General features: G+C 39.7%; 1 protein-coding gene across 2 annotated transcripts; it reads right to left on the bottom strand.

Annotated features, from left to right (window-relative positions):
• Nucleotides 1-31,153: 31,153 nt before the first annotated feature.
• Nucleotides 31,154-136,879, bottom strand: BICD2 (BICD cargo adaptor 2). Of its 2 annotated transcripts, XM_063291786.1 has the most exons (8): nucleotides 136,276-136,877; nucleotides 71,676-71,888; nucleotides 49,725-49,877; nucleotides 48,168-48,620; nucleotides 45,272-46,291; nucleotides 43,389-43,540; nucleotides 36,595-36,802; nucleotides 31,154-33,323 (listed from the first exon to the last, which is right to left on the bottom strand). In XM_063291786.1, the coding sequence occupies exons 1-8, from the start codon at nucleotides 136,513-136,515 to the stop codon at nucleotides 33,318-33,320; spliced, it is 2,445 nt and encodes an 814-aa protein (XP_063147856.1). In that variant the 5' UTR covers nucleotides 136,516-136,877; the 3' UTR covers nucleotides 31,154-33,317. The 2 variants fall into 2 exon arrangements, with proteins under 2 accessions (XP_063147856.1, XP_063147855.1); XM_063291785.1 differs by lacking the exon at nucleotides 31,154-33,323 and having other exon boundaries at nucleotides 36,082-36,802; nucleotides 136,276-136,879.
• Nucleotides 136,880-144,179: the final 7,300 nt, after the last annotated feature.

The raw sequence follows: 144,179 nt of genomic DNA, 5'->3' as shown, positions 1-144,179 counted from the left end.
CAAGCTTCAACTTTGTGTTCCTTTTATAAAATATGCCTTTTACCTAGTTGGCTAAAAATTTGATAAACTTACTTAAAATCAGAAATACTTTTTTTCAACAAGTACAATCTATATTCCCAGCTAATCTGCTTTAGCAATTTAGTGTTGAATTACTGTAATAGAAAGATCAAAAAGGATTTATGTTACTATATTGGGCATCCTTCAACAATATCTCAATACTTTTAACAGTTTCTCAGCACATTCAGCAGACACTTCATGGAAACTACTGTCTATCCCAATAGTTTAGAATAGGATTTATCTCTCTCTGTTCCCTGCTAATCTATTTAAGTGTGACCTTTCCTCCCTGTCTGGCACCATCAGACCGGGCTGAGCAAGGTTTTGCATAGCTGGGAGGAAGGGAGGATTGAATATATTAATACTCCGGGAAAGCTCTTTTGACACCAAGTGTAAAAGGATTAAGAAGAAATAGAACTCAGTTAACATTTTTCCTAGTCTATCAGTGAAAGAAATGGGAGTGCAAATCATTTTCCTGTAAATGATTAGTAAAATATAAACCAGACTGGAAATATCAAGCCTTATATGTCAACATGGAGGAAAAATATCTTCAGTACGAATAGTATCACTATGCTTAAGAGGAAGTGCTAGACTTCTATAGATTGATGATAGAAGAAATTTGTTCATTGTGTAAGACGCTACAAGATTCTGTTTTACTGCAATAGTAAATATCATTATGGAATGTTTAATCAGAGAATGACTTAATTTCAGGTATCTCTTAAAGTGCAAAGTCTGTTTTCAGACTGGCCCCTAAAGTTTTGTTAGTCCTGGTAAATGGTGGTCAACCCACATAACACCAAAGAACAAAACTGTAAACTCTTGAAAAAAAAAATCATACAATAAATATATGACTGTGCAAAGTCTTTGCTAGCTTAATCATGGACTGTTAGATAAGCCAAAATTGGCTGGATTCATACCACTTGCTGAGCTATAAAGCAAGGTTTACAAACTCCTATGGCTAGTTACATTAGTACTATTCACTATACTACTCCATAAACTCATATATTCTATTTTGTTCCTTAAAATGCTTGCCTCACTCTTCTTGAACATCTCATTACCTCTACCCAAACATGACTTTCTCAGCCTTCACCTTCCTCTTGATCCACTCACTATATCTTCATATATTTATTTTGTAAGTTGACCCTCATTCATTCTCTCTCTATGATCAAGCCACCTTAATGTACTTTTTTTTCCTGGCCAGTCTCTTTTATTTTAAAACCTCATTCATTATTCCCTATCTTTCTACCAGTATTTGCTTATCTTAAAATTACTTAATTGAGATTCCCATCTTAAAGTAAATATTCTACCAAAATACCCACATTCATCTACTTACTCAACATTTTCACCATAAATGCACAGCTTATTTTATTTTCCTCTCAAACCAACTACCGTGGTTTTTGATACATTTTCAGACTCTTTACTCCTCACTGCATCATTCAATCTAATATTTGCCATAAATCATTCTAGTTCTCAACCAGCTGTACAGGTCTGTACAGAAGAACACATACATTCCTACCTCTGTATGCCAACATACTTCCATTGTCAGCCCACTTTCTAGGGGGTATCATACATTTTTGTCTTACTTCAGCTCAGTGTTGACCCATTTGCTAGGCATTCACTTTTCAACTATGTTTTACTTTTATCAAACACTATACTCATATACTACAACAGCAACCAAATTTCAACTCTATATTCACACAAAGCATTTTATTACTGAAGCCTACTTGCTTTATCATATGTTTTCTCTATATTAACAATGTGCAGTGAACTTTCTTTTTTACATTCATACCTTTCTCAGAGTCAATCAGTATTTTATGCTGGATACAACAGTCTAAATTCTACCCCAAGCAGATTCAAGAAGGTTAGATAAGTAAATGTACTGCAGAGAATTAAAAGGCCATACAAACAAAACCTTTTCTAACTCAGTAATCATGTGCATTATATATGTTAGTCCCAAGTTCCTCCTGTCTTTTCAAGTCAACAACCATGAGGCTACTCATTTCCTAGTCTTGAAGGTTTTTGCCATCTACAATAATATAGCACTGATAGGTAAAGGTAAAGGTTTCCCTTGACGTTAAGTCCAGTCGTGTCAGACTCTAGGGGGCGGTGCTCATCTCCATTGCAAAGCCGAAGAGCCGGCGTTTGTCCGTAGACGCTTCCGTGGTCATGTGGCTGGCATGACTAAACGGAACGCCCTTACCTGCCCGCCGAAGCGGTACCTATTAATCTACTCACATTTGCATGTTTTCGAACTGTTGGGTTGGCAGGAGCTGGGACTAGCAACGGGAGCTCACCCCATCATGCAGATTCGAACTGCCGACCTTCTGATTGGCAAGCTCAGCAACTCAGTGGTTTAACCCGCAGCGCCACCGCGTCCCTTCTATAGCACTGATACAGTAAAATAAAAAATCGATTAACATTTTGGCACCTGCTCCACAAAACTACTCAGTCTCCAAAGTCCATCCAGAAAAGCCAAGTCTTGACTAGTCTCCAGAACACCATGAGAGTAATGGGATAAAGATTTTCCTCTTTGCAAAAGAGTTACCATCAGCACCAAAGAACCAAGAGCCCAGGATACCAATGAGAGAAGCACATTGTAAAGGACTTTAGATCTGACCTTGGAGAAAGAAGTGGCAAGTAGTTAAGAGAGGATTTGGAGAAGAGATTATACAGTCCTGAGATATAAGGAAGCATGAGAAAGAACCTCAAAATAACCCTGCCTTGATCTTTTTTTTTTTTTAGTGTAAGATGAGACAGAGAGAAACTTGGACAGGCTTTCAAGACTCTGTTATTTTACCTTACTACAATAAAGAGCATCCCTGGAATCCCTGCTGTGCCTGTTTCTCGACCTGGCCTACCTCAACGGGCTAACACACATCCATATCTCATTTGATACCTGGCATACTAAGATGAAAATGGGGACAAGAAGCAGACTCCGGGGGAATGAGAATACTGACAAATGTATGTTTACCTGGCAGTTTGTAAATCAGCATTGTGCAAGGCGATTTAGCCCAGCAACCAGTGAATTATAAAAGAGCTGAAACAAAAGATTGCAGCAAAACCTCCCTGCCCAGAGACTCCCTTACACTCTTGGACTAGATGCTTGGCCTGCCCCAGCTGAGAAAATTAGTGGGTAAATGGACAAAAGACTGCAAGAATGACCATTCTCATACAATCAAGCTTAGTTACACTTGGAATTCTATCTGTTTGTAACTTGCTAGAAGATCCTAGCTGCTTTTTAAATTGACGCCTAGGAGTTCTAAAGGAAACATTAGGCAAAGAAGTCCTATTGAGTGTTATGTGTGTATTTTTCTGAATAAATCTCCCTTTTACCAGGACTGCAAAATAGCTTCCTTCAAGACACCTGATTGCAGGCATTTGAGAGCTGTTGATCAAAGCAAGTGGGAGGAGCTTAAGTGCTTACTCAAGGAGAGAGAGAAAGGAGAGTGATTGTAAGTAAGTGGGACTTATAAAACATATGACCAGTTAGATTTTAGGAGAAAATTTTTTAACAGTAACAGGCACTGTCGCCTCAGCTGGTCAAGCTATTGTAGAGGAGGGGATGCCTGCCTCCTCAAATATTACCTCTTGATGGTGGCATCCTTCAGCAGACATTATTTATTCACCCAGATTGTACAGAGAGAATCAATCTGGGAAAGGTTTTACAGGTCATAATCAGCTCCCTGAATTACATTCAGAAACAAACCAATGGCCAATGTAGCTCCCACAGCAGTAGTGTTATATGCAATATCAATATTGAGTAGCAAGCACATAGGTAGCCACATTTTATATCAGCTGGAGTTTCCAAATGGTTTTCAAGAGAAGCCCCAAGTAAAGCAAACTACAGGAATCCTGCTGGAAAGTGACAAGGTCATCACTGACCATCCCTTGTGCATCCTGTTTTAGTTAAGGCCACATCTGGTATGTTAGTTGGAGTTGGGATTAAGCCCTCCTGGCCATGGACTCTGCTCTTCCAGAAGAGCTGTGAGTCCAGGAGGCCCCTCAATTTGTGGTCCAGTGATTTCAGGGGGAGATTAACTGCATCAAGAGCCAAACTTGGTATCATACCAGAACTTGTAGGTTTCTGGATGAGTAGACTTGCCTATCTTGCTTGGATTGATTCTTCCCATTCATACCTTGACAGGTCCTATGCACTAGGTCAGAACAGCTACCACATCCTGCATTCAGCCGAGGTTGGAAACGCAGAACCAAATACCATCAACATATTGAAGATACCCCACCCTGGTGCAAAAAATCAGCTAAACATTGTGCCACATGTTTATAAAGAATAATTAGGCCACTTCTTCAGTATGTATCCCTTATAATTTAAATTATTTAGCTAGTCACATTTCATAAAGCTGAGCCCTTCCTACTCACATATTCTGGATAATAGATGAAACAGGTGGCTTGGTCCGTCATGATCAAAGTCCATTATCATCATCAAGGCTAACTTGTACATCTTTATCATGTATTCTTTGGTTTTAGTTTGGTTTTGTTGTTTCCTATTATACTGTTTTTTATATTCTCTGGTGTATTGTGAGCTGCCCAGAATTGTTTGGAATCAGAGGCATAATATCAAATAAATAAATAAATGTTAGGCTATATGATTGATTCAAGAAACCCCAAGCAAGGGGATTAGTGTAACAATAGAGACATCTATGTACTGTTAATGCTGCTTATATGATGAACTTCATCACTCATTTGGCACGGCATATGGCCACCATATGCAGAAATCCAATATTCTCAACTGTGAATGCTGACTACATAGCTAAGCACAAACAGTAAGGGCTTGATTTCCAACGCAGCGCCATAGTCTTAAAATATGAATACTTATATAATCTTCACTGAATTGTCCTAACGTAATTCAAGTCTTTTAGATTGTAGAACATCACAGGGTTAGGGTTAGATTGTAGAACAGGACAGGTTTATTGAGAGATCTGAACAAGTCATTTATTTTATTCAGTTCATTAATTCAATTTAGGTACTGCCCAACTCCAAACTGATGTATTTGTAAGTAAAATTTTGTTTTGAAATAATAAGATGACTTGTGAATGTGGTTGTTTCTCGTACATTAATTACATAATTAAGTACATTTATTTTACTATGTATTTTATTGCTTCTTAATTATATTTTAGGGACGCGGTGGCGCTGCGGGTTAAACCGCTGAGCTGTTGATCGGAAGGTTGGCGGTTCGAAACCGCGCGGCGGGGTGAGCTCCCGTTGCTCGTCCCAGCTCCTGCTCACCTAGCAGTTCGAAAACATGCAAATGTGAGTAGATCAATAGGTACCGCTTCGGCGGGAAGGTAACGGCGTTCCGTGAGTCATGCTGGCCACATGACCCGGAAGTGTCCTATGGACAACGCCGGCTCCAAGGCTTTGAAACGGAGATGAGCACCGCCCCCTAGAGTCGGACACGACTGGACTTTACGTCAAGGGAAACCTTTACCTTTACCTAATTATATTTTATTATTTTTGTTATAATCTACAGTTGTATGGAAAGGCAGAATGCATCTTTAAAGAATAATAAATAATAGTAATATTTAGGCATCCATTGAAATATTGTACCTCAGAAGAAATGTGATATATGAAAGCAGCATTTTACAACTCACAGTAATTTAAAAGCAACTTCAGAGTACAAGCTGAAAACCTTTCAGACTACAGAAGGTAACTATGCAGTACTTAGAATGCAAGTAGTAACTTTGGTTTTAAGTAAAATAAAATTTTAGAAAGAGAGAGAGACAGTTTGGTGTGGTGGTTAAGGCACCAGGCCAGAAACCGGGAGACCAGGAGTTCTAGTCCGACCTTAGGCACAAAGCCAGCTGGATAACCTGGCTTTTACTCTCTCTCTCTCAGCCCTAGGAAGCAGGCAATGGCAAACACTTCTGAAAAACCTTGCCAAGAAAACTGCAGGGACTAGTCCAGGCAGTTGCCAAGAGTAAAAAAACTGACTCAGAATGAATGAATAGAAATAAAATAAAATTTCATAGTAAAATGCTTGTTTGTTGGTGCTCTATGGGGAACTTAATTTAGTCCATCGCGTATTTTTCAATAGGGTAGAAATCTGGCATAAGCCAATCTGCAGAACTGGAATAGAAAAGAAAATTCTGTTTTTCTCCTGGATGTCTTAAGAAATGCATATCCATTTCTAAAGATACACTGCTTTAATAACAGTCTGTAAGGTTTGATTTCTCTAAAATTTGAAGAAAAATTGCTAGCATCACTCCTTTGCCAACTGAAAATATTTATGAGGGTTGTGGCTACATACTATGGTTAGAAGTAACAATGATAAAGTATTATTTCAACATTGGTGCAAATATAACACTTTACCATCATTATTCAACTCATGGTTTGCAAACCAATTTTACATAATCTTTAAGCAGCATCCTCGCCATTCATTACATGGAAACCTAAAGCACACTTGTTGAAAATATTCTAGGATAGCAACTTTTAAGCTAGATTTGGTCTTCAACATTGGTATCAGTCTGGCTGCTTAGAAATGTTGGAAACTTATGAGTGATTTGTAATTCTGAAGAAGTAGAATTACGACAAGAAAAACAGTCAGGGTAAGATGGACTAGCAATTGCCGGGATGAACCCAATCCTCCATTTCACAATGCATAGAGCAACTATGAGAGATAAACAGGACAGTGCAGAAATAGCAAGGTGATTTCACAAGGAAATGGGAAGCACTGGCCAGAAGAGCCCAGAAGAATAAAAACATACAGATCTGCAAGGAGAAAGGACATGCCAAGGCCCTCTCTGTACACAAACACTATCAAGTGTGGTTACGTGCCTCCATTTCTTGGACCCACCTCTTTGCTTTGGCATCAGGCAGCACTGCTGGCTTTTTTCAGCAAATATGTGAATGATAAATAAACAATTAACCAAACATTATACAAGTGTAACTGCTTTTTCTTGCATCAGACACCATCAATTTACCAAGTGAGATTCAAAGAATGACATGAAACGTCAATCGCATCACATCCTAGAGGTCACTATATAGCAGGGATGATTTAGCTGTGCCCTATTTATGAAGCTGTCTGAGACACCAGAATTACAAGGGATGTATTCATTCAGTCAGATCTTGAAATAATTTCCTGTAACTGAATAGTAATCTGTCTAAGAGACAGCTATCAAAGCAGTATACAGTACTGTGCAATAAAGTCTTTTTAAAATGTAGTCTGAAAGTTGCTCATTTTTTACATTATATTACATTATTATATTATATTACATTACATTATAAACCCAAGGTCTATATAATTAGGTTGCTACAATCTATTTTCTCCTGGACAACTTTAACTCTAGCTTCAGGTACTTTGAAGATTATGCCATCAAAAGAAATACTTTTCATGCAAATAACAGAATGCAAGCTGGACAAAATGGTTTTTTCATCCACCTCTTCATCTACAAAGATAAATTCACAGCAGTAACAGGCAAACTTATGCTCTCCAAACCTAGCAGAAAGCCTCATCAAAATTGACAGAACTTTTACCTAAGCAAATATGCAGAGATTGTACTGTTATACTCCAAAATGTTAAAAGCAACCCCAAATATGCAAATAACACTGTAAGTTCTGCTGGGTTTTCTCCATTCATAACCTCCAGTCTAATTTTCACAATAAACCAACTCTTAATTATCTATTGCCCCAAAATATGCAATGAATAGTCTGCATTCCACAGAATCACAAAATACTCTTTGATATTGATAGTGGTTGACTAAGAATTATGTGAAGATTCTGCAGTAATTTATGAGCTAACCCCCTTTCAATACCAATATTTTGTACAAAGTTTCTCTTTTATTATGTATCTGGTATCAGCATAAAACACAGAATATCTTTTACAATAATTAATAGTTCCTTAGCTATCACCACTCTCATCAACAAAATCATTTTTCAAAACAACATTTGTTATCAGTGAGATAAAGAATGTTACAACTTCAGAAATACTTTAATTTTTATAAAAATAGTTTTAAAAGTATCACTCTAACTAAAAACAAGAAAGAACGTTCTTTTGAGAGCCAAGGCCTCACATCTGGAAAACGTGTAAATTGCAATGGGCAGGCAAGGATGAAAAGTAGATGAGGCTGGATTTTTTTTTGGTTGGGGAAGGGGAGTTTTGGAGTTTTGTTTTGTTTTTTTACATTATATTAAATCCCTTATAGAGCTTACATTACAGTTTCCATGCATTTCCTACCTCAAAATGACTAGAAATTATGCCACAGTTTTCAGAATATTAATTAAAAAGTGCTTGCTGGACTACAGGGAAGGAGTTGGGAACGATGTGTGGTCCAAGGACAGCATGTTGCCTATCTCTGCTTTAGAGAATATTTCTTGTAACATAAGTTTTCATAAATCACAGGAGATTTTATTAAATGCATGGTATATAACCCTGAGAATGGAGAATAGATATGGATGTATGAGGGTTGAATGAAAATTATTGGCTCCAATGTTATACATTGCCAACAGAAGGCAGTATTGACATAGGAGAAGCACTGACTCTTTTTTCCATTCTTTTATCACTGGACACTTTGAAAAAGGTACAGTATATAAACAAGTATAAAAGAAAACATGACAAAAGAATATAATACAGATTAATAAACCATGGATTTAAAAATGTCATGGCAATCAGCTCTGATGTGTATTTTAGCATTTATTCTTTCACTTCAGTTGGTGGGAAATTGCTGATTGGGTCGCTATTGTTTGTGAAATGGAAGCCTGCAGTTAGTACTCATCACTGCATTTTAAGCAACATGCTACAATTTAATTTTTAACTGCCGAATGTGTACCTTCAACTGAAATTCACCACCAAATGAGGTTGCTTATGGTGATGACATTTTTTACATGACTCCTGTGCATTGCTTGGCCAAAAAATGTTAAGATGGTGAACTGGGAAGAGCTGATTTGTGTGATCAAGAATAAACTGTATGACCTGTGACAGCAACCAACTAGTTTCACATGAGAAAAGCTGATGAACTGATTAAGGATAATTGGGGCATCACTCAAAGGAAAACTGCTGCAAAGCTTGGCATTTCACAGAAACATGGGGGTAACATTATTGATGTTCTTCCCTATTAGAAGATGGGTTCCTTGCATGCTGACAGCAGAGATGAAAGCTTTAAGAGTTAAAAAATTTTGAGATTCATATGCTGTAATTCACATGGCTTTCCTTGAACCTGGTACCATTATCAACTCAGAGTACTACACTGCAACACTCAAAACTTTGAAAAATGATTACGTTCAGGAGCACAAGAAGGAAATTTTGGTGAAACATGACAATGCTAGACCTCATACCTCACAAGCTATCCAGGAGGCAATTGCAAAGTTGGATCTCACTGTCTTAACCCATCTTCCATACAGTCTTGACTTGGTACCATGCAGTTTACACCTTTTCCCAAAATTTAAGGATTACCTTTGTGGGCATCTGTTTGACTCATATGAAGAGAAGGAAAGGACTCTCTGGACCTGTCTGAAGAGACAAAGTGTGGAGTTCTTTCATGATGGCTTTAAAAATTGTCCATGGTGGACAGAAATGTGTAGTGAATGGTGGTGACCATGGGGAAAAGTAAGTACAGGTAACAAAAGAGCTTATTTCAAGGATTATTTTGTTTCCTTTACTAAAACATCCATAGTTAAACTGAAGTTGTGGAGGCAGAGGCACTACTTTTCATTCAACCCTTGTAAATATGGATATGGATATAGATACATATACGCACAGCTACTGTGGAGTGAGAAAGAAGAGTTCAGGTTATGAATGGTAGAGATGCAGAAACAGCAATTAAAAACACCAGGGAAATAGTTTAAAAAAAATATCATATTAAATGGTATCAAACACTTTTAAGCATATCTTCAACCATTACCCTAAAAAATGAACAATGTTCATTTCATATTTATTTATTCATGAAGTGGAGAAAGGAGGATTTAAAACTTCCCTTCTGTGTGACATTTTCTTTAAAAAATGTTTAAGTACTTTCATAATGGAAAATAGTCTGAGCAGAGCATAGTTTAATAATACAGTACAAAAATTACAATCCTCTCAAATGGAACATTGCTTAATATAGTTTTACTGTGGAAAGTAATCAAAACAAGATTAGTAGATAAGAATAAGTTTATAAAGAAGTTTAGTTAACTTAATGCAAAATTATAGAAAACATATGTTAAAAACTCTTAGAAGATGTTAATTCTATTTTTAGTTTTGCAGTACTATTCACTGTATTGCAGTTTGGGCATAGCATAGTAAATATAAATATGTCTACTTACTCCAGACATAATATAGCCTTGCAGGCAATACTTAAATATACAGTTCTTATATGTTTTTATTTAAAAGCTCAGATACTTGAAGTATCTTCCAACTTGCCTACATTTTTCACTGGAGAACCTTAAAACAGTTCCAATTCAATCATGTGGATTCTAAAACATTAGTGTTCAAAGGAAGTAGTAGTGGTTGTATGATCTCATCAGTACTACAAGATGGATGGACTAGTTATCTAGTAAGAATGCAGATCATATTAAAGGATGCATATCAACATCTAAACTGTACATGCAGTTTCCACTTTATCATAGAAAAGCATCCACAGAAGCCAGTTTCTGCATGCTGAATCCCCTGATGGAATTAGTGCCATTACCTACACAAGCAGCAAGCTTAGCATTAACTGCCCATTTCTATCCTTTAGCAGTTAGAAAAATGCTTTGAAACTCAAATCAAATCAATTTAGGTGTTTATTTGACATATTAATTTTTACTTCTATACAAGTGTCATTACTTATCAATGATTTACATAGTATTGTTATTGAGGCTATAGTTTCATGGCCCTAGGGCCAGATTGATCTGCTTTCTCCTCTGAGATTGCAGAGATGGCTCCTTTGTCCAAAGAAGGAATTCAGCATCAGATCATTCTTCGTGCTTCCCTCTGAAACTCTATGAAAGGTTCTTTCTGAGGTCAAAAGCACCACTCCAGAAAGCTCCCAAAGAGATGTGCCAGCAGCTGAGCAGCACAGGGAAGGGGTTGAGGATACAGAGAGTTCTAAGGGTTCTTAGCCCTCTTTCATACACCCCAATATTTACAGCAGCTCAGTGATGTAATTTGCAATATATTAATAAAAGACTGAAGATGAATTCACTATTAACCTGATTGGTTCTTTTGGGGTAATTGAGTAAATTAAAATGAGCTTAAATGACTTATGCTCCATTCTTGATAGTGTAACCAAAGACCACAAATTGTACTTCTTGTCCATTTGATAGGCTTTTAGAAAATAAGATAATAAAATTGCCTTTGCCAAAAGGCTAGGCAAAGTTGGACCTGATACATACTCAGACGGAAGACTACCAAAAATCCCAGAGCCGTAGGTTAGACATTCTGGAAGAAAGCAATGGCAAACCACTGCTACCAGTAAAACTATGTGAGATGTGTAAGAATCTATGCTCAACCTGAGGGAGCCCTTCCCTGATGTTTAAGACAGAAAGCACTGCCAGGTAACAGAAATATTGGAATCTACTGATTCAACTTCCTTTTTCCAAATAATGTAACTGGAGAACTCTGATAAAAACCACTGACTGTACTTTGAAGTTAGAGGTCCCAAGCACAAAGTTGCATGCCTTCCTCTTCCATCCTAGTAGTCTAGTAGGAATAGCTAGTAGTAGTAGCTACCTAGTAGTATTGCAGGAATAGCTTGGGAAGAAATGCATCCATTTCTGTAGGCATGCTGCACATAGTATGTCTCTTGTCCTTCAGAAACTGAAATGAAGCTTAGGAATTTTAACCTTCAAATTTGGGCTGTTTCAGAGGAGCCCTGTTGTGATTCAGACATCTTCAACATCAGCCTGTTTCAGAATCTGGCCAAATATGTCACACACCTTTGCTTAAAAATAAATGGAAACCATCAGGATCAATTTCCTGAACTGCTAGAAGTAGCAGACTAATATCTAAAGCACTGTAGAAACTGCAGAGCATTTTTATATAATATGTTGTTACTAGATAATTGTTTTCTTGACATCATTCAATTGTAGAAAAGGCCATCAGTTGCTGTCTTGTTCCATGCACTCAGAAAGCAATAATGCAAGAACAGGCATTTGGAAAAGCTGAAGACCTACAAGTGCAACCCTCAGTGCTGCTGCTTTAATGTAGCAGCTCACAGAATCAAATGCTCTTCGGATAACAGCATTGCTATAGGCATGTTAGAAATTGAACTTTAGTATGCGTTCAGCTCAGTTTTTAGTAAGAGAAATGGAAACGTTGATAAATTTGAGTTTCCAAATATTCTGAAAATGAATTCAAAACTTTTTTCTTTCTCTCCTCTGCTCTCCGCTTTGTAATAGCCACAGAGATTAAAAAAAACCTATGCTAGAAACCACCAAAGACTAGTGGTTATTAATGGGAAGAGCTAAATAGTGTCACAACTGTATTAATAGCTCGATATTATTTATATCCACCATTCTAAGTTGCTACTGAAGCAGTATGTAAGTCTACGCAAGTAAATAAATACTGTAATGTATAACAGTGTGTATATAGTATATAACAATATATACTAAATAAACAAATCAAATTTGAATACCTTGAAATGTTGATACATATCAAAACTGTTCATATCATTTATGTGTGACACGATGATAACATCAAAGTTACAGAAAACTTGGCTGGATATCTAGACCAAACAATATATTTAAATGAGCATAAGACAGATGTTGTGTATATGTTTACAGCAGCCATATCCCTGAGAGTGCCTTCCTATTCCCTAACTCATGTTCACTTGTATACAATTACAACTCTCCATTGTGATCAAGCAGAGTCCTCCAGATCTTCAAGTGAATATCAGCAGAATCCTCCTTGGAACCTTGACATTCAACAAAGAAGTATTGGGAATCAAGGGGAAAAGGTCAGTATCTGTAAGTCCATCCATTTTATGAGTGATTAAACAGTCTGTTCAGGGTGCACTTCTAAAAACAAAGTTCTGGTTCAGCATGTGTTAAGCATATTAAAGTATTTTCCACCATTTTGATTTAAGTAGAAAAACTGTCCAAAAAGCAACACTGAGATAGAATGTCCTGTTCTTAGCAATATCTCATGCTTTTATTTTCTGTGCAAAACAAACAAAAATTAAGGATAGCTTCATCATGTTTTTATGTGGATAGTTATTTGGGTCCCATCAAGAGAACTTAGTCTTATGTATGTGGAAACTGTCAAATCACCAAGGAGGTAAAACAGTATAATTTCAACTTGAACTTGAATATCTTTCTTAGAGAATTAAAAGTAGTCTTCAAAGGTAAAGTTTAAGCTCACTGTCTGATGTGATCTTTAGAACCTGGTTCCAGTTTCAAAGACTGAAATTAACAAATGTAGTATACACTTGGTATACCTTCTCAATGTCCTATAAATGGACTGTAGTAACTGCTCCAGTTGGCCAAATCCACCATATAATGAACCTGGTAGGTTTTCAATACTGAGAACTTCATATCATCTCCAGAAAAATTGGTCCATGCTTGTGGAAAAGAGAGAAAATAGTATCAGCACCTAAAACACTTTGAGCCTTTCACAGAAGGAATGCTTCTGCTACCAGAAAGCAAACAAAAGGCAGAGAATTAAGAAAGGGATAGCAAAGGAAGAAAGAGAATAAACTTGAAAAAAGTATATATACTGAATTTGCTCTAATTATGGGCAATATTGATCTGTCATATTAAGAACAGGTCTGAAACTCCCTTCTCAAACTGTATCTGTATTATCCCACAGTTCAGTCCAAATGTTTCATCCTCAGGCATAAGGATGAAAAGGATTCCTCTTTGAAATCTTGCTACTCATTTCTGTCAAATCAGCAAACTAGATGAACCAATGGTTGTTGTTGTTTATTCGTTTAGTCGCTTCCGACTCTTCGTGACTTCATGGACCAGCCCACGCCAGAGCTTCCTGTCGGTCGTCAACACCCCCAGCTCCCCCAGGGACGAGTCCGTCACCTCTAGAATATCATCCATCCATCTTGCCCTTGGTCGGCCCCTCTTCCTTTTGCCTTCCACTCTCCCTAGCATCAGCATCTTCTCCAGGGTGTCCTGTCTTCTCATTATGTGGCCAAAGTATTTCAGTTTTGCCTTTAATATCATTCCCTCAAGTGAGCAGTCTGGCTTTATTTCCTGGAGGATGGACTGGTTGGATCTTCTTGCAGTCCAAGGCACTCTCAGAATTTTCCTCCAACACCACAGTTCAAAAGCATCGATCTTCCTTCGCTCAGCCTTCCTTATGGTCCAGCTCTCGCAGCCATATGTTATTACAGGGAAGACCATTGCTTTAACTATGCGGGCCTTTGTTGTCAGTTTGATGTCTCTGCTCTTAACTATTTTATCGAGATTTGTCATTGCTCTTCTTCCAAGGATTAAGCGTCTTCTGATTTCCTGACTGCAGTCAGCATCTGCAGTAATCTTTGCACCTAGGAATACAAAGTCTTTCACTGCTTCTACATTTTCTCCCTCTATTTGCCAGTTATCAATCAAGCTGGTTGCCATAATCTTGGTTTTTTTTGAGGTTTAGCTGCAAACCAGCTTTTGCACTTTCTTCTTTCACCTTCATCATAAGGCTCCTCAGTTCCTCTTCACTTTCAGCCATCAAAGTGGTATCATCTGCATATCTGAGATTGTTAATGTTTCTTCCAGAGATTTTAACTCCAGCCTTGGATTCCTCAAGGCCAGCTTGTCGCATGATGTGTTCTGCATACAAGTTGAATAGGTAGGGTGAGAGTATACAGCCCTGCCGTACTCCTTTCCCAATCTTAAACCAGTCTGTTGTTCCGTGGTCTGTTCTTACTGTTGCTACTTGGTCGTTATACAGATTCTTCAGGAGGCAGACAAGATGACTTGGTATCCCCATACCACTAAGAACTTGCCACAATTTGTTATGGTCCACACAGTCAAAGGCTTTAGAATAGTCAATAAAACAGAAATAGATGTTTTTCTGAAACTCCCTGGCTTTTTCCATTATCCAGCGGATATTGGCAATTTGGTCTCTAGTTCCTCTGCCTTTTCTAAACCCAGCTTGTACGTCTGGCAATTCTCGCTCCATGAATTGCTGAAGTCTACCTTGCAGGATCTTGAGCATTACCTTACTGGCATGTGAAATGAGTGCCACTGTTCGATAGTTTAAACATTCTTTAGTGTTTCCCTTTTTTGGTATGGGGATATAAGTTGATTTTTTCCAGTCTGATGGCCATTCTTGTGTTTTCCAAATTTGCTGGCATATAGCATGCATTACCTTGACAGCATCATCTCGCAAGATTTTGAACAGTTCAGCTGGGATGCCGTCGTCTCCTGTTGCCTTGTTATTAGCAATGCTTCTTAAGGCCCACTCAACCTCACTCTTCAGGATGTCTGGCTCTAGCTCACCGACCACACTGTCAAAGCTATCCCCGATATTGTTATCCTTCCTATACAGGTTTTCTGTATATTCTTGCCACCTTTTCTTGATCTCTTCTTCTTCTGTTAGGTCCTTGCCATCTTTGTTTTTGATCATACCCATTTTTGCCTGGAATTTACCTCCAATGTTTCTAATTTTCTGGAAGAGGTCTCTTGTCCTTCCTATTCTATTGTCTTCTTCCACTTCCGCGCATTGCTTGTTTAAAAATAATTCCTTATCTCTTCTGGCTAACCTCTGGAATTTTGCATTTAATTGGGCATATCTCCCCCGATCACTGTTGCCTTTTGCTTTCCTTCTTTCTTGGGCTACTTCTAGTGTCTCAGCAGACAGCCATTTTGCCTTCTTGGTTTTCTCTTTCTTTGGGATGTATTTTGTTGCCGCCTCCTGAACAATGCTGCCAACTTCTGTCCAGAGTTCTTCCGGGACCCTATCTACTAAGTCCAGTCCCTTAAATCGATTCTTCACCTCCACTGCATATTCCTTAGGAATATTAGTGAGCTCATATCTAGCTGATCTGTGGGTCTTCCCTAATCTCTTTAGTCTGATCCTAAATTGTGCAAGAAGAAGTTCGTGATCTGAACTACAGTCAGCTCCAGGCCTTGTTTTTACCGACTGTACAGATGTCCGCCACCTTTGGCTGCAAAGGATGTAATCAATCTGATTTCGGTGTTGTCCATCTGGTGAAGTCCATGTATAAAGCCGTCTCTTAGGTTGTTGGAAGAGAGTGTTTGTTATGCAGAGTGAATTGTCTTGGCAAAATTCTATCAGCCTGTGTCCTGCTTCGTTTTGTTCTCCCAGGCCATACTTACCTGTAATTCGAGGTGTCATTTGACTGCCCACCTTCGCATTCCAGTCTCCTGTGATGAAAATAACATCTCTTTTAGGCGTGTTGTCCAGTAGGTGCTGCAGATCCTCATAGAACTGCTCTACTTCAGCTTCTTCAGCATTTGTGGTTGGGGCGTATATTTGGATCACTGTGATGTTAGATGGCTTGCCCTGAATTCGAATTGAGATCATTCTATCATTTTTTGGGTTGTATCCAAGCACTGCTTTAGCCACTTTACTATTAATTATGAAGGCTACTCCATTTCTTCTGTGGTCCTCTTGTCCGCAGTAGTAGATCTGGTGGTCATTTGATGTGAAGTGGCCCATTCCAGTCCATTTCAGTTCACTGACGCCCAGAATGTCTATCTTTAATCTTGACATCTCACCAATAACCACATCCAATTTGCCCTGGCTCATAGATCTTACATTCCAGGTTCCGATGGTGTGTTGATCCTTAGAACATCGGATTCGCCGTTCACCACCAGCACCGTCGGCCGCTAGCCGTCCTTTCGGCTTTGAGCTAGCTGCGTCATCACGTCTGGGGCTAGTTGAGCTCATCCTCTGGTCCTCCCCAGTAGCATTTTGACCATCTTCCGACCTGGGGGTCTCATCTTCCAATGGTATACCGACATATCTCTGGTTGTACTGATCCATTTAGTTTTCACGGCAAGAATACTGAGGTGGGTTGCCATTACCTTCCCCAGGGATCGCATTTAGTCTGACCTCTCTGTCATGACCTTCCCGTCTTGGGTGGCCCTTCACGGTTTAGCTCATGGCATCATTGAGGTGCTCAAGCTCCAGCACCACGACAAGGTAACGATCCTTTGCTGAAGGAACCAATGGTAGACAGCCTAAACATACACCTATTGCAAGGGTCTCAGACTCACAGCCCATGGGCTGCATGCAGCCCTTCAAGTCATTTTCTGAGGAAAAAGTAAGTCCTACAGAGCATGTGCCTCTAAGCTGGCAAGTACTACCCCCAAAAAAGGGAGTATAACAAAACAATGAGAGCAAACTAGATGGACAGACTCCTAGCTATGCTGCAGCAACTTGAGAATCTCACCACATCTTTGGGACACTTCCTTAGGCTGAGAAGATATGGCTCCAGTTTGCAGGCAGATATATGAAATTGTAGCTGCACTCCTTGCCCCACATCAAAGCACTGTCAGACAGCACCTCAATGCAGGGTTCAGAGTCCAGTTGCCCTTTGGCTTGCCCTGCCTGGGCACTGAGACACACTTTCTCCTCCAAATAAAATCATAGTGGCAGTGGAAGAAGAAGCAGTCAAGTGGATAAGATCAGGCCCTGGTCCTCTATATAATGCCCTTGCTCCCTGAGTTAGATGCCTCAGGTGGAGGTCCTGCAGAAGGGGTAGAAGTAGGATCTGTGAATCCAGCACAGGTTGATGGCTCAGGACCAGTGTCAGCCCCACTAAGTAGACTAGATCAGGAAATCAACTCCACCTGAAGACTAAAACTGCTTTTATTGAAATTGACTATAATAATCGAATCTTGCCAGTCTGATTGTGCTGTACTTCCTCCCCCTTCTTATGCTCCTGTGAATCAGGGAGGTATCTGCCAGAACCTCTTCCAAATGTTATCTTGTTGCTCCAAACTTTAAAAAAGTTTCAGCCTAACCCTAACCCTTTTGCCTAGGTATGGTTTCTGCATACTTCCAGCAAGGTCATCTTCCTTACTCTCTACAACCTGCAGTGTTAGGAGTGGGGCAGAGAGGTGCCTGGAGTTACTGCATTACCACAGGCTTCCAGAGTCTTGACTGCAAGCCAGCAGCTTCATTGCTTCCAGAGATATTTGTATCAATGTATAAAAAGGCTCCAGTGTTGCAGCCCTCAGGCTAATGAACAGTTCTGGGGCACTTGGACAATTCAAATTTGAGACCCCCACCTTACTGTAGTAAATGTTGAAGTCACCCATAGAAGGGATAGCAGGTTTCCGACAGGCAATAAGAAATTGTCATTTATACAATGCCCCGTATCTGTGAAATTTGCTACTATACAACACACTGTGATGGACACTAAATTCAGTTTTGAAAAGGGAGTTAACAAACTAATGGAAAACCTCCCTTAATATTTTATATTTATATTTCAAATTTCGTCACCACCCATCTCACTCAAAGCAACTACAATAGAACCTCCAAGCTTGAAAAATCAATACAGAACCAAATGGTAGAGAACCAGCAAACGTCACAACCTTGAGAACTTCTAAACTTGTATGCAGCAGGTGATTGCTGGAAACACAAGTGCAAGCTAGAAAATTTTTGTTCCAATTAAGAAAGCCAGTTCTTGATCTAAAAGTTGGAGAAGAGTTCCACCAGCATTATCTTCTGACTCATCCTTGATAGGCATATCAGTCTTAATCACACCAAGAATTCAGCATCTGAAGGTACCAAGCATCTGAATATGTCCCTTTTCTTGAAAACGTCAGCATTTTTATGCAAGGTGTTCCCTTCAAGGCAGAGCCAGAATAAATCATTTTGCCTCAGTAAGCAGCAATCGCCACTAAATTTATTAACAGACAAGCCAGGTTGCTTTCAAGGCTTAAAATGATAAAATTGGATTAGAGATTTACTTTTACATCTCCAATCAGCTTTGTATGTTGCAGTTTTAAAAGGAAACCAATCCACTCTCCACCACAGATCAGCTCCCTCCTCCAACAACAATTGTTGACGAAAATGTAGACGGCCTTCTCGCCGATAGATGCGGAGTCTCCGGACGCAGTCTGGCACAGAAAGTTTACTGGAGGCGGAGGGAAATGCGAAGCACATGCAAAAGGAGCATCGGAACAGACAAGGGAAATGCATTCTGCAGCCGCGGAGGGGAGAGCTTTACTAGGCTCGGGATCAGCAATTCCTCCTCTCCCCGTTCCGCAGAGCGGTAAGCGGTGGTCCCACCCTGCGCCCCCACCACTCACCGTCCGAGTCCATCTCTGCTTAACTCTGGCCGCCGATGTCCCGCTGCCACTTGGATGGGTGCTGAGGCGCCAAGCCGCGCCAATGCAAAAGCGGCTCCCTCAGAAGAGGAGGAGGAGAGGGAGCCTCTCCCGCGTGCGCTTTCTTTTCGGCAGCTGCATCTCGCCCTGAGGCACCGGCGGGGAGGAGGGCAGCGCCGCGCCTCCCCAAAGCGCTGCTCAAGGGGGCTTGCGGCAATCGCCGCCCCAGCCTCCACCGCAATGCCAGCAACCCCGCAGCAAGCGACGCGGGCGCGCTTCCCAGCCTGGGACAGGCCAAAGAGTGTGCGCGACCCGGCGAGGGGGAGCGCGCCCGTCCTGCGCAGGGACCAGGTGCAGCCGCAGGGGCAGAGGGTTGCGGCCGGGAGGGGCGCAGCCTCAGGTTTCTTCTGCCCGCTCCGATTCCTAACGCACCGCAAGAACGAACAACCGTCTTGGCCTCGCTGAAGGCCGGGCATTGTGGGTAAAAAAGGAGGGGCTGAGCTCCAGCCGAGGGAGGGAAGGGGGTCCAACCTGTCCGAACGCTCTGTAAAAACGGAGGCTTTGCCTCATCGTTTTGGAGCCAAGAAACCATGTATTTATTTATGTATGTCTGCCTGCACAGGAGTGGGAAAACAAGTCTGTGGTAAATCTGTTTAGTCTTTAAGGTACCACAAAGCTCTGTGTTATCTTTTTGAAGAACCCAGGGAAGAAATTTCTAACGTGCCCAATTTAATAACCTTGTCTTCAGGAAAGGAAAAACCATACAGAAGTCAGTGGAAAGTCAGGAGCCTTCCTGCGTGTTTCTTCATAGGCCAATTAACTTTATAGTGCAATTGGGCTTTACTAGATTTTGAGTTTTAATCACTAGTACTGGGTTGTGATGGTAGTGTTTTAGTATTAGCTGCCTTGAATATAAGCTTTAATTGGGAGGACAGAATATTAAATACATTTTCTTAATTTTTCTATTTGCCTCTTAGCCACACACAGAATCTGCCCCTAGCAGCTGTGCTGAAAGGAGAAAATGCTTCTAAACTAATGTGCAACCTTCAAAACTAATACAGGTAGTCCTTGCTTAATAATGGTAATTGGGACTGGAATTTCCATTGCTAGGCAACACGGTCGTACAGCGCAAGTCACATGATCACTCTGCTTACTAGCAGCAGTTCCAGCTGCCATTGTTAAGCATGACATCATGTGGTCACCATTTGTAACCTTCTGCCAGCTTCCTGATAGATTTTGTTTATTGGAAGCCGGCAGTGAAGGTTGCAAATGGTGATCACATGACCACAGGACACAACGCCCTAATTGTGAGGTCGCCAAGCACCTGGATCGTGATCACATGACCACAGGGATGCTATGACAACCACAAGGACTGATTGTATCTCTTGTTCAGCACCATCATAAGTCTGAACGGTCACTGGACAAGCGGTTGTTAAGCGAGGACCACCTATACCTACATTATGGCATAAACTTGTGTGGAACCACTTGCTTTATAAGAAGAGATATGTACTTTCATTGATAGAATCTGCTAGTAATCTCAAGGCAGGATTACTGGAATAAGTACTTTGTAGGGCAGCCCTCAAAGAACTAAATGCAGCTGACCTGGAATGCAATGGCATGAGCAACAAGTGGCATTTCACCCCCATGTTGAAATTGTGTTGGCTGCCAATGGCTTTCTGAACCCAATCCAGTAACATAAATTTTATGATAATCAATGGTGGAATGGAAAAAATTCAGGAGCTAATGGAGTAGACCTCTTATCTCAACCTTGAGAAACCTATTACAGCATTTTACAAGATGATTGTAACTACAGAGAAAGGTAGGATTTTAACTGCCAGAATTCCCTGTCAGCATTTAGAAGACCCCATGTCGGGGAGCACAACTGTAGTTTCTCTGGCTACCCTCAAGAAAGAACTTGAAGTTCAGATAAAATGGAGGAATTAACAAATAGTAAACTATGTGTTCCCTGTAGTAACATATGGCTGCGAGAGCTGGACCATAAGGAAGGCTGAGCGAAGGAAGATCGATGCTTTTGAACTGTGGTGTTGGAGGAAAATTCTGAGAGTGCCTTGGACTGCAAGAAGATCCAACCAGTCCATCCTCCAGGAAATAAAGCCAGACTGCTCACTTGAGGGAATGATATTAAAGGCAAAACTGAAATACTTTGGCCACATAATGAGAAGACAGGACACCCTGGAGAAGATGCTGATGCTAGGGAGAGTGGAAGGCAAAAGGAAGAGGGGCCGACCAAGGGCAAGATGGATGGATGATATTCTAGAGGTGATGGACTCGTCCCTGGGGGAGCTGGGGGTGTTGACGACTGACAGGAAGCTCTGGCGTGGGCTGGTCCATGAAGTCACGAAGAGTCGGAAGCGACTAAACGAATAAACAACAAACTATGTCAGCATATTCTATTTTCACGTTCCTGTTTGCTGCTAGGAAATACATATCTGCATTATGAATCTTCATCATGAATCTTTACTTCTACTTCATCATCATAATCATCCGAACAGTGTTGATATCCAAAGCGACAACTTCAACAGATACTTTTATGTCATTTAGTCCTTTCCTGTGCTGTTCTGGCTGGGATCAAGATCTTCTTGTAGTCCATCCCTCCATCTTGTGGATTGAGAGTATAGGAATCTTCTTATAATCTTTTAATGTCCTTTGGATAAACTTCACTAAACTGAGGAAGACTTCCTTCAGAAGAAACATATCTTGGGCTATTTTTGAGGACTCAGCCCATGCTGAGTTTGTGGGTATGTTCACTAGTTTTCTTTGCAAGAGTATAGAAATTATTTGCCACTCTCTTCTACAATATTTGATTTCCCAGTCTAAACTACAGCCTAGGATTTCCCAATGGTTCTACCAAGTCTTTACCAGTTTACATGCTGCTTAGTTTCTCAAGACCAACCAGGATTGGCTTGGTCCTGCCACCCAGCTAGGTTGTGGGAATTTATTACGTATTGTTCCTTAAACACAGCACATTTTCCAGACTTTATTCTCTGTACGTTAATCACATAATGGCAAGGACCATTATATTTGGACCATGAAATGCAGAGTTGTGGGTAAGTTATAGCACAAGCCTCCTTATGTCATCAAAAGTCACATGGCCATGTGGTCATGTCCCTTCCCATTAATGGTTTAGGGAGAAATTCTGGTGCAACATGTAATACTCACTTGGCCTTTTTCTGTGATTTAAAGTCCAGTGTCGATCGAGCTAAATCAATTTTCCCCAGGCAGGCACCTCCAAATGTATGTGTTTCCCAACCTCATAAGCAGCATTCCCTTATCAATCTTATTTATTTACCTATCTATCTGTCAAATTTGTCACTACCCATCTCCTTCCCCCAGAGGGACTCTGGGCAGTTTACAACAAAAGTAGTCAATTAAAACAATAAATATAAAAACAATACAGTATATAAAAATATAAACAGCATTAATAAATAACTTTAAAAATAGCAGTAAAATCAAGTCCAAGTGGGAAGACTTAACACAGACCATGTCTGTGAGGAGCACACTAGGGCCATCCCCAAGCGGAGCTACTCCCTTCTCCGCCCCAAGCAAGACAGCAGAACCAAGTCTTCCGGTTCCCCTGGAAGGCCAGGAGTGATGGGGCTAATCTCACTCCGGGGGCAGCGTGTTCCACAGGGCAGGAGCTACTGCAGAGAAGGCCCGCTTCCTGGACCCCACCAAACGAAATTCACATCTGCTAGATCATGAAAGTCTGGTCTGAATTGTACACATTACATCTATAGAACAGACCTACATATCATAATTGTTCACAAATAAATAGAAATGGTAATTTTAATGTAGCTTTTATTTTTCAAACAAGTTTTTTTGTTTCCTGGCCCAAAGTTATAGTTTAAGATTTGTTTAATACCACAAGGCAACTGACCCAAAGGGAATATGGAAGATCAGATCATATCTGATTTATATACTGTAATCATTCATCCTGGCTGACAGTAATGCATTAACATTTATCCACAAGGAAAATATTTTCTGCCCAGTCCTGATCTTTCCAGTGCTATGCTTTTCACATTTTAAAAAACTTTCAAAATATATCCATGAAAGATATATTTGTATATAAATTCTTTTTTAATAAGCTTTGACACATTTAAAAGTAAACTGTTTCTCTTGATGTTCAATTTCATATGAGCAATATGCATTTCATTCTCTGCTGAATAAAATCCTCAGTGTCCTCGTTTCTTTATGTAAAGGCTTTCTATTTATAAAAGGTGTATAAATTTGAACTTATTTTCTTTTCTAAGAACTTTCATATGAAGGATTCAAAATATTTTTTCCTGAAGTATTTATTTACTTTGCTACTGTAGTTCTTTATGCAGAGCTGTCACTACATGTAAAATCAGAACTACTACAGGAAATAAGACATCATTTCCCATACATGGGAAATCCAGTTTACTGACTACAATCTCTTGGGTGTTATTCTGGATGCAAAAAAAAAAATTTGAAACCAGATAGATTCCAGTAAAAATTGTGGAGTCTACTTCAGGAGACAGTACCCTCGTTTTAGTGACTGCCTCATTTAGCAACCGTTCAGTGACAACAGTGATGAAAAAGTAACTTTGCGACCATTCCTTGCATTTATCACCTTTGCAGGTCTGAAAAGCAAAGGAAAACTGAAGTAAAATCATAAAATCATGATGCTAGAAACCAGGAGTCTGTGTGTTCTAGCCCTGCCTTAGGCATGAAAGCCAGCTAGGTGACCTTGGGCCAGTCCCTCTCTCTCAGCCCAACTCACCTCACAGGGTTGTTGTTGTGGGGAAAATAGGAGGAAGGAGTATTAGGTATGTTCGCTGCCTTGAGTTATTTATAAAATTAATAAAGGTGGGATTGAATTTTTTTTTTTTAATGTTTCACTTAGCGACCACTTTGCCTAACAACTGAGTTGCCAGTCCCAATTGTGGTCGCTAAATGAGAACTACCTGTACTACAGATGGTGGCTTAATCTCTTCCTATGCCAGCAGCAGATAAATACAGACAACCTTTATTAAGCAATGCACATACATGTGCAGCCACGCACTACAAATAGACTTTTCATCATTTTAAGCCATTTAAATGTTGATTCACCCACTTTCATCCTACATATCAAGTACCTGTTTTGGAATTACTTGTGCAAGAGCTTCAAGTTTACATGAGAAGTAATTATAGCTGAGGTACTAAGCTGCATTTGAATAAATGCCTTGCAGCTCAACCATAACAAGAAAGAGCTATTGAACAGCCTGTCTTGCAATCAGGAAATGTTGCATAGGATCAGAAGCTGAAAAAAGCATGACAGCAGATTCCTCCTGTCTAGCAGCAGAACTGAGGCAGCCCCTGTGTGCAGGATATGCTACTTGTAGGGCAAAAGTCTTTCTGGCATTTAACTTTTCATATAAGTGGTGGGCATGGAGTCACCTGCACAGGTCCCAAGGGTAAATTATCTATGACAATCAATAGACTATGATCCGATTATCTGAACACTAACAGAAATGTAAAAGTGATAGATATGTGTGCATGAGCATGAGCACATGTATTTAGAAGCATCAGTGACTGATTAAATTTATTTCAGTTATATGTGGAACGTATCACCAAACAAGTTCACAGTGAATTACTGAGTGAAACAACAACTTTGATTTTAGAGCAACTGTATTACCTATTTGAATTAGTTTTGCATGTCTACTTCAGGGATATGTTTTTATGATATGTATTTGATTAAAGCCACAACTTGACCTAGCGGTATTAGTATTTATGAACACCTTATCTGGCATCAGCATACCTTAATGCTTTATGTCTTGACCTTTTTGGATAACCAATCATTTCTTGAGAGACACTACTATGGAATGGTCACAGCTGCTCCTCTTTCATTTTTATTTTTTTACCTACCTGATTTTTTGTGTTCAGTGTATTTATACTTACACAGAATTCCAATAACAGTCCTGTGATGGTCCGACAAGTAGAAAAATGAAGTAGCAAACAACAACAATCAAGAAAAAGGAGATGAATTTACGTTTTTATGAATATAAAAATCAAGTTTTATTTGAAGCACTAGGTAACGTTTCCAAATTAGGTAAGCATCCTGATCTGCGGGACTCAAATGTCAAGACATTTTCACTTTGCTTTTTATGAAACTGGTTTCAATTCACCTTTCATTTGATTTTGTTCCATTTTGCCTTTTATTAATTTAGTTAAGCAATTAGTAATACCATTAACAGTACCTTGTGTTAAAAATTAGTCTTTTGCCACAGATTATTCTAACAGTAATGATCAAGGAAAGCTGCTGGGCCTTCTTTTTCTGTATGCAGCTGATCAGATAGATAAATGCACCCAGTCCTTTAACTAGACTTGTCTGTAATGACAGAGGTTCAGAGCAATATTTGAGTCTCATAGCAATCCCATGAGATAAATTACTCTGCAAGAAAGCAGCAAGCTAAACGTGACGTGGGACTCTTGAATGTGGGTTACTGAGATCTAAATTCAGCAGTGTTTTAGGCACAATACCACATCCTGATGTCATGTAAACGTTACTGCAAAACTTAACACTGATATTCTTTCCCTCTCCTCCCCACCAGGAGATCCAAGATCCTAGGAAGATAAATTTTGCAATAAAGTATCCCAGTGTCTTGAAACTGTATCTCTAGAGTTTCTAGACTGGAACTAGTTTTGTGTAAGTACTCTCTGGACAGAACCTGAACTAGGTTGGTACTAATTTGCCTTGGGCAATGAAGCCTGTTTGAACTTCTCTGCCTTGAATTTCTCCACTAAAAGTGCGTTCTCTTAGTACAAAATTCCCATTTGTCATGAAGATCTCTGTTGTGCTTTGCATTTGTTCTGTTGTTCAATGCATCTCACTTATTTATAGAACCAGCCTGTCCATTGTTTACATGGCCCTGTGTATATGTATGGAGAGGAAAAGAGATTCACTCTGTGCATGGAACCTTCCTTATCTGCTACTCCTGCCCTCCCCCACCAAAGCAAATATTTAGCCATCTGCTACAGCAACCTCTGTTGCTCCTGGTATTCCAACCAATGTGTTTTTTCAGGGTCAAAGGCAGGTGGTCTAACAAATATAATTTGGTTCAGAGAGATGGCCAATATGAGTAATAGCTGGTGGTGCTTTCCAGCTGAACTAGTGAGATCAAGAGGAAAGAAATCCAGATGGGGCCTCATTATCTTTAGCGCTATTCACAGCAACAGATCAGGCTTTCAGTTGTTATAAATTTATATCCTAAGCCTCCTCCTTTGACAGTGAAAAGGGTATAGCAATTTTAACAAATAAATTATAGAGGCTCTCGTGTTGTTGTACTGAATTAAAAGTGGATTTTTTTTTTTTTAAAATGCATTTATAGCTGTTTTCATGGTTTTAACATCATCTCAGATATTCTGAATTCCAAGTCTAGTACATTTAGGTGTTCTTCGGAGCAATTATGAATGTGTGATGCCTGGAGGCATTAAATATCCTGTTTTTGTTGTTAATACTAAGCCGCATAAAAAGGATTTGTAGAATTCACTGAAAGTAAGAGTTACTTACATGTAACTGCAGTTGTTTAAATGGTCATCTATGAATGCACACATTTATCTAACTGCAAGAACCTTGTTTGGAACCTTCTACATCACAGAATTGTTTGAGGTGAGCCCTGTCCTCTGTATGTACCACACTGTTAAGTACAGCTCCCACAAAACAAAATTAGTACTATGAACATTTTTAAGTTCATAAAACTGACCCAGTGGATCAAAAGGAAAAGTGAGGCTAACTAAGATCAAATGGGTAGGAGAGCAAGTTCTGAGGTCTGGACAGAAGACTTGTCCCTGACGGATAGAGAGATTAGGCCAGTTCAGTAGGCAGACATATTGCCAATGGACCAAGCAATGTAGCAAACTCCGGCTGCCAAAACCACTCTGGCATGATAAGAATGCACATGGTGGAATCCCTGTCAAGCTTCACCAGGACTCTGGTCAGCAGGACAAAATAAATAAGGGTTATATAAATAAATAAGGAAACAAGTAAAGCAGAGGTCCATTCCAAGAAAAAGGGGAAGATGTAATTAAATTAGGGGAATAGGATCTAAAAGGAAGATGTAATTAAATTAGGGGAATAGGATCTATCGCCACTCCACTGTAAATTGTTAGGTATCGCTGGTTGCAAGGTGGCCCAAACAGACCAATCCAATAGGTTTTGTTGAGGACTATAGCCAGCAGTGCATTCAAGAGTGGCTGACCCAGTACAGTTGAGCTGGGTGACAAGGGTATTGCCAGGCTTGAAGGCACCAAAAAAAAATTAAAAAAAAATGGAATGACAGAGACACCAATGCCAAGTCTGTAATGTGAGATGTAGAAGAGGGATGGAAATTAGGCCACAAAGTTTATGTAGACGACTATTGCAGAATGGCCTGGTAGGACCTGGACGGCCTTCAGAGGTTTGGAATAGCTGTGAGGACTTTGAGTTCATCTCTGGACTAGATAGTACAAAGTGGTGAGTCCTCCAGTGGCAAGACAAGTACTATAGCAATGGAACTGAAGGCTGATGCAGCAAGGAATTCAAGACTGCTGAAGCCAAAATCAGGAAGCAACAGGGTTGTCCCTTTTTTCCTTTTTGCCCTGAGTAGAGTCAGGAAGGGTTGGCCTTTCATAAGGCTTTGAACCCACAATGGGCAATTTCCTTATGTTTATTATGATGCTCGGGAAGTCTCTGTAGATTGAGAATTTGCTCTCTCAAAGAGACAAGGGAGTTGCCACGCTATGTCTGCAACATGGGAAAAGATATGATAAGAAAATTTGGATGACAATTTTTATAAAACTGTTGCATAAACTTAACTAAAAAAAAAAACTGGATGAAGATTGTAGGGTTTTAACAACTTCAGTTGCTGCCATCTCTGATATTGCCCCCAAAGAGTAATTCACGATACAGCGATGCCATTCAAAAATAGATATATGTTCCATGATAAGTTTTCTCATCTTTTATTACCAAAGAAGTGCTCGATTAAATATCCTGTTTAAGAAAAAAAAGAGGAAGACTTTAAAGGCACATGAAAAAATCTATAGGTGAAGAGCCAATACTCTTAGAAGAAATGTGATCTTTGTTGTGTCTAAGCTGCTGTGTACTGCTGTTGGACCTGCTTTGGATGCTGTTATTACACCACCAGATGCTGCACTACCATCTAGTGGCCATTTTAAAGCATTTCCCAATCTCATTTAATTCTTTACATTTATGACTGAGTTGAGTTTTTTTCTTTTATAAACCTGTGTGTGGGAAAAGACACCATAATGCAGCCTTTCTCAACATTTTGACCCTGGAGGAATCCCTGAAATATTTTTCAGGCCTCGGGGAATCCCTGCACATTCAGTCTCAAATATAGGCCAGAAGTAACAAAATCATTGTCTTTGTTTCATGTGTAGGCCTGTGTATATGCATTAACAGTGTTCTTAAACTAAAAATAAAGAATGAAACTTACCTCTTTGATGTGAAATTGCCTGCATTTGAAATAATTTTTTTTATTAAATTGTGGTCTCCCAGGGACTCCCTAGTGATCTCTTGTGCAACCCTGCCATAATGTGTTTGCCATGTTTTCTGTTATCTTCCTGTAGTACAGGTGGTAGGTTTTCTGTCTACCAAGAGGCTGCAGAGCAAACCTGTTGTCTATCCAGATCTTAAAGGGTGATTATCACTTCCTTGCATTAATAACACTTTTTATTCCAAGCACTCTCTGCTTCTACTGTAATCTTGCTAGAATTCTGGCTCCCACATAGCTGCTTTCTGTCTTTACTCCTTGGGCTCTCAAGCAACAGCTCAGATTCTAGAGACAACTGCAGATTCTCCTTCCAAAACCACACTAAACTACCCCCAACGTTTCATTGTAAAATGCTTCAAAATGGCAGTAGGTTGATCTCTATGGTCAAACCTGTTTTACAAATAAGAGAGTTCATGTTTGTGGTGTTTCTGAAGTACCCATATACTATTACTGAGTGATATCCTGAACTTTATTTAGAATATGGTTATATCAGCCAAGAAAACAACAAATGGATCATCGAACAAATCAACCCAGAGTTCTCACTTGAGGCACAAAAGACCAAGCTCAAATTATCCAACTTTGGACACATTATACAAAGATCTAGCTCTGTGGAGAAGACTCTAATGCTAGGAAAAGTGGAAGGAAAGAGAAGGAGGGGATGACCAGCAGCAAGGTGGATGGACTCCGTTACAGGGGTGATGGGTGCACTGTTGGAAGACCTGAAATACAAGGCTAGGGACAGATTGTCATGGAGAAAATCTTATCTATGGGATTGCTAAGAGCTGACAATGACGTAATGGCACATAATCAGTAACAAACAGCTATATACCACATCCATAATCAGGAACAGCATGTTTGTGACTGCCAATTTCTAAGAAGAACAGCAGAGAAAATCCTGGTTATGCATGTCCTTCTGTCAAGTGTACAAAATTCCCATGGGCCTGTGGCTAGCCTTTATGGAAAAGTGTGTTCCTCACTAAGTACCTCCACACACACCTACTGCATTAGCACACTGCACTAAGCCATAATGTATTTGCCTGGTTTTGGCATAAAGAACCCAGCAACTGTGGCTTGAAAACCATAGTTTATAGCTTAGGGTTATGCATGAAACTGAACCATAGTTTAGTGCATTATGAGGACCTGACTGGATCAAGATTTAGGCATACTTTCAGTAGACTCATTTACATTACATTGATTTTACTTAACGTGCACTGAACACAATTAAATATGGATCCACACCAAGGTTCTTATTGAAATCAACTCTCTCGTCAGCATTCCACCCATTGTTTAGAAACAGGAGGGACAGAATTTCCCTTCAGAACTTAACTGCTTTATAAGAGCCAAACCTGGGGTATATATTATATCTACTTTAAAAATGGGGGCATCAAGAAATCAGGTATAAAAGGTTCTGCAGTGGTGTCTACCCTCTGGAATATCATCCCACCAGAACAGATTGGCCTTGAAGACTTGGTTCTGTGCTCAAGCTGGTGTGATGGAGCCCGTTTTCTGTTTATGCTGATTGTATTAAGTTTTTAGATTTCCCCCCCTTGGCTGCCATGCATTTTTATGTGATATTTAGTATGTGATTTTATTATTTTTAATTTTGTTAGTGCCCCAGAGTCATGTATTTGAGATGGTGTTCATATAAATCTCATAAATAAATCAAAATATTGCAATGCTTGTTCAGATAGCAGAAAAACTTAGATAGAAAATTTATAATTGCTTTATATATATTGGTCTTATTTCTCCTATTTCAAAAACATTGGAAACATAGTAAGATTTATTACTGAATTTTGCAGCTCCCCAAATTCACACTGAATATCAAATTCCTGCTTATGGGCCATTTTGGTTAAAATGTTAGACAGCCTAGGAAGACTCTAGTTGAAGTGCCCACAGGACCAAAGAGCTCACAAGATGACTTTGTGCCCATTTGTATTAGAAGACTATCATGCCTTCCCTACTTTTCTCTTCTTTAGGCTAAGCATTATATTATAAACTAGTTAGATTATCCATTTCTTTAAATTTAAAATAATGATGATGTAATACTATCTCTGGGATTTTTCACAGATTATAAAACAAACCTGGATCTCAAACAGCACTTAAAACAGAATCTCAAATGATTTCATATCTCATATACCTGATTTACACACTTTCAATGGGTTTGTGCTACTTTTGGGAGTTACATTTTTAAGAATACACACCCAGAAAGCATCCTGAATGTACGTTTAAAAACCAGAACACAAATTCAACCAAAGATAAACAATTTCTAAAATGTTACTGATTTCAGTAAAAGATTTACTGTCAGATCTCTCCATCTGCATCTTTCCTGTAACATATATAGATTCTTGTAACATATAAAGAACCGCACATACTTTGTAAATTAGCATGTTCTTCAACAAAGTGGTGTAATTCAAAAAACAAAATAGCCAGAATTTCTTCCTTCTCCTTTATTGATACTGCCAATGTGACTACCTTTACGCAGATAAATTGCTTTCCTACACAACATGCATTCTTTTTTGGAATTAACATTGCCCTCTACACCTCCTATAATTATCAAAATGACACCAGAGTTGTTCCTTACTTAGTTTCCACATTTTTCTCTTAAGCATTTACATTAAGTTCTTTGCTCCAGGTCTGTGTAAAGGTTACTTGGCAAGAGTTCATGCATATGACAATAAAATGGAGACCAATCCACCACTAAAAGGAAATGCACATAAAAACATAATACAGTACTTTGACATTCAAATAAATACCCACATAGAGATGTAATTTTAAATGTAATCATACCACTTATAAGTCAATACTGTAACCAAAAGATGAAAACGTAAGTCCCCACCTTCTAGAAAAAATTTTTCAGCAAACAGAAAGCTTTTCCCCATGACATGATTATTCTGATTTCTATCCTTTTAAAATTATTTTATATGAAGAGAAAATTTATTTCTTCTCCTTGCGAAAGTACCAAATTTAATTATTCAAAGTTAGCCTCAACAAATAGCACCGCAGGGACAACTTGTTGATGCACATCTCAGTTTCTGTTTCCTGAAATCACAATGGATTAGATAAAACATGCAAGAGAAAAAATATTAAATGTCTTGCTTTTCTTCTTTACATTTGCAAACAATACTATGGTTAACTGGGTCCATCACCACACAAAGCTATCAGAACTCCCAAAACATCCTCTGTACTACAACCACAAATGGATTAATACACTTTGCTTCTTTTGTTCCATAATATCACTTTTGGTTTGCAAAGTATATTTGTATTTTACCATTTTTTTCTTCTATACCCCTGAATTTGATGAAGTATCATTGAGTAACAGAATTTTTCACAATTTGCGCATATATATAGTAGATCTACTCTACAGTAGTCCACCCATTAAAAAATGTGCGAAGGGGAGGTTACATTGCCCTTATTGCTCCACTTGGTAACTAGCTTTCAAAACCATGGTTCTTTATTTCTTGGACGGACTAAGCTAGCTTAGGAATCTCCCTTGAAAATTATGAAAGGCACTACTGGCAATAATTAAATTAAAAAAAGGCGCTGAAATAGAACTCCCTAGTGGTCACCACTTTAGACTTTATCTTTCTAAAATGTAACACAATTTGGCACAATAAAACAAAGTAGTAACAAAAACAATTCCAATTTGGAATTTAAGTGATACAGTTGTATAAAATTCTGTTAACCAATCATACACCATAAGATTTTCCTAAAACCCAGACATTCTGGAATTTATAGGTAACACTAATATTTATTTTCAAGTGCCTATAACTGTTTTCACCAGAGCAAAGTCAAGTTTCTTCTTGTTACATTGAACTATTCCTAAGAATAATAATACAATATGAAAAAACCCCAGAATTTGAATACCCTGGATTTCTCAATTAACATGACAGTTAAAAATCAGTAATTAAAAACATATAAAGCTTAGTATTTTATAGTTAAGAAAAAAAGATGCTGATACACAGCACACAGTTTAGCAGAAGTCCTCATTTGTGTTGAAGCTCCTTTCTAAACACAGGGTAGAACAGAACAATATAGTATAAAACTCTGCCACAAATGGATGGGAAAAGATCAAGCAAAAGCTCCAAATAGATTATTAGCATAAGTCACTGGATTTCCCCCCCCCTTAATATAAACTCTTCTACAAAAAAAGAATAAAAAGATAATAAAGTAAATATCAAAATAGTAAAAGTGCACATGTTTAAACAATCAACTTTTTTTTTTAAAAAAAAAAAAGAAAGCTCTATAATGAAATTAAAAAAAAACCAATTTGAATATTTCTTATAAGCCATAATAAGCTACCACGGCAGTTATTACATTATGAAGTACGCTTCTTCAGTATTTGTAAGTTTTCTTCCTGCAGCAGCACTTAAAAGATAAAGCTTTGTTTTTTTCCAGATGTAACATGCCAAAAAGGAATAAAAAAGACTAAATAAGAACATAGGTTGCATATTGAAAAGAACATAGTTTAGATGGGGGGAGGATTCATTAAGAGTGATTTCCATTCTTTGTGCAACAGGCAACCATCACTTCTAAGCATAACGACACAGGCTAACACATGAAGTTGTATTGTTGCAATGGCCTTCTCCAGGAACTACTCTACAGCTGAAAGGTGGAAAGTAAAAAAAGAAAAAAGAAAAAACATTAGAATTCTTTTTTAAAGGTTCACTGTTCAGTTTAAAAAAAGGAAAGCACATAAAGATACACACAAGGATGTGCTGCAGGACATCTATTAACACATCAATTAGTTGAGATGGATCTGTTAGTCTTTTAAGGAAAACAGCCAATGTAGCTCATGGGTGCTTTTTCAAACACCCAAGTTAATATTTTAATGTGTCACCTGTTAGCCAAAGCTGTGCAGGAAGAAAAGTTCCTTACAACTCCTGAAGCCAAGCTGCTCAAGCGTAAATAAACAATGGCAAATTCACAAGAGGATTGATCAGTGAAGCTGCTGCCTCTTCAAAAACATGCAGGTGAGTCAGTATATCATGCCAGCCAATACAGTAAGCAGTAAAATCACTCAGAAGAGAAGTCCCACTTGCAGAGGTAGGTGATGGCTTAGTAAGTTTTCCACGTTGTATTCCAACCCAGTGAAAGCAAAAGGAAACATTGGATGTATCAAGTTAATTTTGAAAAACAAATAACCAAGTAAGTACAAGACCCTCTCAAAGCTTAGACTTAACAGCAAATCATAGCTGGGTTTTTCCCCCCCCCCAAATCTCTGTTTCTAAAAATTCGACACATTCAACTAACAAATGTAAGGATGCAGCTGGGCTGCTGTCCTCTAAGCAGTTATTGTGAGTGCTGAAGACATAAAATGGTTCAAGGGCTCAGAAGACTGAAGATTTAAAAAAAAACCAGTGACAACAATGGAAACAATTAGCAAGCCTACTGAAAATTATAAACAAGTTACACTAAACAATGCAACCTGATGCACTGTTGCAATTCCAGAACCCTTAAATCTCCCAATTTAATGTCAATTAACCTGAAATTTTACCAATGCAATCCATTTCTTAAAACTTCCTCATCCTGTTCTCCAGGGTGAACACCACCCAAGAAAAGAATATGCTTGAATTTTGTATTTCATAGCTCCCTCTCAACCTGGAAGCAAAAAAATTTGCTGCTTCTAATGGAGCAAAATAGCTTAGTATTATCAGTGAAGGGTTATTCCCAAGGCATTTTGCAAGAAGGGGAACAGGGTTTAAAAGGCCTTCTGGATTATTGAGCATTAAAGGAGAAAAGCAGTGTGGACCACTGTTAAAAGGTGTTATAAAGATATCAAAACCTGGTAAATAGCTATATTAAAGCTCAAATTCAGGAGAATAGAGTGTTTCCTGCAAAAGCAGTAATAAAGTGAGGTATGTAGGGCCTACCTTTTTAACACTACTCATGTTTGCCAATTTGTCCATGAGTAAAATTCACAATTAGGTACTCCAACTCCTTCAGGAGGAACTAATTTCATCTCCTAATTTCTTTATTGAAGATTTTTTCTTTACAAACCATGTTGCAAATATGTTCTGGCTTTCTTCCCAATTTTTAGAAAGATCCAAGCACCCCTTGACTTCCTTTCACTAGGAATGGAGGCAGCCCTCCCCTTATTATTTTACAGTAACATTGCTATATCTCCTAACTACTTCATAGGCAGAGCAGCACTACATAGGAAGGAAGCTGCAGATCATCTAAAAAGAGATAGTAATGTGAGATGAGGCAATACAACACCAAGATTATTATTAGCATGGCTTGAGGGTAGGGGAGAGGAAGGAAGGAAGGATTTCTACTTTAGCAGACACAGCAGCACAGTCCTGCATTACTTCTTAGTAATATCCTAAGCATACAAAGTTACTGGAAAAGAGTACAAAATCAACAGGGCTTTACATTAAAATAATGGTTGAGGCTAGGCACTTTTGAATTCTTCTGTTTTTGTTTTAAGTGTGCCTTTTTGTGCTCCTTAGATTTACCACAATTTAAGAAACATAATTTCTCCAACTTGTATCATTCCCCCTTCTTTAGGCACCAATTATGAAGTACACTTTTAAAAAATCAAGTGTATTGAAACTAAGTGGCTAAAAAGGCCCCTTAAAAGTTTGACAAAGTATTTTTAATAGATGAATACATATATGCTAATCTACCTCACAATTATGTATAACCAAGAATAAACTAATAATTTAGTTTCCAGTGCCTAGAATGTAGAGCCCTGTGAAGTGTATGGTTGCATAAGAAATACGATGTTGTTTTATTTAAACAAAACATAGAGCTCATTAATACTATCCTATAAAGCCGTAATACTGACAGTTAAGGGGAAACTGCATTGCAACTCGGCAATACTAGAACATACTCCTATTAATTCTATACACATAGATAGTAATAGTGGACATCCTCTAAGCATTATGAAATCCCTTTGATTGCAGCAGGAAACAGTTATGCAGTTGTCCCACTAAAACCAAGGAAAGTTAAATAAGCTTAACACTAGATAGAAAATGTCCAATGTGTAATTCATCCTTCTTCCTGATACTAACAGCCAGAAGCTATAATATTCTATCCTTGTAGTATAGCGTACTCTTCCACATCACATCTGCTCTGATGTAGTGTTCTAATTTTGCTTTCCTTAAGCATTAAATTCTCCTCCCAAACAGGCAATATTATATTGCATATTTAATTTTTTTAACGTGCAATTCTTTTTATAGCTTAAGCCCAAGAAGCCAAGCAGGGCTGCGAACTAAAGGGCTTCAGAACGTTGCCTTCTTCCCCATAGTTTGCCTAAATATTTAAAACTTAGCCGAAAGATTTTTGAATTTGTAATTAATGATAACAGCAATTAACTGCTGCAGCAGATTGGTCTACTTTTAATATCCCCATTCTGGATACCATCACTTCTCAAACCTACTAACCAAGGAGACAGTTCTGCCATCTCCATCCCTGGAAACATACTTGCAACTTTGGGAAAACATCCCGTTTGTGCTAGACAAGCTACAGTTAGTAACAGCAGGTACACTGTACCTGATACGCTCCTTTAGCACTTACCCATAACCCAGAAAACCAAAGCCATTCATCGTGGAAAGAGCAAATGCTCTCCCACCATTAACTTCTTAACAGCCTTTTCCCCACCCATGCTTGCGACTCAGTTACAGTTAAGACCGCTATAATACACCTTGTATTACATGGTTTAACAACATACTAATATAAATCCACTCATCACTGCAATATTAATATAGTGGGGATTAATGCTGACATTCAAAAGCGCAAATATCAGATGTGTATTTATGGCTCCCTACTTTCTTTTTTAATCACAACAGATCTTATACTTATCACTGCAAAAAACCTGGTTATTAAGCACAGAACCTTCCGACCTGTCTCCACATGATCGAATATGACTTACACTGGGGTTACTACTCTTGGCTTTGGATGCGGATTTTGTGCGCACCCTTTTCGACTCGTGATCCAACTCAAGATGTTCAAGGCGCTGGGTCAGAGCCAGCTTTTGCTGAATAGCCATGCGAAGCAAGGAGTTGAGGGTTTTCTTTTCATCTTCAGCTGCAGCAAGCTGGCGTTGCATTTCATCCAGCTGAGTGACATATTCATCACACCTGCAATGAAAATGCACTTTTAAGCAGCAGAGCCTTTGAATACTAAAAAACAAAAGTTAATTCATGTATTTCTTTTAAACGCATTTATAACTTGCAGGAATAGTCTATTCACACGTGCATGGCACCCACATGCTAAAAAACACTCCTTCCTATCATCTGTAACAACGCCTTGAGTGGGAAACCACCTTGATGGTGAAGATGCATGGCTTTTGTGACTTACAGACAGGATCAAAGGGATGCAAGCTTTTCATATAGAGCCGTGTTTCTCAACCTTAGCATCTTTAAGATGTGTGGACTTCAACTCCTAGAATTCCCCAGCCAGCATGGCTGGCTGGGAAATTCTGAAAGTTGAAGTCCACATATCTTAAAGTTGTCAAGTTTGAGAAACATTGATATAGAGCATAATTTTGGCATAGCAGGTAAACCTCATATACAGATATATCAGGTTTACAGAGGCCCACCAACCACAAAGCAAGTCTACTTGAAGTCTTCAGCATGACCAGAATTCAATTGCAAACTCTGCTAATATATAAAGACTGCAGTTTTTTCAAACTTCTGCTCCCCGTTTTTTGTTTTTGTTCATTGCATCTGGGAGACAGAATAGTGTCATCACCATCTTATTCTCTGCAGCTTTTGATACGTCTCACATTCTATCTTTCACCTGATGAAGTGATTTACATGGAAGAAGTCAAGTTATTCCAACTCCTTCAGCAGCCTCAATATTTGAAGACTATCATAACTGCCAACCTTGGGGGACCATGTCCAGCTTCTTCTCCACACCAAACCATATTGTTCAATATAAATAAAACATGTCAATCCCCCCAAAGCTTTGACATACACTTTCAAAATATAATTCAAAGTGTAATTTCAGAAGAACCCTTCATAACCAATAGACCACATGGCAATAAAATTAAAAGAAATTGATAAGAAACATCATCACTAATCACAATGTTCAATTCATTAAACCAATAAAATCAAATATTAAATCACAACACCAGCTCTTATAGCAACAACAGCAAAAGCAAAACCTCTATTTCTCTACATTAACAAGGAACAACTTTAAGAAATAACTCTGTAGAGCCTCATCAAAAGGCCTATTCCAGCTGGTATAAATTCCATGGATGTGGGGTCCCTGTTGAACACTCATAGGCAGATCCTCTAGGTGATCTCACGATACATTTTATTCTGGCTGGAACAAACCACAGAAAGCAGCTGTAACCAAGTGTGGAGATTTAATTCATTTATATTTTGTTGCATGTATCTCCTATCGCTTTGGCTCCTAATTTAAGTGGACATTTTCCCCGTAACACAAGTTATGGTTACTTTCCATGATTAGTTCTGGAAAGTGGTAGCGTACAACCTGCTTTTGACAATATGTCTCACGGATGACAAATCACAGACTGGCAGATTCAGTATGCACAAAGACTATGCAGTGTTTTGGATCTGCTCTAACAGAGCAGATGCCTACAATACCTTAAAGCTGTTGCACAATCCTGGGAATAGGAGCCAGAGCCAAAGCCAAAGTTACGCTGTTGCTAAGAGGCACAATTTTGGTGCTCCCAAGCTCCAGAGTACCTCCTGAAAGCCGGATCCAGAGTGCCACACAGTGATAGTGGCTGTGCTGCTTGAAGAGGAATGAGCACACAGGAGTGTTTATGTTAACTAAATGGCTTTACTGTATTACTCTAGTGTGGCACCGACTAGCCATCTGAACATTTCACATACGAAAATCAAACTATTCCTTTTAATTGTTAAATAAGAACTAGACTGTATGCTAAATTGCAACTGCTTTATTTACATAAATTTACTTCACAGTTTTTTTTCACAGCTTGTTTTTAAAAATCAAACAGATGTTTACAAAATTTTTACAGGTCTGTTTTTAAATCTCCCAATTGCCATAAAAAATAGGAAATGCATGAGGTTTTCCTGAGAAGAATGAGCAGGCTGGAAGAACAGGATCCTCCTGCCAGCCTGCATGTCTTCCATGGCCAGTTGGTAGACACAAAACAGCGATCTACCCTTCCTCCTGACATTCCACCATGCAATGGAAGGCAATTATTGAACTTTTGGTCAAAGAGGCTGCTAGCAAGCTACAGTAGTAACTCTATGGAAATAACACTGAATTGTTGATACATTTTTATAAGGAGCTGAAAATGCAGTGCATGGACGGGGAATTGTTGACATGATTGGAAACTGTTCAACAGATAGCTCTTGTTTTCAAAACTAGGATGCAGGGTATAAGGAGCTGAATACATTCTGAACATGTATATTCTATTCTGTACTCACTGGCAAGAGGAGAGAAAGTAGAGAAACTACTCTGTTCCACCTCATAATTGAAGCAGAGCAGAAAAGAAAGCATCTGAACCCATCTGTTCAGCTCAGAGAGCATGATCCATGGGGTCATGCGCTTGAAGGAGACTTATCAAATGTAATATAACTGTGCCTAAGTGCAGTATATTTGCTTTCGTATGGTGTGCAAGCATATCAATTATGGCTGAATGTTACACGTGAACTACACTCTGATTTGATTAGCATGGTTGTGAATACCCATTCAGGTTTCAAATTTTCTTGACAGGCTCCCTTCAAGACTAGGATTTTTAGTGTTCCATTCTCATCTTTTCTTGAATTACAACTCAGCCTTCTACTCAGATGCCACCACATTAACATCTTGATCAAGATGACAAGCTTGAGTCCCAAGAACCATCTCACTCCACTATTTTATTGAAAAGATTCCAATAATGGTGTGAAAAACCTAGTTGATTTAGCAACTTTTCTCCCATGTGATTTGTAAAAATTATGTAACTCAGACACATATGCTATCAAATAACATTCAGTGTTATTCAAGTCATCAATGTTTGTCCGGTCCTTCTTGGCAATAGGGCCCCTTCATTAGTTTCTTCCATCCCAGCAACTATTAGTTGCTTTTAATCCCAGATTATTGTGCCCAAATAATTTACCACAAAGATTTTTCATGATGATTGTTCTCAGTAATTGTGATTTTAAACAGGGAAGTCTATGATCATTTATAATGTGTTCTTTAACTGTGATTTTGTTGTTTATTCATTCAGTCGCTTCCGACTCTTCGTGACTTCATGGACCAGCCCATGCCAGAGCTTCCTGTCGGTCGTCAACACCCCCAGCTCCGCCAGGGAGGAGTCTGTCACCTCTAGAATATCATCCATCCACCTTGCCCTTGGTCGGCCCCTCTTCCTTTTGCCCTCCACTCTTCCTAGCATCAGCATCTTCTCCAGGGTGTCCTGTCTTCTCATTGTGTGGCCAAAGTATTTCAGTTTTGCCTTGAATATCATTCCCTCAAGTGAGCAGTCTGGCTTTATTTCCTGGAGGATGGACTGGTTTGATCTTCTTGCAGTCCAAGGCACTCTCAGAATTTTCCTCCAACACCACAGTTCAAAAGCATCGATCTTCCTTCTCTCAGCCTTCCTTATGGTCCAGCTCTCGCAGCCATATGTTACTATGGGGAACACCATTGCTTTAACAATGCGGACCTTTGTTGTCAGTGTGATGTCTCTGCTCTTAACTATTTTATCGAGATTTGTCATTGCTCTTCTCCCAAGGATTAAGCGTCTTCTGATTTCCTGACTGCAGTCAGCATCTGCAGTAATCTTCGCACCTAGAAATACAAAGTCTTTCACTGCTTCTACATTTTCTCTCTCTACTTGCCAGTTATCAATCAAGCTGGTTGCCATAATCTTGGTTTTTTTGAGGTTTAGTTGCAAGCCAGCTTTTGCACTTTCTTCTTTCACCTTCATCATAAGGCTCCTCAGTTCCTCTTCACTTTCAGCCATCAAAGTGGTATCATCTGCATATCTGAGATCGTTAATGTTTCTTCCAGAGATTTTAACTCCAGCCTTGGATTCCTCAAGGCCAGAATGTCGCATGATGTGTTCTGCATACAAGTTGAATAGGTAGGGTGAGAGTATACAGCCCTGCCGTACTCCTTTCCCAATCTTAAACCAGTCCGTTGTTCCGTGGTCTGTTCTTACTGTTGCTACTTGGTCGTTATACAGATTCTTCAGGAGGCAGACAAGATGACTTGGTATCCCCATACCTCTAAGAACTTGCCACAATTTGTTATGGTCCACACAGTCAAAGGCTTTAGAATAGTCAATAAAACAGAAATAGATGTTTTTCTGAAACTCCCTGGCTTTTTCCATTATCCATCGGATATTGGCAATTTGGTCCCTAGTTCCTCTGCCTTTTCTAAACCCAGCTTGTACATCTGGCAATTCTCGCTCCATGAATTGCTGAAGTCTACCTTGCAGGATCTTGAGCATTACCTTACTGGCATGTGAAATGAGTGCCACTGTTCGATAGTTTGAACATTCTTTAGTGTTTCCCTTTTTTGGTATGGGGATATAAGTTGATTTTTTCCAATCTAATGGCCATTCCTGTGTTTTCCAAATTTGCTGGCATATAGCATGCATTACCTTGACAGCATCATCTCGCAAGATTTTGAACAGTTCAGCTGGGATGCCGTCGTCTCCTGCTGCCTTGTTATTAGCAATGCTTCTTAAGGCCCATTCAACCTCACTCTTCAGGATGTCTGGCTCTAGCTCACTGACCACACCGTCAAAGCTATCCCCGATATTGTTATCCTTCCTATACAGGTCTTCCGTATATTCTTGCCACCTTTTCTTGATCTCTTCTTCTTCTGTTAGGTCCTTGCCATCTTTGTTTTTGATCATACCCATTTTTGCCTGGAATTTACCTCCAATGTTTCTAATTTTCTGGAAGAGGTCTCTTGTCCTTCCTATTCTATTGTCTTCTTCCACTTCCGCGCATTGCTTGTTTAAAAATAATTCCTTATCTCTTCTGGCTAACCTCTGGAATTTTGCATTTAATTGGGCATATCTCCCCCTATCACTGTTGCCTTTTGCTTTCCTTCTTTCTTGGGCTACTTCTAGTGTCTCAGCAGACAGCCACTTTGCCTTCTTGGTTTTCTCTTTCTTTGGGATGTATTTTGTTGCCGCCTCCTGAACAATGTTGCAAACTTCTGTCCAGAGTTCTTCCGGGACCCTATCTACTAAATCCAGTCCCTTAAATCGATTCTTTACCTCCACTGCATATTCCTGAGGGATATTAGTGAGCTCATATCTAGCTAATCTGTGGGTCTTCCCTAATCTCTTTAGTCTGATCCTAAATTGTGCAAGAAGAAGTTCGTGATCAGAACTACAGTCAGCTCCAGGTCTTGTTTTTACCAACTGTATAGATGACCGCCATCTTTGGCTGCAAAGGATGTAGTCAATCTGATTTCAGTGTTGTCCATCTGGTGAAGTCCATGTATAACGCCGTCTCTTAGGTTGTTGGAAGAGAGTGTTCGTTATGCAGAGTGAGTTGTCTTGGCAAAATTCTATCAGCCTATGTCTTGCTTCATTTTGTTCTCCCAGGCCATGCTTACCTGTAATTCCAGGTGTCATTTGACTGCCCACCTTAGCATTCCAGTCTCCCGTGATGAAAATAACATCTCTTTTAGGCGTGTTGTCCAGTAGGTGCTGCAGATCCTCATAGAACTGCTCTACTTCAGCTTCTTCAGCATCTGTGGTTGGGGCGTATATTTGGATCACTGTGATGTTAGATGGCTTGCCCTGAATTCGAATTGAGATCATTCTATTGTTTTTTGGATTGTATCCAAGCACTGCTTTAGCCACTTTACTATTAATTATGAAGGCTACTCCATTTCTTCTGTGGTCCTCTTGTCCACAGTAGTAGATCTGGTGGTCATTTGATGTGAAGTGGCCCATTCCAGTCCATTTCAGTTCACTGACGCCCAGAATGTCTATCTTTAATCTTGACATCTCACCAATAACCACATCCAATTTGCCCTGGCTCATAGATCTTACATTCCAGGTTCCAATGGCGTGCTGATCCTTAGAACATCGGATTTAGTTTTCATGGCAAGAATACTGGGGTGGGTTGCCATTACCTTCCCCAGGGATCGCATTTAGTCTGACCTCTCTGTCATGATCTTCCCGTCTTGGGTGGCCCTTCACGGTTTAGCTCATGGCATCATTGAGGTGCTCAAGCTCCAGCACCACGACAAGGTAACGATCCTTTGCTGAAGTTAACTGTGATTATAAATCTTTTATAGCATTTGACACACACACACACAGTTTCCAAAACCACTGTATTTCTGAATGAGAAGGAATAACCAAAAATCTTTTATATCTTCACTTAGCAAACAGGTTTTAAAAACTATCACATTTCTCTTATTACTCACAACTGAATTATACCTGCACACATTCATTTTCATAATGCTGTCAGTTCCCATTTTTAATTTGTTTAAAATTATCAAGTCTGTTACATTTCTCTTATTGATGGTTTTTGCTTTCCTATTGCAGAGAATATATGTTCAGCCTCACAGATTTTTTTGCATGTATTATATATACAATCTATGTAATTAAAATTAATATCTGAAGAAGAAAAAATACTGTAAGTTTCACGTTCAAGCTACTTTTTCCGCACCCCACCCCACTCCCACTTACTGGAATCTGTGTACTTTTAAGGATACTACTATAAACTGTACATATAATTTCATTTGCTGTAACCATCTTTCACTAAGTTTTACCTGGTAGCAAACATGGCCCTCAGAGAAGAGAAGGTAGCAGCATCTTCTTTTAAAGCTTTCAGTTCATTACGCAGCTTCATCATTGTCTCTGTAACCATCGCCTTTTCATTTTCATACTTGCTTTTTAAATTTGCAAGGGCAACTTCTGCCGTCTTATTGTTTCCCAAAATGAGCAAAAGAAAATATTCACAATTATTAAAGTTTCTATGACCTAGTCAGATAAAGGGGATTTTAATGTATTCGCACACCCAGACAAAGACTTGGAAATGCAGGCAAATGATCCAATGAACAATTAAAATACAATTCATTATTTCTGAAGATACTTTTGATATGTAAATCTAAGAAAGAAACAAAACTATTAGAGATAGAAGTTCATTGGGGAATAGCCTTTTAATATCAACATTGTACCCAAACCCTTCTACCCAAGGATGTCTGCAACAGAAGTGTCACAAACAGCACAAACAAAAAGACTTCTATTGCGTTGCTTCTTCCACCAACTTACCACTCTTGATTTTCTCCGGGCCCATTCCCTCTGACACTGCTGCTTCTACCAGCTATACTGATGAGATTCAGGAACAAGTAAAGAGAAATGACACCTGATACAGCTACCCTGCTAGATCAGGCTAAAATTCAATTTCTCCAATTTATTTATTTATCTCCTATCCCGCCTTTATTATTTTTATAAATAACTCAAGGTGGCGAACATACCTAAGACTCCTTCCTCCTCCTACTTTCCCCACAACAACAACCCTGTGAGGTGAGTTGGGCTGAGAGAGAGGGACTGGCCCAAGGTCACCCAGCTTTAAAAACAACAACAACAAAATGTCTTCAAGAAGCATACAAACCAATATTCTTTACTTCCTTTCAGTGACAAACATTTCACATTGCAGTTCAGACTGTTATTCACTGATATAGCCATCCTTTATGGATATGTCTAATTTTGCCTTAAAACCATTTAAACAAATGATTAAGCTATGTAAGTTGCCAAGCTATTTTGGCAGAAAAGAGAGAACATTGATCTCTCATCACTGTATCCCCATTATACATAATTTTATGTATTCTGGTATTGCCTTCTCCTTAGTAACATCTTCCTTAAATTACTATTCATCAAAACAGATATGTCCTTCTCTGCATCTTTTCTAGTTCATTACTTTTAATTTAGATGGATCAATTAGACTTGTACACAATATTCCAAAAGTAGCTTAAGGATAGATTTGTTTATTTCAATCAGACTAGCAAAATAGAAAAAAATTGGTTATGCAGGCAATCAGAGAGACTGGCCCAGAAGTTACAAGAATCAGGAAGGGTGGATTATAGAAAAACCTTGCTTCCAGGAGGGAGGATGATTGATCTGGCCATGGGCTTCTGCAATACTACAGGAATGTCGACCCTTATGCAGTGTAATGTACTGTCAAATATAATAAGAGCTGACAATTATCGGGCAGGGGGGATGAGATAGCAATCGATTCTTATAAAAACGGCACTGAGTGAGCTACTGAATTTCATTTCTGCATGAATATCAATATGTATGTGTTGAATCCATTCTCTGTGTAATGTAAATTACACAGAGCCAGTTTGGTCTAGTGGTTAAGGCAGCGGGCTAGAATCCAGGAGACGGAGAGTTCTAGTCCCGCCTTAGGCATGAGAGCTGGCTGGGTGACTTTGGGCCAGTCACTCCCTCTCAGCCCAACCCACCTCACAGGGTTGTTGTTGCGGGGAAAATAGAAGGAGGAAGGAGTATTAGGTATGTTCACCACCTTGAGTTATTTATAAAAATAATAAAAAGGCAGGATAGAAAATAAAATAAATAAATAAATAAATATAAATAAATAAATAAATAAATAAATAGTGTGAAATTACAGTTTCTTACATAACAGTCTCACCTGTTTGTTGGCCTTTAGCACAGTCCTCAGTGTTGCAATCTGTTCTCTCTTGGTGCTTAGCAGAGACTTCAGCTTAAGAATTTCTTCCATAAGCACCTCCTTATCTTTGTCCACTACTGGCCCAAGTTCCTGTGTGGTCACCCGCTGCCGCGACAGCTCAGTTGTTCTATCTACGGCTGCCTGCAAGTGCTTGATCTGATCACGGATTATGGCGATCAGGTTGTAAATGTTCATAGGCTCCTTCCGGAGATCAGATACTGGTGAAGGGAGGGATGAAACTGGCGAAGGACTGCTTTCACCACTCCCGTTCTCTGATCTTCCTAAGTCTATTGACAGTAAACCTTTGGAGAGCAGGACTGGTGATCTATGGCCCTTGCCCTCTGGACTGGTGCGTCCTCCTTTGCCTTGCTTGTAGTAATCTAGCATCACTCTGTTGGGGGTTTCATTGTTGCACATACATACATGGTGATACAAGTTGGCTAGTTCCTCACTGAAGGTGACCAGTTCATCTTGGGCTACGCTAAGGCTGCCCTGTGTTTCCCCAGCAACATCACTGACTTTCCTGAGCTCCTTCTCCAATCTGATGACCTGCTCCCTATCTTGCCTGCTAGATTTGTCCAAGGAACTGATCTTTTCTGTCAGGGCCTGGGTTTCTGTCTCATACCTGCTCTTATCCTCTTCATACTTGGATTCACACTCTTCATATTTAGCCTTGAGAGCTTTAAGTTCCTCTTTCAAGTCACTAATCTCTGCCATAGCTACTTTATACTTGCACTCCAGGATCTCTGGGCCATTGATGTCAACTTCATAATAGTCTCCATCTTCATGGCTATCTCGGTCCTTTTCATTGTCAAGAGCAGACTGACGTTCCTTGCTGACTTGAAGTTTTTTCATGGCGTTCAGGTTCTCTGTGAGCCTGCCAACTTTCTCATGCTGCTCAGAAAGTGCACCCCGGGTGTTCTCCAGTTGTTTCTGTGATTCTTGGAGTGTAGACAACAAATTCATTTTTTCCCTTTCCATCTATAAGGAAAAAAACTATTATTTTCTGAACTCATATCTGTTCCTATAAAGGAGTGTCACATAAATTAGAAGTCTAAATTTAACACCTGGCATTTACAGGTCCATGTACAAAGGGATATTAGTCTAAGACTATTGAATCTGAATGTTTTAGGCTATCATTTCCAGAATTTGGAATCATTAACCAAAAATCTTATTTTGTATAATTCATTCTCTGCTATTTGTGTTTTACACTGAAATATGTACCAAATTATAGGCATCTACAGTACTAGGGCTGAAAATGCATTCAAGATGTTGTAGATAATTGTGTCACACAACACAGCTTAATTCTCACAGGTAGACATATTTGTTATATGGGATGGATTACTATTACTCTGTCTCAATAAAGAATAGAGCTCAGTGTAAGAATTTGGACGGCACTGTCCCTTGATCACTGATCACCCAAACACAGTTACAACCTCGGGTTTATCTGGAGGCTGTAATGATGTAACAGTGAAGTTCAGGCAACTTTGCTAAATAGAAATAATATAAATATCTAACAACTTCTCTAATTTTTCTTTATTATACATCGAATATTACAGGTAGTCCTCGCTTAACAACCACCCTGTTCAGCGACTGTCTGAAGTTACAACAGCACTGAAAAAGTAACTTTATGACTGGTCCTCGCATTTACAACTGTTGCAGGGTCCCCATGGTCACGTGATTGCTACTTGAGGGTTTCACAGCCAGCTTCCAACAAGAAGAGTCATTGGAGAAGCCAGCAGTAAAATCACAAGTTGTGGTCATGTGATGTCTTGCTTAGTGACTGCAGGTGACTTGCTTAACGACCATGTCAGAAGTGAGGACGTAAGTCCATCACAGTCATGTGATGTCTTGTTTAATGAATGCATCACTTAGCGACAAGATTGCCAGTGCCAATTGTGGTCATTAAGTGAGAACTATCTGTATATTATATATTGATTATATAAGTAAAGCCATTGCACAACGGTTCAACTGATGACTGACAAAAATTCTACTATCTGTTATGGCAAACATGTATTTTTGAAATGTTCATTTGTAATGTTCCTGGGACAAAGATGTATTGTACAAAATGAAATAGCTTTCTCTTCAAACAAAATAATCACTTGGAATTTGGATGGAATATTTTTATTCTTCAAAATGATACCTAAAGAAACTAAGCCAAAGTAGAAAAGAAGTATATTTTAGCAAGCTATTTTAAATGCCTCTACAGCAAAGTCAGCGAATGTTTAGGAATACAGGCAACATTATAAAGTTCTATACGATCTCATGGGCATCCATTTTTTGTATTTTTAATTAGATTTTTTTCTACCTTTAACATCTTAAATTTTCCCCATTTTTTTTTACAAAACCAAAAACAAAACTTTAAAAAGTTGGCTAACTTCTATGAAGCACAAAGAGTTTTTGCAATATTTGCCCATCTCATGAGATTTCAGCTAATACGTATAAATTATTTAAATTAATCTCGGTATCACTGGACATAACTTAAAAGTGTGAAAAATGTTGCTTCCTGTAATGCAGGAAGTTTTACAAAATTAAACATCAGGGTGGTCCAAGGAGAATCTACTTGCATAGAGGACTTTGAATTTTAACAAGTTTATACTTTATGGGGACTTATTTTCCTAAAACAGTGTATAAAGTACTAAGAAATACCACATTCCAAACTTTTTGGAACCCAGGGAATTCTATTTCCCATTTCAAATAGAGCCAATATCAATGATATTCCAAACTTAAATACCACAAATCACTTCAGCAACCTCATGTAATGAAACAGAATCTCCAACTAATACATTTTGGGAAATGCTTAATTTTAAGAGATAAATATATACATATTTAAAGAATATGTACAGTACAGACTTACTTGCATCAGTTGTTGTTTCAGCTTTTGGATTTCAGATATATTTAGCTCACTCAGAAGATCATTCACCAAACTAGGGGCTGGAGGGAAGCTATCGGTTTTTTTGGGTGTTGATACTTTATTATTGCCATTGTTGATTTTACTCAGGCAATTTGGTTCAAAGCCGTTCACAATCTCGTCATTATTGGGCTCAGTGGTTTCATCGCTAAACTTCAGTCCATCCAGAGAGATGTTGAAATGGCTGGTATACATGGAGTCATTGATATTCATATAATGAGATAGCTCTTTCCGAAGGTTATTCTTCTGTTCACGTTCTGTCTTCAGCGTTTCCAAGGCCTCTTCAAGCTGGCGTTCAGATATCTCTTTCAACCTGATGGCATCTTCTAACTGACTGTTGAGGAATTCTGTAACCTCTTCTAGTCTTTTGATTTCATGCTTCAGCCCTTCAAATTCCACCTGTTACAGAAAAATTGTCACTAAAATACCTGATAGCAAACATGAAAGAAGGAATGTTAAAAAGTTCCACTAGAAGCAGTGAAAGCTCTACAAAATAAAGAAATAAAAGGATGGTGTAGAGCTTCAAACTCCTTCTTTGTAATGCTTCGTCACCTTTACCTTCCTTTAAAATACCAATACCAGAAAGTTACATAAAATGTGTTCTTAATTAAAATTTGTTCTACCTTAACTATGGTCTTTCATCTGAATTATTTTACATTAGCTTATTATAAAAATGTCATTTTTGAAAATCAGATACATATGAAAATTTTCTATTCATTTCAGTAAACTCTGGAAATTACATAAGGAACCAAACTGACATGAATCTAACACACAATACACATCCCAGAGATCACTTGCCCCCAAATACACCAGTTAATAGAGGATAGTACCTTTTGTGTTTAATGAATTGGATTCTGGATCATAAAAGTGTATGCCACAACAAATTTGTAGGTTTTTAGGATACGACGCTCATTGTTAGTTTCACTAAAACAGATTGAAACAATTTCTCTTCTACCCAATATATTAATTTTGCTTGTGTTGCAAAAATGAAGAAAAGCAAACAAAAGGCAAGTGAAATAAGATAAAGCTTTACAGGGTGGGGTGACCATCTTTTGGGGCTGTGACACCTTCGAAATTTTGAAAGCTTGTGGTGAGCTCACTCACACATGGCTGCCTATTCTCAAAATAACTACTACTGCAGGAAAATACCCACGTATCAGAAAGTGAGACAGCCCCCTAGGATGCTCTCTACTGTCTAGATAGACCTTTGTGAGGCCCAAGGGCATTATAGCAAATCAGAATGATGCAAGAGGCTGGAGTCTGGCTTCACAACTTGACAGCTGCTGCTGTTCCAACTTCTTCTTCATTAAAAGAACTGGTGGCACCAAGGAAAACATGGTATCTGTGCACACCCAATTATTTACCACCACTCTACAGCATCAAAGGTATGAGATTTCAAGGACTAAAATCTGTGGCGCTGGACACAAGCTACATACTTCCCTCATATACAACCATGCAAGATAATAAGAGCGAAACCTCTGAGAGGATTACTTCAATACCCACCTGATTCTGTTTCAGAATAGACACTTGTTTCTGAAGGCAGATGTTCTCTTCCTCAAGTTCAGTGTAATCTTGCAGCAAGCGAGCTTCTCGGAATTTATACTCTTTGATGTCATCTCGTAAGCGACCTCTCTGGATCTCCACATTCTGATTTATCTGTAAGAAGTGTATTAGCATTAACTACTTTTTGTCTTTTCCATGAGAGCGCACGATCTAAAACAATGACTTGCAATTGTGGTCCTACAGAGTGGAGGTAAGATAAGGTAATAATATAATTATTTTTAACTTTTTTTAAAAATTATATCCTGCTTTTCAGGGTAATGTTCCTCCCAAAAGATTATAAATTACAATACAATAAAATAAAATAAAATAGGAAATAGGAAATAAAAATTTAATAATTGTTACTTAAAAGCAAAGAACTTTCTAGGAACTTCCTAGGGTGTGATGGGAAAATCCAGCTGGGTAGGTGGCTTCTGGTAGCTGTTGTCTGCCTGCCTTCCTCCCTCTCAGTTCAGAGATCATTTCTGCAGCTAAATAATCCTATACCTTTCAGGCAATATATTATTTGCAACATAATTTTTTCACATTCCAATTTACATAAAAATTGGGGAGTGCCTATATTACTATTTCCTAGGTTAATATTTCAGAGCATTATTGTAGAACTATATGGGATTGCTGCTATTGTACCAGCCTCCCTGCTGCAAAGCAGATTCTCTACTCAATCAATGCTGTGGCTGCATTGACAGTGGACTTCCCCAGACTGATAGTACTTGGTGGACTTTAATCTGTTTTCCCTGAGCACAGGGTTGGAGGTGGCTCATGAATTCATGGCCTCCTTGGCAATCATGGACCTGACCCAGTTATTGTGTCCCTGACTCATAGCAGTGGTTACAGGTTAGACCTGGTTTATGTCTCATGACAGTGATGACATGATCTGGAGTTGGAGGATACCATGGTCAAATGACTCTTGTTAGTATTGGAGTTCTCTGCAAATGCTCTGCACCTCAGGGAGGAAGGACCTATTTGATCTGGTGATCCCAGCTGCCCAATTGGTTTCAAAGGGAACTTGGGGTTGTTTCTGAGGCTCTGGTGTACAGTACTACCAAGGCCATAGCTGCTACTTGGAATGCATGAGTAGTAACAGCCTTGGGACAGTTCATACTTATTTTGCAATTTGTAGGTAAAGCGGCCATATAAATTGTATAAATAAATTGCGGGGGGGGAGGGGGATCAGGAAAAGTCAGGCAGAATCAAGTACTCTACATTGAGGAAGTACAGGAGAAAATGTAATAAATTAAGAAAAAAATACTGCATCCTTCTTCTCTGAGAACTATAATTAGGAAAGAAATCTTGAACTGGTTTGATGGTTCCTTTGGGCTCCAAAGGCTACATGCCCTGTAGGGCCACTAGAAGCTTACCTGTGCTCTAAGCCCACAAGCAGAAATTACATTGCTTCTGTGTCTGCAAAGCAGCTAGCATTCTCACTGCTCTTATATAACTTGGAGCAGCGTGATACAGATATCTAAGATTCATTTAATTAGTACTTTTTAAAAAGTCCACTGTTGGTTTAAAAGTTTCCTGACATTTACATAAAACTTCAACATCCCAGTAACACAGGGCTGAAGCTATACTTTTGTCATGCGCCTATTCTTCATTAGGAGGGCAGCTTTTCGCCACAGTGCTTGAACTCATATTTATTTGTGGGAATAGACTGGGCCAAAGACTTTTGTTGTTTGGGAGGCAAGATAATCCCTGCGGTAGCAAATGCAATAAGCTTAACCATAGCTGTCACTCTGGTACAAATTACAATATGCAAGTCAATCTTTTCTGATCCCAAAAAGAGAGATTTCTGGAATTATGATCCAGTCATAAAATATATACAGTCAAGAAAAGGAGTTAACCCATTACATAGCTGAAAGATTCCTGAACATGAAAACTGGACCTTATTTGTGGGAGTTTGTGAGAATTCTCATGCTTGACTAAGATCTACCCACAGTTCTAACTAGAGTGTTGTCTAAAGAAATAGGATTTCCCACTTATTCAGAGAAGGGAAATATTTATTTAATTTTTATCCCGTTATTATTTTTATAAATAACTCAAGGCAGCGAACATACCTAATACTCCTTCCTCCTCCTATTTTCCCCACAACAACAACCCTGTGAGGTGGGTTGGGCTGAGAGAGAGTGACTGGCCCAAGGTCACCCAGTTGGCTTTCATGCCTAAGGCGGGACTAGAACTCACAGTCTCCTGGTTTCTAGCCCAGCGCCTTGACCACTAGACCAAACTGGCTGTGATTATGATTATGAATATGATTACTTTTTCTGAGAAAAGTGACCAAAAGATATTTAACTTAAAACACAGATGCCACAGTTTATGTATATTCTTTGTTTGCCGTTAACTTAATTAGTACATGTCATTGTTTCACAGCTTCATTTCATATGTGTACTAAAGTACATTTCATACTTGCATTACATTCATTTTATAAAAAAGATGTGGAACAGAATAACCGTCATACTTCAAGCTTAGAAAAATCCATATACCTATAAATCAAGTATTCACAGTGAAGAGGCTGATCCAGCTTTGTTTCCACCAATTCTGTTCAGAAATGTTGAAAAGGAGACAAATACTGGTAATTCCTTCTCCCTTCAAAGTCCTTATTTATCCTTCCTGTTTTTCCAAAGAGCCCCCCAACCTGCCAGAGGACATTTTTAACTTGTAATTTATTAATCTGTGATGTCAAGTCATGCATTCCAGTACAGTAGCAAGTACTGTAGATTTTATATTGTCTCTGTCAATTTTGTTTATGATGTAGATAAAAACTATGAATAAATAATAATAAACTATTATTAATAATACATTATTAATAAATAATATTTGGGGCATGATGGAAAATTATGGAAAAGATCCAAGTTATATTTTTTAATATAACAATGCTAGACAATTTCAACATTTCCAAAAAAGTTGGAGCACACTCCAGGGTTCAACAAGAACTTGATGGAGTTCCATGAGAGACTAAGCGGGGTGGGTGGGTGGAGTTTGCTGGAATGCAGCCGATTTTTTATCACTAGAGCTTAGCCTCTTAATCAGGGGTTCTGATACTTTTTCTTTTCTAACTAACAGTAACTTGAAAAAGCTTGGAAACTCCTCCTTTAAGGTTTGCAGAAATCCAAAAGAAATTTAGGAAAAAGAACCTCCTAGAAAAGGAAAACAATCCAAAATGGCTCATTGATGATGGAGAATGCTCATAGGGTGCAGGGTGTCTGCCAGTGAGGCCTGTTTCATAACACTTAAAAGTTACTTGATTCATAACTTGACTGCTAGGGATGCTGGCAGGCACCCTGAGCCATAGGTTATTCAACTAGATAGTTTAGATCCATCACTCAGATGAGCCTCAACTATACAAACAAGGGAGGAGTAATACAAATAACTGACTAAAATAACAATTGTTTTCCCTTCCTTTTCAAGGATGCTTAATCATTTTTATGTCTTTTATTTCAAATAACCCAGAAGTAATTGTAATCAACCCTGTCAGTTTTATTCTAAATTTAGCAACTAAATCACCAATTGTTGGACTGATCCTTTCCACAAATAATAAACACACCCATCATTCCAACCTGAAAAGATTTCTATGACAACATACCTAAGAAAATAAAAAGTACATTTGGAATACAAAGGTATTACTCTCACAATTTCATTGCATAAAAAATGCTATCCACATTCATGATGCCCTAAATAACACACTTATATTTATGTTGATTTAAAATATTCATTACAATGAAATTCCCCAAATTTCCCACACACGAGACACAAATAATGCCTTCACCTTCAAATTGATGTATATTTAGAAATACAAATGTGGAGACAGGATAACCTTGGCAGTTGTCAGTTTCTTGATATATTTTCTTCAAGAGATTTCCTTTCTCTCAATTAATTAGCATATATTTTCTACTAAAATTTGCCTCTTAAGGAATAAAGATGATGTGGTATAATCTTGTGAAAATTATATTAATGAATGCAAAGGAAAGCCTCCTTCCCCTCTCTCCAAATTACAATTATAAAATCATAATTATGCTGATATCTTTGAGCTACTTCACTCATTCTTTTTTAATAGAGTGCACACAGGCTACTTTGTCTTGATTCATATCAAAAATGAAAAACGGTAACAGCCATGACTTGAAGTTGTATCATGAATGTACAACTGGTCCTTTTGTTGTATATTAACACAGCAGAGATACATTGTAAGACAGATAGGAGAAACTGATTTTAAAATAAGAACTTAACTCTTCTTATGAAATTACTATCTTTCCCATCAACCTACAGCAATGTATGGAGACTTCTACTGATGAACTATTAATCAGAGTATGACTGATTATCCACCCTCTTGCCTGGCCACAGGGCCCACTTGGCTACTATATACACTAACACAGTGTACTGTGCTCAATTGATCAATTCTTTCATTGCATTTCTGCTTGTACAGGTGGCATCCAGGGGTTATTGAAAACTGAAACGGTCTCCATCTTGATCACCTTATTTTCTTCTTCTACTGGAAGTGGAGTTCTCAGAGTTCTAGCATTCCAGCACCAGAAATTTGAGGGATTCATTAATCCTAACATAAACTGAGAGTTACTCTGGCATGTGGTGTTTCCCAATCTTCCATTGCAAGACAGATCTGTTGTAGTAGGAAGCCTCTTTTCAATTAGTGGCTTTCTCATTTAAAAACAGCCACCCACTCAAGCTTTTGAAAAAATCAAGGTGCTCTGTGGACAGTATGTTGAAGGCTAATGATTTATACACTGCTTCAGACTGAAGAATTCTAAGTGCAAAACATTCTAACTGCAAAACACTAATTAAAATATTAATAATTAATAAAATGTTAATAAAAACAATATATTAAATATAATAATTTCATATAAAAAAACAAGCACATTCAGTGTGAACTCCAATCAGCCTCCAATGTCCTTCTGAAACAGCCAGATATTCGTGAACTTTTGGAAGGCCATTCAAATGGGGGCTGCCCTTCTTTAAGGGACCAAGCAGTTCCAACAGATAACACTTGCTTCCATGACCCTTCCTGTTGAATCTCATGATAGGTGCGAACATTTAGCAGACATTTTCCATAGGTAATGACTAGCCCAATGAATTGCATTTAGAAACACACTGGCAATCAATGTAACTCCTACAGCAGTGATAGTACATGGCAGTAAAGAGACTGCCCCATAAGTATATGGGATGCTGCATTTTGAACCAAATGAAGTTTTTGGGTGGTCTTCAAGTATACAGATTAATGTAAAGCATTAGTTGCAAGATTACAAAGTCATGAGTGACCATCTTCAATGATTCCTTCTATAGGTAAGGCTGCAAATAGCACACTAACCAAAGCTGAACAAAAGTCCTTCTAGCATAGTTTCCACCCGATTTTTCAGCAGGTGAGTCCAGGAGGATTTCCAAGGTCTTCACGGGAATGCTACCCCACTGAGAAACATAGTTAATACCAAATCAGATTCAACAGGCTTCTGAATAAATAGCCACTCTGTCTTAATATAGCTGAATCTAAGTGTCATGTGCGCCGTTTCAATGTCTTTGATGCATCGTAACGTTTCGCATGTCATTAATTGGATGCGTGTTTCATTTGTCTAGGGAGGATGGGAACGCTTATATTTTGGCTTTGCTTTGGAATGTGTTTCTGTTATCTACTGCGCTCAAGGTTACTTTCCCAGGCTAGCAACTCTGACGATTGCTAGCACCTGTGCCGGGCGGGGCTGTTACGAGGGAGGCGGGATACGTTTGAAGCAAGGGTTTAAGTTTGTATTTGGCGCGCTTTTGCTCATTCTCAGCTTTCTCTGTATTTGTCTCTAGTACTTTAATAAATCAGATTTCATTCAGCATCCTCTTGTGAGTCTGAGTATTTGGGGCTAGGGCAATCATTACATAAAGCTGAGAATCTCAGTTCCTAACTCCGCTGGCCCCTGTCCAGGGAAGACACGCGTCTAACCTGTGAGGGAGAGAGCCCGCGATGACCGAACCCGACATCTTGATGATGGAGGAAGGGGAACCGGACTCGACCGTGAGGCAGTCCGGCCGCCCGTACCAAGGTGGAGAGCTGTCCGCCATCAGAGAGGAGGCGAGCTCCGAGTCGGAGAGCGAAGCCGGGGGGCTGGAAACGGCCCCGGAGACCACCCTCAACTATCCGGGTGAGCTGCTCACCTGGGATGAGACCCGAGGAGATGCCACAGCAGAGGGGGGCCCATCCTGGAAGCAGAGATACCCATTATCCCCCAACGTGGTGCAGGTGCAGCCAACGGAGGGCTCACCCACTCCGGATCGGATCCGAGTGTTGGAGTCCAAAATGGACTCGTTGGAGGCTATACTGAAACAGCTGAGCTTGGATGTGACCTCGTTGCGAGAGGTCCGGGAAGAGTCTAGCCAGAGGCATTCAACCCCTTCTTCCCAGGGGCTGACCCCGGAACGGCGACGGGTGGTGCGGAGGCGTGAAGGGGACCAGTCGGTCCAGATGGAAATCGCAGCATCGCCCGGGCGATCGCCCCGGGGCCCCGTGCCGCCCCGCGTCAGGGAAGCACCCGCCGCAGCAACACCGGTGGTGGGGCGCAGCCCGGCGGGAGGCGGCATGCGAGACTTCCCTGTCAAGTTTGATGGGGACCCGACCAAACTCTCGTTCTTCCTGACGAATGCGAAAGCCTATATGGAAGAATGGGGGGCGTTTTTCCAATCGGAAAAGGCAAGAATCATCACCATTGCCACCAAACTGAAGGGGAGGGCGGCAGACTGGTATGTCCAGATGTGCCAGTCGGAAGCGCCTGAACTGGAAAGTCTCGAGGAGTTCCTCTGGGCGTTGAAGCAACACTTCGAGGACCCCTTGGCCAAGGAGAGAGCAAAGCGAGCCCTGAAGGAACTCAAGCAGGGGTTCAGATCAGTGGCCGATTATGCGTTGGAGTTTAAAGCGCTCGCTGGGAAGGTCGATGACTGGTCCCAAGCAACTATAATCGAGCTCTTCAAGGATGGCTTGAATACAGAGGTGCTGCGCTGGTCCCTGGGGAGGGACGACCCATACACGTTGTATGAGTGGATCCTGCTCGCAGGGAGGGCTGAACATGCCCAGGAGATCTTTGCCCAGCGAAAGAACGCCAAGGCGGTGAAGCCCAGCCGCCCATCGACCACCGGGGGGAAACCGGGACAACGACCCTGGGACGAGGAGCGAGAGAAGCGGTACGCCAAAGGCTTGTGTCTGAGATGTGGTAAGGAGGGGCATAGAGTGGCAGCATGCCCGAAGGCAAAGGTAGAGGAACGGCCCGGAAAACCGCCGGCAAAGTCCCCTGCATTGCCGAGGAAACAGAAAGCTGCGGTGGCTGAGACCGAGGGAGACGATGTGATGTCCTACGAAATGGAGGGGGAGACCGAAATCCCGCAGCCGGCGGGAAACGCCAGCCACCTGCTCTAAAGGGCGCCGCTGGGCAGGTGGTAGAGAATGGGCGCGAGCCTCCAGCGGTGAGTGGCACTTACCGCATACTCATGGTCAAATTGAAATTGGGCTCCCAATCCAAGACTGTGGAGGTATGGGCCATGATTGATTCGGGGTGTTCCCGGTGTCTTATGCACCCCGACGTGGTGGCGGCTTTGGAGCTCCCCACTTTCCCTTTACAAAGACCCATCGCTTTTACTCAATTGGATGGGTCCCTGGCAGGGGGCAAACCGGTCACCCATTTTACAGGGCGGGTAGCCTTGCAACTGGGCAGTCACCAGGAAGGGTTGTCTTTTGTCGTGGCTCCTGTAGGGGGACCATTGGTGGTGTTGGGGGTACCCTGGTTGGTGCAGCAGAACCCCCAAATAAACTGGGTTTACCGAACCATCACGTTTAGGGATGGGTTTTATCAAGCGGCAGAGGGCAAGGGTGCCCCAGAGGAGATGGTGGGGGTTGCGGCAGCTGCGACTCCGCCTTACCCGGCCTCTCCTCTGGAAGGCTTGCCGGCCGAGTACAGGATGTTTGCTGATGTATTCGGTGAAAAGGAAGCTGACCAGTTGCCCCCTCATCGAAAGACGGACTGTGCCATAGAACTGCTGCCCAACACCCAATTGCCTAAACCAAAAATTTATTCCATGACGCAGAAGGAACTGACTCTGTTGAGGGAATTTGTGGACAAAAATCTGGCGCGCGGATTCATTGAGCCGGCGAATTCACCCGTGGGGGCGCCGGTTCTCTTTCGCCCGAAAAAGGACGGGACACTGAGACTTTGTACGGATTTCCGCGGATTAAATGCCGTCTCAATTTCCAACAAATATCCCTTGCCATTGATAAAGGACATGTTGTCACATCTGGCCAAGGGAAAAATCTTCTCTAAACTTGATTTAAGAGAAGCCTACTATCGTGTACGAATCAAGGAGGGGGATGAGTGGAAAACTGCATTCAATTGCCCGTTGGGAGCCTTCCAGTATAAGGTGTTACCGTTTGGGTTGGCTGGGGCCCCTGGGGTATTTATGCAATTAATCAATGAAGTTTTGCATGAACATCTGTTCAAAGGTGTATTGGTGTATTTGGATGATGTGTTGATTTATACTGAAACCATGCAAGAGCATGTAGCTCTGGTAAAAAAAGTCTTGTGTAAACTCAGATCTGCTGAATTGTATGCCAAGCTGTCCAAATGTGCTTTTCATCAGTCCCAAATTGACTACTTGGGGTATAGGATTTCAGATAAAGGCATAGAAATGGACCCTGCCAAGGTGCAGGCTGTCGTGGACTGGGAGAGTCCTCGCACCCGCAGGCAACTTCAAAGTTTCCTGGGGTTCAGCAACTATTACAGATTGTTCATAAGGGGGTTCGCTGAGATTGCCTTGCCCCTAACTGAGCTGCTTCGAACAAAAGGGGTGGGAGATACTAGGAGAGTCAAGAATCCCGGAGCGCTGTTGAGGTGGACGCCTGCTTGTCAAACGGCGTTTGAGCGGCTGAAAGCAGCGTTCGTCAAAGAGCCCATTTTACAACATCCTGATCCCTCCAAGCCTTTCGTGGTACAGGCAGATGCCTCAGATTATTCTATTGGGGCATTATTGATGCAAAAAGATGAGGCAGGATGCCTCAAACCCTGTGCCTATCTATCCCGCAAATTCTCCGAGACTGAGAGACGTTGGCATGTTTGGGAAAAGGAGGCATTTGCAGTGAAAGCTGCCTTAGAAGCTTGGCGGCATCTATTGGAAGGGGCAAATCATCCCTTTGAGGTCTGGACTGATCATAAAAACTTGGAGGCTCTTAGTACCCCTCGAAAACTGAGCCCTAAACAGGTTCGTTGGGCTCAATTTTTCAATCGCTTCAACTTTCAGTTCAAATTTATTCCAGGGAAAAAGAACTTCTTGGCTGATGCCTTGTCCAGGCAACCTCAGGACTCTGGGGCGGCGCCAGATGTGGTGAGCACCCTCTGGACGGCGCCCCAATTGGGCATGCAGGCTGTGACGCGAAGCCAAACGCGCGCGCAGCAACCGCCTACCACAAGCGCTGCTCAGCCAAGCACTTTGTCAATTCCCTCCCAATTGCAACAAAAGTTTCTAAAAGAGCTAAAAACTGATACTTGGTTGCTTGCGAATAAAGATACTGTGACTTTTGACAGAGGCTTCGCTTGGAAATCCGACCGCCTCTACGTTCCTGAAACCCTCAGGAAAGATGTGTTAACACGTTCCCACGATGACAAACTCGCAGGTCACTTTGGGTTTGTGAAAACCCTGCACCTCGTTCGGAGGCAATTCTGGTGGCCCACATTACGCAAAGATGTCAAAGACTACATTGCTTCCTGCACTGTCTGTGCAATGTCCAAGCGCAAGGTGGGCAAACCCCAGGGATTGCTGCAGCCGGTAGCAACCCCCTCTTCCCCTTGGGAAGAAATATCCATGGACTTTATTGTAGAGCTCCCACCCAGCCAACGCAAAACGGTCATTTGGGTGGTCAAAGACTATTTTTCCAAACAGGCTCACTTTATTCCTTGCGTGTCCATCCCGTCGGCACGTCAATTGGCCCGCCTGTTCCTTGTACACGTGTACAGGCTACACGGATGTCCCTCCCGCTTGATTTCGGACAGGGGTACACAATTTACCTCACAGTTTTGGCGGGCTTTTCTCAAGCTGTTAGGCACGAAGCAAGCCCTCTCCACGGCTTGGCATCCTCAAACGGACGGGGCCACTGAGGCTGTTAACTCTACTCTGGAGCAATACCTTCGCGCTTTTGTAAATTATCAGCAGGACAATTGGGTGGACCTCTTACCATTTGCTGAAGTGGCTTACAACAATGCAGTGCATCAAAGCACTGGACAAACCCCGTTTCGAGTGGCTCTGGGTAAAGACTTTGTACCTATCACTGATCTCCCACAGCCTCCTGCCAGTGCAGTCACTACAGATGATTGGTCGACACAACTGGCTGACTCTTGGCCAATGATTCAACAGGCATTGGCAGATGCACAAGCAGATTATAAACTGTATGCTGATCGGAAGCGTGCCCCACACCCTGCATTCCAAATTGGGGACTCGGTCTACCTTTCTACCAAGTTTATTAAATCTGCACAACCTTCAAAGAAACTGGCACCTAAATTTGTGGGTCCTTTCCCAATTGTTGCTCAGATTAACCCTGTGACTTTTAAACTTGACTTGCCTCATAACCTAAAACGCTTACACCCTGTTTTTCATTGCAGCTTACTCAAACCGACTATTCCTTCTGATCGCTGGCATCGCCAACCTCCACCCCCCACCCCCATCATGATTGATGGTCAGCAACACTTCGAAGTTAAAGAAATCCTCGACTCTAGACGCCTTCGCAATACTTTGCAATATTTAGTTCGTTGGAAACATTTCCCTCATCCTGAGTGGGTCGCTGCACCAGATGTGGCTTCCCCGGTTCTGGTGGCCCGTTTCCACTCCGCTTATCCCTCGAAACCTGGTCCCTAGGGGTATTTTTAGGGAGGCGGTATGTCATGTGCGCCGTTTCAATGTCTTTGATGCATCGTAACGTTTCGCATGTCATTAATTGGATGCGTGTTTCATTTGTCTAGGGAGGATGGGAACGCTTATATTTTGGCTTTGCTTTGGAATGTGTTTCTGTTATCTACTGCGCTCAAGGTTACTTTCCCAGGCTAGCAACTCTGACGATTGCTAGCACCTGTGCCGGGCGGGGCTGTTACGAGGGAGGCGGGATACGTTTGAAGCAAGGGTTTAAGTTTGTATTTGGCGCGCTTTTGCTCATTCTCAGCTTTCTCTGTATTTGTCTCTAGTACTTTAATAAATCAGATTTCATTCAGCATCCTCTTGTGAGTCTGAGTATTTGGGGCTAGGGCAATCATTACACTAAGCCTATTTTTCCTTATCTAGACCCTGATGTTACCAGGAACCAACTCAGAACTTCTACCACATCTCCCACCGACAGGAAGCTCTGGCGTGGGCTGGTCCATGAAGTCACGAAGAGTCGGAAGTGACTAAACAAATAAACAACACATCTCCCATGTGACATGGGCCAGATATATAATTGAGTATCATCAGCATATTGATATCTCACTCCAAACCAGTGAATGACCTCTCTCAGTGGCTTCATGTAGATGCTAAGCAGCAGATGGCCTCTCCCCCTCACAACCACTGATTGGAACCACCTACTTAGAAAGTAATGGAACCACTTGTTTTCAAAATTAGGAATAATAGAACACAACTCCCTAAATTCTGAATTTGCTGGGCATGGTTAGGTTCAGAGGTGACCCCCCCGCCAGCAGTAGAAAGAAGCTCTGCCAGCCTAACACTATTGTTGGACGTAGCTAGGCGGCGTTCAGGAGGTGGGGTGACATACACATACGCAGTATAATTTAAAATCCAGTGCAAGAGCTCTAGGAACGAAATAACAATGCTGACTCTTATCACCACTGATGGGTAAGACATCAGAAGTGTTACTGGTACCAGTTGGAGGGCTGTAAGTGAGGAATCACTTGATGAAGGCAAAGGAAGGAGGAGAAATGTCAGTCTGCTGTTTTTTTTTTTTTAAACCTATGTTTATGCCACCAGGCAATGCCAACCCAATGCAAACAGGTGGAGAAGAAGTAGCGGTAGCAATAACAAGCTGTATCTCCTTAGGCTGAAAAATGTATAAGCATGATTGCCAATAAATTTGTTACTAGGCAGAGGGACTACAAGTCTACACAAAATTTTAGAGTGCAGAGACACCAAAGGCACATATTGTGAAGGCCATTGTTTTCTAGTTATAATATGGCTGCGAAACCTAGATCATCAAAAAGACTAAACAAAGAAAAAAATAGATGTCTTTGAGTTGGTGCAGGATTAAATTGTTCAGAATGCCTTGGACTGCAAGAAAAACGAATAATTCAATACTAAATAAAGCACACACTACTAACTGCAAGCACTAATGCTGAGGATAAACCTTAAATATTTTGAATGCATAATGGGAAGGCAAGAATCACTGAAGAAAACCAAATGAAATAGTAAAAGGCCCTCAATTTATGATTAGATACAAGCTTAAAAAAAAAAAAAACTCAAGCAGCTACTGACAGACAATCCTGGAGAAATAATGGCCATTGGGTTACAAAGAGTTGGAAGGGACTGAACAACAAATGAGGGGGGAATACTTGTAGTAATTATGTTGTGAAGAGCAGCTGGGTCTTCCTCATGCTAATATCCCTTCAGTTTAATGGGTATTCTAGAATCTTCTGTTTGCCCCTTCCCTCCATCAACTCTTCTGATGCATCACCTGCAATAATTTCCTCTGCTTTGGAATTAGAATGCTAATGCAACAGTACCTTAATTTCTGTTCCTATATACCACAAATTCTTCATGCCTAGATAACTATCCTGTTTAGATCTATCTACAACTTAAACTATTTCTTTTCCTTCCATGAATAATTTTTTTTGGCAGATTCCTCAATTTTTTTTTTTTAATCTACTGAAGTCCAGCTGCATGTGCTAGAGTTTACTTCCATCTGGCATGCCCTTTTCCTTATCATGAAGAAGTAGAAGTAGACCTATGAATTCTAGGTATGTTCTCTAGGTATATGATTCATGTCCATTTTATACTTCATCTCACTGTGTTGCAATTAAAGCAAGTCTGGTCTTTTATTTTGAATTGTCAAGGAAATGAGTCATGCTTCTTCACATCCTTTTGGTCACATTTTTCAGCATGGACAATGTTCTGTTAATATTAGGGAGAGAAAATCCTGTCTATAAAAAAGTATCATTCATCTAAGAAAATATTAGAAACTACTACTGTATAGTTATTAATGAATCAGCCATTCTACAATATACTATTTCTTTTTCATTCAGAGCACACAAATTAATTCATTTAAATTATTGCCTGCCACATTCTCTGTATTAGCAACATTGAAAGAAGCTTGTTGCTTTGTCTGCTCTTTTTAAATAACAATTATTTAATTATCGTTAAATAACAGTAACTGTAAGTTCTTAGAATATGCAGTTTTTAGTGTAAGTTTTCTGGTTGCAAAGATCTACATTTTTATCCTAAGCTTTTTTATTTGGCTGGCACAGCCACTTTCTGAGAGAGCGCACAGACAAGAAGTTAATGAAATGCTAAAGGACTCATAAGCATTTTAGCTATAAATCCTATTGGAAGCATAAGTGAGACTCCAACTTTGGGAATTTTATCTCCTTAGTAATGAAGCTCAGGCAGGTGCTTATGGGAACTTCGAGATCTGGAACAATCAGGCTACTGTGTACATAGAGAAAAGCCCCAGACAGGCAATGTAGGCAGATGGGGTCTAACAAGAAGCTTAACTGGCTACTATGGTGACAGCACTGGAACCTAAAAATAAACACTTGCTGGAAATAATATTGGTTGAATTGGTGGGAGGAGGGGATAGAAGCTGTATACAATCCAACACAATCTTCCTAAATAGAATCTGCATTTCTCCCACCACTTCCATTCCTAGCAGTAAATTTCTTTTGTACATTTTTTACATGTAAGCCAAATAGATTCAGAGAGGTTAATTGTGAAGGAATCACAGCTTACAGACTTACAGTTTGTGGGGCGGGGCAAAAATCTTTCCTCCATTTTATACAAAAGCAGAAGAACTTGCCTATGTATATACTGTATGGAGATTCTGATCATAAACAGAGGGATATACATACAGGAAGAAAGGCCAGGGAGCAAAGCCTGAACATACAGCACATGGAACCTTCATACCCTCACTCTCCTACAAAGAATGAACAAAACCCAGATGTGTTTCTGGAAATGGTGATCACCAACTGCAATTATACTGTGGAAATCTTATTGCATTTGTGCCATAATCTCTTATTTCTGACAGAATTAACATATAAGAGGGAAGAAAATGAATTTATGAAAAGAGGAACCACTGAAACAGTTTACCAGCACAAGACTGGTTTCAACTATGCCAGTCTGTTAAAAACAACAGCGACCAGTGGCCAAGACTTCATATATGATAGGAACAAGTGAATGTCAAATGACCTAAACCTGAACATAAATATAGTCAAACCTGCTGCAACAGCCCTAAAATATCATATAAGGAATTTCAGTCTGAAAAATGAACTGCTGAAAGATTGGGGGAGGAGCAATCTAATTTTAGAAGAATTGTGCAGTATGTACCCCCTTTCACACTACTTTTACAAAATATAGGAAAAAGGAAAGGTATTGTTATTTATAAATAAGATAGACAAAAGCAATGCCCCCCACAAATATATTTGCAAAACACTTCATGAATGTAGAGCCTTAGGATAGCATTACAGAATGAAATCTGATAGCTACTGTAGCCCATGGAACTGGTGAAAGCTCTCCTGCAAGAATTACAATGAAACCTGGAGGTTGTGGATTAACAGGGTTTACACAACCTTGTCTAAGTAAAGATGAGTGATAACTGAGATTCAAAATAACAAAGAAACTTTCCTGAAAAGCAACCACAGGAAAATTTTTATGGTTTCAAAAGGAATAGAAATTACTTTCTTTGTAACCCTGAATACAGCAGGAGTCCCATTTTTCCTAAAACGATTTAGTAACAGACTAGAGTGCTGCTTATCACTTCATTTTCTTTGACAACAAACACTTTTTAGAATATAATTTTTATTAAGAATTTTAATTAGTAGATAAATAAATAGTAAATAGTAAAAACTAATACAAACTAAACTTACAGAAAGAGAAGAGAATGGAAAGAAAGAATAAAAAGTGCAGAAAAAAGAAAAAAAGAAGGAAAAGAAAAAAAGAAAAAAGAAAAATAAATAAAGTGACTTCCAACCTTCATCGCAAGCATAAACAAATTTAATAACTCTTCACCCCCTATAAGGTTAAACAGATGTCTTTATCCCATATCCCAACCCTTATCTATAAGGAAATCCATAAAACATCAGCTTTTCAATCCTGGTGTCTGCATTAAGTCCATAAAGGTTTGCCAGAACATTGCAAAAAATGTCTTATTTTAACGCTGATCAAATAAATCAACTTTATATTCCTTCCTTTTACTTCTAACAGTCTCAATCTTTAATTCAATCAAATATTGTCATAGGATTTGATTTCTCTTCAATTCTTCTTTATCTCATCGCACAGATTTCTTCAAGACTTTAACAAACCTCTTTTGTAAATCCAATAAGAAAACATTTTCCAGGTCATTCTCTTGGTTTATCATTTGTATTTCCCTTTTAATTTTTACAGCCTTGGCCAGTTTCTTCTGTATATCCAGTAGTGTTTTTTTCCAAATTGTTCTCTTGGCCTGTCATTTTTAGTTCCACTTTTGGTACTTTCTCTGTCTTGTCAGATAAAATTTGTTCCACATCTATCATTCCTTCATTAACATCTTTTAGACACAGTCTATTCATAGACGCAGACATCATTACTGACAATGTTGATACTGTAGGTACTAATTTCTGGCTCCATTCTTCAAAGATCTCCTTTAATATTTCTAATGTTATAACATTTTGTGCATTTTGCAACTCCCAGTATTAACTGATAGGCTTGTATTTTTTTTCCTTCTGCTTAGAATCTTTAGTCCCCTCAAGCGTCCAATTTCTAAAATCATCACTTATCTTTGTTATGACTTGCAATAGCCAGGATAGTCAAAATAAGCCTGTTTCCCATCAGAAGCTGTTTATTTTTTAAAGTTCATTCCAAAATCTTATAGTAAAAGTCAGAATTCCAAATTTATCTGAACCCTTAATCTGTTTACAACTTTCTTAGATCAAAATCTTATTTAGCTTTTTGCTGTTTATTTCAAATTCTTTTAAGTTCTTAAGCTTATAATTAATTTTTCATTTGTTCAGAGTTGAAGATAAACTCACCCGATTCTTTTCAAACCTGTTGTTCTGAAGGTCTCTGATAGCTTTAAGATGGTTAATAGGCAATTTCCAAAAGTGATTAGAAAGTGAAGTTTGCGAACTTAGTGTCCTTTAAAAGGTTCTGCTGCAGTTGCGAGGAAGGTGGCTGATCCTGTCGTCTCCCAGCACTCAAACCCGTGGAAAAACCATCCTGCAGTCTCCTTGTGAGAAGCAGTTGTTTGGAGCACATGTGGCCGATCTCCCATCCTCTCCTTATCCAGAGAGGTTCCAAGGAGATTGTTAGAATTGCTCTGCTCACCGGTTCCTTGGTCTTTGCCATGGCCATCAGTTCCCCTTTTGCAGAGATGTCTTCAGTTTGCCATACCTCTACTGGAAGTCCAACAGCAAACGCTTGCACAATAATTATGGGTTGCTTCATACATCATATAAACTATAGAACAATTGTATTTTCAGTGTAATCTAAAATGGAAGAGCTTTTATTTCTGGCACCTAAAAAAATCTGCATGTCTGTTTTATGGAGCAGCAAGCTTATTAGCCTACATTTCTGCATTCCACTCTTGCTAAACAGAACACAGAAACATCAAAAACTGCCTTGAATCAAATCAAACCACTGGTCCTTCTAGCTTGGCACTGTCGACAGTGACTAGCAGCAATTCTTCAGGATTTTCCACCATTATCTTCCACAACTGGACCCGGAGATACTGGGGACTGAACCTGGAACTACCTACGTGCAAATTATATACTTCTGCTCTCTAAGTACAGCCTGCCCTGAACAATGGAATGCAAAATGACTCTTGCATCTTCTGGAATGATCGCATGAGACACAATTTGTTGAGCTAGCAAATATGAAGAGCTACATTCATATTTAGAAACCACCCTATCTGCATGTCTTAACAGGAACAAACTAGAAACTCAAGCAGTTGTGGTTTAAAAGTAATTGTTTTATGTCATATTTATTTAAAAAAATATATTACCCTTGGAAATCGGCCAGTAGCTTCTGTGCCACATGCATCTACCTGCACACAACATCAGAATAAACATCTTCAAAGGGGAGTTGCAGTTCTAGCTGTGAAGAAAATATAGGTATAGCAGAGCAGTGGTTGCTCAGTGAATTTAACCAGCTGTAGTTTACAGTCCTCATCACAGATGACAACAAAGGAGGGCAAGGTGATGGGGGGGAGGTGACCCATAACTCTCAGCTTTCATTTTTTTAAAAAGAGTTCATTTTAAAGAGAAGACATAAAACACAGTATGTTCTCATTCTTTTATCTTTGAGTTTCTAAACTTTTGTTTTTAAAATTATCCTACCAATGCATCCTTGTTACATACAACCTTGCAAAGAGAGGAACAATGATGGGCAAATATAGTCATGCCAGTGCTGCAAAATAAGCCAGTATGGTTATGTCCATGGCAATGGGGTGGAGGGTGGGGGAACTACTCTATGACAACCCTGTACAGGAATTCACTTTTGTTCTTCAGTGTCTTGGTGGGGAAGCAGCTTAGGAAAGTAGTGGTAGTAAGGTTGACTGAGCTAGACATGCAATTTATTAAGGATTGGAGTTTTGGGGTGCACAATGTTAAGTAAGGATGCACATTTCATTTCCTCTTCCTTCCGCATAAGGTTTCTCCCTCTCTTTTTGAGCAAGTTCATATATTTCATGTACTGTGAATATACCCAAATCTTTTGTGCATTACCTAAAAGGCAGAAAGCAAAAGCAGGCTTCAAACTAGACCAAGTGATTGACATACATAGCTGAAGGGAGCCATGGAAACTATATATTACATTTACCCTCTGCTTTTCATTCCCAAAGGAACTCAGAGTGATAAGCAACCTTTTGATCTGTCCTATGACTGACCAGGAGTACCTCTGTCTTATCTGGGTTTAGCAGCAGTTTGTTTTCCTTTATGCTGACTATGACTAATACCAGACATTGTTCTAGGACTTGAACAGCTTGCTTGAATGTCTATGCTTGAGGATTTTAGCACAGAGATTGTCCAAATCCCAGGTCTATTCTTTCAAAAAGAATGAGTAGACACAGAATATCAGTTTTACAAGGTCAGACCTTTTTAGCTTGGTAAGTCTGTTGGCCAATCATGAGGACTACTAGAAACAGAAAACTTGTTCTCTGATGCCATTAAGCATTTTCTAAATTAAAATTGAAGTTTCAGGAACAAACATGGAATCTGAATAGCATCTATGGGCTTAACACACAAGAACCATAAAAATTATGTTTGCTAATTAAAAAGAAAGCTGATTAAAAATATATAAGTAAAGTAAGTTCCAAACTCCAGCCAGGTATACACATTTCTCACCATTCTCTTTGCAAAACACTCCCTAGAGCAGAGCTTTCCAAACTGTGTGTCGCAACATGTTAGTGTGTCGGCTGCAGTGTGTAGGTGTGTCGCGTGGCCGAGGGATCATACAGGTACTGCACATGCGCAGTATGCGTAATCGGGTCAAAACAGCTGATTCTGCATGACTTCCAGTGATGCAGCTGCACCTGCAATGTGTTAGTGTGTCACCAACATGAAACTTATGGAAAGCTCTGCCCTAGAGTTTCCACCACTGCTCTTTAGAGCAGTGTTTCTCAACCTTGGCAACTTTAAGATGCGTGGACTTGCATATGCTGGCTGGGGAGTTCTGGGAATTGATGTCCACACGTCTTAAAGTTGCCATGGTTGAGAAACACTGCTCTAAAGAGCTCAACATTATCCAAATGAAAGGCTGTGGCTTAGTGAAACCTTTCAGCAGACTCTGGGGCAGGGTGATTTGGAACCAGAGTTGGTCAGTGTTATACTAGGAACAGTATATAGTTCTTTCCCTGACACAGGTAATTATATTTTTAATAGTGGTTTTTGTTTTTCTTCTGTTTTAAGTATTCATTACTGTGAACGATGCTCAACAAATTGATTGAGCAAGTAAATAATAAAAGATTCCAAGTTTATTTCCTGGCCTATGCAAGTAAGGCTGAGAAAGATTATAGCCTGAAACCCTTGAGGAGCTGATGTTAATCAGTACAGTTCAGGAGTTTTTTAAAATTCCTGGAACTGCTGATCAAGGAACAAGTTGTCACATGCACACAAATGCCCCATGGGGAGTAGGGCTTCTGAATGTCAGCTGACAAGCCCTGCCCCTTTCCACTGTACCCGAGAAAAATTGCAATCAACTTTGTTGAGGGGGGACTTAATTTCTCACAGAGCCCCATCAAGTTTCCCAGAATCATAGAGTTCCATGGAACACAGTTAGAAAAACCCTGTTGTAGGTAGAAATGAGCTACAAGGATAGATGGCCACTTCCTATGTTTCTGTTCTAGTAAGTGGGTCCCTTTTCTTGACAAATCATCTTAAGTTGTAGAATCTATTAAAAACAAAAACACAATGTTATTAAAAATATCCAAACCATTCTTAAGATTCTGTGTTTTTGTTACATAACATAAAATTAAGCAAAAAACCCCAAATACAAACAAACAAACAAAATCCCCAAATATACACATATTAAGCAAAAAACCCATAAGAGAGAGAGACAGAATGGTGCAGTGGTTTGGGGATTTTTAAGGGGCAAAATACTATTATTACTTTTATTTATAGCACTCTTCCCACTGAAGGGACCCAAAAATATGTACAAAGGAAACAGTTTTCAAGTAGAGAGCAAATAAAACAATCAACTATGATTACCCATCATACAATAAGACAGTACATTTTTAAAAAGACAATTTAAAATCTAGCCTGGTTCTGAAGCAGACATGTCTTTAATTACCATTTAAAAGAAGGAACCAGCTATATTTCCCTCAGGAAATAAGCCCATAATCAGGGTGCTACTTCTGGCCACTGATTTGTGACCCAGATTGACCTGGAAGACTATGAGCAAGTCCTCTATAGCTGATCTTAATGCACTGGCATCAAGGTGGAAGTTTAACACCCATTTTGCTCCTTAACTTGGCAACACCGGGGAAATTTGCAGCATCAAAAATCTGAGCATTTCAACAATTGAATTAGGAGGCTTTACACAAGGTATCAGCGGCTCTTATTTTCAGCACTTCTGCTACACTTTTTTCTCCAGCTGAGAGCTTCAAATAAATCAGCTGGGCCTATTCAGCGATGTTCCTTCCCAATTGCAGTTAACTAAAACTGCTAAAATTTAATTAATAAAAATGGGGCTGAAGTACACTCTTCTAAAGTATGTAACTTCCAGACTTGATGAAATGGGTGTTCTTTTATAGAGTTTTATTTCAAATGGGAAAAAGAACTCTGATAAATTTTTCCATGTACAATGTTTCGAAGAACAAAGAAATGCAAAAAGAAGCAGCCAACTGCATAACCTCTTTTTTCTGGCAATGTTTTAATGTTAACATTAACACCTCAATGTCTTATATGCCAACAGAAAAAACAACAATGGTTGCAGGAAATCCAGCAGACAGAAATAAGTTTATAGGACACATTTTTTTTTGGAAATCAAATCTATTTCTCACCAAGATAAAGAGTTTCCCCCTAATAACCAATGCAAAAACACACAATCACACTGTTTCCCTTATAAAACTAAACTTTTTGTCATGCACAGTCCCATGTAAAGACTTCTGTGCAGCAAATACCCAGTGAGAAGCTGCAGCTCTTAACAAATTCCTACATCCTGTTGTTCATACATATTTAAGCATGCCTTTCCTTTTAACACTTACATTCATTATGTAGTATGTGAAGAACTGATAGATTACTGACATTTTTCAAAACAAAATAAAGTGTTAAATGTGGAGTCCTTGGTGCTCTCTGGGCCTTGTTGTTTTCTTGCAGATGTTTCATTGCCAGGCTAGGCAACATCTTCAGTGTGAAGAGGGAGTGGGACCTGCTCTCTGTTTATATACCGTGGTTTGTCCAGCTTGTGTTGGTGGGGGTTGTTCTCTTCTTGGGAGTTCCTTGATTGGGCTTTTATCTGCTTGATTGGTCATGGGGTACCCAGGAAACAGGCCACACCTGGCCATGCAGCTGCTTGTCAGCCATTCATTCCATCACTTATGAGCCACCAACGATGGGTGTGTGTGTATGCCACTGGCTGTACTTCCTGAATGGTTAGTGCCCCACTTTTGTCAAACCCCTTGAATTACAGCTGAAAGTCCTGACTTCGCTCCCATCTGGTTGTGTTTCCTTTCAACTTCAGTGTGGTGGTGTACAGAGGCCAAATGCCAAAACAGTTATCCTTGTTCCAATATTTCTGGTCCTGACTGTAGTAAACCCTTAGGGTAGGTAGTCCTCAACTTACAATGGCAATTGGGACTGGAATTTGCAAGTCCGGGCCCACAGGCAGGCAAGTGGCTGCTGCCAGGTGGAAAATGGGAGTGGGGGTGCAGGAGGGTGTGAGGGGGTGCATGAGAGGTGCTTTGCGGGTCGGAGAGGGTGTGAGACAGCGTGTGAGAGGCATGGCATGGGTCAGGGAGGACTGATGGGCCCTTAGGCCCAGAAAGGATACCTATTAACATTGTCAGGCTTGTATTTGTATAGCCACTGTCTTCAGTGCTGCTACAGGACAGAAAGGCGAATCAGAAAAGTAATAAACAATTAATGTTTCTGAACAGTTCCAAATAGCTCTAATTTCAGAGCAGCCTACCACATAAATATCTCTTCCAAGGGAATGCAACTGTTAGGTTTCAAAGATTTTTCAGTTCAAGCATTGCTACTTAAATATACTCACCTCTCTCAGTTCCTGGGCAACGGAATTTAGGCGTTCATTTTCAGACTGGGTGTTTGCAAGGACATTCCTCAGCTGTTTGAGTTCTGTCTGCAGTTCCATAACCTTTTTCATGTAGTATTCTTCTTTTGTGGCAGATTCCTGAATCAAAGTCTCCTCTCTGCTCTCTCCATCTGCTGCTACTTTCTTGTGGTTGGTATGAGCCTGACCAAAAGCCTGGAACAAAAATCAAAGCAGATTTTTTTTTTTTTTTTTTACAAAAGTTAAAAATAATACTTTACAGAATGCATGTTTATTGTACCTTGAGAAAGAATTAAGCAGGCCAATGTCTCTATCCATGAAAAGGCAACAATATACTTTATGAAGATAGACATACAGACAGAGATTTCCTTTTCTAGAGAGATCAGGTAGGAGAAAATGGCATATATAAAAGCAGTATCTAAGCTAACGAACGAACTTCCATTTTCAGGGTTTGTGGCACCTTAAAGATTAGCAAATCACACAAGTTCTTATGGACTACAGTTAAATCACTCTGATTTCCATTCATGGATATAGTACCGACTATAGTACTATAGTCAAACATTAACAGCAATAAACAGAATCCACAAGGTCCCCTTTGAAAATATATTCACCACTACCAGAGGCACTCATCAATCCAAAATTTCCCTGGTACAGAGATATACCAAAGAAATCAATTTTGTTGATAACAGCAAAACTAACTCAACATGTTACGAGTTTGATTTTATGCCTTTTAAATGACAATTATGGTTATATTAACAAGTTAATAAAACTCTTTTGTTAAATTTTCATGCCAATAAGTACAGTTAATGCAAGTATGGAAATACGGATAAAACAAATGAATTAAATCTTTTCCCAAATGATTTAGAACAGGAGTTCTTAAAACTGTGGAATGCAAGCATATTTGAACGAAGTTGCAAATTTGGGGGAAACACATTCCCACTTTCCTGGAACAAGCAGCTCCTGTTTCGTCTGCACAAGCGTACACATAAGGCCAGAACACTATCAGAAGTTGCTTCTGCTCTGCAATCTGAAAAAGCTCCACTTGGCCCTGAGGAAAACGGTCAGCTGCACAGCCCCCATTAAAATGTAGGGAACTTACACAAGTCCAGAGCTGGAACAGACTAACATAGATTGGGAAGGCAGAAAGTGACAACCAAGGCAACCATGATGAGTCCCTCATGCTCCTATCATTCAGGCAAAGTTGCCAATGGAGAGATTTAGTTGCTTTCGCTGTCACTGTCACACAGCCAGATTTTATTGGTGATACTTTACAACAATGGTGTTACATTTTTCCATTATTCCTACTTAACTGGAAACATATCGTGGAGAAGTTCTTCCAGTATAAAAGTGAAGTGTTAGCAAAGCATCAGCTTACCAAGCAAACAGCTTTAAAGCGGGCACAGAAAAATGCAGAGGTTAAAGAGTTTCTCCACTTTAAATTAGCTTCCTTCATCATGAAACCAAACTTTATGGACAGTCACTCTGAGTATTACATCAGTATCATGCCAAAGAGAACTAACCTCCTGCTAAATATAAATGGTCTTTCGTCTTCTAAAAAAAAAGCCTGTGAGCACGACTGCTTTTAAAAAACTGTATATATGTATTAATCGGATTTACTGACTGGCTAGGAGATGTATAACCTTAGGATAAGACCCTTTACTTTAAAACAGTATAATCTGAGCTGTACATGGGGTGGAGTTTATGGATTTCTTCCTCATCCTATTATTAAATGTTTAAAAATTATAAAACTTGATAATTTTGGAAGAGTATGCACAGTCTTCCAGTTGTACCTCTGAAATTGTCATTCTTCTTCCACACCACACCTTTGAGGAGAAGGGAATAATTTCCATGCCTCTGTCAAGAAACACAGCAGGGATTACTGGACAGGGATTCCTGGAAAACATTCCTTGCTGCACTCATACTGAAAAAGGGTGAGATATTTAAATATTGGGGCTAGGAGTTTTAAAATAAAGTATTATTATACTATAGATTTAGTTTTATTATGTTATTTCTTTTACATAGTCCTATATCAGGCCCTATATAAAAATTCAAGAGGACCTGCAACTCAGGCACATGGGAATGGGGACTCTGCCAAGTGATAGAATAGTACATTGAAAAAACTGACCAACCAAACATACATTTTGCTTATAATGCACCTCCACCTGGGCACCCACTATCCAAATTGTGGGGTTTTTAACCCACATTTCATTAACAAAATTAATGAATCAGTTAAATTTACCAGAATTTTACAATAAATCAGAACGTACCTTGATACATTTCAGTCACAGTAAAATAACACTTATACTACTATAAAATCCTAAACCTATAAACCTGATACCCCTGCTGTCTAACTTTGCCAGTCAGATTTATGGCAAACCAGCCCTACCATCTAACTTAACTAAACACCATTCACAACATCTCTTCACAGCCCCTTCCACCAGTTTGCTTTATTCAGTAAGTACATTTTCAGATCTTTCTTCAATGTGTCCAAGGAGGTAAGGAGCTGGAGTAAGCTTCACACACTTGGCTTGAACATCTTCCTGCAAAAGACAGGAAGTTCTCTGAGTAACTGACTCCACTGCCGAACTGTTCCTACTGTAAAATATATATTCCAATTAAGACCTCTTGATGCAGTTCCATTCCTTCTTCAACCCTGTGCATTTGCTACTGAACAGACCAAAATACTTGATGCAAGAGATTCATTCACCATGCCAAGATTTCTTTTAAAAAAAATGATCCTAAATGGTATAGTGGGCTTTTGGCAGCTGGGTGAGTCTTACTGTGCTTTGTGAATCTGGCTATTTTAGTTTCCAAATAACTTTTTGTGGAATAAATGTATACATTTCTCTAGGCAGAATATCATGTTTAATATTTAACTGGCATGCCAAAAGCCACTTAAATGTAATGGGGCCAAGAAAAAAAACCTAAATTTTATTAAGCTCATTGCTTGTTCACGGGTTGGTAAGCACCCAAGCTGCCTTACAGAAATATAATGTGTGGATAAATCCATACTATTTAAATGATATAATGTAAGCCATACTGATAGAGCCATTTTACATAAATTAGCTGTGCAGATATCAACAATATTTGCTTCCGAGTCTCATTTTTATACAAGTGATATATTTTTAATATGACAGTCAATATTTTGACTACTTGCATGTGTTTTCGCTATAATCTCACTCCACCTTGCAAATTGTTCATATTTTCCTAAAGACTTAGAAGTAATTAACCAAATGAGTATATTGAAAAGGAACTCAGCTCTGTGTCTTATTCTAGGCTAATACTGTATGTATATGTTATTTCCCCAAGGCCAATATTCTCCCCATCTGATTCTCCATTTTCCTCTGAAGAAGATTTTCCAAAGGACACAACCAAAGATATGTAAGGGGGAAAAAACTTGTTCTCAGTGTACCAGCTCTAGGTTAAGGACTTCCCAAACTTATTTTATGAAATGCTGATTATTAAGCCACAAACTGGAGAACAAATTCTGTTCTGAATTGTTATTTTTGGGCCATTTAGAATGCAGCTTTTCCACTGACTGCTTCTGCCAGATCAATTCTGCCCTCCCTCCCCTTTTGCTGCCCACAATCACATATATACCCATAAACTATGCTCTCTGGTTGGGAGGGAAATTTCTGAGCAGATGGGAGATAACAGGGGTAGTATGAAAAAAAGACACAGAAAGTTCTACTGTATAAACAAACATTTGTTCATGCAACCTTGGATTTACCCACTGTGTTTATCATTGAAAGTGAGATTAAAATGTGCCATTGTAAATAGTATACATAATATAGGCATATAGTCCTAGATCATGGAGAAAATCAATCTATGTGGTCACTAAGAGTTGACAATGACTTGATGGCACATAATCAATCATGTGCAAAAAGAGTTGACAATGACTTGATGGCGCATAATCATTTGCAAAGATTCACCTATTAATTTCAAGATTGGTTGTAATCTCAATATGAAAAAATATGCATATAGAGTCATTTTATAAATATTTACATTCAAAAGCAGCTCTGAAGTTATTATACTCTATCTTCCAAAATATGACCCATAAAGGAAAAGGTCAGTGAAAATATTGTACATTTGTCTGCAGGTACCATGTGTTAAAAAACACATAACAAACCTAAAATGTAGCACAACAGAGAAGGAGAAATAAAGTTTAACAGTAGTCCCTCTACTCCAAAACACATGTAAGTAACGGAGCTTAATAAAGACATGTGTAACTTTTACCAGTAGATGACTGCATCTTCCACACCCAAAACAACATTTCATATATGCTAGCTAGCTAGCTAGCTACTTACTTACTTACTTATAAAGTGTCCACTGAAACATTGCTGCAGGGCATATGAGGCTCTGAGTGGTAATCTTTGCACCTGACTTAATTTAATTGGAATATGAACAGCTATCCAACAGAATATCTGTGTTTTATTTTGGCCAAAACAAGTCATTTTTTTTTTCTTTTAAAAATGGAGTTTGCTGTATGGCTTCAGACATACTTGTGAAACACAAGCTGTATGCCAAATTGTTCCCCAATCCAACTCATTCTGAAAAGGTCCCTTGCTTTTGTTCTCAAATCAATATAATGTTGAAAGGATTTCTGTCTTGTAGAAAGGCACCTGGGGTCTCAATTTCTAAGATGTCATGCTGACTGAACCCTTGCCTCTCCTTTTAATCTCATAAATCATATATTTATCATAAGCAGTTTCTTTTCTCATTTCTATTGACCCATTTGAACTTGTAAAAAACTGTTGCCACGACAAGCAAGTTCTTTGAAGATTTTCACTTACCATCCTTCCTTTCAAATGCATTTGGGATGTAGCCACCTCAAATTTCTTGCTGTGTATTTTTTTAACCCTCCTTTTAACTTTTATTGTTTAAACAAGCATACAAAATGTATCATAATTAGGCAGTCACCTTTTTTCACATGGTGTTTTATGAGATAGTAGAAATGGATCACTCTCCTGTCCTCTGCAGAAATCAGCTTTAAAACATAATTGCTTACATATGCAAGAATCTTTATATTATTGTTTTGTATACAAACAAGTACATGTAATTACTGAATAGCACAATAACTTTTAAAAAAAAACTTTTTATTCTGTACAAATGCAAAAGAAAAAAAGTTAAATTTCACAGGTTGACTAGAATCTCAAACTCCTAATATATTAGCTGCTTATAAAAAATCTTCATATGGCAAAAAGACATAGCTTTAAAGACGAATTCATCCTCAATGGTCTCCTCTTCCTGAGGCTTTTTACTCAATAAACTAAATTAACCAGCCTTATTCTTATCCCAAGGTCTACATTCCACTTTCCCCTCAAGTACCGATTGCAGAGGGAAGGGGGCCTGGGAGGAATGAGTGAGGAATGCCAGGACTGTCACTCCCAGCAAGGTCACTCAAAGTCATTCCAGCTCCTAGCTAAAGGGAAAATGCGCCTATACTGGGCAGCAGCAGTATTGGAAGATGCTGGAGATGGATGATTATTTGAGCGACAACGGCAAAGATCTTCTTTCATATTGAGTGGGAGAAGGTAATGGTAAACCACTCCAAGAAAACCACATTGACAGATAATATGAAGCATTGACAACAGAGTGCCAGATGATGGGCCACTCAAGTCAGATAGCACTCAACGTGTTACTGAGGAAGAAGTAGTAATGGTATTTACAATATGGCTAGATAAAGCCTTTGGGAAATCTAGTGCTGATGTTGCCATACCGGAAAACAAAATTCCTACATGAAATAGAGGAAGCATGAACATAGGAAGGCTCATATTGACATCTTAGGCATCAATGAACTGTTGAAATGGACTGGAATATGATATTTTCCATCAGAACATCATGCTGTTTACTACTCAGGACATAAAAGCAAAGAAAAAAGTGGCATTGCTTTCATAGTCAGGAAGCATATAGCAAAGACAGGACTTAGGTACAATGCAGTCAGTGGCTGAATGCTATCAGTTTGACTTTGCAGATAACCCTTTGATATGATGCTTAACTAAGTCTATGCTGCAACCACTGATGCAGAAGAGGAGGAGGTTGATGAGTTTTACGGTCAAGTTCAATTTAAAATGAGCAGAACATGCAAGTAAGATCCGTTGCCTGTGGCTGAAAACTAGAATGCCAAAGTTAGAAATATTTAAGGAGAAAAATGTTGCTGGATTTGTACAGCCTAAAAAACAGAAATGAAGCAGGAGAATGACTTATCAGTTTTTGAATCCAATGATTTCATTTGTAATATATTCTTCAAACAACCAAAATGATGCTTTTATACATGAACTTCACCAGATGAAATACACAGAAATCAAATTGACTTTATTTTTGACACAAGGAGATAGAAGAGCTCAGTTATAACAGCAAAGATGTGGCCAGGAGCTGACTGTGGAACAGATCATGTATAAATTCCAAGTCAAACTAAAGCAGAACGATCAGCATATACCCACCATTTTCAAGGAGATCATCAATAATTAAGTCACGAACTCAATTGATAAGGAACCAGAAGAAGTGGGGACTTAAATCAAAAGAAGTTGTTAAAGATGAATGTGAAAACAGAATGCCAAAGATCAAGGAACAGAAGAAAGCAAACTGGATGTCAGAATATATGGTGGAAATTGACTTAACAAAGAATTTCAGAATGCTGTTAGAACAGACAAGAAATAGTTTTAAAATGACACCTGTAAAGACATAGAAGATGGAAACAGACATGGAGAAACAAGAGAAGTCTCCTGAAAGACTTCTGGAGAAGGAGATATTGGTATGCTAAAGGAATTGGGATGGTAAAGGACATGAATGGATAGATAATAAATTCTTTTTAAAAAGATCAAATGAAGATGAAAGGCATATACTGAAATTCTATACAATAGAGATGTCAACATCCAAGATACCCTAGAAGATATTCTTTATTTACAAGAATGTGTAATACTAAAAGTTTTAGATCAGCACTCTGTTCATTACCAACTCAGAATATCTATCTATCTGTCTGTCTGTCTATCTATCTATCTGTCTGTCACATTTATATAGCCGCCCATCTCACAATAAAGTGCCTCTAGGTGGCTTACAATAAAAACAAAAAATAAAATCCAAATGTTAAACTACAATTAAAAGATATCAACAATATTAGTAATAACAAGACAGTGGAGAGAACTGATGTTTAAAACAATACAGCAATCTCATCAAATTGGCATTTCCTTGAGATCCCCAAGCCTGCTGACACAGCCATATTTTAAGGAACTTCCAGAAGGATGTCAAGGATAGGATCACTCTCACCTTGGGGGTGGGGGGGCAGGTGATGTTCCACAGGGCAGGTGTCTACAGAAATATGACAAGCAACAGATGGAGAAACTATAAAGGTTCTAAACGAATTTGAAGAATGATACAGTGGCCAACAGATTAGAAGAGGTCAGTCTACTTACCAGTACCAAACAAAGGAGTCTTAAATAATGTGCAAACTATAGTACAATATCCTTATTTTCACATGCTAGCAAAATAATGCTCAGGATTAACAAATGCAGATTACAGCCCTGCACAGAAAGGGAAATGCCCCATGTTCGAGCTGGCTTTAGAAAAGGCCGACGAACATAAGAGATGAGGTATTATTGCTGATGCCTGCTGGATAATTGAGAAAGCCAAAGAATACCAAAAAGAAGTCAGCATGTGCTTCATTGATTATAGAAAGGCCTTTGTTTTGTTGATCACATCAAGCTGTGAAATGTGCTTAATAAAATGGGAATCCCAGAAAATCAAATTGTCCTCATGAGAAACTTATATACAGGTCAGGAAGCCACAGTACAGACAGAACACGGTGAAACAGACTGGCTTCAAGTTGACAAATGAGTGTGACAAGGCTGTATACTCTCCCTTTATTTATTTAACCTATACACTGAATATTAAGAGAAGCTGAATTGGAAGAAGATGACTGTGGTTTTAAAACTGGAGGAAGAAACATCAATACCTTGAGCTATGCTGATGACACTACCCTGATAGTCGAAAATGCAAAGGATTTGCAAGGTCTAGCAATAAAAGTCAAGCAGCACAGTGAAAAAATGGGTCTAAAGCTAAATATAAAGAAGACCAATCTAATGACAGGTAAAACAGCAAGCCTTAAAATTCACAATGAAGGCACAGAAGTGGTAGATAGGTTCTGCCTTTTAAGATCAACCATCAACAGTAAAGGAGCAAGCATCAAGAAATATGCCACACACTAGCACTTGGTAGAGCAGCCATGAAGGCCTTGGAAAATTTATTCAATGACAGTCTATGAAAGGGAAAGTTGGACTTTAAAGAAAGAGTATTGATGCTTTTGAACTGTGGTGCTGAGAAGCCACCTGATAATGCCACAAACAGCCAAACAAACAAATGAACAAATTGATCATAGAACAAATACTCCAGAGTTCTCACTTGAGGTACAAATGACTAGGCTCCATATTTTGGACACATGATGCAAAGATTCAGCTCCCTTGATAAGACCATATTGTTAGGAAAGGTGGAAAGAAAGAAAAGAAGATTAGCTGCAGCAAGGCAGATGGACTCAATTACAGTGGCAATAGGTGCACTGTTGGAAGACCTGAGGGGCCAGGTTGGGGACAGATCATCCTGGAGGTCTATTTGTGTAGCCACTGAATCAACACCACTGGATGGCAGATAATCATATATTCCACCAATCAAAAACCTGTTCCCCCAGTATATATTATTTGGTTGGTTGGTTTCTTTAACCACCCATCTCGACAAATAACTCTGTGACTCCCTCTATATATTACCACACTGTTTTTACTGACAAGATATTCTCTTCCATACGATTTTAGGATTTCTAGCAGTCTCCTATTTCCTATATTTATCTACTATTATTATAGATGGCCCTCTTCGTGGATCATTATCTTGTACTGGCAGCTTGTGCATCCCTATTATGCTATGAGCTAAATTACTGAGAGCTTACACTCTCAGGAAAGTCAACAATGATGGAATGCTGATAGATGAAGGGAAAGATTAAATATGATCCAGGGGAGAAAAAAATGGCAATAATAAAGAATGCATGTTGCTCAAGGCTGAATGACTGAGTTCCTGGTGTCTCTGAGCTTGCTTTTCTTCTTGCAGACATTTCATTACCACGGAACATACCATCAGTACACCAGAACCCAATAAAGAAATGGCAACTCATTCTTGTTTTCTGCCCAGAAAATTAGATTTACATTCCCAAGCAGGACAACATCAACTGATATAGGAAGGTGAGCCACCCCCTCCCTCATCAGAACAATCCAACAATTAATTAACCATCAGATCTCTCATAGTACAACCATACTTCTGAAGAATCACACATGTAATAGAGAAAAAGAAATGGGCTTTCTTTTATTTGTTTTTATGCACTTTTAACTTATTGTTAAAAACAAATCTTAAGAGGCAACCCAATCTTTTTTAGGTCCACAGGTGCAGTCATTTTTTGTTCCATACTGTAAATAAGTTTTCCATGTATATTTGATCCTTTAGTTTGTGAGATACAATTGTGAATTGCTAGTTGAAAAACTACTTGCTAGTTGAAAAACTACTCTCAACCCGTTCTTTTGTATACAGTACATATATGCATACGCACATTTCTGTTTCATGCATACATAATGATGATTGGTGATTATGTTAAAAAGGAATGGGTGCTACATCTTGGGTAAAAAAAATTAATTTAGATAAATTAGAAGATAAATTGTTTTGATATTATATGGGGCAGTGGGAAAACTAAATTATTTCTTTTGTTTTGGATGGTTTTAATTGCAAATTAAAATTAATTTAAATTTCAAGTCAATTTATGCTTTCTTAATAAGCATGTATAAATATAAAATATATGGAAATTTTTGTCCTTTTTTTAGCAATGCATGTCTTGTTATGTATTACTAAGCAAGAACAAAGGACAAGTTATAATTCTCCCCAATTTGGCCCTCACCAGATGTTTTTTTACTACAATTTTGTCAACCTTAATCATTAGCTGTGAAGAGTATAACTAAAGGGAATCATTATACAACACATCTGGAGAAGGGTAAGGCTGCCTAGGATAGAAATAATAAGCTGTATCTTAAGATAATTAGACAACTGTGATAACAGAACACTGATTCTTCTGCCAGTACAAACATTGCAATTTACTTTTTTGGTTTTTTGCTAATTCCATTGATGGATTTTCAGATCAACAACAAATGTTTAAGCACAACCATTTTGCTTGCCACTGGACAAACTGCATATTAATATCTTGCATTTTAAGAGAAAGTGTAATGGGAAGAAGAAATAACCTTGAGGAACAGGAGAAAGAGCCACAATGAAGACAACTGTCAGATAAAAGAAAGCTGAGTCCAGGCCAGAACTATAAGCTGAGAAAGCATCTCAGTCAAGACCCTCCCTAATTTTCATGACAATAAAGTGAGGAAGGGGAGAAGTATTTTCAGACTTGAAGTTTCTGTTATCATAACCTTATAAAAAAAGTAAAAGATGCATGACTTTGGTTTCCTAATCTTGTCTACCTTGAAGGGCTGACAGAAAGTTACTTCAGTTTCAGCAAGACATGTAGATTACAATATCAAAATCTTTAAAATTCTTGAATATCACTGGAATGCTTTGCATTACCTTTCGAATTCCTTTTTAAACAATTTCAACAAATTGTCAAGGACTATGAAGGTGTTACACAGTAGAATTACACTCTGTTAAAATTAGCTTTTTATATAGTGTTGCTGGTATGTATTAATATGTTTGGTACAAATCACAATTAAATCATTTCTTTTGACAAAATGTTTTTGAGAAACATATCTCAACAACCTAGTAATAAACCCTGCAATCATTTAATTTCCTTTTTTATCCATATAAATAGATGCAACATTATAAATTTATTCAATTACTGTCATTAATCACAAGGTTTATTATTGCAAAATATTTTTTAAAGCCTAAAGCATCTTTATCTGGAACAATAGTATTTAATATGCTGGGAAATTTATTTGGCTAAAAATGAACAGAACAAAGTATGGTGAAGAATCCTGCAATTTATTCAAATCTGCTCACCATTTCCTATTTGTGTTTTTTTAACTTCGTTCATATACAATACTAATATGAATGCCTAATATAGCTCAATATATTGTTGTTTATTCGTTCAGTCGCTTCTGACTCTTCGTGACTTCATGGACCAGCCCACACCAGAGCTTCATGTCAATCGTCAACACCCCCAGCTCCCCCAGGGACGAGTCTGTCACCTCTAGGATATCATCCATCCACCTTGCCCTTGGTCGGCCCCTCTTCCTTTTGCCTTCCACTCTCCCTAGCATCAGCATCTTCTCCAGGGTGTCCTGTCTTCTCATTATGTGGCCAAAGTACTTCAGTTCTGCCTTTAATATCATTCCCTCAAGTGAGCAGTCTGGCTTGATTTCCCGGAGTATGGACTGGTTTGATCTTCTTGCAGTCCAAGGCACTCTCAGAATTTTCCTCCAGCACCACAGTTCAAAAGCATCGATCTTCCTTCGCTCAGCCTTCCTTATGGTCCAGCTCTCGCAGCCATATGTTACTACGGGGAACACCATTGCTTTAACTATGCGGGCCTTTGTTGTCAGTGTGATGTCTCTGCTCTTAACTATTTTATCGAGATTTGTCATTGCTCTTCTCCCAAGGATTAAACGTCTTCTGATTTCCTGACTGCAGTCAGCATCTGCAGTAATCTTCGCACCTAGAAATACAAAGTCTTTCACTGCCTCTACGTTTTCTCCCTCTATTTGCCAGTTATCAATCAAGCTGGTTGCCATAATCTTGGTTTTTTTGAGGTTTAGCTGCAAGCCAGCTTTTGCACTTTCTTCTTTCACCTTCATCATAAGGCTCCTCAGTTCCTCTTCGCTTTCAGCCATCAAAGTGGTATCATCTGCATATCTGAGATTGTTAATGTTTCTTCCAGCGATTTTAACTCCAGCCTTGGATTCCTCAAGCCCAGCATGTCGCATGATGTGTTCTGCGTACAAGCTGAATAGGTAGGGTGAGAGTATACAGCCCTGCCGTACTCCTTTCCCAATCTTAAACCAGTTTGTTGTTCCGTGGTCTGTTCTTACCGTTGCTACTTGGTTGTTATACAGATTTAATTCTTGTTGTGATGTTTTGTTCATCCAGTTAAAAATGGAATACAAAGTCTTAAAATCTTTTAAATGCTAAAGGAATTTTTCAGGTGAGTCAACTGACATAAAAGAGAGTGCAATTCTTAGGTTACTTGTTCTTAACACAGTTAACCAAAGAATCAGTGTTATATACTTATAATATGTTTAACAATAGATCAATGAAACATCATTTTAAACCTTTCAAGGGGCTGGTGTTGGTTGACTGTTTTATTAAGAACTGGTTGTTAGTTTCTTACTAGCTTATTTTAATAAGATTTCAAGTGCAGCAATTAACTACTGATTAGAAATATTTTATGCATCCTGCTATGACCTTGTAGCACTCAGGTGGAGCTCTTAATATGTAAATGTCTTTCCCCTTTTATGTTGTGTGTCATGGAAACAACTCACTTGAGTTTATACTCAGCCTTAGCACACTAAGTTGATGATAAATATTAATGATACTCTCTCCTGAACAATTATTTTGTATTCCACTTCCTTTCCATTCTCAACACTTCAACCCTTTCCCATAAACACCTTCATTAAAAGCCTATTAACCACCAAGGCATTAAGCATGAATGGAAACTGCACTTATACATTTAAAGAAGGAAAATATGCAGTCCATCACAAAAGGAATTCACTACAATACCAACTGCAGTGTACAAACATTGTATAAGGCCCACATAAATAAGCACATAAAGAAGTAGTGAAAACAGATAGTGAGACTGAAATAAGCGAACAATAACAAATGTGGTTATGTTCAAAACAGAACTCGGTTTTGATGCATCTGCGTGATCTCTAGTTTAAAGAGTGGTTTGTTCCCATTACTTAGTATTAACCATAGTTTATTTTGCATTAGTTGATGTGGCAAGCTGTGGTTAATTAGGAAAGAAACATTTGCAGCCTGCTTCTCACCCAAGGAGGGCATGCACAAACATAGGGAGAGTCAAAGCTTATTCCCACAAAGCTGAACAATATATACAATCTGAATTTCAGCCTTAAACTTTAATATCATTTCCTAGCAGGAGTACAGAATTCAAGAGGCAGCATAATATGAGAAATATAATTCCCATTGTAGCAGAAACATATTCTATTTTTACACTGTTCTCATCTCCTGAGTTTCAGTTATTAAATTATTCAGTTAGCCTAGTATTGTAATGTCACTGAAGCTCAGCTTTCCATTAACCAAACCCTCTCCATATGGTTGGGACTGACAATCATGTTGGCTGGGAATTTTGGAAGCTACAGGGCAACAAATCTAAAGCACACCAGACTGAGGAAGGGTGCAATATCTATACTGAGATTTTTAAAAAGGCACATTGAAGCACTTTACAGAGACATTGTATAAATGGGAGGAGGAGGAATAACAACAGTAACTGTGATGTCTGCTCAGCATTGGTTAGAGAAAAGAATTCCCAATGATAAAATGTAGCCTAGATTTAGAGAGTAGCCTTTTTGGTTCAGATAAACTAGGCATTGTGTACAATCATAGACTGTAGACTATAATTCTTCAATGAGTAGAACTTGCTTAGAGTTTTTAATCACTGGTGTGGTTCATCATTATGTTAATCAGGAAAGGCTTAATAGACTTTCAGTTAACTAAAGTGGAGCTAAACTAGAACAGAATTTTTTGTTGCTGTTCATTTTTCTGCATAGCCGTAGAACATAATTGCAGCTGTTAGCACACAATAACATCTAGGGTTGGTTTTTTGACAATTAGATATCAAGATCTAAGGGGGAGAAAGTACATGTTTGGACTGTATGTTGTGATTCATCTTGCCAATAACGAGAGCTGTGGTCTGCATTGTTTGTATCAACAACGGCAACTCACATCTGAAGAACAGTGAGAATTTCAGCTTTCATTCAAAAGGCTCCATCTTATTCACGATGCTTGGATCTGATGACTTTTTAAAAGCTACAGCAGGAAACAGTTTGCATTATGTAAGTCTAAGTAAAAACTGTTCAACGTGCTAATTTATTTCAATTTGTAAAATTTGCACAGGGAGACAGTACATGTTGTTCTAGGTCCAAATCAGTACTGTTATATTTCTTTTTAAAAACAGTGTACCATTTTAAACATTTCAAAACAAAAAGCACTGGCCCAAAATAACAAAGCCACACTAGAAGAGAAACTGAATCAGACTATTAATTTGGATTGAGAAAGTGTATTTTGCAGTTGTTTAACTTGTGAGAAGTGAAAGGTCCCCTGTGCAAGCACTGAGTCATGTCTGACCCTTTGGGGGGATGCCGCTTTTGCAATGTTTTCTTGGCAGATTATAGCGGGGTGGTTTGCCATTGCCTTCCCCAGCCGTCAGCTTCCCCAGCAAGCTGGGTACTCATTTTACCGACCTTGGAAGGATGGAAGGCTGAGTCAACCTGAGCCGGCTACCCAAGACTCCAGCTTCTGCTGGGATCGAACTCGGGTCGTGGGGACAGTTTCGGTTGCAATACTGCCGCCTACCACTCTGCACCACACGAGGCCCCTGTTGTTAACTTAATAAGTTAAATAACAAATCCAGCCTAGTAAGTCTATTCCAACTGGCAGAAGCTAAGCAAAGATTTGGGATCTTTCCTAGCTGTCTTGCCTGAGATCTTTTAATTAAAAATTACCCCACCTAGCACTCTCCAGGTGTATTGGATTGCAATTCCATCCTCCCTAGCCAGTGTGCGCCTTAGTATGTGTAGACCAGGAATTAACTGGAGATGTCAGAGGTTGAACTTGGGTTCTTCTGCATGAATAATATGTGCTCCACCATACATCATCTTTCCATTTATAAAGGGAAATCAGAGATGAATATAATTTAAAAGCACAATTATAATCACTTTCCTATAGCAAACACAGATAGGGGTAGAATAGATCTTATCTGAATGATGTGATGGAAGACAAGCTTCATTTTGACATGCTTCCAAAGGAGTGGAGATTTTTTAAAAAATGATTTCCCAGATCTTCTGGTTGTACAGCTTGGAAGGGGCAATATCATTCAGCCACTTGGGCTTCCTGTATTTTTTTGGCTGTGCTGCCAGAGACCCCAGATGGTCAAACTGCTGTTACATTTAATCCCTTGAGTTTGTGTGCAGACATCTGTCTGTAAGTAACTTCCCTCAAGCCATTTGTTTCACTCCCATAAGCCACTAGCCATCCATCAACTAGTAACTACTTTGGGTCTCTGATCTGGATAGAATTTACCAATCCATCTTCTGCGTATGTCCTGTCCTGCTTATTAGTGCAATAATTAAATATTTATTTATTTATTTCTCACATTTCCTCACCACCCATCTTGCCAAGCAACTCTGGGCTGCTTACAATTCAATTAAAATAGCAAGAGCTTAAAATCATAAAAACAAGTGCATCATAAAATATAAATATAAAATATAAAGTCCCAGATGGACAAACCATCTCAGTCAAATTCCTCAGGGCCACATCATGGCACCAACCACCCCTGTGATTGTCTATACCCCTCCCTTTGTACTTTTCTCATTGCACAAAGGCTACAAGCATAGTTGTTTCTGTTTTTAAAAATGGTTGTATACACACATCATGCTCAGCTACGTTTGCTAATTAAGCCATATTGACTGAGACCCCATATCAGGCTAAAATGCAAACAGACTACAATAACATGATGTGCAAACCCAACTTTGTAGAGAAATATTGCCATATTTCATTACAAGTAGCAAAAGCTCCAAGTGCATCAACATCTCAAGTGAAAATGGTGGGCCAACTAACACAGGATACACATGTTCAATTTACTGAAGCAAGAGCTGTAGTAATTCTTTCTTACTCTGACACATTGGTATCTCTAGGGAAAAAGATTTAGTGCATATATTTTAGGCCCAGTCTTGACCTATTGCTCCCCATCTCCATATAAGTAAAATTACGTCAATCGTATGCTGGATTATACCACTGAGACTTTACATTTGTGAATGGTGTCTTACAAAATATCATGACAAGACTGTATTGTGGTATACAAGACGCTTTTCCTCTCACTGACCTGCGTAGTCCTGAGCACTAAGGTACTAGTCTTCCTTAAAATGTACAAAACAGAGATATAAAACCAATATAACTCAATGATCAGACAAGGAACATCCACCTTTGCCTGTCTCTCACACACATACCAGGGTTAGGTATCATTTGGCCTCAGCCTCAAATGGAGCTTCAAATTTAAGCACCCGCTTTCTTTTATTTAAAAATAATCGCAGTACATTTCCCCTTTTTGTTTTTATATTGTTGTTTTGTTATTTTTATATTTAAAGTGGCTAGCAACCTCAACATTTGGCAGTAGCCTGAGTTTTTCTGTATCTCTGAAAAGTGACAAGCAGCTATTAACTAAATAGTTTCCTCTTTTGGTAGTAAAGTTTTAAAAAAAAAGGAAAAGGAAAAGTTCTACATTTATTAGGTCAACTGATCAGAACACAGCATGAAAACTTTACAGATTTCTTGCTATAAATACTTCCAATATTCTCCCGTTTCCCTTTACCCTGTGACAACAATGATTTCTTAATGACTAGACAACAGACACGTAGTAATGTCAAGCAGTGCTCTGAGCACCGCTGAGGCTAGAGGCTTGATTTGTCATCACAGTCCCACAGATAGCACATGATGTGTCCTGCCCTCCAGACATATCGGCCAACACATGGGCTGGGCTATGATGCATAATGCATAACTGCAACCACCACATGATTTGTGAAGGTGAAGCCAGACACCGCAGTACTTCGCAGCAGAAGCTTCCAAATGGCCCAGTTTACTAGCTGCAGCCCATCCAACAGAATCATGCAAAAAAATCTGCAAAAGAAGCCATGCAAAATAAATGTTCATATATGGAACAATACATGAGGTGTTGCAAGGGTGTTTGAAGAGACAAAGCGGTAAGAGTTGGGTCAACTAATCTAAAAAGCAATAGGATACCTGCTGTGGCATTACCTGCAGCAACCCAGAATATTTTATGCACTCAACTGAAGCCAGAGCTTAAAACCCCTTGAGGAAGACATGCCTTTCAAAAATAATCTACGATATCACATGGTCTCTAGAAGAAGCCAACTTATCAAGGGAAAGGAGATAGAGGAAAAGCCATTAGTCAAAGCCAATGCTTGCCAACTGATATAGGCTAGGTTTACAAATAGGATGCTGGTTTAAGTGTTTTAAGATGTGCTTCATTTAAATATTGAATTTGAAATTCTTTAATTAGTTAAAAGACAAAATTTTGATCTGCTTGTAAGAAAAAAAATAGATGTACTGATCTTGACAAGATTAGGATATCTGTATCTGCAGAATCACAGCAACCAACTGAATATCCAGACACAAGTTTTATTTTCTTTCCCCATAATGAGGATCCAAAATTACTTTGGGTACTGTCCCAGATACTCAGTTTGGCATTACAGGCAGTCCTTGCTTAACGACCATTTGTTTAGTGATGGTTCAGACTTACAATGGCGCTAAAACCCGACTTATGGCCAGTCCTCACACTTATGACCATTGTTGTGTCCTGCAGTCACATGATCTCCATTTTCAACCTTCCCAGCCAGCTTCTGGCAAGCAAAATCAATGGGGAACCATGTGATCTGCTTAATGGCCACGTGATTTGCTTAACAACCGTGGTGATTCACTTAACAACTGCCACAAAAATGGTCATAAAATCAGGTCAGATTCACTTAACAGCTGCATCACTTAGCAACCAAAATTCTGGTCCCAATTGTGGTCATTAAGTGAGGACTACCTGTATTTATACTAAAGCTACAGACGTATATACATCATCCATAGAAGAAGCAGGGTACGAATCCTCCATCTCTTTCCCTGGCAGGATGAAACAGTTATGGCAATAGTCAGCAGCAAAATGACATGCATCTATATAAACCAGAGGTTACTTTAATTACTCAATATATCCAATTACTAATTTCAAAATATATCTTAGAAAAGATTGTCAGAATGGCTTAATGTTCTTAAGCCTATTTCAAGTTTCATCTGTTGTATGAAAATTTGTGAATGCATAAAGCAGTTAATTGTGGAATACCATGCACAGCCCTGCTGTGTTCAGTAGTTTTTTTCATTATTATTATTATTTTTAGAAAAATATATGGTTGCACAAAATTGTCATGAAAAATGTTGAAATGCAGAAAACAAACTTTGACCAACTGCTGGTACAGGTCTTATAAAAAAAAACTTAAAATAATGAGTAAATAATGTATTCATTAGATTTATATGCTACTTTTCTTCCAGGAGCTCAAGTTATCCCCCCTCCCCGCCCAAAAAACCCTGGGCCAAGAGATCCTTATTGGTCTGGAGTCACTCAGTGCTCTTCCACCCAGAAAGGTGAATTGGCACCCCATTTCTAATACAACACCTTACCTACACTACTGAGTTTTGTACTCTGTTTACTACTCTGCTACAAATGCTTAATCAATCTGGCAAAGCACTTCTTGTCGTGCTTCCTGTCTCTGGCAGAAATAAGAATGATAGGAAAGAGTCTGAGGGGGGAAAAAGAGCATTATAAATAAAAGGCATGCACTGTGCAAGTAAGGAAACAGCCTATCCAAAAGCAATTACCAGAACTTCTACAGACTGTAAGATTATTGCGATTTGGGGAAAAAACAAGTATCTATGTAGATATTTTTCTTTCATCCTTATTCTATTCAGAATTCAATAGTAAAGTTCATTGAATTGCATTTATCCTTCCCAAGAAGTCTGAACAGTCTTTTGTTTTATCTCTGAGATGAGAATGATAAAGCAGCTGAAAAAGCAGCTACAACACAAAAGCAGAAAACTCCAAATATAGATCAGAGTCCATTACTGAGTCTATTGTCTTCTGGTGAGGACAGCGGAGCAGACTTCCGCTCTGTTTTGTTAACAAAGATACAGTATCCATTGGGGCTGTTCCAGGGCTAAAGGAACTGCTATAAAGCTCAGTCCTTGCTCCTTCTAACTTATTATGTCTAATACACAATGTATGTCCAACAAATTGTAGATTTCTTTTTTAGGAGTTTCTTAAAAAGAAGGCACAATCAAGCTGCTTCTGATGGAAGTTAACTGTAACTCAGGAGATGAAATTAAGTACAGTTTGATGGCTAGCATCATGTCCTGGACAAAGTACTCAAATAAATGAGTATAAATAAAACCAACTCTTCCTCATTACATCAGCCCGTCCCACCCAATCATGCAGAGAGGGCATGTTACAGACCCCATCTGTGAGAGAACTTCATTTGGCGGGGTCCAGGAAGCGGGCCTTCTCTGCAGTGGCTCCCGCCCTGTGGAACACGCTGCCCCTGAAGGTGAGGTTAGCCCCATCACTCCTGGCCTTCTGGAGGAACCTGAAGACCTGGTTCTGCTGCCTTACTTGGGGCAGAAAGGGGAGTAGCTGTACATGGGGATGGCTGGTACCATAGACCACTCCTCCCACATATGGACTGTATCAGACACACCTGCCACTTGGATTTTATTTTTATTTTTATTCTTATTTTTATACTAATTTTAAGGGTAATTATATATTTATATATTGTATTTATATTGTATGTTCGTTGTTTTAATTGACGATTTTATTGTTAACCGCCCAGAGTTCCCCAATGGGAGGAGATGGGCAGGGATAAATTTAATAAATAATAAATAAATAAATAAATAAAATGAAGAACTCCATGCACTCCTACATTAAGCTGATTCTCCATTTCCTTTATAGCAGAGCAAAACACAAAAATTACATCCCTGGCACGCAGCCATTTTGCTGCCAAATTTAATTGGTGCAATCTCAGCTGCCGGGGTGCTGAAAGCCGCAATTTCCCCAGATCTAGTCAGGCTAGACTATTTGCAGGAAATTAGTGGTTTATTCAGAAATTATAAAGCTCTTTGACTCAATGCTGCTGTTGCACACATCAATCAGGAACAAGCAAGCATACTACTAGCTGATCCTGCTAATTGGGAACAGCTATATAAACCAGGATGAGTCATTCTGTAATTCGTGTAGCAAACCAAAATCCCTTGCTTATTTCCTCTCATCAAAATAATTCTGATTTGACACGAGACAACAAAGTGGGGATTCTAATTCAACTGTACCATTAGCATAAAATGGACCAAATTGCCTAGGTTGTGTACCTACTTCCAGTAGCTGAAGGAATTAAGAGGAAGCAATTGAGTAGTTGCATCAAGCACACTTGCTAATTCTAGATACTGCATCCAAATATAGCCAAAATAACAAGATTATTGACAGGAAAGGCTAGCAAACCCCAGCATCACTTAGGCTGTTATTACACAGAAAAGCCACATGACCAATTATATTACATCCTTCTTCCTTGTGTGTTCAGGGAGAGGGCTACACTGACCATTTTAAGCAAGGCTTTTTTTTAAGGGGGAAAGCAACTATACACATTTTCCAAAAACTGTTATAAAACCATTAAGAGGGAAGGGCTCGCCGTGTGAACAGAGACCAGAATGGCAGGGAAATGATGAGCCCTGGCATGCTGTGCGCGCCTTGGAGCCAGAGCAATTCTCCCAGCAGGCACCAATTAAACCGTTCTGCTGGAGGTGTGAGAAGGGGGCAACCCAGATGAATGCTGGCACTCAGCTGAGAGGCCAGGGAGGAGAATCTGCCTGGCAAATTATTCCTAGAAAGCTCTGCCCGTGACAAAAGGTGGACTGGGGACCAATTCATGTTTGCAGCATTCCCCCCTCCCCCACTACCAACTGACATCACTGTCAGCATTAATCCAGTTTACAAGTGCCACAGCCTCACACCATCCCACTGACCCAGGCACCCAAGTGACATGTGCCTCTGAAATGTCAAGCAAAACAAGGCAGCCTTTAATAAATGCCACACTGTCTTTTTCTCTGAATTGAAAGGCTGATAGATGAAGCTAATTGTACTTAATAGATGGGCCAACTTGAGGCATTAACTGTTGCTTTCACTCATTCAGAGATGGGGGAGAAGCCAGTCCCTTGAACTATCACATTTACATTACCATGTATAGCATCTCAGTTCACAATAAGACTGTGTTTCAAAGCTAACAGATGTGTACATGTGATTCTTTCCCCTCTTCCCACCCTCACTAAATGAGAGGTTTTGTCATTCGGTTCAAAGCACCGCTCCAGCAAGTGTGGGGAGACTGGCCAAAAAGTAAGAAAAATAAAACATATTCCTAATGAGACATTAAAATAATTTATTCTATTTTTTAAAAAAAGCTGTCTGGTTAAATTGGATTTTGAAATGAACTGTTTCATTTTTTGTCTGCAAGAATACTTACACAATCATAGGAACAACCCCCCCCCCCCAATTAGGCCTTCCTCCATCTTTTATCTTCTGAATACATTTTCATATGTAGAGCATTTTTAGCACTGTTTGTACTTTCTATGTGACCACAAAATAAAGACAGAACATTAGGAAGTTACAGACAGCATTAAGAATTCAGCCATCAATGTTGTAACAGTCAACTTTTCTTAAATTTAAAAATAAATAAACATACATTTGATTGCTTCTGGAGAAAAGATTAATGACTGATCTAAACATTAACAGCCAGAAAGAAGCATTAAATTATTCCGTATGGCATCTGATGCCATCTAAGCAACTCATGTACAAAGCCTCAGTGCATGGCTGTAAAATTTCCTCTTCATCAAAGTAGAAATCAACCAAGCTGCAAAGAAACAAAGCAGGTGTAGGTAATAAAATATCACTGTGGGCCTCCATCACATTGGCATCCACCCAGGCTCCCCGACACACCACTTTTTAATTCATTACAGGACTTTAAATTTGAGCAACTAAATGGAAAACTGGCATGCCGCAAAACAAGATTCCAGGTTTTAGCATAATCTTGATTTACAAGAAGGTCTCTGGGTTTCAAACAGACTCTATAAGTAATACTTAAAATATGAAAATAGAGGATGATTGCAGAGTAGTGCCTTATTTTAAATGTGCCCATCTATCCAGAAAGAAATCTAAGCTGAGATGGCAGAGACCATTTTAAGGGATACTAGAAGGAGAAACATCACCAATTTTTATTTTGAAAAACATAATTTGTGCTAGCTCTGGCAAACACTTTCCAAACTTCTCCTTTCTTCTAGTTGGAAGAAAAAAAAAAAAAGCAAAATTTGCTCTCAAAATTCCAAATCCTTGGCACAGAGAAAACCAAGTCAACCCCATGAACTTTGCTGACTACGAATGACACATGATGCTGTAACTACTGCCATATGGAATAATTTAAAGTAGTTTCCATGTGGTCATACCTATAATTCACAGGCCAGTCTCGATTCCATCATGGTCACATGAAATTATTTAGAATGCAAATTCCATCCTCTTTCTTCTATGACTGGATTTATTAAATACAATTCTGTACTTTGATCAGAATAAAATAAATAAATGTCAAGAACATCCAAATACATTCTCTTGACCACTCCTCCACTACTACTACGTCAAAGACAACAAAGCTAAATATGTCTCAGTGATGGCTCCTCTCTTGGTGAACTTCTGGACAGCAAAGTTTTCCAGTCATCCTTTGTGTTTTTTGATTTCTAACATGTATGTCAAAATAATTTCTTCTTTTTTACTATTTAATTTTCAGTTTACAAAAATAGAAAATTAAACATTACGATATTTTGAAAAAAAAAACTGTAAAAAAGCATCCATCAAATGTGATTAAAGAAGACAACTAAATATTTTTAAACATTTTAAGCAGAGAAATGACAAGAAGGAATCCAAGTTAGGTTTAAGCAGTTCCAATCTATGTTTGAGGAAACAAGTTTTGTAGACATATTTGCAACTGTCTCAACTTTATACTGAATAATGTATTTTGATAGGTATGTAACTTTACCAGGCTTGCATGCCAGCCTGGACCTACATATTCCAAAGAGACCCACTGAGTTGAGAAATCTCCTCTTGTAAGAATGTGCACATATTATAGGCTTATAGCCTTGGTCTGGCTTGTTAAAACAATTTACTTCAAAAAGCTTTTAGATAAATTTAGTGGAATTGTATTCCAGTATTGTTTATTTTTGCCTTATAAGTGCTTTTGAATACTGATACAGTCAGAGGGGCTTTGCTGCTATTACAAAGCAAGTCCTAGGACTGTGTCTGAAGAAGGCATATAAAAATGTAACAGGAAAGCAAGATCAGAAGAGAGGATTTCCCCTGCCAAGAATTGCATATGAACAGACTGTGGAGAAGAGGGCATCTTACATTCATTGATAAAAATAGAGAAACTGTCCAGAACAAAGCATAAAGCAGTCAATAAATCAGAGTTTCTCACCCATAGCAACTTTAAGATGTGTGGACTTCAACTCCCAGAATTCCCCAATCAGCATGCTGGCTGGTGAATTATGGGAGTTGAAGTCCACACATCTTAAAGTTGCTATGGGTGAGAAACACTGGTGTAAATGATTGCAGACATAACTACTGAAAAGTCAGGGTCCTTTGAAGAATAGCTTGAAGCGGGGATGGAGGTAGGGGACATACTGTAAGCATCAAAACAGGCATGATCAGGGTGACCAAGACCTTGCCCCCCCTTTAACATTTGTGTGAAGTGTGCAATACACATTCAAAAGGGCAGAATTTTGATTGCCCAGTCCTGCCACCATTTTGATGCCATCTACTCTCTCTTGATGTCAGCGGGGCAGGGTGAAAACTTCGGGACTAGTTTCAGCAGGACAAAGATAAGAAGCTGGACTTTGCACAAGAGTTTTATTGGTGTCTCATTTTTTTTTTCTTAAATCCAGAATCATCTTCCTTTTGGGTTTAATTTAATTCATTCAATTTAGGTATCACCCAATTCCAAACAACTCTGGGCAGCTCACAATATAACAAAAAATGTAATATAATACCATTAAAAAAGCAACCAGCAAAAAGATAAGAAAGCAGGTAGGAGAAAAAGAACATTAGAGGGCACTTCCAGCCCACAACAAAACACACAAGGGGCTCCAATCACCCTAACCCAAGGCCAGGGAGAAGAGGTCTTCAAGGCCCTCTGGAATGCTATCATCACAGGAGCCACCCAGGTTTTGGGGAAACTTTATTCCAGAAGGTAGGTGTCACAACAGAGAACACACACCTCCTGGGTCCTGAAAGATGACACAGTTTAACTGAAGGGACCCAAAGCACACCAACTCTGTTGACTTGTATCAATCAGCTGGGGAGACACCATGGGAGATAGACAGTCCCTCAAATAAATATGGTACATAAAGTATTTTCATACCGAATTTGAGTAATTCCAAATATTCATTAGCAGTAAGGTATGATGAAGTCTGATGTAGTGGTTGAAGGCACCAGGCTAGAAACCAGGAGACTGTGAGTTCTAGTCCAGCCTTAGATATCCAAGCCAGCTGGGTGACTTTGGGCAAAACATCCTCTCTCAGCCCTGGGAAGAAGACAAGGGCAAACCACTTTAAAAAATATTGCCAAGAAAACTGCAGGGACTAGTCCAGGCACTTACCAAGAGTCAAACCTGACTCAAAGGAACAAAATACAAAAAGGTGTGTTAAGTCAGTGCTCAAAGTTGACATACAAGATACCTGTAGGAGGAGGACACTTTTTGAGAGAAATCACTGGCACTGACAAACTAAAATTGGCTAAATCCTGTTATCTACTATTGTTCCATTTTGCCTTCCAGCTTCAAGTTTATGGCTGGGAATTTAAGCAGCAACCAGTTTCCATCCATAACATTATGCTGATCCATGCAGGACAAGGTTATTAATGGTAAAGGATAGTCACAGCTACAGATTATCTCTACCATCTAGCTGAGAAACCTGGCCGGAGTTGCTATCACATTCAAATCCTACTGGTGATATCTACCTGGTAACTCTGGGGATGTTCCTAGGCCATTTAACCTGATCCAACCTGATGCATTAAAAAGGATTGAAGTGGACAATGTGGACAGATTCAGATCCACAAAGCTAATTGGGTTATTGTGAAGATAAAAAGGAGGCTACAGCCCATATTACACAGCCATTTGCTTTCATTTAAAAATTGAGAGGGAGAGAGAAAAAAAGGATCCAGGTAAAGGATTGCAAAAATCATGATATGCTCAGAAGGGTTGCTTATAATGAAACAGAGTCCCCTGAAAGCAGTGTAAGTATAGAAGCTGGCACCCCCTCCTATGTTCAAAATGTTTGATAATTGCAATATTAATCACTTTCTGCAATGTAAGGAAACAGATGATTCTATTATTAATTACAAAGCATCAACATCCAACAATCATTGAGGGTACCTCACTGTCAGCCTTGTCTTTTTTTCCCCAACATTAAATAAATGTGAACTCTTGGTCACAAAGCAAAAAATCCTCCTTTGCCCAATTCGTAGATGATTCGGTTTTGCTTCACACAGTGAAGGCTGTAATCATTATTCATGGCTCTGGAAACAAAATGCATGTGACACATGTGCCAAGTGAATTCTTCATGGCCATGCATTTGAAAATTAAACAAGAAATATTGACTCCTCTTTTTTAGGTGGAAAGAAGCCTCCTCATGCCCCATATTTTGGAGACGGAAACAGAGCTGGATAAGAGGGGAAAAAGACAATCTAATTGAAGGTCCTGTGACAAAATGTGAGTCCATTCCTGCAAGCACATTCATTATGATGGAAAAAGCTATCCTGCTGAGCACAAAGATTGCCTGGGAGTAAACTCGTAGACAACAGCTGGTTGAGATGTATTTAAGTGGCTTAAACCTGGCAGCCATCCAGAGATCTTCAGAGAAAATAGGAAATGAGATGCAGAAGAAGAAAAATTAGAGGTTCCTCAAATAATTTTGCTGAGTATAATTACAGTATTTGTATTTGTTTAAAAGAGAATGAAAAAGAAGAGAAAGAGGGAAGACCCACTAAGTAGTAATTCTGAAGTCTTCTGAATTGTGTGTCAAGGGGAACCCCCCCCCCCCATAACTCAGTGTTTGGGATCATTATAATGTGCTGGGTAGGGCTATCAGATTTGGGCTGCAAAAGTATCAATGACACTAGATGGCAGCAAAACTTACACTTTTTTTTCCTATATTTTGCTGCTATCTGGGATTTGCTGGATTTTTGCAGCCCAAATATAACAGTCATACTGATAGCTTTAGTCTTTAGCAGGCATTTCCTATTAGGCCCTTCACAGTTCAAAGGAAATAATCAGGAAGCTCTAGTAACGAAAATCAAGGAGCACAGGAAAAAATGGGACTAAAGGAAACCAAATTAATGACAACAGGTACAGCAACAAGCCCTAGAATTGACAGTGAAGATAATGAAGTGGTAGACAGTTTCTGCCTTTCAGGATCAACAATAAAGCAACTTGCAGTCAAGAAATATGCCACAGAGTAGCACTTTGGGGGATACCGATGGAGGTCTTAGAAAAGATCCTTAAATGCCATGGTATGTATTTATCATGATTAGAATTGTGCAGGCAATGGTTTTTTCTCGTGCCCCTCTATGGAAGCAAAAGTTGGACTTTGAAGAGGCCCGATAGAAAGAGCATTGATGCTTTTGAATTTTGGTGTTCGAGAAGACTTCTGGGAATATCATATATAGCCAAGGGCTCAGATGGATCTAAGATTGGCTACATCTTTTACAAAGAAATCCACATGTTGAAACCGATAAGCAAATAGTGGGGGCCATATGTTCTCCAGCCCTGCCTTAAACTCTTAAGTCAAAAGCTCTGCTCCAAGTGTTTCCACCTGAAAAAGTAAGTAGTCACCAGAGAGCCTTCACACACTGGTTTCTCAGTTATAGAAGAATCTTTTCAGAGAGGTTCTGATGCTCTTCTTTGATCTCTTATTCCATTCTACTTTCTACTTGTTTTCTCCAATCTTCCTGAGCTACTTATCTCTCAAAGAGCAGGTAGATTCCTAATGCCTTCTCACCCCCTTCTTCGCTCTTTCTGGATTTGTCATTGCCCTTTACTTTCTGTTTCTGTTTTGAAAACCCCCAGCCTATCCATGCCTTTTGGAGAGCCTTCAAGGTAACTCTCATAGCAACCCAGCAGCCACTGCTTATGTCAGATATGGTTTCGAAAATCCAGACTTTTCATCCTCACATTGAAACAATTAGAAAAAATATGATCTAAGATAAATCCAAATGAATACTAATGAGATCTAAAGCAACTGCATGAGAGAACTTGTAGCTTGTTATAAACTTGAGTTGCTGGTGATGTCATTGGTCAACAATGACTCAAGGTCATTCTAAACAAAGAAGCCAACACGCTAAATGGAAAATTCTCTCTACAGATATATTTGGTCAGAGGTCTCCAAGGAATAAACAGTGCCAACAATTACTTACAATATGGAATACAGGGAGGAATTGCTTTCTTTATACAATCCTTATTTTTATCGAATAGGGATAATTTAGAAATAAAATGCATGCAAGTAAAAGGAAATGGCACGGTCATAAGACATTAGTAAAGATAAAGGTTTCCCCTGCACAGTCATGTCCGACTCTAGGGGGCGGTGCTCATCTCCGTTTCATGGCCGAAGAGCCAGTGCTGTCCGAAGACACTTCCACGGTCATGTGGCCAGCATGACAGGCACGGAACACTTACCATCCCACCAAAGTGGTACCTATTTATCTACTTGTATGATATTACTTAATATCATACTGCTGTTTTTGGACTTGCAAATCAGAAATGTATGTATGTGGTGAGGAAGAAAAAAGAGGACCATCAACAAGAACACTGTTCAGTACCAGTCCCTATTCTCTGTTCATTAAAGTAAGTTTGGAACCCTACCTCAGTTTTTACACAGTATTTATTCTTCCCATGCTCATTGTCGTGGATGGTTTCACTTCTAAAAAAAGGAAGCTTCCACCTAAAGTAACAACTAGGATGCAATTCTCTTCTATAACCACAGTACCCTCACTTTCCCAAATATATCCCTTTGAGAGGTGTGGAAATAAACATCTGAGGGTGATACATATGGGGAATCTGAAGCATAATATAAACTAAGGTAGGAAAGAAGGAAAAGGAAAAGTTGCAATCCAGCTAATAAAGTGCTGTAGAACAATGATCCTAATTCACATTCAGGAAGACAATTCTACCCAGCATTCATAATATAATGTAATATAATATTCGATAATATCTTCTATATTGATAACTTCAGTTCTCTCATTCTATTAGCATTATCACTTGAAAACCTTTATACACTGAAACCTGTCCAAAACCAGAATTTAGCCTGCACTGTGATGGCAGATCCTGATTTCCAGCTCAGTGCCACCGCATCCATGACTTAAAATACAAGGAGGAAGCTTTTGAATAAGAATGACCAATTAGGTTTTGAAAACAAAGAAAAAGCACATAATTATCAAAAGCAATGCTAATTATTTTCAAATCAGCATAGACTACACAAGAGATTTGCCGTGCTTGGACTAGTAATTCAGGTCAGAAGTCTGGCACGTAATTTTAAAATTATCACAGTTCAACATTAAGTGCTTACCTGCTTGGGAAAGAGGTATCTTGCTTCCACTACAGTTCTGATTGCTTGGGAACTGGAGTCTTAACCCAAGGATATATTTAATATAACACAGCATAATATAAAATATACTATTTTGCTTTTTACAAAAGTCAGTGCTTATTTCAAAGGGTTTCTTTATATAGAAGGGCATTTTATTCTAAATCAGTGTTTTGACTTCTCACTTATGCCTTTAATGTTCCTTCCAGATCCATTTTATGATGCTAGTTTCAGTCTAACACATTTGGAGGACATCTGTCCGGAGAAGGCTACTATATATGAATACTGAAACCACTGGGGGGGGGCGCAAAATCACCAGCCCATTTTCGAACTGGTGATTCTTATTTCAATTATTTCCAATATTAATAGCCTGGTGTTGCTTTAAAAAAACAGTTACAAAGATTACACATGTAATCAGCCAGTGCTGCATAATTCTTTAGCTATATTGAAATACTGTCCACGCTTGGTGATTTGATGCTATCCTTGCCAACCAACATCATTAAACTACAATTTTGTGATTTTTTTACAAAATGAAAACTGTTTGGTGTAAGCAGGACAAGATAAAATTGTAAGCATCCATACTTTCTGCAAGAAAGACACATAACACCTATATGACATGAGACACGGAGTATATTTCTTGTTTATGTTTATCTTTTTTGTGCCATTTGATAGCATTACTATGGTATCCTGCTAAATCATCTCCTCAACTTTGGGGCTGGAGGTGCTGTGTTACAGTGGTTTGTTCTCACTTGAGAGGATGGTCCCAAAACACAATATGGGTTCACAGTGTTTCTGTACCCTGGCAACTAAGCAATGGGGTGCCACAAGACATTTTTTTTCCCCTTTTTTATCTTGTTTAACATATAATGCTGCTGGGACTGATCATCAGAAACTTTGGAGTTCAAATTTTCCGTAACACCTGAATCAGGAGAAGCTGTTGCATGTACCAAGGCAGGTTGTGGATACAGCGAGGGAATGGATAAAGCCAATAAACTGAAATTGAATCCTGGGAAGACAAAGCCCTTTTGCGTGGGTCTTTTCTTGGTTTGGAATTTGTGGAGATTGCATATTCTGAATGGCGTGCACTCAAAAAGAATATTTATATAGTCTGAATGTGGTCCTAGATTCATCACTGTTTGTGCCATGCCCTTTGTCATTACAAACCAAACCAGCTGATTGCCAAGATTACCTGAACATTCAACCTATGTATGTAAGAACTGCAAAACACCATCTTGCCATTATTTATCAACAAGCCTCCCCATTCATTCTGAAATGTCCTCCCTCCTAAAATAAGTGCAAATGATCAAATTGTTCAGGAGGTGTGGAAAAATACCTATTTTTTCACCAACCCTCCCTCTGTGTTAAGGTCATTAGATATGGTTTTTCAGTTTTCCCCATAATTCAGTTTTTAAATTGAATATATCAGTTTATATTGTACTGTTCTATTCTTCAGAACTGATATTGTGATTGACTGCAAAAGTGCTTCAGGATTTATGAGAAGGGGTAACTGCATATAAATACATTAAATAAATAATAAATGATAAAAAGCATGCTGCTCTGTTACAACTGTAAGCTCCATTTGATGTATAGCTTTCTGTTGCTCTTCTGAAAGGCTGTTAATGGATTATCGCAACGTACAACAAGTTCCACCAATTCCTTGGTTTTTTCCACAGGTGGCAGATACTAATTGAAAACTGCTGATAATTAAATTTAACCAAGACCCCAACACTCCGTTCAAGACCTCATCGCTTGATAAAGTGCAGAACTAATAAAAAGTCCAGGACAATTGTATTTTAATTAGCCACAGGAGTTATGGAGGAATTAAAATGGCATAGATAGCCTGAGGTTTATTGATTCAAACCTTCTTGCCAATATGCCAGAACAAAATAATACTATTTTCCAAGTGGGACAGATAGTAATTCTAATCATGGCTTAAGGCAAAGACCAGATTGTTATTTTCCCATCTACTAATGCTCAATTTTCATTCAAAATCTGGATACAAAAATGTCTGAGTCAAAATTAAATTTAGTACTGTTATTTTATTTAGAAATGGATCAGTCATTCCAGAGCAAATAGTACACATGTACTGTGCAATTAAAAAAGCAAATCCCTAATTCAGATAAAAGCATCAGAAAACCAAAGACTAAACAATACAGTGAATCTAAAAATTGCACAGAAATAAAAATGTAATTAAGTTTCAGGAATGAAAAGATCTAAAAAATAAAATGGGCTTTACTTGGTGCCAAGAGAAAATAATTCTCAAGCAGACCTCTCTGCAAACAGTGTTCCATAGCTGGATGGTCAACATACAAGGGTACTCCAACTAAATTTACAGTAGTTGCTTGGGTACAACTATATAAAAAGAATGGGCCTTCGTATGCTTTGAAAAGATCTGGAAGAACAACTCTGGATCTCTCAGGAGGAGAACCCTTCTGTACTCTTCTACACCAAACAGGAAAAAAGTGCCCCTGATTTAGAAAATGCACACATTAAGATTAAATCTAGCTCTTAAACTCATCATGCCCCCTTTTTAAAGGCTCACACAGAGGCTTGAAAAAAAGGTTAGGCTACTTTAATTACTAGCAGATTTGCTGTGCTTGTTTAGCAACAAAGCAGCCCTTCCAAATCATTTCTGAAGTGTGCACACAAGGGTGTATGCAGGCTCCTGCCTGCTTTCATCCAAATGATGAAAGCTGTCTTGCCCAGTCACCCCACAAGCTCCACTCCTTCTGGATGTATGGGTAATGTCACCATGCACATGCAAAAGGGGAGGGGCTTACAGCATGAGAGCACAACACTGCTTTTGTCACACTGACCCATCTGATCTCCCTCCTGTGGATCCTACTGCATGCACAGCACCTAAAACAAAAGATTATCTTTCCAATATAGCTCTCTACAGCACTATAAAAAAAATAGTGTCCTTCAAGTCAGATTTGACTCCTGGTGAATTTTTGACACATCCGTGCTGTTTTCTTGGCAACCATATTAAAGCTGTTTGCCACTGCCTTCTTCTGGGATGATTTTTCAACTTCTCAATATAAGTAACCGATACCACTACAACTGATATACTAACCGCTGAAGCAACGTAAGGCTAACGCTTTTTAAAGTTTGGTTTGCAACTCACTCAAGAGCCAGCCTTGGTCATGTGTCTCCTTGGTCATGTGTCTCCTTTCTAGACACCTTCAGAACAAAACTGCTTTTCTGCCCTTCCCACTATCTACCATGCTGTCACTCTGCATTAGGAACTATAACAGATCTTCACACTTCAACATTTTCCCTGCAAAAGAAATCCTGAAGAGAAGTCCCAGTACCTTTATTTGTTCTCTGGCAGTGATCCATCAAATCAAGAGCGGGGTGGCATGCAACTGCAGCTCATTTTGCTTCAAATTCACAGGTTCTTCTTGACAAACAATTGCAATTTCTTCACCAATCATGCAGTGACAGAATGACAGTATCGCAATCAGATTGCTTGCACGGCCACTCCACAAAGCAAATTTGGAGGAAAAACTGTTTCCTTGATCACATGACCTGCTGACACTTTTCTTACTATTACACTGTGCTTTCCTTTTTTTTACAAAATTGTTTTTTCTCAACTGTTAAAGCGTTTCTTGAAAAGTAACCTTCCATCCCATCACCACAGTAATTTCATTCAAACATGCTTATCACTCTTAATATTCTTACATAAAATGGCCACTTTAACATTTTGGATTACTTTTCCTATTCAGTAACACCACCTTAGAGACTTGCTATTAAGTGTTTAATAGGCATATTTTTATTTACATACTCTGTTGAAATATGGTCTCCTTTTCTTTCTAATCTGAAAGTATATTTTGATGTTGACCTGTTCTCTGATCTGATCTTATCTCAGCACGTACACATTTAAAAATATTACACAAACAAAACAAGCAACCTTTTATAATTACTGAATACCTGCTTGCCTGTTTGCTAATGGAATAAGTGGACCAATAATGTAGTGTGATTATGTAGGTGAAAATGAAGGTTCAGGTTAGTGCAGCACCCAGAAGGAATTCATGGGCAGTATCTAGTAGGGCTGTACATACTTCTATAATAACTCACAACAATTGCTTTGGAGCTTCCGCAAGAAAATATAATGTTGCTTAAACTAATGGTATCTCTTTTTGCCAGAGTAATACTGTCCTCACACAAGATCTGAAGCATTTCTTCCAAATGGTTTTTTGACTGTGCAACAGCCTTAATATCTAGCAAAATCACATCCACTATAGTGTCCTTCTGAAGAATGTGTACCATGATGGCTAGGAATTTTGGATGCTGAGTGGAACAAACGTGCCATTCCAAAGCAAAGTGCAGTTTTCAACCAGTTGTGTGGGTTTTCCAGGAAGTCTGAACTATCTGATTTGCATTGCATAGTTTATATGAGGTAATGTTTAGTTTTACTGAAACTGCAGCATCAGTTCTGATCAATTTGCATCGGGAAAACTGCATAATCACTGATGTGGGGTAAAAATGTCATACTGTACATCCCTACCCTCAGTCCCCAGTGTTGCACACCCTGCTTTAGCATAAAGGAAGGCCAGCTATCACTTTTCATGAAAATCAAACCAGTTAAGCAAAACCTTGGCTGATTAAATATAAGATACTGAGATACCCTCACACAAAAGCTCACATTTATTTGAAGCAGAAAAACCAAAACCAAGAACCACAACATTTTGGTTGTTCAAGAGTTTGGTTGAAACCAATTCCAGAAGGATCTTACCAAACAAGGAGGGCATATCCTCCTTTACCACATGACTGTGTGCCAGCCCACCAGCCAGTCTTCCCAGCCCTTTTCTTCCCATACTTCTTAGCCACCACTGCTCTTGAATTCAAGTATAGTGGCAGCGGGCTAAAGGCAGGTGAGGAAAAGCAAAGCTAGAAGATTTAGAAAAAGGTGGCTGTATATATCAAGGGTGGCATTGGACTGCCCTCCCTCCTCTAATTTTCCCAGTGCCTGCCTTTCCCCGCTTCCTTTAGTCACCATTGCCCTGGAATTCAAACACAGCATATCCAATTGCCAGCCCTCCCTCCCCTCAAATATTCTCAGTACTTTCTTTTCTCTGTCTCCTCTTAGCAACTGCTGCCATTCTTTCCTGCTCTCCCCACTCGAAAACGTTTCTGCATGGTTCAAACACATATTTTGGCTCCATGCCTAGACAGATTATGTGTTTGGAGCTCATGCCCAAGCAAAACATGCATGTTTTGATGGGGACGTAGACCATCCAATATTGGTTGTTTCATGCAGAGAGCAGTTCATGCACAGAAGTCTACACATTTCTAGTTAAAAGAGCCCTTGTTGTGCATATCTTCCTTCCCCTAAGTTTGAAAAAACACAAGTTTGACAAAAATCCCAGTGAAATCTTCTAGTAAGGACACAGCTTTTTGCCTGCGCTGTAAGAGTTTTGGGGTAGTTGCTGTTTTGCTTCCTTATTTAGAAAAGACATTGGAGCAATCTACCCATGGAACAAGTTGTTGAAGACCACTGTTGTACTACTGGATTGGTCAGTCTATAACAATAAGCTCTTTTTAGAGAACTAGGAATTCATGGTTTTATGTGGCATGAGAGAGGGATTTAAGCTTAATTTAGTACTATTTAGAAAAGATTACTTTGTAATTGCATCAGAAGCTGGCAGACACAGGCAACAATGTAGAACTATTATGCAGAGTATCTTTCTGGGTTATCAGATATCATAGCTGAAAGAGAAATTAAGTGGACTCCCTAGGAAAACTGCTATCAGTATGAAACCCTTTTCCCTCTCCCATCCTCTAGAAGACAGAGGACATACACTACAGGGAGAAAAATAAACTTGCATTCTTTAAGAACAGCTGCTGGCTGTTTTGCATATACATCACCATCTCACTTCAGGCACAAACTCTTCATTCATCACCATGCAAATCAAGTGAAGGCAAGACAAGAGAAGTGGTCAAAACCTATAGGGAACAATTCTGGACTCCTGAAGGCATGAGATGTAAAGGGAAGGCTTTTTAACAAGAGAGAAGCTAAAAACAAAGGAGGTGCTTTATTGCAACTAAACTCTGAATGGTTGTTTTACTCTGCAAAACAAGCAGCATATAGCAAGGGCTTTCCACAGGCTGCATGGTAAAGGGTGTTATGCTACCTAACTATATAAATACTTGCTTTAACTCAAGAACAAAACCAATCAATAAAACTACAGTTGTGGCTGTCCTTGAGTTGTACAGAGGAATGCATTATTTCTGGGACATTTGGGGCAATGTTTTGTCCAAAAGAAGTGTGGCCATGACAGGCACTGTCTCAAGACCAAAACACCACTTCCAGGAAATGTTCACTGTAATGTAAGTAAAAAGAAAGGTGTTCTTAAGAAGATTGTATGAGCTTCTAGAGATTGAACAACTGGATCCAGAAACTAAAACTGTCAGTAGAAACTGGAAACTGCACTCACACCATATTCCCACTCTGAGGTCTTCTAGCAAGCCCTTGAAGTAAGAATGCTGATATACTTCCATCTTGCAAAGACAGCTAAAAGGCACTTCCAGATATGTTTTGGCCTTGACTGGCCTCATTTCCCAGGCACATAAAAGCAGTTCCAGACAGGTCAATCAAAGCTTACTCAAACCACAATTGTTAAAGCAAATTCTGGCTTAGCACCTTGTGTGAATGGGTCGATTACACAATATGTTTCCACAGCACTACCCCCTGTGTCAGCTTATAGCATAAAGAGGTGGACGAAAATGTCAACTGGGTGGGAGTATAAGTTAAAGTACATTCTAAGAGCACAAAAAGTCTCAAATTCAGTCCTACCATTTCCAAACAGACAATTCTTGCAGCAAGGCTAACAAAGATATTTTGCCTGTGAAAACCCAGAGGAATGATTCCTCCAGATGCATAAAGTTACAACTCCTGCCATGGCCATGTTGGCTAAGACGATGCAAGCTGTAGTTGGACACATACAATGTGCAGCACAGTGGGATAGGCTGGTATTGAACTTCTACAGAAGAGGCAGTATTAAGGCAGTTTAGGGTGGTTGCTATATAATATATCCAAATCGCTCAAAGTCTATCATTATAAAATTCAGTTTGAAATTGTTTTGCAAACCTAATACATATTAAGTTGTTTCATTTCAAGATCAGCATATCTTCTTATTCAGTATGTCATCTGGGTGAAATAAGTGAGGGAAAATCTAGTTCAAACCATCCCAAAGCTTTTGAAGACCAGCATGAAGATTCCAATGCACTCATTTTTCTCAAGTGTCAGGAGGAACAAAACACATACTACCACTTTTCTTTTTGAATGCAGTTTTATAAATAAACGTATAATTCACACTGCTAAGGTTCAGAATACTAAGTCACAAAGAACAACAAAACACAACTGTTGAAATACAGAGGGCCTGAGGGCAGAGAACTGGAAAAAGAATCTGTTATGTGGAAGGACTGGTCTGTGCACTTGCATTGAGATATGAAATCTGATAAAACCCTGTAGGTATTTCAAGCGTTATCCCAGCAATCAGAGAAAGAATGAGAGCCATGCTTTCTGCACAACATGCAAGATAAGACCTCATTCAAGAAAGATGGCAGGAAAGGGAGACTTCCCATTCACAACACTCAAGAACCTGCTTCACCTCACAGGCAAACCACTACCTTGCTGTGAAGCTTTTGCTAGAGGCCTTCCAAATATTTCATCACAGAGAAGGATACAGAAGTGTATTGAGGGTGTATCCCATCAGCTGAAAATAACACAGCACATACAATTAGGTGACAATTACTATCTGAAATATTTATCAAGACATTTCATACAGATACAGATGGGCAAAGCAATAATAAAACAGTGAGAAACCTTCAGAATTTTGACGCGGTGGCGCTGCGGGTTAAACCGCTGAGCTGTCGATCGGAAGGTCGGTGGTTCGAAACCGCGCGGCGGGGTGAGCTCCCGTTGCTCGTCCCAGCTTCTGCACACCAAGCAGTTCGAAAACATGCAAATGTGAGTAGATTAATTGGTACCGCTTCGGCGGGAAGGTAACGGCGTTCCGTGAGTCATGCTGGCCACATGACCCGGAAGTGTCCTATGGACAACGCCGGCTCCAAGGCTTTGAAACGGAGATGAGCACCGCCCCCTAGAGTCGGACACGACTGGACTTTACGTCAAGGGAAACCTTTACCTTTACCTACATCCTTATTTTCGGAAGCAAAGAGGATGAGCTGTCAGATGCTTGTCCAGGCAAGCATCAACAACTAAGAATTCTTTTTCAACTGCCCAATAATGAAGAAAAAAAAAAGCATGCCTCCATGAGTCCTAGAGAATGAACCATTTCAGTGTTTATTGAAGTGCAAGGCACATACGTGGGAAACAAAAGCTGACATTATGTACCGAGCCACAAAACAATGACAAAATGAAGACAGCATGGCTCCACTCAGCAAGTCTTGAAGCCCAAGGCAAAAAGGATGGGACAGAGAGCCCCACCATGGGCTGTCTGCAATAGAAAACAAAAAGTAACCAAAGAGGGAAGTCACTGTTTGAGGGGGTGCTCTTAAAACGCACTGTGGATTTTAACTGCAACCCACGCTTTCCTGGGAATGAAAATTAGTATGACTGGGATGGTGAGAAACAAGAGTCTTCTGCAAAATAAGCAGACTAGATTATATGGCTAGTAAATGTGTGGCGCAGAGTGGTAGGCAGCAGTATCGCGACCTAAACTCTCCCCATGACCCGAGTTCAATCCCAGCAGAAGCTGGAGTCTTGGGCAGCTGGCTCAGGTCGGCTCAGCCTTCCATCCTTCCAAGGTCAGTAAAATGAGTACCCAGCTTGCTGGGGAAGCTGACGGCTGGGGAAGGCAATGGCAAACCACCCCGCTATGGTCTGCCAAGAAAACGTCGCAAAAGCGGCGTCCCCCCAAAGGGTCAGACATGACTCAGTGCTTGCACAGGGGACCTTTCACCTCACAAATGTCCTCTGCCCACCCAACCCCACCCCCAGCATCAGTGAGTCTTTGAGTTCAATTAAAGTAGTGAAATCACTTTTCAAGGGACACTGGGACCATGAGACTGCAAGATCCAGGCTCCAACTGCAGCCCAGCAAACTCACAGGAGAAAAAGAAAAGAATTAATGCCTTACTATGTTCCCTGCAAATTCCAACAAAAGGAAAGTCACAAGGAACATCAAACCAATTTTTATACTGACTCGTCAGAATGAGTGAACCTGATCAATCACGGGTTAGAGACACTGTTAGAGCCTACCGCGTGGCAGTAAAGGTGGTGAAATGTAATTATTTCTCTGCCCTTATTGCATCCACAGAGAGCCACCAGTGGCCCTACTTCGGGTAACCCGCACCCTTCTTGGAGGGAGTAATTCCAAAGTTTAGCTACAGGGTTGCTGTAAGGAATATGCTAGGCATCTGATGGATAAAGTCACTCAGATTCGCTCTGCATTAGACACCAGCCTTGAAGCAGGACAAGTGGAAGCTATGAGGGCTAAGTCTTGCAAGGTTATCTGGGAAGAGATCGATCCTGTTGAACCTGAGGAAATGGACCGGTTCTTGTTGTGTTAGTTCAACCACCTCTGTATTAGATCCATGCCCCTCCTGGCTGGTCAAGGCTGCCCAGGAGAGGACATTTAATTGGGTCCAGGGAGGGGGTAGTTCTGCTGACTCTTAAGGGGCCATCGCTCGACCCAACCAGCCTGGACAGTTTTCACCCAGTTTCCAACCTTTCCTTTCTAGGGAAGGTTGTGGAGAAGGTGGTCGCACTGCAGCTTCAAAGAACTGGATGAAACAGATTATCTGGACCCCTTTTAGTCAGGATTCAGGCCAGAGAATGGGATGGAGATGGCATTGATTGCATTCTTGGATGACCTCTGGCGGGAGTGGGATGGGGGTAGTGCATCCATCCTAGCTCTTCTTGACCTCTCAGTGGCTTTCAATACTATCAACCATGGTATCCTTCTGGACTGGCTCTGGGAGTTTGGGGTGGGTGGCAGGGTATCGTGTTGCTTTTCCTTCCTCCGGAGCTGGTTCTGGTTGGTGTTAATAGGAGAGGAGAGGTCCAGTCCATGGCCCCTACTATGTGGGGTGCCTCAGGGCTTGGTTCTTTCTCCCCTCCTGTTTAACATCTACTTGAGGCCACTGAGTGAGGTCCTCCGACAGGTTGGGGTGAGGTATCACCAGTATGCTGATGACACCCACCTTTATATCTCCACCCCAGGCTGCCTGAGTGATGCCATGGATGTCCTGTCCCAATGCCTGGAGGCTGTGAAGGCCTGGATGGGGTGCAATGAGCTTCAGCTCAACCCAATCAAGACTGAATGGCTTCGGATGTTTGGACCCTCGTGACCTCCCATCTGGACCACTGCAATTTGCTCTACATGTGGCTGCCCTTGAAGCACATTCAGAAGCTTCAACTGGTACAGAATGCAACAGCATGGGTAGTAAATGGTGCCAGTTATTTGGCACATGTAACACCTCTCCTCCATGAGTTTCATTGGTTGCCAGTGTGCTTCTGGGTGCAATTCAAGGTGCTGGTTATCACCTTTAAAGCCTTTCATGGCTTGGGACTGGGTTACTTGAGAGACCATCTCCCCCCAGTTGTTTCTACCTGTCCGATCTGGTCAGGCAGGATAGGCATATTTCGGGTCCTGTCAGCTAAGGAGTGCTGGTTGGCAAGGCCTAGAAGACCTGCCTTTTCTGCTGTAGCACCAGCCTTATGAAACATCCTTCCTCCAGAGATCAGGATGGCCCTGATGCTGGCTCTGTGCCCAGGACTGGGGCCCCGAGTGTGTGCAGGGACCTGTTGCATGGTTAATTTAGTCATTATAATGGGTGCTTTATTCTCAGCTGCAATGTATTTTAGTGTTTGTATTCATATAATTGTTTTTATTTTTTAAATTTTGTTCACCGCCCAAAGTCACTTGGTGAGACGGGCGGCCATACTAAACAAACAAACAAACAAATAAATTAGGGCATCACAGCAAAGAGATAAAATAAAACCCTTACATCCAGGGCTCACTGACTGATTCAAATACAAAGTAACTAATATACAATTTGCATGCATTATTCAAACTAAACCAGGCAAAAATTAAGAATGGAATGTACCTCTTTAATATGCAGTTGCCCGAATTTGAAATAACTTTTTTAAATAAATCATGATCTCCCAGGGAACCCCTAGTGACCTCTCGTGGAATCCTAGAGTCCCATGGAATCCTGGTTGAGAAACCCTGGTCTAACAGTTCACTATTAGTAGCCTGTGGCTGCTTTCACGGCTTGCTGAAACATCTAATCAATGTGATTCAGCGGCAGGCTTAATCAAGTAAATTGGGGACTTCCTCAAAGCTGACTAGGAGTTCATATCCATGATACATGCTGATGCACCAGCACAATGTCTGATCAGGTGATGTTGTATCATCCCATTCTAGTATTGTGTTACATATTATGGACAGAACATAGGGCATTTGCTCAGCATTGAAATTGCATTATCCATTCAGCCTACAATGCTGAGCACTCTTATGCAGAAGTTTACTTACTTCAGTTATGTCTCTGTCCAAGCAAGGGCCATTTAGGTTCTTATATTCTTATTCTTCAGACCTTACCAAAGCAAACAAACCAACTAGCACATACAGAAAATAATGGCAGAAACTGATGTAGAAACTGGAAGCTGATTTTTTTCTTCCATTAACAGGTTTTGTTCTTGTACAAATTGTGTTAATTTGCAGAGAAAGTCTCTGCAAGGTGGACAGCAGGCATAGCATATTATTAGCAAAGAACTGGCTGGAATCCAGATCTATAAATATGTATAAATGGTGTATGCAAGATTTCAATTTATAAGACTTACAGAAGTAATTTAAACAGAATGGGGAATTCAGAAAGAACCTCTTCTCACATTGGATAGCCATATTAGCACTTCAGGGGAGAAAAAGGGGAGACTCAGGTTGAAGTCCATCCTCAGCCACAGAACTTACTTCACAGGGATTTTTTTTTTAGGGGGGTTGGGGGAAGGGAGCGTAAGGTACATTGCCTTAAGTTCCTGAACAAAAGGTGATACATAAATCTAACAACCAGGTAAATAAATAAAATTCACTCACCCCCCCTCCAAGTTATCTTCTTTTCCAAAGTCTGCTCTTTCTTTCATGCTATTCAGTATGCTTCCAAAGCATTTCAAGTGGAAGCTAAACAACTTTCTTTTTTCTTTTCTTTTCTTTTTTCTTTTCTTTCTTTCATAAGCTACCCCAATCTATCAAGACTCTGGGTGGCTTACAGAATACAACAATAAAAAGCTAAAGATTGAAAACAAAAAATTACATCATCAAAGATAGAAAGACTGGAAAAACGTGCAATGATCATTCAAAAGACCAAAACATCACACAAGGGGTCCACCCCCCAGTCTGACTCAGGCCCTGGGGACAGAGCCAGGTTTTAAAGGCTCATTTAAATTGGGCCAGGTTTGGGGCTGGGGAATGACACTCCATGACAATGAAGGGGACAGCTTAGATTGGAAAACATTGTAGGAGGACAGCCATGTTGGTCTATAGTGGCCAAAAATCAGGAGAAGGCTGGTAACCCATTTTTCAGGCTAACAAATTTTATTAAAAGGCATTTCATGACTACAACTCACTTGATTATTGGAAAAAAAAGTATCAGAGGAAAGATTACTAGACACTGTCACCAACCAATGGCACTTCTCCAAATTTCATACATAGGGCTGTTAATAAGTAAAGCCAACCAAAGCCACAGTAGACTTATTTTGCCCTAAAATCTGGTTTCCTCCTCAGTAATAACAAAACATTTCTCTGCATTTACAAGAAGATAACAAGCAGTGCCTTTTTGCTTTTGTGAGGAAGTTGGCATATAAATGCCATTTTATGCTTTAGAACTTTTTACTATTGTATATTTTTAGCCTTGAACATACATTTTGTCTGCTTCCTATGTCACATATGATAGCAAGAATATCAGATTATTTACCTGCAGTTTCTTAAGATTTCCCCTTGCAATTTTGATAAACTTGTCATAATATAGAAATAGTTATCCCAAAAGAAAGTTTACTTACTCACATGAATCCTCACCAAGAATTAATTTACAGTCCTATTAAATTCAGTTTTGTCTGGGAGGGGGGGCGTTCCTTTTAAAGTCAGAAACGAAAAAAAATTAAGTACAAACTTAGTTTTGCATTATAACTGCCACCCACATGCACGTTATATAAAAAGGCAAAAGAAAATTCAATCTGAATCTGTATCCAAAATGCATGTTCACAGTACTAGGAATGTTGCCAAAACATGAAAAACAAACTCCACAGAAATAAGTTAAAATCCTTAGCTGTAATATTTCCAACAGTTTATATAATCACACATCCAACAGATTTTAAAATGATACGTTCTTCCATTTGTGTGTCACAGGGATGGATGCTTTTAAAATGATTAGGTTTCATATTATGTTCAGAGAAAATTCTTAATATAGTTCATATCAAGGTCATATTAAATTAGGTAAGCTTACTCATGCAGAGTTTAATTGCCTTCACTCTGTAGCAGATGTTGGGGGTGGGGACTCCCCACATATATAACCCAGAGCTGATTTAATAGAAATTGGTTTAAGGAATCACTTCACAGAAGTTTTGTTCTAAAATGTGGGTTTTTACAACTGCCAGTGCACTTCTCTCTGTGTATAATCTTCGATTTAAATATTATAATTTCTCAACCCAGGTATATGGATGAGAAGTCTAGCTTCATGTTCCAGCACAGCACCCATATGCATTAAAAACCACATTCCTTAATTTACACTATTACAAATGTAATAAGAAACTGTTTTTTTCAGTCACTGCAATATTTAGAAAGAGGTTGTTTGTTTGACCATAGAGAAAATTAGAATCTAGCCCTCTATTGTCAGTACTCTGCCCATATGTTCTTCTTCACTTAAAAGTCCAGTTGCTAACACAACAGTTTTAAGGAAGGCACAATATCATTCCAATCTGGTGACACAGTGTTGCCTAAGGATATGTCCTGGAATAAAGGATGCTGACCCATCCCCAGTTAGATTGTAACTCAGTTTGGGCCATTGGTAGAGGTGAATACCAACACAATGGCCAAGAGTGTGAGGTCTGAAATAGGCAGGCAACCACTCACGTATCATTCCAGCTGGGATCATCACCAGCAAATGGACAGCAACATTTTTAAACAATATATGGCTGTTTGGATATAATTCCATGATACAGCTCCAAGGATAACCATCGTAAGCTGGTATGATGTATTTTTTCTTTTTCATAGTATCACTGAGTTGGAAGGGATCTTAAAAAGCATCTAGTCCAACACTAGGGAATCTCTCACAAATGACCATCCAATTTCTGTCTGAAGACCTCCAGTGATCAAAAACTCACCTAGTCATGTGGCAGTCTGTTCCACTGCACACCCAGTCAGGAAGTTCCTCCTGGCATCTAGCTTGAACCTGCTTCCTCATAGTTTTAACCACTACTCTTGGGGGCAGTAAAGAATAAGTCTATTCTCTCCACTGTGTGACAGCCCTTTGGATATCTGAAGACTACTATCAAATCTCCCCTCAGTCATCTTTTTTGTGGGGTAAACTTATAAAGATCCTCTAACCTTTCCTTGTAGGGCTTGTTATCCAGTCTCCTTAATACCCCTCTTCTGAACTTGCCCAATTTGTAACTGTCACTTTTGAACAGTGGTATCCAGAATTAACTATTCAAAAGGCTATCCACTGTTTAAGCCTGCCTTGCTCTTTTTGAATCCACTCATTCATCTAAAGTATTAGCCACCCCACCCAGATTTGTGTCATCTGCAAAATTTATAAGTTTCCCCTCAACTCCCTCATCCAAGTCATTTATTAAAATGTTGAACAAGTCAGGGCCCAGGACAAAGCGTGTGGAATTCCCTTGACTACTCATCTTCAGAGCCATTAACAAACCCACTTTGGATGCAGTCATTCAGCCAACAGTGAATCCATGAAACAGTAGTATCATCAATCCTATATTTTACCATTTTATGGAGGAGAGGCACTCAGTTAAAGGCACTGCTGAGATCCAAGACACTATGTCTGAAGCATTCCCTGATCTATTAAGCCAGTAATTCTATCAAAAGAGGAGTTAAGGTTAGTCTGGCACAATTTCTTTGTGACAACTCCCTGCTGGCTCCTATCAATTTCAGTGTGTGCTTACAAGCATACTGTTCAATAATCTATGAGAGATGCTTGCCCGGGACAGACTCACAGTCTTGCTAATATGAGCAAAATACCCCATTTCCAGGATCCAAAACAGAAAGGGCCAGTTCTGCATCCAAACCTCATTTAAGTTCCATGGCAGGTATATCGATGATACACATCAGACTGCCTCAAGAGGCAGTAGACTCGCTTTCATTGAAGCTGGATGGATCTGTCCAGGTTGCTGTTGTAGTGGATTCCTCCACTGGGTAGCAGGTTGGGCAAGATGATCTCCAAGGTCCCTTCCAACACTTTGATTCTATGATGAAATTATTGAGTTGGAGTCAAAAAAACATCGGGAAAACTCTAAGTTCTTCACCATCCTATAATATCAAAGTATAGCTCCTTGGAGGAAGTTCTCTTCTTTATTGATGAACATAAATTAAAGCAAGGTAGTATTTATAAACATTTAGAGTTTGCAGATAAAAAGAAAGCCTCTACCTTTGGAGCTTGATTTTTTTTTTTTTTTAAAGACATCAGTATCTGTATTTTCTTCAGCAAAGGATCATTACCGTGTCGTGGTGCTGGAGCTTGAGCACCTCAATGATGCCATGAGCTAAACCGTCAAGGACCACCCAAGACGGGAAGGTCATGACAGAGAGGTCAGACTAAATGCGATCCCTGGGGAAGGTAATGGCAACCCACCCCAGTATTCTTGCCATGAAAACTAAATCCGATGTTCTAAGGATCAACACACCATTGGAACCTGGAATGTAAGATCTATGAGCCAGGGCAAATTGGATGTGGTTATTGGTGAGATGTCAAGATTAAAGATAGACATTCTGGGCATCAGTGAACTGAAATGGACTGGAATGGGCCACTTCACATCAAATGACCACCAGATCTACTACTGTGGACAAGAGGACCACAGAAGAAATGGAGTAGCCTTCATAATTAATAGTAAAGTGGCTAAAACAGTGCTTGGATACAATCCAAAAAACAATAGAATGATCTCAATTCGAATTCAGGGCAAGCCATCTAACATCACAGTGATCCAAATATACGCCCCAACCACAGATGCTGAAGAAGCTGAAGTAGAGCAGTTCTATGAGGATCTGCAGCACCTACTGGACAACACGCCTAAAAGAGATGTTATTTTCATCACGGGAGACTGGAATGCTAAGGTGGGCAGTCAAATGACACCTGGAATTACAGGTAAGCATGGCCTGGGAGAACAAAACAAAGCAGGACATAGGCTGATAGAATTTTGCCAAGACAACTCACTCTGCATAACAAACACTCTCTTCCAGCAACCTAAGAGACGGCGTTATACATGGACTTCCCCAGATGGACAATACCAAAACCAGATTGACTACATCCTTTGCAGCCAAAGGTGGCGGACATCTATACAGTTGGTAAAAACAAGACCTGGAGCTGACTGTAGTTCCGAACACGAACTTCTTCTTGCACAATTTAGGATCAGACTAAAGAGATTAGGGAAGACCCACAGATCAGCTAGATATGAGCTCACTAATATCCCTCAGGAATATGCAGTGGAGGTGAAGAATCGATTTAAGGGACTGGACTTAGTAGATAGGGTCCCGGAAGAACTATGGACAGAAGTTCGCAACATTGTTCAGGAGGCGGCAACAAAATACATCCCAAAGAAAGAGAAAACCAAGAAGGCAAAGTGGCTGTCTGCTGAGACACTAGAAGTAGCCCAAGAAAGAAGGAAAGCAAAAGGCAACAGCAATAGGGGGAGATATGCCCAATTAAATGCAAAATTCCAGAGGTTAGCCAGAAGAGATAAGGAATTATTTCTAAACAAGCAATGCGTGGAAGTGGAAGAAGACAATAGAATAGGAAGGACAAGAGACCTCTTCCAGAAAATTAGAAACATTGGAGGTAAATTCCAGGCAAAACTGGGTATGATCAAAAACAAAGATGGCAAGGATCTAACAGAAGAAGAAGAGATCAAGAAAAGGTGGCAAGAATATACGGAAGACCTGTATAGGAAGGATAACAATATCGGGGATAGCTTTGATGGTGTGGTCAGTGAGCTAGAGCCAGACATCCTGAAGAGTGAGGTTGAATGGGCCTTAAGAAGCATTGCTAATAACAAGGCAGCAGGAGATGACGGCATCCCAGCTGAACTGGTCAAAATCTTGTGAGATGATGCTGTCAAGGTAATGCATGCTATATGCCAGCAAATTTGGAAAACACAGGAATGGCCATCAGATTGGAAAAAATCAACTTATATCCCCATACCAAAAAAGGGAAACACTAAAGAATGTTCAAACTATCGAACAGTGGCACTCATTTCACATGCCAGTAAGGTAATGCTCAAGGTCCTTCAAGGTAGACTTCAGCAATTCATGGAGCGAGAATTGCCAGATGTACAAGCTGGGTTTAGAAAAGGCAGAGGAACTAGAGACCAAATTGCCAATATCTGCTGGATAATGGAAAAAGCCAGGAAGTTTCAGAAAAACATCTATTTCTGTTTTATTGACTATTCTAAAGCCTTTGATTGTGTGGACCATAACAAATTGTGGCAAGTTCTTGGGGATACCAAGTCATCTTGTCTACCTCCTGAAGAATCTGTATAACGACCAAGTAGCAACAGTAAGAACAGACCATGGAACAACGGACTGGTTTAAGATTGGGAAAGGAGTACGGCAGGGCTGTATACTCTCACCCTATCTATTCAACTTGTATGCAGAACACATCATGCGACATGCTGGGCTTGAGGAATCCAAGGCTGGAGTTAAATCACTGGAAGAAACATTAACAATCTCAGATATGCAGATGATACCACTTTGATGGCTGAAAGCGAAGAGGAACTGAGGAGCCTTATGATGAAGGTGAAAGAAGAAAGTGCAAAAGCTGGCTTGCAGCTAAACCTCAAAAAAACCAAGATTATGGCAACCAGCTTGATCGATAACTGGCAAATAGAGGGAGAAAATGTAGAAGCAGTGAAAGACTTTGTATTTCTAGGTGCGAAGATTACTGCAGATGCTGACTGCAGTCAGGAAATCAGAAGACGCTTAATCGTTGGGAGAAGAGCAATGACAAATCTCGATCAAATAGTTAAGAGCAGAGACATCACATGGACAACAAAGGTCTGCATAGTTAAAGCAATGGTGTTCCCTGTAGTATCGTATGGCTGCGAGAGCTGGACCATAAGGAAGGCTGAGAGAAGGAAGATCAATACTTTGGAACTGTGGTGTTGGAGGAAAATTCTGAGAGTGCCTTGGACTGCAAGAAGATCCAACCAGTCCATACTCCAGGAAATAAAGCCAGACTGCTCACTTGAGGGAATGATATTAAAGGCAAAACTGAAATACTTTGGCCACATAATGAGAAGACAGGACACCCTGGAGAAGATGCTGATGCTAGGGAGAGTGGAAGGCAAAAGGAAGAGGGGCCGACCAAGGGCAAGGTAGATAGACGATATTCTAAAGGTGACAGACTCGTCCCTGGGGGAGCTGAGGGTGTTGACGACCGACAGGAAGCTCTGGTGTGGGCTGGTCCATGAAGTCGTGAAGAGTCGGAAGCGACTAAACGAATAAACAACAATCTGTATTTTACCTGAACTTTTGCCTAAATAAGTAAATGCAGTGTTGAGAACAAAATCCTATGAATTTTACTGATATATTGCCTTTTACCATCTTCTTAGCCTGAGATTCAAAGACAGCGTCCTAGTCTTTCTGTGCCTGTAACTTTAGGATATCCGTTGAATCATTCCCTTAAATTTTGTTCCACTAGTACTTCTTAAAATACTGATAGCAAACAATCCAATAATAATTTAAACACTTTTGCATCTCCTAGAAACAAGCTCCTCATACACATTTAGCATGAGAAAATATATTTATCTAGTTTTCCCCAATCTATATCTTTGTATTGTTATATTTTCTCAAGAGCCCAATTCTGTTGAATATGACTTTGGACTAAACCTTTTGTAGGGATGGGACTTTCAGTATAAACAGTGTGGTCTCACCTCCTGCAGAATTCAAACTGCCTTTGTTTTTTGAGCTTTACTAAAAAGAATAAAAAAGCATTGTGCTCCAATTACTCACAAAATTAGAGACTTAATGGGAGACCGAGTCTGAAACCTAATGACTTGGAAGGCAGAAGGATCCATTTATCTTAAATTTTGGCAAATGCACTGTTCTCCCCCCGCAGCATGTTGAAACGCATCTCTGTATGCAGCAGACGAGATGAAGAGGTCACTTTGCACTGGTTGTTCTTAGCAAAACACTATTTTTCAAGTTTAGGTTTGGTCTGTTTTTAAAGTTGTTTTGGTTCTTTTTTTCCTTTGCTTTTCAAATAATTTAGCAATATTTTATGGCCAGAAAATAGGACCTTCTGGTTCATACTCACAGCTGGTTTAAATATATTTCCCATCCGGACTATATCCATAAGGTTTTGACATGCAGAAGGTCATCACACATCACTGTATCACTTATTTAAAATCTTTGTAATAGATCTTTGTAAGAGATACCTATTTTACCTATTTTTGCTTTCAATTCTTCAAAACATGCAGTCATTTCCAAATTAAAAACAAAGATAAACAGGGCTAAAATGTGTAATGTAAAGAAGATTTGGAGAGCGTGCGGAATATGGTTTTTTGAATAATTTCCAGCCTCTTAATAATCCTTCTGCCTGGAGTCACATGGGCCGGAGGGAAGGGGCTTAGAATGGAGCAGTTGCAGCCTACGCAGCAGTTTCTTCTAGATTTTTATCCCCAGCCCTAAGCCACATCTGGTACGTTTTCAACCTTGATCTTTCTGCCTCCTCCCCAAAGTTAAATTTGGTCCTCTTCCGTTTTGTTTTCAGAGAGGTTTTGTTCTCATAGACAAAGTCTCAACCCCCTTTATCTGGAAATAAAAAAGCAGAGTGGGGGAATTAAAAGGTGGACTATAGCAGGGAGGATTTTATTAACTACAGTCGAGAGAATACCAAGAAACCCAAAGCACTTGTGATTTCTGATAAGTATTTGCAAAATATCTTTAATTCAACTATTCTGAAACTGTTAACTGAATTATGGAACAAGATCTAAGAAAGAGAAGCAACTATAGTACCAGGTACAAAGTAATTTGCGTTATACAGTTTAAAGGAGAAATTCATCAGATTGCATTAATAATTGAAAATATTCATTAACCCTAAAGCTCTCGCCATAAAGGACTTTCTTTCTTTCTTTCTTTCTTTCTTTCCTATATTGTTATACCATCACATTCCTAATGGATTCCAGGGGGTGCACAGCATAGAAATACACAGGAAAACACAGGAAAAAAGAACAATATATAGCAGTATCTTAAGTTACCAGAATTATACTGACATCTGTATAATTAGATCAGATCTCATCTCCCAATAAGAAGATCTTATCATTAAAAACCCTCCTGAAAGGCCTATTTTCAGCATCTTCATGAATATCAGGAGGGAGGGCACTGTATATTCCAGAAGGTAAGGGCTGCCACAAAGAAGCACTGAGTTCGGGTCCCTCTACCCAAATCTTTCACCTTTGGCACCTCCACGTGGAATGAGCAAACCAGATGGATAGGTTCTAGTCCTAAAGGTAATTTCATCTTTTGTTTTTTCCTGCCATTCAATCATGTCCAATCCTCGGCAACTGCCTGGACTAGTCCCTCCAGTTTTCTTGGCAAGATTTCAGAAGTGGTTTGCCATTGCCTCTTTCCTAGGGCTAAGAGAAAGTGACTGGCTCAAAGTCACCCATGCTGAAGGCAGGACTAGGAGTCACAGTCTCCTGGTTTCTAGCCTGTTGCCTTAACTGCTAGATCAAACCGGCTCTCAATTTCATCTTAAGATTCTATAAATGGGGTATTTTGTACAAATTGCACCTTTTAAGTAGTCTTCAAAAGCAGCCACATATAGAGTGTATAACAGTAATCTATACAGGAGGTGATGAGGGCACAAGGCACTGCTGTCAAGGCCTCTTCTGGAGGAAGAAGCGTCTGTGACTGGAACACCACCTATAGCTGGGCACAGACCCTTCTAGCATTGGCTTCCACCTACCTGTTTAGTAATAGCTGAGCGTCTAGAAGGATTCCCAAGGTGCACACCTGCTCCTTCAGAGGAGCAATACCCTGTCCAGAGTTATCCCTGCAGTAGACCAAGAACCAGGTGGTTTCTGGACACACACTGACTCAGATGTGCTAGGATGCAACTTCAACTTGTTTCTTCCCATCCAGACTCTGACAGTCTTCAGGCACTGAGTGGACCATATACAAGCGGATGGCCCATTTTCTCCCTGATTGTACTAATGTGGTCTAAAAAGAAAGGTCAACCACCATAGAACTGAACCAGACTAATTCTTGTCTGGTTGTTGTCCACATTTATTTGTTAAGTTTCTCCATCAAAATAATGTACCATTGTTTTTGTATCCAGTTTGCATTGTTGAACAGCATATAGCACTAGGAATTTTTTCTGACCTCCAACAAATTCCTGCTTCCACCCAGAACACACCACCAAATCTATCAGGCTGTACCCTACAACCAGATCAGTTCCCAGAGAGGACCTCTTAAAAAACAGACAACAGAAACAGAACAACAGAACACCACAGGCTGTCACCTGCAATTCACAATTCAAACCATTCAAACTCCTTATTAATAAGCTACAGCCCACGCTGGACAATGACACTGCATCTTCTCTGGCACTGGGTGGCAGGGCCATACTTCCATATAGGTAGTCCTCACTTATGAACACAATAGGGACCAGAAAACTGGCTGTAAGCAGTGCGGTCATTAAGTGAGTCACCACATGACTGGACCCAATTTTACAACCATTTTTATGACAGTCGTTAAGCGAATCCAACTTCCCCAATGGATTTTTTTGCTGGAAAACCGGCAAAAAAGGTCGCAAATCGCAATGATGTGACTGCAGGATGCTGCAACTGGTCATAAATGCGAGCTGGCTGCCAAGTGCCCAAATTGCAATCACATGACAGTGGGGATGGCGCGACATTTTGCGACAGTTGCGTGAGTACAGGTCGAAAAGCACTTTTTCCAAGGCCACCATAACTTCAGACCACCGTTAAACAAGCGGTCATTAAGCGGGGACTACCTGTACAGACGACTACATAATGTGAAGCAGATTCTCACAAGTAAGAAGAAACAACAGGATAATGTTTTATTTATTTATTTATCATATTTATATAGCCAACATGGGAAGCAGACCCTGCAATAAGCCCATATGTCTACTTTGCCCCCACGTCTACACCAACATCTGATAAAGTGAGCTGCAGCCTAACGTAAAGTCCAGGTGTACAGTAATACTTCCTCCAGCCTGAGGCAGAGCATCGCAGCATGCTTGTCTGGTATCATGGTTCAACCAGCACTATGGTAGCAGAGGCCAGCCCACTTTCTCTTATCTTCTGTACTAGAATCTTATGGGACACTTTGTCGAATGAAGTCGAAATGCCCCATGTCCACCAAATTCTCCCGGTCAAATAAACTGATCAGATTGGTTGGCATGACTTCTACTTGATAAGCCCATGTTGGTCCTGCCAAGCGATGCATTATTTTATAATTGTTTACAAAGTGACTGCTTAAGAATCTGTTGAGCGCAAGCTGACTGGTCTGTAGTTACACAGGTCTTCTTTTCCCCCCTTTCTGGAAATAGGTATAACATGTGCCCTTCTCTAGCCTCCATGATTTTTCAAAGTTTGTGGGAAAAATATTTTTAAAAGTTAAAAGCATTATAAAAAGTATAATAAGAACACTTTGGGGAATTGTTCCGCTTACATCCCTTTGAACCCATTTCCCTTTGGGGAGAAGACTGGAGCAAAGTAGGAGCTGAAGAGCTCTGCCCTCTCCCCATCACCTGTTACTGTCCTACCATCTTCCCTGACATCCCACCTCCACCACCCCGTTCTTCTTTTTCCTTACTGTACTACTGACACAGTGAAAAAAGCCCTTTCAGCTATTTTTAGACTACTTTGTAAGTCTGAGTTCCTTTCATGCTTTAACCTAACTCTAATCCTTTCTAACTTTCTGCCAATATCAGCTACTTGATAATATAAACCTTCCATTTCCTATATATGACCTTTTCTTATTTGAATCCAATTTCCTTAGCATCCAATAATGTTTTACTAAGTGCCCCCCATTTTTCTCCTCATTCGAATGCTCTATAATTGTATTTTCTGTATTATATACTTAGTTCTCAACTCTTGTGCACTCTCTTTAACCTGAAAATTTCTGCCCACTATATCCTGCCTGGTATTTCTCTTAGTTTGTTGAAACTCGTCCTCCTGAAATCTACTCTGCATGCAAGACTGTGATCTGATTTGCATTTTGTTTGTCTTTCTGGAGTATCTTGACCCCCAAGATGGCATGGTCACTTCTTCTCAAGGTTCCCAGCTCATCTGTTCAGCTAGCTTTTCCCTGTTGGTGCTGATCTCCTTGTCTCTTCTTCAGCCTTCTGGAAAATGGTTAGCAAGACCACTGAGGAATTTTGGGTACCTTGCAGGTTTAGCTGATTTAATTTTCCAACAGATGCCCAGGTACTTAAGAGTCACCCACTGTTACATGTCTCTCTCCCTTAAAGTTCTGTAATCCTCTTACTCTGCTACATCCCCAGTCTATAATCTCATTTGCACATCATGCTACACTATGGTTTACTAAATAAATTACAGTGGGATGGGTTTACACTGAGCCAAACCCAACTGATTTATTTTAGTTTAATGCAAGTATGATTTCAGCTAGTGTTTAATACTGGAAACAATAATTGATGACTTTTCATACATACAGATATATAGACCCATTCTAAAGAGTGATTCATTTATTATTTCCCAACAGCCATTTGCTGCTTTGTTTATGTACAGTACTTTTAACCCAGTCCAATCCCAAAAGACTCCAGGAAGCACACAGCAGCAAAAAAAGAAAGAAAAAACCATAATAATAAATAAATCAGAACCATGTCAAAAAAAAAAAAAAAAAAAAAGGAAAAGTGAAGATAAACCCCAAATTACACCCAAGATAGGCACCTACAGTCAGTCAGCTGGAACCAAAAGCATACTGAAATAAAACAGTTTTAACCTGTCTCCAGAATTACAGCAAGGATTCATGGTAAACCTGGTGGAATTGCACTGCATTTATTTCACAAAAGGAATATTTTAGATTATACAATCATTTAAAAATAAACCTTTTACTCAAAAGTTTGTATTTTCCTTATTCTAATTATGTAGAAAATTCACTGGAAATGAAACATCATTGTTCAAATCAGCGTAACGACGATTCAGAATAGAAAAATCCTGAAACACTTCATCTCCCAGGATGCAGTGGCTCAGCTCACAGTGAATGAAAAACAAAGATGGATTAATCCTACATTCATCTGCTACATAAAAAGGTTTCATTAAGATGTATGCCCAGATATTCTCTGATAATGGCCTTTTATATGTAACAGTATTCTTATAGAAGAATCTATATTACTACATGATGTATATGGACGAATCTAATGTCCCAAGAGAATATGGACACTCCACCTCCCCAAAATAGGCTTTACATGAAAATTCATTCTTCATGAAGGAAGGAAGGAAGGAAGGAAGGAAGGAAGGAAGGAAGGAAGGAAGGAAGGAAGGAAGGAAGGAAGGAAGGTTCTTACGAATATGGAAACACTGTCATCCTACTTGTGTCTCACAAGATCAATTTTATTACAGCCTTTAGCTAGCAAATAAAGGAGAGAAAAAAGAGGGAAAAAAGAGAAATAAAATAAACACAAATAACCATATGCAGCAATCCCTGTTAAGCCCTATTATGGACCCCCTAACGGAGCCAAGGTGCTGGATAACAAAGTTTTGCAACACTGTAGGTTGTATAAAAACCTTACCAGTGAACAGAAAAAGTTAGAAAGTGGTATGGGAAGAAAACTGGCAAATTCAGAAATGTAACACTGTAAAGTTTTTGAAAATTCTTCTTTTTACATGCTACATTTTAAGAATTATATGTATCGGTTCTTTGTGTCAAGGTTTCCATAAATCACATTTCAGAACTAATTATATTTGTCTGCTGTTCTGCTGCCAACACTGAAGAAATACATCTCTGGGTTCCACCAGAAGTGGAGAGAGAAAGCACAGATGAATACTTGGAGAATGAATCATTCTCTGGAAGTAGCCTTATGCCCACTCAGTGTCACTGATTAGTCATTACTTCACATAGGGTAGAATGGAAAAAGAGAAGAATGAAGCCAGTTACTTGAGGCCACACACTTTGTTTTCCCTTTCCCCAATTGTTAGAAGACCATTTTCAAATCACTAAGATTTACTAAGTAAATGAGATCCTTTAAAGACAATATATCAGAATATAACGTTGCAAAACTTTGTTTGTTTATTTATTTATCAAATATTTATCACCGCCCATCTCCCCCCACAAGGAGGGACTCTGGGCGGTTATCTTGTTATCATGATACAGATCCCCCATCATAAAGGCTTAGGTATGTTGTATTTTTTCTGCTCTCCAATCTTTAGCTCTTTCTGGGCCATTTTAAAAATAAAGGCACGATGAGGACAAGTTATATAAATATTACTAGGAAGATTTAAACACACAGCAATGGCTAAGGTGTTTTAAAATGAAAGAAGCTTCAATCTTAAGCCTCAGTTTCAGTGAAATGGGTGCATTCTAAGATAAAGTTACCCATGCATAAGTAAAATAAAGATTCTGTAATATATAGTAAATACTATTTCAATTTTCATTTTTGCCAAAACATAGGCATAACCTACCAGCAATGAGGATACTGTGGAACCAGCAATGAGGAATTATTGATTTGTTTAATAAAGTGCACTGTACTTCAATACTTTCAGTGTGGCTTACAATTAACATCAGACAGCAATCAACAGTATTAAAATACCTAATTTAAACTATAATCCCAGGAAATAAAAGACTTTTTTAAAAAGTCAGTGAGCAGCTGCACCAAATAAGGTCAAAATTCACAGCATCAAGGTAACTGCACATTGCGCTGGATCCCATCTTTCCTTTCCCCGGCCCTAACACCCCAAGAGCAGAATGCTTCCACAGCTGGCCTTGGAAAGAGTTTGCCCAATTCTTCTTCTCATGTTCCATTCTGCCAGCTGATCAAAAGTGTTCATGGGATAGAAAAGTTCTGGATCCAACTGATCACAAAAATAAAGACATAGAACAAAACATTGTCCTAACACCTAAAACTCAAAGAAGTTCCAGGGCAAATAAGGTTTTGGACAGTAATCAAAGATCGGGCATTACCTAAGCAGACCTTTTCTCCAGAATCCCTCACATCTGACAGTGGAGATAATCCAGACTAGAATTTCTGTAAATGATTTCAATTGGAGTTTCCATCTGCTTGGAATTCTGGCATCCAGAACTGCCTTTTAGTCAGAGACTTGTGTCTTTATTACACAAAAGCATATTCAAACAACATCCAGTCCAAGAAAGATTTTTGCTATATAAACTGATAGTTTAGAATCATAGCAATTAAAAGTAAGCAAGCACAATTTTCCTAACAGTTAATGTAAATCATGTTAGTAGGAAAAGATCAATTATAAATTTGATTTAAAGCAAATAGGATTTATAGTACTTGTAACATTAAACATGAAAGGTTTTTGAAATGGAGGTCCAGTATTATAGTTTATTCTGTACATTATTAAAAAAAATAAATTCAGAGTATCACCAACTCTGTATGATCTAAAGAATTTAATCATGAAAATTGCACCCATTTGCCTCCCAGATAGCAGCTAGTCTCATTTCAGGTTTGCAGGGAGCTATCCATCTAGCCAACATCACAATGCACATCAAAGAACCATGCAAAACAGATAGCCTCTTTTGAAGTAGAGATTTTATGGCCTGATTTTTTCCCCCATGACAGAGTGATTAGATTCTGCAAAACCCCACTATCTTCAAATTAAAGTTGACTTTGCAAAACCTCAACTATCTTTGATTTATAATAGTACTGCTATCTTAAATAGCACTATTTACACTAATTACAGGAGACTAAAGGTGGCTGAAAGCGAGGAGGAACTGAGGAGCCTTATGACAAAGGTGAAAGAAGAAAGTGCAAAAGCTGGCTTGCAGTTAAACCTCAAGAAAACCAAGATTACGGCAAACAGCTTGATTGATAACTGGCAAATAAAGGGAGAAAACGTAGAGGCAGTGAAAGACTTTGTATTTCTAGGTGCCGACGCTGACCGCAGTCAGGAAATCAGAAGACGCTTAATTCTTGGGAGAAGGGCAATGACAAATCTCAATAAAATATTTAAGAGCAGAGACATCACACTGACAACAAAGGTCCATATAGTTAAAGCAATGGTGTTCCCCATAGTAACATATGGCTGCGAGAGCTGGACCATAGGGAAGGCTGAGCGAAGGAAGATAGATGCTTTTGAACTGTGGTGTTGGAGGAAAATTCTGAGAGTGCCTTGCACTGCAAGAAGAACAGACCAGTCCATACTCCAGGAAATAAAGCCAGACTGCTCACTTGAGGGAATGATATTAAAGGCAAAACTGAAATACTTTGGCCACATAATGAGAAGACAGGATACCCTGGAGAAGATGCTGATGCTAGGGAAAGTGGAAGGCAAAAGGAAGAGGGGCCGACCAAGGGCAAGATGGATGGATGATATTCTAGAGGTGATGGACTCGACCTTGGGGGAGCTGGGGGTGGCGATGACCAATAGGAAGCTCTGGCATGGGCTGGTCCATGAAGTCATGAATCAGAAGCGACTGAACGAATAAGCAACAAAAAAAAGGTGGGATTATGCCTATCTTTCCAAAGGCTGCTTTCCTGAACATCCAGATTTTCCCTCAAGTCAAAAACAAAAATAGAAATCAGGAGAAAATTAGGTCCACCTAAATTGGGGAAGGGGAGAAAAGGAAATAATAAAATAATGGAGGCTATAATCATATGTGACTCTTTAGATTGGTCTCAATTTCCTTTGCCACTGCTGGCTATAATTCTCTCATACAGAAACATTCTCCTTTTCTTCTTGTTCCCTGTCCTTTCTTTGTCCTGACCAAGTAACAACACAAACATAAATTATAGATTATATTATCCTTCTTGTCAATACTGAACTGTTGTAGCCAGTTTGCCTATACCTGACAGCCAATTATAGCTACGTTGTTATCAGAGGAAAGAAATTACACATTTCCTCAGTGCTGCCTGGAAAGCCATTGAAAAGAGTTTTGTTTCACAGATTCAACTTCCACTAATAATTGAACAAATATTCCCAAATCTAAAGGAAAGAGAAAATAGAAGGAAAACCAAGAGATTTTTCTCCAGAGCCACAGGTGGGGATAATTTCAAAGTCTAATAATGCAGATTACAAGTATTTCAGCAGAAAAATTGGTAAGAATTATTATTTTCCTTTTAAACTGTTTGCCTAGATTAGAGCAATGGAACAAAGAACATCCTTGCAAAATCAACACACTGCTCTCCTTTGTCAATCCAGCCTCCCACAACATCATGCTCTCCAGTCAGACTGGACTTCAGTTCCAAGTATCCCCCAGCCATGGGCAACCAGCTGGGAAAGCCTACTCTAAACAGAATCACTGAGGTGTAGTAACATGTAATAGCTGGGTTCCTACAGTTCTCTTTCCAATTCATTCTGTTGGAACTAATCTTTCACCGAGTGAAACAAGGAAAAACTTATTTAAGAAAATAGCATGATGCTTCAGCACATCAGTCAATAAGTGAGCTGGAGCAGGTGGGTCAGTAGCAAGCAACACTGCCTCTGCTTTACCTCCTGCACAGGAGTACCTCTGATATGGGAATATTGTGAATTTTAAGAAGAGAGACTGCTGATGTTCTTCTCCAACTTGGGGTATGCTCCGAATGTACCTATAACCAGGCAGCGATGCCTTTGACTATGTTAGTTGGGAACTGTGAAATTTAAGTGTCAAAAACTTTTGGCCTTAGTGACCTGATTTATCATTCATTTTCTGATCATCATGGTAAGTTCATTTATTTCTCTCAACTCTGGCCTCTTTTTATGAAACTATATGCACCCAATCTTCTGGTGACCATGTCCCAAGTCAAGTTGCAACTCTTTGAGGCTGTTTTGAATATGGTTTCTCAGTCCAACTTAGTATCTACTTCTGTGCTAGGTGCAGTAGTTCTCCTTTTAATCAGCCTTTTATTCTTATTACTTATGTCCACTGTATCCATTTCACCAGAGTATAGGTTCCTGTGGTGAAGGCTCATATCCTGAGATACTCTAGTTGGGCTTGGGGCTAACCCTGACATGTCATTTTTTTCCAAACTCATTCCAATCTCTGATTGTCTTGAGTTTGAAATTTTAATTCTACTTGAATTTTATTAAATATTTCCAAGGGCTACATTCTATTGTACGCTTCAAAAGGTATTTTTTGTATTTTATTCAGTATCACTTTTTATTCTTTGTCAATCAATTCTGCCAAATTGTACTTTTAAAAATACTCTTGTGCTTCTGTGTTTTCTCTTTCCAGTAAAATCCACAGTTACCCAAGTGGGAAGCAGAACCTTCCCACTTTGGTGGGAAGCCTCTTTGGTCCAAAGCTTTGATTCATCTGAAAAAAGAATCACTTTTCTTGTGTACGTGCAATGCTAAGCATACATATTATCACTTTAAAATTGATCATAGCCACTGCACATCAAGGTGTTGGATTAGGAGTGGAAACCTCAGTAATGTGGAGTCCATCTCCATCATGGAAGCTCACAAGGGGCCAGTCAGTCTCTCTTAGCCTAACCTATCACACAGAAGTGTTGCTATGAGGAAAAATAGAAGGGAACACTATGTTCACCATCTTGAGCTCCTGAATGGAAAGTGGCATATAAATGCAATAAATGAGTAAATAAATAAATGATCATATGTAACAAAAAAGTAGGTTCTGCAGTTCTTCTAAGGCTATGCACTCCTGGGGAGATGGATTTTGGGTGGGCTAATGTTTGAGTCACAGTTAGGGCTCATCTCACCTGGTTGAGGGGCCCTGACTGGAAGAGTCATTCCAATTTATGGTTTCTTGTCTGTGGCTATTTGTAATAAAGGCACATAAGTATTATCCTGTGGAGAGCATAAGACCTTGACCTAAGTTTTGCTCTACTTTTAACCAGTTTAATTTTAATAGCATGACTTGCATGGTTCATTTCTGTTTATGTATGTCTTGCTGGGTGCATTAATGTTCAACAAGTGTATGCAACACTCGCACTTAATTCCTAATCTGAGATTTCTGGCCAAAACCAGCTGATGAGCAATTGGGAAAGTTTGCTTAAATTAGTTCCTACATCTAAAGAACATCAAACTGGGGGAAACTATATTATGGAATAGGAAATGGATAAAGGCAGATTGGGATTATTTGTTGTTGCTGCTATCTGCTTTTCATTTTAATGTACTGAGCTGTCAAGAAAATGTTTCCAGTTATGCACACGTTTGAAGAATTTGTTTTAATTCCGTCAGTTGAACCTGTCCAAATAACTTAAGTTGAAATCTTCACAGGTTAGCTAGGTCTGCTGAAAATTCAAAGTTGTAATTTTACAGGCCTGGGTCAATTTAAATTTCAATGTGGACAAAACCCACAAAAATATCCAATTCCACAGGTACCCATTTGCAATATATACAACATTACTCTGCATGTAGGGCTCAACTCTTAATATTTAACCTCATAAGACCTAGCAAAATATACTCCGCTCTTTGTATTATGTAACAATATGTGCCATGTGATGAAGAATCTAAACACTGATTCCAGGACAACTTGAACAATAATATTGTAAATAAAACATTCCTTTACCCGATGTCCTCAATAACTGTAATTATAGAATGTCAGCTAGGTTCTAATGCTCACATTCTTCTAGTTCAAACTGAAAGTACAACACAAAGCTACAAGGAGCAGCTCACATGGTTTCAAGATTTTTTTTTTACATTACTGTACAACGTAGCATAATCATATACTACATAAATAACATCAGATGAACTACTTCTGACTAAACATGCCCAGGGGATGATGGAAAATGTTCCAAGCAAGCTTACACAACAAAGTCTGTATTTTTTTAAAAAAAGCTACCACATCATAAATACAATTTTTTCTGCTGATTGCTCAGTGTACATCTGTTAAAGATTAGGCAAAGACTCCACAACTTCATAAAAGTTTACAGAACTATAATTTTCCGTAACCTAGCCTATATCCAGTCTTTCAATTTAAAATTCTACACAAACAGAATTTTGTTACTTAATTTTGCTACTTAGACTGAGGAAAAAAGTGCAGATTTTATTTAGGTTTTATCGAACCCAAAGAGGTTTACAAGAGAATGAAAGCTATCTTAAATAGCCTCACAGTGAAAACAGCAATACTTAAACACATTAGATACAAAAATTAAAATGTTTATTTTTTAAAAAGACAGAAAAGCAAAGTAACTGGCAATCTAAAATACAAATTGGCCCACTATCATACAAATTGCTGGTGAACACCCATACCCTTCACAACTGTTTTCTCCAAGAAGAAAGCACGGGGATCAGCCAAGCATACTTTAGAAGACAATTTCATAACTGGGATGTTGCCACTAACACACTTTACTTGGCCCCACCACACTATGAGCTGAATCCTCCTGGCTGATCTTAATGCACATGCTAGATGGTATTGAGGGAAACAACATTTTAAGGATAAAATGTATCCTAAGCTGCTTAGGGCTCTATAAACTAAATACCTTAAATTGATTCTGGCAGCTTACAAGCAATCAGTGTTACATGGTTCTTTTTAGTCACCTCACTTAAAGATCAAGAAGCTGAGTGCCATACTAGTTGCAGCTTCTGCATAGTCTCCAAGGTGGCCCCACATAAAGAATTCAATCAAGAGATTATTAGGGGATGGATCCGTTCAGCTGGAATCCTACCTGTCACACCAGCCAAAGCTTCTTGCTCCTGGAACAGCCTATGCCTCTGGTAACAAATCAGAATCAAAAAGAAGTCCCAAACCACACAGCTGTTCTTTCAGAGGAAGTACTCCTTATCCAATATAAATGAGTTTCCTAAATCCCAGCCCTGAGAAACACTCATCCAAGTATTACACCAACTTATATAGAGTCCATTTCAATATCTTGGCCCTTAGTCTATCATTACTTTCAGGGAAGTGTCAAATAGTGTCAATATACTGATGATTCTGCACTTTGAATTTCCAGACCTTCCCAGCCATTTCACCTGGATACTGAACAGCAGAGTAGAGAGAGCAGAATTCTATGGGAACCCAAACTCGAGCGTCATCTCCCATCACTACTATCTGATATCAGTCCTGCAGGTAGGAACGAAACAATTTCATTGAACCTCCAATTCCCAGCTTAGTGAGCTGCTCCAGTGACATGCTGTGATCAGTAGTGCCAAAGCATAATGATAATCCCAGAGAATCTATCTGGTATAACACCCGAGTTCTCAACTGGGCAAGTAAGGCTGATTCTGTGCTATACCCAGGCATGAAGTCACAGTGAAATGACTCTAGGTAACTGATTTCTTCCAGACATGCTTGCAATTGGATGGCCACCATCCTCTCCAACACCTAATTTAAGAAAAAAGTATTTACCATTGGGTCTAGGAAAGGGTTGTTCAAAGTAGACCAAGCCTCAGAGTCTAGGAAAAGGTTGTTCAAAATAGACCAAGCCATCACCTTCTTTAAGACAGTGGGCATCTAAAGATTTACTAACTACTCCCTGGATCCAACTAATAAGACCCTCCTTACTAAATTTTAACAGTCACAATGGCAAAGAACCTCAGTAGTTAAGACTACCATCCTGACAGCAGGCTGAAATAACTAAAATTGATTTCATAACATCTAACTATACTTAACAGGATCTGCAAGAACTGTGATGTCTAAATCTGAACAGATTTGTGCAAATTTACCCTCAAAATGCATCACAAATCTATCCAAGGAGGCCACTGAACAGTCATCTGAGTCTGTCCCAAGGATAGCCTTCAGCAACCAACCTGCCATCTGAGAAAGCCCAACTAGGTAGGTCACTGAGGAAACGAAGACGGTGGAGAAGCCCTCCTTCACTGCCATGTGCTCCTTTGTTGCTCCCTTCACAGGGACTCTCAAATAACCCTCACCTCCCCCACCCTGAAGAAGTTTCCAGGCAAAGAGCACAACTTCTATTCCTTGCTCCTCCTGTCTGACAAAGAACCCAAGTATATCCTCCCAGGTTGCCAGTTCTGTGCCTCTGTTTGTTCTATTCGCCTTACTTGTAGCTAAAGACTTTGACTTTCATCTACTTACTTGTATTTTATGCATTGTACTCTTTATCTTGTATTTTTATTCTTTGCTATTTTACATTTATATTTACTTCTTGTGTATATAGTTTCACTTTGTGGGTTTTATCTTGCTATTCTCTGGTCTTGTGGCTATAATAAATGATTTGATCTGATGCTTAATTGGTAACCTGCAATATACCAGGCACAGTTGGGCCCTCTCACCTATGCTGAGTCATATGAGCAGTGAGATTTGAGCTACCTGAATCCTAGCAGTCTACAAGATGGCTTCATTGCTTACAGCTGCTCAGAAAACCAAGAGGTATTTTGGGCCCATCATAAATGGAGATGGGCTTCTGGGGCAAGAGCAGCATCAATCCTTCTTAACTCACTGACCCACAGTGATATTACAGCCCCCAAAAAATCACCAGTGATTATATCCCAAGCCCCCTCACCAAGCATTTAAAGATCTATTAGAGTCTATTCTCTGAGGAAGGTCTCTCTAAACTGGTTTCCCACCCTAGCAGACATGCTCAGACACACCCAGCTCAAATCTCACTGCATGTCTGCTTACATTTTTTTTGCCAATAACATATTTCAGTTCTGATAGTCATTACAGGAAGGGGCCACAGGTTCTGGGAGGGATATTAAATCCTCACCCTCTCCGCTGATGGTGGAAATTCTACCTCCTTCTCTATGTCTCAGAAAGATCACATGTTTGTGCTTATGCTGACAATGCAGATGTTAACATTAACACATGGCGTAGACAGGAGGGGGAGAAATGAGGAGAGAAAGCCATTAGTGATGCTGTACTGGCAACCATATGCCCTCCAAGAATTTTTCCCATGACTTCACAATAGTATTTCTGGACATACCAATGCAGACATATGTTTAATAAGGACTGAAAAACCCTTTGCTTAGTTAATGGTGCCCTCTTTAAAAACTCTATTTAAACAGTGAGTAATATTAAACACTTTTCTCTAAAAAAAGGAATCATTATTAAACTGTGCCAGCACAGAGGCTTATGCTATTTGATTACATTAAATTACCTTTTACTGTTCCCTTTTGAGCCTATGCTACTGCCCCCATTGCTGGCAAGTTATCAATACTGTATGTTCTGCACAATAGACGTATGATTGCTCTTCACCTCCCTCCAATGTTCCCTCTGTGCATTTGTGACAATTACTATTTTTCAAGCCACATCCAATGCTCTTACTTTCTAATCCAAAATTCACTACAATTGGTGTACAAAGGAAGGGGCCAGTATTTATACAACTTGCTATCCTAGCTGACACAACCTTCTGCTACAGCTATTCTCCTTCCCCTGCTTACCTGATGGCTGAACAAGCCAGAGGAACACAAAGCAGCTTTTATTCTTTTCCCCCATTTAATTATAGTGCCCCCAGAAGGACTGGGGGAAGAACTGCATGCCATGTCCCTAATGGTAAAGACTGACACTCTAGGATAGAAAAGCCAGAAAACCAGATCTGAATCAGGTATCCGGGAAATTGCCTAATTCTCAAAAAATGAGAAGTGTAAGTTTTCATTCTTCTTTAATTTCTTAGGGTTATGAAAATGCAGAAAAGTTGTCTAAACAGGGGAACTGAAAGAGAGGATTTTCACCATTCAGCAAATAACCAAAAGGATATTTTGCACAGGCACAAAATGTGAATTTAAGCCTAGAAGGTTTTAACAAAAATCAAATTCTTTGGAGATAACCTTGCACAATTTTAAGTATTGATGTCAAAATCTGAATCATCCAGATAGAAAAATTTCTGTAGCTTTCTGAAAAATGAGTGTAATTTTCAAATCAATGAGTTTGTTTTTTCACTATCCAAACGTCAATTCTGAACAGAGAACATTTCTCAAATGAGCCCTTCAATATGATCTCCCCTTTCAAAATTAAGATTTCTTGTGTACTTAGAGGCAGGAAATGCAGGTCAGGAAATCTATGTTCCCAAAATTCTCCACGTAAGGACCTGCCAAACATCAAAACAAACAGAATGCATAAATCTTTGGCAGTTCTAGAGAGACAGTTTAGGAGACAACTCCCGTGAGGGTTTGCGCTCCTTAAATAGCAACGGAAATGCCTTTGCCAGCAGGCCGGAGCGCTCTTCCGCGGGGGAAGAGAAGAACGACCTTTGCTAGTGGGCACCATAGGTCCGCTATCCAAGGATCGTCTAGCAGCCCATTTCCCAGCTCTGCAAGGAAACCCAGCAGAAGCCACGGGAAGGACACGGTTCATTAACAGAACCCTCAGCTGCCCCTTTAAGGGGACTACATGGCATGGCGCCAGATCAGAGGAGGAGGGTCAAGATTCCGGTTTCTAGTGGCCCCTGTGACACTGCATTGGGGTGCGGGGTGGGATCTGCCGGATAAACTAAATGACGACGACGCCAGCAGTTGCTTTCCGTGGACGGCTACCTACAGGACGTCCCAAGCAGGAGGAGGATTTGCAAGGATTTGCAAACCTCACTACGCACCCACCACCCATGAATCCAGGCACTCATCTCATGTGTCCAGCCCCCATCCTCGTGGCTTCCCCTGCAAAGGTTCAAACTCAAGAAATCCGTGCGCGACACTAAAGTCTGCCGTCCACACGCGCGCGACAGGCCGAGCTTGGCTGGCGAAATTCTCCAACCACTAGCCCACGCTCCCCGCCTCCCCACTGCTGCCCAAGAGCGGGCAATCGGCCTTCGTGCCTGCCGTCCCTCCCGCAGAAGGGCTCGTTCGGCCGCCCCCGCGCTCCGCAGACAGAGCCCAGCTGCTGGCGCAGTCCGCTGCGGTGCCCGGCGACCCCGAGGCGCGCCCTCACCTCTTTCAGCTGCTCCATCTCGGTGCGGATGGTTTCGTACTCCAGCTCCAGCTCCTCGTACTGCTGCTTGAGCTGCTGCTTCTCCTCCAGCACGACCAGCCCATACTCCGCAGCCTGGATCTTCTCCCGGGTGGTTTCGCCCAGCTCCTGGAAGAGCCGCTTGATCTCGGCGCGCAGCCACTCGGGTTCCGACTCCATCACCAGCTTGCCGTATTCTTCCTCTTCCAAGGCTAGAGACATCTTTGCGGCAGGCAGAGGCGGCGAGGGGGGGGGGGTTTCCAGACCGGCAAAAGGAAGGAAATGCGGCAGAGAAAGCAAGCCGAAGGATGGACCCCGCAGCACCCTCCGCCCCTTGGGCAGCCCTCAGAACCCCGCGAGTCCCCCGGCCACCATGGTCCTCCCCTCCCCAGCGCCACTCGCCCGGCGTGCCATTAACCGGGCGGGCTCCTTGGCTCTTCGGTCGCCCGGCGCTTACACCATGATTCCTGCCCCCGTCTCTGGCTGCGGCTGCGAAACTCCCTGGGAATGGAAACCGCAGTGAAATCATTCAAAAGGAACGGCCAACCGATTGCCCCGCGGCATTATAGGACTTGTAGTCTTGGCTCCTTGCAGCCAAGCCCAGCTGGAACCTTTGAAGACTACGCTTCCCATAATGCACAGGGAGGCAGCACAGATGGATTGCAAGCGCCGTCCTCTTTAAGGAATTTTTTGTATAGGAGGAATCAATCTGGCAGCCAGCGCTGTTGTTATCCTCAGTGCAAGTGCGGTTGTGGCAAAGCGCATTCCGTTTGACTACTGACCCCTGGAGGCCGTCCCTAGAAGAGTCCGCGTATAGAGATGTGGGGACGAGGAATCGGGTTCACTGAGGGCTACCTATCAAGTCTCTGTTCGATGCAGTAGGAGGTTAATTTTAGAATTAAACTAAAATTCTGCAGACGTTTAAATGGCTGCACGTTTTTTTAATGGCTGGAGATACGGCGGGAGGGGCTATAAAAGTCATTGAAGTCTTAGTTTATATCTAATTAGAAAAGTTTTAAGTAGAACCAGGATTAAGTTGCCTTTAAACACACACACAAGCAATAGAAGAACAGGCTTGTAGCACTGTGCTTTCCACTCTGAAGTAAAGCACCAGGGTGACTGCAGCGGCCAATCACGTTGGTTTTTTCAGAATGCTCCCGGAATCACCAGTGGCTTCGCTTAACCAAATCATTGTTTATTTACTGATTCCAATTTTCTAGGTACACATGACACACTGAACCATAAAATAATCACACTGGTTTGTTTCACACAACATGCTAAGTATGAACAAGCTATATTAAGGTTTGAAAGTGTTACATCAGCCAGGCCTAAGTGAACATTTGTTGACAATCCAGGGTGCAGCCCTTGTGAAAAATCAACATTTGGAATTTTTAAGTTTAGAAATGGGAAGTACAAAAGAAGTACATCAAATATGCATGGCATGGAAAAAAATTAAGAAGGTCTTGTCCCATCTCATGAAAACAGTAAAACCTGGAGACACTCAATGAAAGTAAACAGTGGGCGATGTCAAGACAAATAAAAGGAAGTTCTTCCTCACATAGTACAAAGTTCAGCTAAGAAGTTTGCTACTGCAGAAGTTAGTAAATATGGCAGTTCTAAAGGAATGTAAATGTGTTGTAAAATATAAGGCTATGAATTGGATCTATTGATTGTCTGTACTAGGCCTCTCAACTCCATTTGCTGAGGAGAGAAGAGAAGGCTAAGCATGTTATTGCATTGATGTCCTATTTGTAGACTTTCCGGGAACATCAGATTAGCCATTGAAGGGAAAGAATGCTGGACAGGGAATCAGCCTTTTGGTCTGATTCAGCATAGCACTTCTTTTATTCTCAGAACTGGCAGGAAACTGAGAAGATAAATACCTACTAAGTCAAAACAAGCACACCTGAAGATTAGATTGCTCTGCCCTACCCCTGCCCAAGGCTTTTGCAAAACACTTTAATCTTCCCCCTTTCCATCATTTTGATCCAAACTGATCCAAACATTTAAAACATTCCCTTTAATAAAATGGTCTCCAAGTTACAGCTTCAGAGTCATGAGCCATCTTGACTCTTTTACTTTAATGGATGTTCTTAGTGTGTATGATGAGACTGCATTTATCATGTGAATATATAAAGGTAACACCTCAATTTTTTTGTTATTAAACCTGCCTGAAAACAAAATAGTAAGAAGTTTTATGTAATCCACCCCAGGGTATTTAATTAACATTGTTTTCTGATTGTTTCAGAATGTACTTGTGTAGTTGGCTCACGTGTCCTTTAACATCCTAGCAGGTATTCAGTTAATTTCTCATTATCCATGTCATGCCCACCTGCTTGGATTTAATTCAAGACTTTGGGATGTTCTGATATCTCATATAAGGTTTCCATGGGACTTCCATGAGTGGGAATTGAAAATAAGCAGGCTGAACGTACACCTTGTAGGGAAAAATTGAGAGCTCAACAGTAGCCACTCAGAAGCCTCCTAAGATAAATTTCAGCAGCTGCATTTGTGGCCAGATTCCAACCAACTAGTTCTACCCTTCCAACTAAGGAAGGGGAAGCGTATCAGCAAGCAGGGGGTTTTCCATTTCAGCAGAAAGGCCGCATCTGTGAGTTGGCATCTTGTTATCCAAGTCCTAAGCCTGAATTCACATGGTGTACTGCACCTTCAGGTAGCCAAGTGTGACTTGCAAATTCAGGAAATTGTAGAACTCAGGGGCAAGGGTGTGCGAACAAAGCTTCTTCTTGAGGCTATTCTTTGAGGGAAGAATAATGAATTTAAACTGGTCAGGGATCGAAAGAGATTGTCCTGCCATTGGCATGTTGTTGTTACGGTCTATCTAATCAACTCCTAGGACATGAAATGTTGTTTTTTAGCAGCATTTTTAGGAGTGGCTTGCTAGTACCTTCTTCCTCAGTGAAGGGACCATCAGCATATTTTATGCCTTTTAAATATATTATACTATTGACTACTGAGTCTCTCCCTGCAGTTTACAAGAATACAATCCACTGTACTGGCTTCCAGTTAAAGGCAGATTTTGGTTGGTCCAGCACTACCCTTATGCAGAATGTGGACAGGACATCTCAGATTTCATTGCTCTATTTTAAATTCCAGGGAGAGAAGAAAAAGTTAACACTTCTTTCATCAGGCCCTAAAATATCCTTTCTTTCATTCTGCGCTCCTTGTGTGGCGGTGGGAGGTGGCAGAGTTGCTGCTTTGCCACTGGCAGCAAAATTCCTTTGGCTCTGCTGAAAAGCAAAATATCAGTATAAAAGGTTCTCCCACGTACTTGTGGGATGATTGCTCCAGAAACAACTTTAGACTGCTTTTTTACCATGAACTTGGCTTTAATGTTAGTCGTTTCATGGTCTTTTAGCACTGGTTATTTAATTGTTGATGGTTTTTATTTCTGTACACTGCCCTGGCACCCATCAGGAGGAAAAATAGTATTCAAAGTCAAATTGTTATGGTCAATGCTATTTTTCACATACCTTCTTTGGAATCTTGTCTGCCAAGCAGAAGCAGCATCAGGAATTCACAGGAGGAGGTATACTGACTAGACCAGTGTTCCTCAACCTTGGCAACTTGAAGAGGTGTGGACTTCAACTGCCAGAATTCTGGGAGTTGAAGTCCACACCTCTTCAAGTTGTCAAAGCTGAGAAACACTGGACTAGACAGTAGCTAGATTAACAAGTCCTGTTAAACCACAACATCCACAACATCATTTGTTTTGTTTTCGTGTAGAAAGATTGAACTGAACTTGCTATGTATGGAAGCAGCTTTATCAAAGCCTTTGTAAGGTACCAGCATGCCACAGCAGCAGGACTGGAAGACAGCTTAGGCTTTGCTCATGCAAGTCCTTGATCTCTTCCTTTGGTGACTCATTTCATTATTTCCATATTTCATTATTTATTCCATTTTGAAGTTATTTATTCCCCCAAGAACTCACAGTGCAATAAGCAGAACAAGCTGAGTAAGCAGGGAGGGGCCAAGCCGTGAGGCAAATCCTGTAGGCCTCTCTGCTGGCCGTATATATTTTTCTCCATGAAAAAAGCACATGGTATCTCAAGCCATCAGGGGAAATTAGAGTGGAAAGCCTTCCAGGCACAATGTCCTTAAAACTATGAAAAAATGCAGTAAGCTTACCCCAGTGCTAGCAAGGGCGATTTACAACTCAGAAACAAACACTCTGTGATTAACTCCTGCGGTTGATTATAAAGGCTGTGTTCTTGCAACATGTGTATCTATGTCTAATTGAACCATAGTTTATTCAATTGACCCTAACTATAAACTAAAAACACCATATGATAGGTTAAAATGTAACTAACTCATTTTGATCCAGTGTGCCATAGAAATGCAGCCAACATGTCTGTTGTTTTAGACTAAGACAGTTTTGCTGCTATTTTATCCCATTGTTAATGTGTGTCTGATCACTTCTCCCAAAGTTCTATATATACTGGTAAAGTTCATAGTATTAAGTTTGAAAGAGCATTTGTTTTAACAATGTCCTTAATCTTAAGAAGCTTCCTTTACCTTATTCCTTATCATTGCATCTTTAGCATCCAGATTCCCAGCATGCTATAGAGCAGCTCAATGACTTCAACAGAGTTTCCCTCTTACCAACTACCGTACATGAGACTTAGCAGATATGTGAGTTTAAGCCCTCCCCATCCAGGCATCTTCAGGACTGTGCTGTCACAGTGCAAGTCCTGCCTCCTTTTTTCTGTATGTGATGTCACAATACATGTACAAAGAGGCGGAGCTTGCCTAGCATCAGCCCAATGCTGCTTTTGTCATTGCCCACCTTGTTCACCTCCATCCTCCTGAACAGCCTTTCTCAACCTTTTGACCCTGGAGGAACCCTTGAAAGATTTTTCAGGCTTTTGTCATTGCCCACTGAATCAAAATGAATTAGTTACATTTTAACCCAGCATATCGTGTATTGTTCGCTCCCACCCTCCAGACACTGCTGCCTCCCCATAAGGTACAAGATATTACGGACCCCGTCTGTAAGAGAATTTCAACTGGCAGGGTCCAGGAAGCGGGCCTCCTCTGCAGTTGCCCCCACCCTTTGGAACATCTTGCCCCCAGAGGTGAGGCAGGCACCTTCACTTCTGATCTTCAGGAGGGCCCTGAAAACCTGGTTCTGCCGTCTCGCGTGGGGCAGGAAGGTGGGCAACCATTCATGGGGTTGGCTTGTGCCTTAGAGCCCCTCCCACCTGATCAGAATTTTTAACCTCTTGGATTTTATACTTATTTATATTGTATTTTATATTTGTAAATTGTTTTTATAAGATCTTAATTGTTTATTATTATAGTCTTAATTTTATTGTAAACCACCCAGAGTCCCTCTTTTGGGGGAGATGGGCGGTAGCAAAATTTGAATAAATAAATATTTCATATCGTCCAGGGCAACTATACGATAATTGCACCTTTATCTTGGCCTAGCAGCCATCTCGTTAAGCAATGTGAGAAGGTAGCTTCTAGCAGCTGAGCTTGTAGAGCAGATTGCAAGTTACTTCATTTATTAGAGGTTTGATTCTCAAGAAGAGACTGATTGGGATTTTTTCAATCAGGCGTCAAAATCACTTGGCCATGCTGTGCACTGTAAAGGTGGTTCTGCCTTAGGCACAGCCCTCTTGGGCTAATCCTGTATGGTGAAGAGAACAGCTCCTCCTATGGTTCCCTGCTACACAATGGCTAAAAAAGTAGAGCAGGAAGAATAACTTCCTAAGGCCCTTTCTCCATTTCGCTTAGGAAGATGCCTTTCCCTCTGCTGCCCCAAGACATGTTAGTGTCTGAAATAGGGCCAGGTTGTATATTCCCAGGCCGAGCAGACATTTCAAAAACTCCTCTAGCTTAATTCATCAATTCATTCCTGCTTTGTTCCCTTGCATGACCAGAAACAGGTCACTTTAGCCTGCTATAAGGGCTGTTCCCATGTATTTTCTTCCTTTCCCAGTTTCAAGCAGTTATCATTCTTATCTGATGACCCAGTTTTCATCTAGTAAGCCAAACTTACCAAGGAAGTTGCTTCCCATGTAATAAAGGCCGTACTAAAAGACCAAGAATGTATAATTACCAAGAATTGATACTTTCAGGTGTGATGAATAATCTGGATGATTTTTTTACTAGTAAATCGGCCACAAAAAATACAGCTGCAATATTATACCCCAAAGTTAGATTTATGACAGTAGAAGTTTACAATAAACGCAGCTCCTTTGTACCCAGAGGCAAAGTTATGTCTGCATGGTTTGATTAGTGAATATGATCCTAATTCAGTGCCTCAAATCATGATAAGGATTAACAATATAAAATAAATGGTAGAAAGCTTGTGTGTTGTGGGAAATATATCTAAGGCAGAGTTTAAAAGATTCTGACACTTTAGCATTCCTGCCTTGTTTTGTGTAAAAAAAAAAAAGGGTACTATCAAAGATCTCATTAGGACCAATAGAAAAAAAAACTGATTCAGAAAAGCCTAATCCAGGTTCTGGTATAGAATTTTCAAATTATATGCATTAAATATGAAAGGCATTTGTGTTGCATGACCTAAAGTCAGTGGTTAATTTTGGAGAGAGGATGGGATTCAGGGTAACTAAAAGCCACATAATTGTCTTCAGTGCAAGCTCTGCACATGGATTCTTTTCCTATTAACTAGAAAAATAGCAGCCAGTATTCTGATCATGTGAGAGAGATAACAGAGACAACAAGGTGCAGCATAGTTTTGTGTTTGTATACTATGATACTTCTCACCTTGATGGGATCATCATCCATCATGAAAATATGATCAGGCTTCCCACCTCCCATTATCCACAACTCTGCTTTTTAAATTTTTCTATAGGAGACAATAGAAATGTCCCCTAAATATTGGGAAGCACATTCTATAGCCTAGGAGTCAGATAAGGAATCCATTTGCTCCATACCAAGTTTCTGGCAACAGAAGCATCTCCAAAAGAGTTATCTCCTAATGATCTAGGTAATGAGGCACGTTCATACTGGGAGAAGAGATCCCTCAGATAATCATGTTCTAAGCCACTTTGGGTCTTAAAGGTCAACAGCAATATCTTAAACTATGCCCAGCAGTCAGTTGGCAGATTCTGAGATCTTTCAGTACAGGCATTGTGTGATCCCCTTTCCCTTGCTTTGGTTAGTAGTTTTGCCACTGTATTTTGCATCAACTCTAATTTTTGAACCTGTTTTAAGTTCAGCTCCTTGGTGACAGAATCTGGGACCCTCTTTGTTACTGTTATACAGTATATGTTTCAATAGAAGAGAAGATCTGGAGCTCAGGGTTGAACTGGGGAGTCCTTGGTGCTCTCTGAGCCTGGTTGTTTGCTTGCAGACGTTTCATTACCAAACTAGGTAACATCATCAGTGTGAGAACAGTGCACACTGATGATGTTAAGTAGTTGGGTGATGAAACGTCTGCAAGCAAACAACCAGGCTCAGAGAGCACCAAGGACTCTGCTGTTATATTATATGTATCTTGGCACTCAAAGTACAGCTGTCCCAATAAGCCAGGCCCAAAATAAACCATGATGGTATTTGTGGCAGCTATTCCTGCAAGACTTGCTATACACAAATGTTTTCATGTTGCATTGGCACAACAGTAGGTACGCCACTCTGAATTCTTACCTATCCATTCATGAAGCATAAAGTTGCATTGCGAATCTCTTCTTGGGCTTCATCCAAACAAGGATTCTGTAAGAGGTACCATCTTCTGAAGTTTAAACTTCCAGCAAAGATCTAAATGTTAACAATCCTAGATGCAATGGGCAGTATCATATTTGGGCTTTTTGTTGCCCCTTCCATCTCTCTCTCTTATTTTGATTGGCTTACTCTAATTTATCCAACTAAGCCTAAGTGAGAAACCGCAAGAGCTT

Source organism: Candoia aspera, chromosome 2 (genome assembly GCF_035149785.1).
Source record: "Candoia aspera isolate rCanAsp1 chromosome 2, rCanAsp1.hap2, whole genome shotgun sequence".
Classification (NCBI taxonomy): domain Eukaryota; kingdom Metazoa; phylum Chordata; class Lepidosauria; order Squamata; family Boidae; genus Candoia; species Candoia aspera.
The sequence above is the reverse complement of the archived record's forward strand: the minus strand, read 5'-3'. Positions and strand labels throughout refer to the sequence as shown.

What these genes read in the sequence shown, in the direction of transcription:
- BICD2 (XM_063291785.1), bottom strand. Translation starts at nt 136,515, where the DNA reads ATGTCTCTAGCCTTGGAAGAGGAAGAATACGGCAAGCTGGTGATGGAG. An exon ending in CTATTCTGAAACAGAATCAG is followed by an intron (nt 48,621 to 49,724) that starts GTGGGTATTGAA and finishes TTTCTGTAACAG; the next exon opens with GTGGAATTTGAAGGGCTGAA. An exon ending in TGAAACAACAACTGATGCAA is followed by an intron (nt 46,292 to 48,167) that starts GTAAGTCTGTAC and finishes TTTTCCTTATAG; the next exon opens with ATGGAAAGGGAAAAAATGAA.